The 144179-nt window shown below is 46.2% G+C and overlaps 1 protein-coding gene across 2 annotated transcripts; it reads left to right on the forward strand.

The window, feature by feature from the left end:
* Window positions 1–10203: 10203 nt before the first annotated feature.
* Window positions 10204–116969, forward strand: TET3 (tet methylcytosine dioxygenase 3; the record flags this gene model as incomplete). 2 transcript variants are annotated; one of them, XM_082852287.1, is made up of 12 exons in its annotated part: window positions 10204–10357; window positions 11176–11901; window positions 26231–26287; window positions 63728–65849; window positions 90810–90900; window positions 98154–98247; window positions 105546–105754; window positions 107133–107283; window positions 109874–109963; window positions 110478–110615; window positions 114199–114535; window positions 115165–116969. In XM_082852287.1, 11 exons carry the CDS (start codon window positions 11599–11601, stop codon window positions 116967–116969), a joined length of 5397 nt encoding a protein of 1798 aa, XP_082708413.1. The 2 variants fall into 2 exon arrangements, with proteins under 2 accessions (XP_082708413.1, XP_082708414.1); XM_082852288.1 differs by lacking the exons at window positions 10204–10357; window positions 11176–11901 and adding an exon at window positions 25894–25917.
* Between the last annotated feature and the right edge of the window lie 27210 nt (window positions 116970–144179).

Here is a 144179-nt window from a genome sequence, read left to right on the forward strand (position 1 = left end):
CGTGGGGCTTGAAATCAGGTCCTGCAGTTCCTCCACTGCCAGACCACAATGGCCTAGACTCCCGGGGAAACTTGTGATGGCTCGTGCAGACACATCCCAGCCTAGCTGCACATTAGACCCCCACCCAAGAGTGCCTAGATATTGCCAAGGGCATAATGCCCTGGCCCCTGCTCAGCACGAATCTCCGAGGGTGGGGCCCAGGCAATGGCTTCTTTAAGTTCTTTAGGGTGGCTCCAGCGTGCAAAGTCAAAACCATTCTGTTAATCATTATTACTTGCTTCCTGCTCTCTCGAGGACCTGCTTTAAGGCATAAATGTTCCACTTGCCTGTTTTCAAAAATAATTTTCTATTTCTCAATTCTAAGAATTATATCCATTTATTGTAGAAATTTTAGAAGAAAGGTATAAAGAACAAAAATCATCCACAGACCCATTATTAGTATTTTTATGTATTCCCTTCCAATCTTTGTGCATATTGACTTACAAATTCTTGATAATACAATATATACTGATTATTTTCTTTTGAATTCATATGGTAAATATTTTCCAATATTACCAAATATTTTCCAAAAGCACTATTTTAAGAACAGAAACTTTTTTTTTTTTTTTTTTTTTTTGCGGTACGCGGGCCTCTCACTGTTGCGGCCTCTCCCCTTGCAGAGCACAGGCTCCGGACGCGCAGGCTCAGCGGCCATGGCTCACGGGCCCAGCCGCTCCGCGGCATGCGGGATCCTCCCAGACCAGAGCACGAACCCGTGTCCCCTGCATCGGCAGGCGGACTCCCAACCACTGCGCCACCAGGGAAGCCCTCAAAAGCACTATTTTAATATTAAGACATAAAAGATTTTTAAAGATATGGTTCACAACATTAATAGTGATTAACACTGGACTGCAGATTCTTTTCAGATTTTTCTTTTTGCTCATTTGTGTACTCATTTTTTTATAATTAACTTGTGTTTGTTTACTTTTTAAATTAATGAAATTATTATAATGGCTGCATCATGTTCTGCTGTGCTTACATCTTATGAATTAATCATTCTTTAATGTTGGACATTTAGGTTGTTTCTAATTTTGTTGTTATAAATAAGCCTTCCATGAAGACCCTTGTACCTTGATTTTTGTGCACCGCTCTCCTAGAAGTGAGATTATTGAGAGGGTATAAACATTTTGAAGGTATTGACAAGCATGTGAAATTGCTTGCCAAAAGGGTATGTGAGTTTATGGTCTCATCAGTGGCATATCTTGGCAAATAAAACCGTTAATAGTATTTGCAAAACTGAGTACATTTGATCTTTGAACAACACGGGGGTTAGGGCACTGACACTCTGGGAAGTCCAAAATCCCCGTATAATGTAGTCAGCCCTTTGTAGCCTTGGTTGCTCTGTATCCCTAGTTCTGCATCCTCAGATTCGACCAACTGCAGGTGGTGTAATACTGTAGTATTTACTATTGAAAAAAATCCAGGTTCAGTGGACCCACGCAGGTCAGACCTGTATTATTCAAGAGTCAACTGTATTTTCATTTTGTGATCTGTCAGCTTGCTATGATTATGAATGAGGTTGGACTTTTTATATCTTTTTTGGTCATTTGTATTTGTGAGTGTTCACATTCTTTGCCTTTCTGTCCCCTTGTGGGTGACTTTTTTCTTACATAACACTTTTCCTTTTCATTTGTTTTGTAAATATTTTCCCTGAATTTATAATTTAAGTTGGGTTGTTGACATGCAGAAGGATTTAGTGATTTTATGCTTAGAACTACTTTTCGATTGCTTGATTAGGTAAATAGTTACCATTTTTCTTCTACAGGTCTCAATGAATAAATGCCTGCTTAAGTAAGAAAACTTTTTCTGGTTAAGTAGGATTTCAATGGTCTGAACTAAGAAACAGTCCATCTCCTATAGGAACCAGACTTGGAATTATCAAAACTACGATAATTTTATTGTATACATTACTCGAACTACCCCACTCGATACATGTAAAAAAACATGTTGGTAGTTCCCACCTTTGTAGGGAAAAACGTTTAAAAAGCAAACTAGATGACATAGTCTCTCACAAAAGACTGCCCACCCTCAAACTAACAAAAGCACATTTCCAGTCTGTATTCAAAAGCAGGGTGGGTCTTAGGATGGTACTACTGGGCCTCAGGTAGAAACTTCCTCTCAGGTCAACCCCTGCACCCACTCCGCCCACCGCCCTGGCCCCATGCCTTGGGTACCAACTCTAATCCTGAGTAGGTTTGCTCTGGCATGTAATATATGGGACATATGGACACTAAAATATTATTTGTTGTTTCTCTGACGTTTGAATTTAACTGGATGCTCTGTATTTTTATTTGCTAAATCTGGCAACCTTAATCCTGAGGTTTTCTTTCAGTGTTGATGTTGGAGCCCACGTCCCAGGAGTGCCCACAGACAACAGTAGATAGACCTGGCACCTCTGGCATACCACATGAAGGAATTTACCTGCCTTCCTCCAAAGAGGGCTCTCGCAACCAAGAGGCCCCAGAGATATTTTCCAAAAAACCCTACTCACTGACTTTTCTACAGAGATCAGCATGTGCTTGTAAACCTGAGCTCTTCTCCAGGTCTCTCAGCGTGTCTGTGTGTGTGGGGATGCTTCTAGACTTCCTGTACTTCAGTGTTCTTCTTCCTTCTTTTTCCAGCAGCTGTGAGGCTCCTCTTGGGCCTGTGGACCTGGGCAGGCCCTGTCGAGTGCTCACCACTGCTTCACTCAGGTGCCCTTAGCCCACACACATCCCTGTTTTTTGTTTTGTTTTGTTTTTTTATAAATTTATTTATTTATTTTTGGCTGCGTTGGGTCTTCGTTGCTGTGCGCGGGCTTTCTCTAGTTGCGGCGAGCGGGGGCTACTCTTCATTGCGGTGCGTGGGTTTCTCATTTCAGTGGCTTCTTTTGTTGCAGAGCATGGGCTCTAGGCGCGTGGGCTTCAGTAGCTGTGGTTCACAGGCCCTAGAGCGCAGGCTCAGTAGTTGTGGCACACAGGATTAGGTGCTCCGCGGCATGTGGGATCTTCCTGGACCAGGGCTCGAACCTGTGTCCCCTGCATTGGCAGGCGGATTCTTAACCACTGTGCCACCAGGGAAATCCCTATATCCCTGTTTGAAGGGCCAATCTTTTTGTTCACTGTGGCCTCTTTCTGCCTGAACACCCATTTTCTGTCTTACAGGCTTTTGATTCACTATAAATAATTAGATTGTTTCCCGAAGGCTCAATGTTCAAATTCAAGTTTTACTGTGGTTTGAGATGGCTGAATATCAGGTGGATGTGGGTAATGGCCTAGTCATGCCACCATTAGGACCATCCTAGAAATTGGCGAGTAGACTGAGACATAACCTGATAATCCCCTCCCTTGTTTAGCAGATAAATAGTACAATGTTGGGAACACAGAATACCTCTCCAGGAACGAGGCTAGAGCGACCTTGAATGACTGGATCCATTAGTGCAGGTATTTCCAAGAACCTCTCTCCCAGGTCCATGGGGGGCACCGGTGTCCTTTTTATCTCTAGCCTTCTTATCCCTAGCCCCTGTAGACTTCTAAAGCAGAGCTTCTCAATCTTTAGGGCACCTATGTATCACAATGGCTGAGTGGGAAGAAAGGGGTCTCTGGTAGGGGTTCTGAAGATTTGTCCCCCTGCACTGCACTGTTCCTGCAAATGGGACTTGACGCTCACCCATAAAAGGATATAGGGAAGGGGAGCCTCAAGGATGATAGGGGTTGATATCAAGTTCAGGTCTCAGGTGGGACAGGTAGGCCCCTGCTCAGCAGGAGATGGGATGGAAACAACATACGGAAATAGGTTATTGAGACAAACTGGTTGAAGTTGAACCAATCTTTTAGGGAGGCTCAGCTCTTTCCATGAAGGCTTTGCACTCCTCTAACTGGATTCTCAGGATTTGTAGTTCAGGAATTTCACAATTTTTATTTTCACGTATTTTCTGTGGCTTCCTCCCCCTAACTCCCCACTTTTTTTCTTTTCTTTTTTTTTTTTTAAAGTTCCTTTTAAAAATGATGACCTCGTTTGAGGATTTGATGTTGAAATTTAACCAAGAGGTAGATCTAGGATCTGAGTGCAGCCACTTTCCCCTCCTGAACCCCAGGCCCTTCTATGCGCTACTTCCTGGGTCTCTCTGTGGGCCGGTCCCACAGGTGCCTCAAATGGAACATGTCCTTGCTGACCTCGTTTAGCAAACTGCTCCTCCTCTAGGCCCCTTGGTGCTACCATCCACCCTGCTGCTCTTCCAGAAATCTCCTCCCCACCCCTCATCCAGTCAGCCCCTTCCTGTTATTTGATTCCCTAAATCTCTCCAATACGTACTTTTCTTTATCCCCACCACCACTGCCCTAAAGGAGGCCATCATTTTTTTCCCACCTGTGTTCCTGCAACAGCCTTCCAACTGGTTTCTCTGCCTCTGTTCCAAGACCCCAGACTGAAGCTGGCACTGGACAAGATATGGTCCCCATCCACTACACAGTGGATGGGACAGACTGACTCATTCTTATGATATGATTGGTGGGCCCAGTCTCGAGAGATCATCAAAGGCTTCCCAGGGTGTCACTTGGGTTTAGCCAGGAAGGATGAGTGGGAGTGAATGGCAAGAAGGCAGGAAATGCTTCTGCCACAGCTATGCTGTTTTAGTAGTTTCTTTACTAGGCAGGCCCCTAGTGACATATATACCGAGTCCCTTCCTTTTCTGGATTCTTTTTTAGTTTACACATTAATTTCTACTGAGTTTGCTCCACTGTCACTCTCCTCTCCCACCATGCTTCCCACAACTCAGGTTTCTTTCTACTAATCTAAATCTCTGAACATGCATAGTGGGAGGAATGACACCCATTAGAGTGGAAATCTCAAATATATGTCCCCAGGAGGGAGAAATGCTCTTGAAATGGGCAGAATTGATTGCATTAACACATGCCTCAAATACACACACACACACATCCACCGCACACATATGCACACACACTATTCCCTGTGTATTAATTATTAGTGCTGTTAACCAAATATTTTTGCTTCTCCTTCCAGGCACATGGGAGCATTGCACCTATGGCATCCCCCTGCTCCCTTATGACTTGCTCTGGCCAATGAAGTCAGAACAAAAGTGATGTGTGTTACTTCCAGGTAAATGCTTTAAGAGTTAGTGCTCTATTGGCCCCACCCTCATTTCCTGCCTTCAGGGTTGAGGAGGCAACATGTCTAGTTGCAGCAGCCTGAGTCCTTAAGTGGCTATGGAAAACAGAGCTCCTGTTGGTCCCCAGTAGACATATTTCATGATGGAGAAATAAAGTTTTGTCAAACCACTGAGACCTGGGGATTGCTTCTTACTCTAGCACAACTTAACTGATCCTGACTGATACACCCAGTCAAATCAAGGTTTGGGGGGCACCAAGGCCTTTATTTCTGTTGGGTATTCAGGATCTTGAGTCTCCGAGTCAATCAAAGCTCCCATCCTCCTGCCCGGCCCCCTTAGGTTGGAAGATTTCCAGGTTATTCAATCTCTTTCCCATTATGAAGGGGACACTTGCATGCTCCTTGTAAGTTATGTACCTATTTTATTGAACCTAAATTCAAACTGAAGTCACAGAAATAGCTATAAAACATGAAAGCATTTGCTGAGTTATCCAAAAGCATAATCTAGATACCCTACACGTGTTGCACTAACCAGGGCATGTCCAAAAGCAATGCACTAACGAATCTCCCTTTAACCAAAAGCAAAATGCCAGTTTCTTCCCCCAGAACAGCCCTGGCACTGGTAGGCTAATTTCAGAGGTCCTGGATTGAAGGCCTGATTCTGACACTTAGTAGTGAATGACGTTGGAAAAATTACCCCTCTGAGTCCCAGTTCCCTTATCTGTAAAACGGTTATAATAACAATAATAATTATGTCATAGAAAGAAAAGGAAAGTAACATTTGCACATTTGGTGTACAAGCCACTCAGCAGACAGAACTGGAAAGGGTGTGGAAGTGCTTTGCAAAGGGAAAGCTCTATGCAGATGTAAGGTGATAATATTTTTAACCAACACATGACCAAAGAAGAACACAACAAAAATCAAATGAACGTCCCAATGCCTTCAGTCTTTAACACGAAGCTCAAGTGTGGACATTGGAATATATTTACGTTTCTGCAAAAGGTCCCGTAATACAAAGCTCATTCTTCAAATAGGACAAATTGCTTATTAGCTAAAGGGAAGGAGTGAAGCCAAGTGCCTCAGAGGAGGTCAGTCACGTTCAATCATTTGCAGGTTGGGCAAACACCCAGCAGTGGCGGCTCCACGCAGTGGCTTCCTGAAGAACCACACGCGCGCACATCCAATTACACTTCTTGTGTCCTTTGCCCAGTGTGGAATTAACTTCAGTTCATCAATGTAAGCCCTACTTATTCCCCAGCCCCACCTCCGTCCCCATCCAGCGAAACGCCTCCTGCCAATTCTGTAGCGCCTGCAGTCCCTCGGGCTCTTCCTTCTCGAGACGGGATTTCCCTTTCTAGTCCCTGAGGCAGCAGCGCAGCCAGGTCCTAACCTCACCGGAGCAACTGCCTAAAAGGCTCTGCCCTCGGCCACTGGGGGTGGGGCCCGCCAAGCCGATTTATAAAAGGAGCCTCCCGGGGTCTGCCTCCTCTAAGCGCCTCCGGCGTGATCTTGGCCGGCGCCTAGGTGCTGAACTTGCTTCTCGCCCGCTTCTCAAACTTTAGGGTGCAACGCCTGAAGGGCTTGTTAAAACAGAACGCTGGGCCCCACCCCCAGAGTTTCTGCTTGAGTAGGTTTAGGGTGGGGTCCGAGAGCTTGCATTTCTAACAAGTTCCCCAGGTGTTGGTGACGCTGCGGACCTGGGACCACACTTAGTGAACCACTCACTGCCTCTGGTTTCAGGCTGCTTTCAGATAGAGAGGCTCGCTCGCCACCTCCACGCCGGTCCCAGCTGTTCTCCTGCCCTGAGCGCTCGTCCAGTAGGGATAACCCGGCGGCACAGGAGGCTGCAGACCTAGGAAGGCAGGGCCTGAGGAGTTTGGAGTGCATTTTGAGGGCCCCTGAAGGGTTCGTGCAGGTAGGAAAGCAAGCAGGAATAAACCTTGGAAGCCTGTGGGTGCTTGGCGTTACTGGGATATTTCATTTATCAGGCTCTACTGACCTCGTGTCTGCATTGAACACGTATTGATTGGGTGCTTAGCTTTAGAGTTACAAAGGTGCAAAGACAGGGTCCCAGCCCTCCAAGGGCTCATAGTAACTGGGAGGGAAATGTGCAAATGATTACGATACTGATAAGATTTTCCTAGGGAGGCAGCGTCAAACTTCTGGGGAGGGAGAGTGTGTGGGACTCTGGAATCTGTCTGAAGAGCTGGAAGAGGTTTCATGGCATTTAAGCCGAGACCTGCAGGATGAATGGGAACTTGGCGGGTAGAAGGAGTAACTGGGAAGGGGTTGAAGTGGGAAGGGGTTTCCTTGGGTAGAAGGAATGAATGACAAGACTGCTGAAATACAAGGCTCCAGAGGGAGACTGACAGCACATCTCAGACCTGGGACTGGTTTTCCCTCCTACCTCTCTGGCCGCTCCTCCTGTCTCCTTTGCTGGCCCCTTGTCAGCTGCTGTTCCTCATGAGCTGGTGTTCGCCAGGGCTCTGGCCTGGCTGCCTTTTCTTCTCACTCTCCATGTCCACTCCTAGTGAGGTCCTCCACACCTGAGGCCTCACGAGCTGCTCCCTGTTGGGGCCCACAGCCCCAGCCTCACCTCCTCAGCTCCACACTCAGCTCCACACAGATGTCCCCAGGCATCTTTCCTCCTGTACTCTGCCTTGGTGAATGGCACCAGCATCCATCTTGTTACCTAAGCCAGAGGATTTAGTAAAATGACCCTTTCATAGATAGCTGGTGAAGAGTAAACTGGCACAGCAAATTGCTGGTGCCATTCACCAAGAGAGAAAACAGGAGGAAAGATGCCGGGCTCAAATTCTGAGTCTACAGTTCACTAGCTGAGTAACCTTGGGCAAATTACTTAATCTATTTCCTTATCTGTAAAGTGGGTTTAAAGATAGTATGTACCTCACAGGGTTTTTATGTGGATTAAACAATAATTGTTACTTACTAAGCACTATGTTAAGTACTTTACTTGGATTCCTTTGGAGATGATGAGTACCTTGTCCAAGGTCACTCTGCTACCAAGTGGCAGAGCCAGGCCTGGAACCCACAGTTCCCTGACTCCTAAGCCACCCTCTTCATTGTCACACTATCTGGAGATTGTCTATCAAATAGGGAAATACTTGCAATATAATGTTAAGTAAAAAGTGGACAGCAAGCTGCATAACCAGTGTGAGTACAGCCATGTTATTATTTTAAAAAAGGAAATAATCTACAATAGAAAAGGCTAAAAGGAAATATAGCAAAAGGTTAAATGTTGTATTGGGGTTATTTTTGTCTTCTAATTTTCTATTGCCTGTTTTCTTTAATATACATAATTTTTGCTAAAAATAAAATACTTAAAACGTTAAACATTCATTACATAAAAAACAAAGTCCACAAACTGTTCTCATGTTTGACTGAAAATTGCACTCTATTGGTACCTCTTCTCAGTTCTAGTCTTACTTCCCTGAACAGAAATTCTTTCCTACTCTCAAAGGCCAGAGTAGGAAGTAGGTATTGCAGCCATGTTCACCGCCCTCCCACAGCTGACAACCTGGCCACTGGAGCAGGCTGTCAAAATCAGGCCTGTGGGGAGGGAAGTTCCAGACGGAACCCGGGCTTCTCCTACTGCCTAGGGCTTTCTGGACAGCGCTACTTGAGATCAATTACTTTTTCTTCTTCTTTTAAATAACCGGCCGAATGCTCTTTTTCCAGTTTTGGCTGAGTTGTTAGCTTCATCCCGGTGGCGACGCCTGCCAGATACCTGGTTCCTTGAACACCGCCCAAACTGGTCAGGCCAGTCCGCCCGTGGTTGTTTCTGCCAGGACTTGCCCGTGTTTGGGTGTGTGTGGGGTGTGTGTGTGTGTGTGTTAGAGACCCACCCTTCTCCCCAGCAACCCAGGTAGGTGGAAGGAAGCTTCGGGGACCAGCCTGGCAGTCAGGCCCGATGGGTGGAGCTGAATTAATCTAACCTGGAATTTCAACTTGGCCTGAACAACAGGTGAGGGGAAAAAAAGCAGCAGAGAGAACCGGCAGTTTGGCAACTGGAAAATATTCTTACGCCTTGCCCCTTGGCTGGAAAATAGCCCGGGGTGACTTTTCAAAGTGTCTGCGCTGGGTTATAGGGCTCGGTTGCGCCACGGCCCCCTCGGTGGCTGTCCGAGCCCCTCCTGAACGCTGTCCTCCTCGGTTACCCTCCGCGACGCGCCCGTTTCCCCTCCTCTGGGAGGCAGGGCGGGGGTATCGGATTAGTCTTTGTTTTCGAAGCGAAAGAGCCGAGAGCGGCGCGGGGGAGGCTCGCGATGGTAGGGGCCCGGGGTCCGCCTGGGTAGGGCGCTCGGTCGTCACCCCCGCGAGGGTGCCTCCCGGCTGGCCCTCGGCCTCTTCTCGCGGGTATCCCCTCCTAGCCGGCCAGGCTGACTCGGTACGCAAACGCGCGATGTACCCCATTGTCCTGCCTCGGAATGAGCGAGCGAGCGGCTGCCAGGAGAGGGGGGTCAGTCGGGCCCGGAGCTCAGGACTCCCGGGGGCGCCGGGGCCGTCCCAGGCCGCTCGGCCCGCAGGGAGTGGCAGGAAGTGGGGACACCGAGGCCAGCTCCGCCGAGGGCCTAGACTGGGAGGTCCGCGTGCCCCACCCCGCGCCGCCCGCCGCGCCCGCCCGGGCTGCAGAAGCGCCGGAGGGCGGTGGCGGCCAACCGGAGGAGGGCGGCCGGGTCCCGGGAGGACCGACCGCTGGGGAGGGGAAGTACTGCAGGTGCAAAGGCGCGGCGTCCGGGCCGGGCCCTGCCCCCACCCGCTCGAGGACTGCCCGCGCCGTCCCCTCCCCCTCCGCGGAACTCCCCCCTCGCGTAGCCCCGAGCCCGGCGGAGAGGGCGGCGGCGGGGCCGGCGGGGCTCGGCGGGGCTCGGCGGGGCCGCACGTGCGCGCCCTCCCGGGCGGGGGAGTCCCCGGGCGAGCACGTGCCGCGGCGCGCGGGGGGCGGGGAGTCCCGCGGACGCCTTCATTGCTGCTGCTGCTGCTGCCGCCGCGGCCGCCGCTGCCTCTTCCTTCCTCCTGCGCCGTCCCCTCCTCGGCCCGGGCGGGGGGCTCCGTGCGCCGAGCTCGGCCGGGCCAGGCGCTCCAGGAGGCGGGCGCCCCAGGCGGCGGCGGCGGCCGCGACGGTGGTGGCGGCGGCGCGGGCCGGGAAACTTTGCCCCTTTGTGCGCTCCGCCCCGGAGGCGGCGGGCAGGTCGGTGCAGTCGGTGCCTTTCCGGCTCCGGGGTGGGGGAGGGGAGGCGTGGGGGGGGGGCCCGGCCCGCGGGGGAGGGGACGGCCCGGGGGCCGGCTGGGGGGCCGCTACTTTGTTGCGGGAGACTAGGCGGGGGTGCTGTGGATCACAGTGTAGCGGAGCCGGGCGGGGGCGGCGGGGCGGGGCGGGGGCTGCGGAGCCGCCGGAGCCGAGCGGCCGAGGCCCCAGAACAAAGGAGCCCGAGAGGCTGCGCGCGCGCGCCGGGCCTGAGCCGGAGCGCGCCGCCCTCCTAGCGCCCCCTCGTCGGAGCGGGCCGCCCTCACGGGTCCGGCCGTCGGGCGGGGAGCGCGGCTGGGCGGCCGGCGCGGGCTACCCCGGGCGCGCCCCTCTCCAGGCCGCTTCCGTGCAGGGGGCGCCCGGGCAGCCCCGCCGAGTGAAGCTCTCTGCAAACTTTATTTTGAAAGCTGTGCTCCCTTGGGGAGAGCCTAGCGACCTCCAGTGAGGGGTGTGTGGGAATTTTGGCAAAACTCTCCCAAGCCCATGGGGGTGGGGCGGAGGACAACTTTCTTAGAAATCTCACCTTGACCACCCCATTAAATTCGCCGTCCAGGTTTCTTTACCACCTCGTCAGGCCCTAGGCCTTCTCCCTCAGGGAGTGGGTGCTAGTGTGCCCTGCCAGAGGTTCTGGGCAGAACTTCATGAGAGCAAGCCCATTCTCTTCCCCCATCTTCCCTTTTCCCAGAAGCAGGAAGAGGTAACATGTGAAAGTTGTCCCCGAACCCCGAGTGATGCGCTTCCCCTTTCTGTCTCTTTTGCAGGCAGCGCTGCCTTCTCCATCATCCTGACCCGGGAGAAGAAATACAGGAGGAGAAGCTCCTCACCCTGCCCTGCCCCCATCACACACCTACTGGCACACCTCATGCCTGGGTCCAGAGTGGGTGAGGGTGAAGAACCCACCCATCCAAGATGATCCCGTCTCTGGGGACTGCCGCTGGTGTCCTCCCCCAGATCCCGGGCCCCATCAGGTGGGAGAGTGGCCCCCAACTGAGTCCTATCAGACTGCTGCAGAGGAGGTGAAGAGGGGTTGAGAAGAGGCACCCATCCCGGAGCCTGGAGCTACTTGCCTTCACCCTGTAGATTTTGACTGCTTTAGGAGAGAAGGACCTGTTGGTGGCCTTTGGAGGCAGGAAGCTGGACTGTGGCTCTGTCCCAGCACCTATGCCCCCACCTCTGGCAGCGTCATGAGTCAGTTTCAGGTGCCCCTGGCAGTCCAGCCAGACCTGCCAGGCCTTTATGACTTCCCTCAGGGCCAGGTGATGGTAGGGGGCTTCCAGGGGCCTGGGCTCCCAATGGCTGGGAGTGAACCGCAACTCCGAGGGAGTGGAGATGGGCGGAAGAAAAGGAAACGGTGTGGTACTTGCGAGCCCTGCCGGCGGCTAGAAAACTGTGGGGCTTGCACCAGCTGTACCAACCGCCGCACACATCAGATCTGCAAACTGCGCAAGTGTGAGGTGCTGAAGAAAAAAGTGGGGCTTCTCAAGGAGGTAAGATGGATCTTGCGTGGCTTCCCTGACCCTTCCTTGAGGGTGCTGTGTTCACAGGGGTCTTGCTAAAGCCAGTTAAGCCCGTTCTCCCGCTTTGATCCTCCTGGTCCAGCTTTGAGTGGGGCCATAAATAGGAGTGTTGCTGTCTTTGGAAGCTGCTTTAGGCTCCTTTGCCGGGCCGACAGTTGATGGGAGAGGAACCGGGTTGTAGAGGGCTCTGAGCTAGCAGTCTCATCTCTGATGTTTGCATTTGATGCAGGACAATGATATCCAGCTTTATCTCTAGAAGTTTCTTGTCCTGCTTGAAGCCTCAGATGTGTTTCAAGGTCACACCAATGCTTGGGTGATGTGGGGAGTGATGGTGTCAGGTAAGGGTTGGAGGCTGATGGGTTTGGAAATGAAAATTTGGAGTGACACGGTGTTTTTTATGCTTCCCTGATGGAGTGGGATGTTTCTTTCCCTAAATCTTTTTGGGTACCATCATTTTTGGGATGATACCTAAAAGTGTTTGGGAACTTAATGAGAAACCCATGATTTGGGTTCCCCTACTAAACAGTACTTCTTGAGGTCAAGGACCATTTATCTCTGTGTTCTCAGGGCCTGGCTCAGTTCCTTGGTGTGTAGTAAGCACTCAGATACTAATTGAATGAATGAATGATTGTTTTTGAGACACTGTCAACCCCAGGAAGGAGTACTTCCTTAATTATGAGCAGGGAAGCAGAGAGAGGGAAGGAGTTGGAATGAGAGCAGAGGAGGAAGTGGAGAGGCAGTGACCCTGCACTGGCCATCTTTCCTTTCCATTATGGTGGTGGGCTGCCAGCATGAGGTTGGTAGCAGCTGTAACAGCGGAGAGTTGGCAGAGGTAGGGACGAGTGAAGTTGAGCAGCTTGGGAGGAGCAGTGTAGCGGCCGAGGTTGCTCCAGGCAGCGGAACTGGCGCTGGACAGAGACGGAGGCCTGCACAGTCTGTGGGACTCCCCCGCTCTGCCACTGATTTGTCCGAGGGCTCGGACAACTCAGGTCCCCTCTCTGGGTCTGTCTTCTGCCTGGGGAGATGCAGGGGTTGTGCTTGATGGCCTTTGAAGCCCTCTCTAGCTGGGCTGGAAACCGCTGTACTTCTGAGAGCCGGCGTACCTGTGGCTTCCATGGGCTGGCGGCTTGCACTCGGGATTTCCCTGACTGCTGAGTTCAGAGCTGTGCCGCCAGCTTGGTGGGGCTGTGGTCCCGTGGCTGGGAAGAAAGATCCAAGTGTTTTGGTCAGGAAAGTGGGTGTTGCTGGGATGTTTCTGCCCCTTCTCACCTTGTCTCGCCCACTCCCTGTGGAAGCTGCATATCACGGTCCAGGGACGGCGGACTGATGCTGTATTTCCCCGGTCTCAGGTTAAAGCAGACATCTGGATCACATCTGCAGCTCCCCAGCCCAGCCTGGGAGACCGTGTCCAGCTCCTTTATGTTGCTGGTGTTTGGGGGAGTTGGCATCCTGCTGGCCCAGTGCTCTGTGAGTCATTTCTGAAAGGGGGGTGGGATCAGGGGTAGGCTTCACTCCTGGGCATGAGATCTCGTGTTTTGGTATAAGTAGGACCTGCCTCGGCTACCTTGTGAAGCTTGATTCCTTTGCTTGCTTCCTGGTAGGGTTTACCTCCTTCTCTTCCACCTTTCTCTCACTCCGTTCCTCTCAAACCCTGGGGGATGAAGCAGGCTCAGCTTTCTGGGCTGGAACACGTGGCTCTTGTGAACTGTGTTTAAGCTTTTCTTTCGGCAAAAATGAGGCATACCTGAGTGAAAGGGGCTGGGAGTGAAGCCAGGGGCCTGTCATCCTTGCGTGTAAGCTGCTGGCCTGGGCTTCCGGTGGTCGTGGTTAAGAGACCGGGGATCTGGCTTGGCTCAGGCTTAGAGACAGCCCGGCGGAGAGATGTCTGCATCCCTGTGGACCTTGCCGTGGCCGGCTGCCCCTCTAGGCCCCCAGGGTCAGGAAAATGTGGCTGGTGTCCTGTGATCCCCCCTGGACAGAGGGTCCACGTGCTGATCTGTGCACCTGTGCTGTCCCATGACAGAGTTCTCCCAGTTTCTGGAGAAACAATGGAAAGGGGACAATGGAGTGAGCTTTGTCTTAAAGTTAACTTTCTTTAACTTAAAGAGCAGTACTTTGTTTTAAGGATAGATACTTTCTATTTCTTGATGTTTAAAAGTGTGTTTTTTTTTAATGAAATGGAGGTGTTGATAAAAATTAGATCTATTTTTTTTAAAGTCTTTACTTGGCAAAATACAAAATGGTAACTAGTGTCTGTCTCCACAATTTTTTTAAATTGGTCCTTGAAGGCTGAAACTGTGGGAACCACTGTCCAGGCTACACAGCATTTGACGAATGTATCTCTGGCAGAGTTGACAGGCCCGAGAGGCTGTGCCTGAGTGAGGGAGCCCAGGGAACCAGCCCAGCGTTTACAGCCCCCAGGGGACTGCTGAGACCTTCACTAGGTCTGAGCAGCCATGTAGCAGAGGGGACCTGTCCCAGGATTTGGGAGGTCAGCAAAGGAGGAGACCCGTAGAACTTTATTGTTTTTCAAGCTGTACATGCTGTTTATTATTTTACTTTTTTAAATTTTATTTATTTTTTTATACAGCAGGTTCTTATTAGTTATCCATTTTATACATGTTAGTGTATACATGTCAATCCCAATCTCCCAATTCATCCCCCCACCACCACCCACCCCCGTCCCAGCCACTTTCCCTCCTTGGTGTCCATGTGTCCGTACGTTTGTTCTCTACATCTGTGAGATCCATAGAACTTTAGAACTTGGCCCCTGCTCTTCAGGTGGGACAAGACACAGCATCCCAGGAGCCTCTTGGGAATCAGACCCTCTCTTTGCACCTGTGCTTCTCAGCGTCTCCTCTTCTGGGCACCTTTCTTTACTTCCATCCTGTCTCTACGTCCTCCAGCTTCCTTTGGGGCTTCTTCTGAGCTATCTGCTGACAGCTGCTTTGTGTCATCCTGTGAGGGGGGAACATTACCTTGACTATCTTGTCTTCCTTCCCTGCTCCTCAATTTTTTACCCAGTGCGGGTAGGTGGTGCAGCAGAGCCCATCTACTCAGAAAAGTTCAGCATTTTAGTAGTAGAGGCAGCTCCCAGGGCTGGTCCTGTCCACCACAGATGTAGGTGACTACTTACTTCTCTGGGCCCTAAAGAGAGGTAACACACCTGAAGGTGTTCATTCCTGTAACTGAGGTCTTCCTTCCTAGTTCCAGGGAGGATTGAGATCCTAGGCTGATGTCGGAGGCTATTTGACTTCCACATTCTTTTTACCTGAGTGGTGGCTTGTAGCACAGTGAAGACGGCTGATTAGAAAAGTAGGATTTGGTGAGTGTGAAGATACAGAACCCAAAGTAAGGGCTGTGCCGCTGACTCTCTTGAGCATTGGTTTTTTCATATGTCAGATGGGATAACCCTTCTTTGTGAGGATTAATTGAGATAAAATATGCAGAACGTCTAGCACATGGTAGGTAATCAGTGCACGGTGACAACACATTCCTAGAACATCTAGAAAAGAATTAATCTTTATGCATAAAAATTGTGTCTGTTAGTCTCTGAGCTTTAATTGTTTATTAAATGTTTGTTTCAAGACATCCCTGCTTGCTCATAGAACTGTGGGGCCAGGCAAAGGGAGGGAGACATTTGCCGGCCTCTTTGCCGGGGGAGGAGGCTGGACACCCAGGAGCAAGGAGCCGCTGTGGCCCAGGGCCTGACTGAAAAGTTGCTCATGGTGAGGGACGTAAATGTCTGATAAAAAGGGTAGGAGAAAACCCCTTTGTGAGAAAAACTTCCCTAGAAGTATGTATACATAAGGCTGGAAGCATGACCGAGAATGGGTGAGAAATGAAGGGAAATAGAAATATATATGGTGTGTCTAGCCCTCAGCCAGTTGAATTTAGTGGCTGAAACAAAGCTCTATGCCAGTTTTGAGACAGGATACCTTGGAATCGGGGATCTCTCAACAATATCAGAACCTGACCACTTCTTGCCTCACCTGCTAGTAGCTCTGGCTTCCTGAAGATGGAGGCTATGAGGAGGGATGCTGTCAGGCGGCACCAGTTCCCACCAGCAAAGGAAGAATTGATTGGTAAAGTAGAAGTGATGAGACTCTTTAGAGAAAGGGACCCCATCTCAGCATTTCTGAATCCAGTGAGAAGCTTGGGCAAGGAGAGGTGTTTACCATAGACTTTAGAAAATTGTTTTTCGGTTGTAAACAGTTTTAACCCCATGGCTACAGACTCTAAAAGGGAAGTTAGCTGGAGGGGTAAGATTGCTTTTGAAAAAGGAAATGCTGACTTAACTGTCCTAAATGGTGCCCTAAGGAGGAAGGTGGTGGGACTGGGGAAGATCTGAACCGTCCATGTGGCTGCTTGGGCTGCTGTCTATGAGTGCAGATAGTAAAAGACCGTGCTTTTTACATGGAAAGGGGTGCGCTTCAAGTGTAGTCTGACGCTTTAAGAGGGACATAAGAGAGTCCAGTGGCCAGAATGTGCTGAGGTGGTGGAAAATGCTCAAGACAATAAAAGGCTTTTATATATTCCCAGCAAGAGCATAGAAGGAAGAGACAGTCTTACAGCTTTGGAGCAGAACTAGTGACAGAGAGAGAGAAGCCACTAGATCCCTGTCATGCCAGGGAGTATAAACTGGGGAGAGACCACAGCATGTGTGGTTAGGAAAGGAGAGCCAGCTACCCTACCTGAATCTGAGTCATTCACTCCCTACTGCACACCTTCAGATATACTCATGGAATGATATCGTTATGGAATTCTGATGGTTGGAAGAGGGCCAAAAGACCCGAGACAGGCAGAAAGTTCCATTCTTCAAAGAGATTTTGGAAATTGTAAACCAATGTCAGTTTTTGACAGTTCTAGAGCAGATTTTTTAAAAGGTGGTTCGTGAGATTTAGAAAGACAGTGGTGAGCTTTGAGGGTCCCTGTGGTTCTTTACAAAGAAACTCAGTCAAACCAATGGGCCTGGATTTCTGCAGATAAATGTTATTTCCTGCCAGCTTCGTGGACAGATCAGAGGACCAGTTTTTATTTAAAGTCATCCTGAAGAGGGCACAGGTATAACTGCCTTGTTCAAACTTTTAATCAACCAGTGTGGATCAGGGATTCCATGTTGGGATCGCCTGGATCCCACCCCCAGGGATTCTAGTTTGATTGGTCTTGGGTGGATCTCTACTGGGCTGGGGCTCCCCAGGTGTATCTAATGTGTAGTTACAGTGGAACTCCTCTGACACAGGTGAGAGCTGAATGATGGGCACCCACCTGGACTCTTTACTGCAAATTGCTCACCTGAGTCTTAGGGCACCCTAATGGTTTACAGCCATACTTCCTCCTTGCTAATCAGTGGCCCAGCAGCATCGCATCATCTGGGAGGTTGTTAGAAATGCAGAATCTCAGGCTTTACATCAGAATGACTGAATGAGAATCTGCACTTTAACCACATTCCCAGGTGATTTGTATGTCCATGAGAGTTTGCGGAGCTGGTCTATGGCATTTCTGTGAGTGGAGAAGGGGACAGAAGTAAGTCTTGATGAACAGAGGTAAAGAACTCCAATTGCAGGGACTTCCCTGGTGGTCCAGTGGTTAAGACTTAGCCTTCCGGTGCAGGGGGTGTGGGTTCGATCCCTGGTCGGGGAGCTAAGATCCCACATGCCTCGTGACCAAAAAAATCAAAACATAAAACAGAAGCAATATTGTAACAAATTCAATAAAGACTTTAAAAATGGTCCATATCAAAAAAATCTTTAAAGAAAAAAGACGTAATGGGAATAAAAATTTGATATATTACACTTAAAAAAAAAGAACTCCAGTTGTCAACAAGGGTAAGGAGGGTGATCCAACCCATTTACCCTGTATGCCAGGGAGACAAGAACATCTTGAGATTTACTTCATGTTTATTCTTGTTTTTCTGGAGTCCATTTCTTTCTAGTCTAGTGAGTTATCAATAAAATAAGCCCTTTAAGAACTTGTGTGTGTGTTCTGAGAACAGTTGGGAAAGGGTTCTCAGAAGACGTCTGCTGCTCAGCAGTCTGACTTGGAACATGGGAGCCCCACGAGAGAGTATTAGCTGGTGGTAGTTGTGAACAGGAGGAGCACACCCATAGAACCCGGGGTCTCATGGAAGGGTCTGGAGGCTTAGGAGCTGAAGGGATGTGTGCCCCCTCTTCCTAAGATGTAGGTAGGAGCAGGTGTGATCAGTGGGTAGGTGGGTGGTGGCAGCGGTAGTAGTGGTGATGCAGATATTTAAGTTGAATGATAGAACAAGGGGTTAAGAAGATTGGGGGCAGTCTGGAACAATGGGCTTCAGCCAAACTCAATGGAATTTAATCAGGGTAAATCCAAAGCTCTGCACTTGTTTTTAAACAAAGAAAGAAATAGCAGGTAGGAATAGCTGAAACTCTGAAAGGTGTGTTGACAGCCTGTCTCTAGGAGCTCTGTCAGAGTAGTCACATGCAGGACAACTGAAGAAGATGAGTTGTTCAGCTTGGACATGAGTGGAGGAATGCAGGCGAAGACGAGTCCTGTGTGGAAGAGGGAGTCAGTTCCTTTGTGTAGGGGAATGTGTGGAACTTTTATTCGAGGGTAGAAGTTAGCAGGTAGACTGAATCCATGTTTGTTTGTTTGTTTGTTTAACATCTTTATTGGAGTATAATTGCTTTACAATGGTGTGTTAGCTTCTGCTGTACAACAAAGTGAATCAGCTATATGTATACATATATCCCCATATCCCCTCCCTCTTGCATCTCCCTTCCACCCTCCCTATCCCATCCCTCTAGGTCATCAGAAAGCACTGAGCTGATCTCCCTGAATCCATGTTTGAAAACAAGAATTTTCTAACATTTATAGCTGTTCCAAGACTGAAGAACCAGCCCTGTGCCTGCGTGGGTCTGCGTAGAGGCTGGATGTTCTGGCTGGGATGTTACAAGGACGTCCTCTGTCAGGCGGGGTCTTCCACATGTGGTTGTCTCTTGCTCAAACTGTGTAAAGTATAGCATATTCCTTAGACAACTACATTGCAGAAGAAACATCGCTCTTAGGCCATAACGTTTTTGGTCAATTTCTAGACCTGATTGATCTCAGACCTGGGTTGGAATATGGTCTGTAAACTCTCTGAAAATTTCAGCCAAGTGTGTGAATGTGCAGGGGTATATTTTCTCAGGGGAGAGGGGCTGTGGTTTTCAGCAAATTCTCAAGAGTATTCATGACCTCCCAAATTTAAGAAGCATGCTCTACCTGAGCTGTCCAATATGATAGCCATTAGCCATGTGTGGCTACAAAAATTAAAATTAATGAAAATTAAATTCAGAAACTCAGGCACACTAGCTGCCTTTCAAGTGGTTTGTGTGTTCGATTTTTTATCAATATGAGTAGTTCTACTGGACATGGAGTTTCCCTGCGTGGTCTCTGAACCCTCACTGAAGACTGTTTCTGGGTTGGGGACATAGCTGTCCCAGTTGGTTATTCCTGGAAGGATATTCTGGGATAGGGTTCCTGTTCCCACCCCAAGGTAAGTGGTGAGGGGTATGGAGGGGGCAATGCTTTCCTGGGTTCTAAACAACCCACGGCAAAGCTTATTGCATTTTTTTTTTTTTTTTTAACTGAGCATGCTCTCTTTATTTATTGCTTCCCTTGAAGGCATAGGCCATGTTTTAATTATCTGCTGTGGGGAAAAACAATAGGAATGCGGTGTGGCTCTCCATCTGAAGGTGCTCTCTGAAGCTGCCTGGGGGAAAGTGGCTTCTCCCACCCTCACTCGTACCCAGCAGCCCCGGTGAACCTTGCCTGAGGGCTCTTACTCGGGCACATGCCCCACCCCAAGTCAGCAGTCACCTCTCTGCCTTGGGCCTCTCATCCTGGAGAAGGGGGTGTGGTGGCTGGGTGAGTTGAAAGACCACATCAGGGGTCTCGGGAGTTGTCACTGATTCCTCCTCCCCTTCCCATCACTTCTTTATCGTTCCCTTGTGGACTGAGGGCAGGATGCTCAGGAAGAGAGAAGGTGTTGGAGAGGAATACGACCCCTTTATCTACCTTGAGCCCTGCTGCACTTTGGCTGGGAGAGTCCTTTAGGGTTGCTTTGGGCCTCTGCCTGAGTGTGTCTGTGCAGGGCCCAGGCTGCTGGCACACCTGGAGTGGACACAACCCTCTGTGGCCTTGTCTCCTGTCATTTGCTTAAGAAATCTGATAACCTAAGTTTTTATTAGTCACTGAGGGAGGGAAAAAAAAAAGCCGGCGCCCAGTGTGGGGTAACTGGCCAGCCTTCCGGTGACCACGGGGGGTTGCTTGCTTGCTTCAGGTCGCACAAGCTCTGTTCCTGCGCTGCTGGCTCTGACCTGTACATGTTCTAACTCCCTTGTGCGCTGTCTCCCCACACCCAGCCAGGGAATTCGTGGACAGAATAATGCACCTCCCACTACTAGTAGAGCAGCAACTCTAGATGCTCCAAATGGAAAGGGAGTTGCATTAGGTAGAGTCATTTGGGAGCGTTTGCCAGAATGCACGTGTCCCATAGTCCCCCACCCCACTTAATTACTGCCAGAGGAAGCCTCAGGAAGGGGTGTGGAGATGCTGGGTCAAAAACAAGTAGCAAGGTACCGGACCATAGAGTCTGTTCCCTTCTGAGCCTTTCTTGTGGGAAGGACACTGGGTGGCTCTCTCTGGTCTCATTTTCTTCTGTCTTTTTCTTGATTTCTCTGCCCTTTAAGAGTAAGCTCTGGGTACCCCAGTTCCCTGGTTGATGCTGGGAATGATCCTGGAGCCCCAGAAGAGAGAGGGAATGGCATCCTCTCACCATGAGCCTGGGTCCTGTCTGGATGGTTGACGCTGCAGGATGCGGTGGGGGTGTTGGGAGCCAGTGAGAGGAGAAGAGCTGGTGCTAGGAGGATACGGAGGAGAGGCACCTTCCTGGAATGCTTCCTCAGTCCCAGGACCTCCAGTGTCCCCTGTGCCGGGGGAGGGCAGCTTCTCTCTCTGGCGTCGCTTAAGTTTCCAGAGACAGGACGTCATCTGCTTTGACTGGTAAACCTGCAAGTTGCCTTCCCAGCCTCCTTCAGCACATCTCGCCTGGGACTGGCTGTGTGCAAGGCGCTGCGCTGAGCCTGAGCCCTCGGTAAAGGGGAAGCAGCATTTACTCTGTCCTTAATGAGCTCACAGTCTGGGGAGGGAGGCAAGCGTGGCAACAAACTATTAGTCTGGTAGGGCTACAAGGGAGGGATGCCTTGAGGGCAGAGACCAGCCTTAGTCACTGTTAGGTGAAGAGAGACCATCGTGGAAGGGAAGGGACCTGTTTTGAGAGTTTCAGCGTAGGGATATGTGAAAGATGAGGGGGGGGTACTTCTAGGAGGAGGGAGGCATCTCCCCTGAAACTGAGCTGTGCAGAGATGCTACTCGAATGCTCACGGCTGGTGGCAGTGGTGTGGAAGGACGCGGACAGACCACAGGGCACCAGCTGAGGGTGTTCATGGGTCCTCAAGGTGGAAGGTAAGATGCTTTGTGTTAATTATTCTTGGTAGTCTTCCCCTGGGGCTGCCCCCAGGTTTCTAAACCACTCAGTATTCCTGTCTCAGCTTCTCAATGAAGGTTCTGTGTTATTTGCTTGGATCCTGGAACATTTGGTGGTCCAAGGCTATTGAATTTGGGGTGGGGAGACCGTGATGAGGTTCATAGAATATAAGACCTTCTTACAAGCATTTAGGATGGCTTGTGGGGTGTGGGCAGAGCCACAGCTGCTGCTTGTCAGCCTGGGGGGGTCTGGGTGTATTCTGTTTGTTGGTATGGAAATATGCAGGTGGAGTTGCTGGCTGGCTCTGCTTTCCCTCTGACATCACTGGGTGCCTCAGTTCAGTCTGGTTCTATTGCATCTCCAAGGAGGAGCACCTTTTCTTCCTTTGCTGCTGTTCTTTCACCTCCTTGTCTTTCTCCTCCCCGAGATTGCCGTTGATACAGACTTCCGCTGCCAAAGCTAATTGTGAGGCCTGATCTGTGAATGAAGGCAAAGGCAGTTCCCATGACAACTGCAAAGAGTTTGAAATATAGGGGATGATGTGTGTGTGATGGGCTGCAATTACTTGGGTGGAAATTGATGTGTGGACACCGGTGACTTCAAACATAGGTTCTGAAGGTGGAGAGGATGTTGGGTTTCTTTGGCAGATCCTTTGTGTGATGGAGAGGGAAGGGAAGGTCACAGATTTCCCCCACAGTCGATTCCAAGTGCCTTCAGTGTGTGGAATGCTGGGAAAACAAAACAAAACAAAACAAAACAAAAAAAACCCCGGGGCTTTGAAGAGGCACGACTCTAGCCATTCTGGTTGGAGAGGCAGGACACACAGAGACAGATAGCAGTACCAAGTGTCAAATGAGAAACATTGGAAGTGCTGTCAGCTGGCAGAGGTCTAGGGTAACCTGAGAAGGCTTCCTGGAGGAAGTGGGGCTTGAACTGAGCTTTGAAGTAAAGCCCTGTGGGGAGTGACCTCCTTTAGGACACAGGCATGGCAAGAGAGGAGAAGTTGTCATCTACCCCTTGCCAACTCTAGAAAAGGTAGGTTGATAAGAAAATCATAGAGCTACACAGAGCAGCACCAGCTGTATTGCTACGAGTGGCGGGGGGGGTGGGGAGGCGAGAGCCCTGCTCAGTCTCCCAATTTTTCAATCTGTAGAATTGGCATTAATAATTCCTGTCTCATTGGTTTGTTTTGAGGGTTAAATAAGATACAGTACATCATGGTCCAGTTATGGGGCTTGGCGTGGCGTTGCTGCTTGGTTGATCCTCCTATAAACCCCCCCAAATCTGTCTCTGGATGCATCCCCATTTCCTAGTCTTTATATATCTGTGTAGGTTCTGGCCTGTAGGTAACTATGTTTCTGAGGTTCTCTGTGTTGGGGTATTTTGTGGGTTCTGAGAGGGAGTTAATCCATTCACCTCTCCCTAGTGGGGAGGGCTGTGGCCCCATTCCTCCTGCTGGGAGTGCAGTGGTGTCTAGGGGTCATGATGGAAGGTGGGGAGGGACCTCCAGCTCCTATGCAGAGGGGTCCCAGGCACCTCTGGGTTGGTCACTGTGAAGCCCCAAGTGTAGAAAGAGGGGCAGATAGGGGAGGGGGTCAGGTGTGAGGTGTGGAGAATGTCCCCGCTGGAGGCAGAGTGGCCCCAGCATGCGCCTCTGTGTCTCCTTGGAGCTGTAGCGTTCCAGGTGCTTCAGAAAAGGGCAGGAGGCCAGGGTGGGATAGAGATGGTTGCAGGTGCCCTGCCTTGGGGACCACGGGCTCTGCTAGGGTGTCTGCAGTCTGCGGGGGGTGAGGCGGGACCTGTGGTTCAAGCAGAGAGTCAGGGTGGCTCTTGCAGCCTTGTGAGGAAGACGTGTGCTGGCTGAACAAGGCTCGGCCTCGGCTATAGTTCAGATGGCAGGTCGTGCCCTCCCAGGAGAGCAAGTATTCCTCTGATCCCTGGGGACCTCAGAGAACAGGTCGACCAGGAGAGTGTCCTCTATGTCTCAGTGCCCAACCCCCTGCCTCTCCACCCTCCTTGTGTAGAAACTCAGCTCAGCACATTCCAGCTCTGTGCAGAGCCTAGTGAGTAGGGAAGACGGGGCCCCTGCCCACGTGGGGAAGACGGCCATGTAAATAAATAACTGCACTTGGTAGTGACGGCTCTAGAGGAGGCCCCAGGAGGAGTGGGTGAAGCTCCTGAGGGCTAGATGAGCTGGGAAGGTAGCAGTGGCAGGTGACATTTGGATTAAGCCTTGTACCATATTAGCTTGCCAGGTGGGGGAGAGGGAAGGGAACCTAGGCAAGGAGCAGCATCGCCAAGTCTCTGAGGCATGAAAATATTACTGTTCTTAGACCCATAGCTTAAAGGGAAGTGGTCTGGTTCAAGAGACCCTATCCCTCTTTAAGTTTCCCTGAGGTTGGCTGGGAGAGAGGGCTTAAAGAACTGGAATGAGAAACACCTGGGTTGGAATTCTAGCTCACCACTCACCAGCTGTGTGTTGATGGGCAAGTAACAACATCTCTAAGCCCATTTTCCCATAAGGTTGTGTGTGGACAAGTCAAATGAGATGCTCCCACAGCATGGTTGGCACAGGGCCTGGTACCTAGCAGGGGCTTGATAAACTGTGGCAGCCACAGCAGCAACGGTATTGATTGTTACTGTCCAAGCAGTGTTAGTTGCTCTTATCCAGCAGCAGACTGTATGAGGGTGGGTGGGGCAGGGGTTTTGGGGACTAGGATAAAGGAGGGACTTCACTTGGCCTGGCCGAGGTAAGAGCCAAGGGGTGCAGAAGCCCATGGCTCAGGACAGTGCTCCTTGCCCTGCCTTGTCACCTGCCTTCCTCCCTGCCCTGGGGAGGAGCCCAGTAGGGCTGCTCTTTGCCCCCAGAGGTGAGGCAGGTGTGGGTCCTGGTGCCTTCTGGAGTCTCCTCACCAGAGCCCAGCTTTGCTGTCTCTCATGAGGCAGCTCGTCCCATTCTGAGTACCTCCTTGGAGCTTCAGGGAGGGGGCAGTAATTGGGCAGGTGTGGTGGAGTTGGTAGCAGAGCACATCACTGAAATGAGCTCTCCCACATCCTAACTAGTCCTACAAGTCACATCTGTGAGTTGAAAAGTAGCACACAATGAACTCTTTCAGAAATTGAGTGGTAGCTAGCAGCACCTGCAGTGTGGCAGGCACTGTGTTGCATTTTTTCACAGAATCCTCACACCTTTGTATGAGGTAGCTGCTTCTGTAAAATAGAACTGCAAAGTAGGCTAAGGGAGGTAAGGTACCACCACCAAGGTCCTGCAGCTAGATAGTGGAGCCAGGAAACTGAACCAGATACATGAGTACCAGAGACCATATAAGGGTCCCCCTCCTAGAAGACAGAAGCTCTGGGGTGTTCAGCTACAGGGAGGGGATGGGGTGAAGCAGGATGTCTCCTGGGTTGCCTAGGAACTGCAGGGCTTTCCTCTCCCCATTCTGTTCTTTCTCCTTCAGTCTCCTGGGTGCTGCAGGCTTCAGAGGCTCAGAGTCTGGGCTGCCTCCCCTCCTCAGCCTTTCCAGGGGATGGGAAGCCCTGAAGTCTGGAGGCGCCTCCTCCTGTGGCCTTTCTAAAAGAGGAGGAAACATTGAGGGTGGTGGTGGTGGTGAGGCTGTCTGGAGGGGGTGGCCTATGTTCAGGCACTAGGGATGAGTATTCCTAGGGTGAGGTGGTGTTCGTGTGCAAGGGAGGGCAAGTCTGACTTGGTGAGGCTTTGAGCCACAGGCAATGTTGGCTTCAAGAGGAAATCTGCTGGAGGGAGGGAGGAGTAGGACTGCATAATGGTTGAGAGTCTGGTCTGTAGAGCCGGATAGACCTGCCTTGGAGTCCCAGTGCTGCCGTTTTCTAGCTGTGTCACCTTGGGTAAGTTACTTCACTTGTCTTGCCTTGTTTCCTCATCTGCAAAATGGGGTAAAGGTTCATACTGCCAAGGCTTTATTTTTTTCTTCTAAGATTGCAGGGGCTATTGCTTTTATAGCGCCTAGCACTGTCCTAGCTGCTGCTAGGATGAGGCAGTTTGCTGGTGTCCTAGGGCTAGAGAGTGGCCTGAGGGGGAAGCCTGCCAGCATCTGCTCGACCCCGACGCAGTCTGCCTTTGACCCTGTAGATGCAGAGGATGCCTCTGGGTATTACCTTCTGGTCCCCGACTCGGGAGTTGTTGAGGGTGTCCCGGGATTCCCCGCCTGTCGGGGAGCGGCGGCGGGCCTGGGCCACAGCCAGCTAGGCTCCGGCACCCTTGGCTGTGCCCCCGCCTCCCGGCTGGGCAGGTCCAACCCCCGGCGGCCCTGCCCCCGCTCGGCCGGCGGCGGGGATTGGCTGGCGAGCGCGCCGCCCCCTGCACACCAGCCTCGCCGGCGGCGGGGAGGGGAGCCAAGCCGGCAGCTGGCCGCCGCCGCCTCTGCAGTGCCTCCCTCCGTGCGCTCCGGCGGGGATAATGGGAGGCCCGCCGGCCGATGCACCAGAGGAGGCCGGCCGAGGTAGAGCGGGCAGGGCGGGGAGGGACGAGGCTAGACCGGACGCAGGAGGAGGGGCAGAGCCCTCCTGGATCTTGGGAGGGTGGAAAAAGGAGAAATGAAAACAAAAACACTCTGGAAGGCGAATGAGCCCTTCCACCGCGCGTCTGGGTGGCAGCTGGAGGCAGGAAGATGGTCCCTGCTATCCTTTCTTTCCGAGGCCCCGTGCCTCCCCTTCTCCCCCTTTGCCTGCAGCGGTGCTGGGGGTGCAGCAGAAGGACTTTGCTGCTTTCCTGGTGTCAGCCTGGCTCATCAGTCTCTCCGGCTTCTTTTGCAGGTGGAAATAAAGGCTGGTGAAGGAGCCGGGCCGTGGGGGCAAGGGGCTGCTGTCAAGGTACCTTGTGTGTGTGTGTGTGTGTGTGTGTGTGTGTGTGTGTGTGTGTGTGTGTGGTAGAGGTGAAGTGTTTGATGGGATTGGATAAAAATAAAGGGTCTCCTCTGGTGATCCCTTAATCTCCCACTGTGTGTGTAGCAGCAGCTGAGGGGGAGGGGCGGCGGGGGTGTGGGCGGCCAATGAATTCTCAGGCCTGTGTGGGTTTTGTTTGGATTCTTTTTGCTTTCTCAGCTGGATGGTTTGGGTGCAGTTGGGATTGGGTTTGTTGAACTGGTTTTTTTTTTTTTTTTTTTTTTTTAAGACATGCAACCCACTCCCATCCTTGCCTCTGGAAATCTCTCGAGAATGTCCCTGCCACTGTTGGTTTGCATCCAATCTGCAGAAATCCCGGGGCGGGGGGGGGGGGGGGGGGGGGGGGAGAGGTTAAGGGGGAGGGGGAATTGTGCTCCTGAGTCTGAAGCTGATAGGGTGTCATTAGTCATGCTGCTGTCACCATGGAGATGGCTGGAGGAGAGGAGGTGGTGGGGGTGAGGATATTTTGGGTAGGGTGGGGGCTGATGCAACATCATGACTGGGAATCCTGCAGGCGGTCGACTGCTGTTACTCTGTGCAGCTTGGTGTCTGGGGGACTGGAAGGGAATGTTACCAGGTGCGTGGGAAGTGGAGAAGGGGGCACTGAGCTTCTCCGTGTGGTTGTCTCGGGGCCAGGGCTGGGGTATTTGGGGCAGGGCAGAGTCTGTGGAATATAAGCCATTACGAGGAAACACAGATGTTCCTCCCTGGTTGGCAAGGACCAGGATCAGTAGGTTTCCTTGGGCTTTGCCCTGTTTTCAGGGCTGGGGATCCGCCGTGAGTTTGGGATTACTCAGCAGTATCCTCTGCTGGCCCAGGGTGGAGAAAACAGAGCAAGAGGCAGCTCAGTGTGGCTGCCTCTCAAGTCAAGAGAAGAGAGGCTGGGGAAGGAGTGTAGGGACAGGTAGGCAAGGCAGGACTGGATGGGACTTCTAGGAGGAGGGAGCCCATTCCTGCCCCTGCCTCAGCTCTGTCTTCTCCTTCAGCCCCTGGAGACTGTGAGGAGCTGGGGGAATCTGGTTGCTTGGGTAGCAGGTGGGTGAGCTGCTCATGTCCCCAGATGCTCTGAGATTTTTCTCCCTGGAAATCCTCCTCTGGCTTCCTGGGAAAACTGCAGGAAGCTCCCTGGAGGCGCTGGCAGTACCACCCTCACTGCCTGGGTGGGGACGCTGTCAGGGAGGGGCTCTGCCTTCCCAGAGGGGATGGGGGCTACTGGGTGCGGCTGCGGGGTGGATCAGGAGCTGGGGTGGTTCCCTGGCTTCCTCCCAAAGGAACTTACATCAAGGAAGTACTTGGGGGAGGGCAAGAAATTTGCTTCTGGGAGAAGGAGAAGGGCCAGGTGGCATTGGCTCTCCTGGGGAGCTGGGCAAGCCTTGATGAGGATGCTAGTAGTGGGTGACCACCTGGGACAAGACCGTGGTAGGCCCCTGAGGCAAGCAGAGGTGGTTGATACTGGCGATGCTGTGCATGGGGAGGAGAGAGCTGTGAGCTCACTCCACACCCCTTCTCCGGTGAAACCCCCAGGTGTCACCTCCACTTCCGCCTCTGGCCGCCCACTGCTGTAATCACCTGTGTGCTGTTGAGGGCTGTGGACACGGAGATCATGGAGTACACCTGTTCTGCCCCCCACCCTGGGGAAAGCAGGACAAGGGGATGAGGACAGGTAGGCTCAGGGAAGGGGCAGCTCCCTCCCTCCTCTGTGTCTTTGGCCTTGTCAGCCAGAGCTTCTCTCTCTGCTGGGAGGAAGGACTGCTGGCAGGTTTGTTTACTCCGGAAAGCACCCCCTCCTGCCTAATGATGGCTTCTCTTCAGGTCTTTCCAAGTGTGTTCTCCTTTCCTCCCTGCCTGCATTCTGCTGTCCCTGCCGTCCTGATGGAAGCTCCCAGCTTAATACCACCACCCTTAGTGTTGTGGGCATGGAGCAGGGCTGCCTGGAAAAACAGAGGACGCCCTTCAAACATGTCTTCCTCCTTCCCCCTTCTCAGAGTGGGGCCTGAGCTGGTGGCGTTTTTATTATTTATTTATTTTATAAAATGTATTTATTTTGGCTGCGTCAGGTCTTAGTTGTGGCACGCGGGATCTTCATTGTGGCACGTGGGATCTTTCGTTGCAGTGCGCGGGCTCTCTAGTTGTGACGCGTAGGCCCTAGAGCTCACGGGCCCTAGAGCGCGGGCTTAGTTGCCCCGCAGCATGTGGGATCACAGTTCCTGCGTCCCCTGCATTGGAAGGTGGATTGCTAACCACTGGACCACCAGGGAAGTCCCGGGCAGCGTTTTTAAAGCTCTGAGGTGTTTGTGCTCGTTTTCATCGTTGTCTGTTGGAAAAGCCTAGCCTCCTCTTGGTCCAGGTTGCCACTGCCAGCAAGCACTTGGATCTGAGCCCCTGTTCCTGGTGCCACCTTCCCCCCAGATAGTTTTCTTAGGTGGCCAGTTGAGTGTGGTGTCCCACATACTCTGGTGGAGCAGTTTTGCTAGATCCTCTTCTGTCAGGAGGTGGTGGTGTAGGACGATGTGTGTGGCGTGTGAGCTCATTCAGATCAGGCAAAGACTCTGGGACACAGGACAAAGGGGTCTCCCAGTCTGTGTTCCCACAGGATGGGCACAGGATGGGTAAGCCCCCTGGGTGAAGGGTATCCAGCAACCAACGGGAATGTGCTCATCTACTGTGTGCTGAGTCCTGCCAGGGTTTCAAGAATATTCATGATGTAGGGTGTGCGTCATGCCTGTCACAGGCATAGAGTTGAGCTTGATGAACGCACGTGGTCATTTACTGTCTAGCGTGTTACATGTCTACTCACGATACCCCGAGGAACATGCCATAGCATACGCTGTTGCCACTGCCTCCCTCTTCGCAGCCTGGTCAGGAGTGAGTGCCCAGTGCCGAGAGCACCAGGCTGCCCTGCTCTCGGGCTCCCACACTGCTCCCATACTCTGCCCCATGGGAACCCTCCACTGGCTGAGGATGTGTGGAAACTGTTTTGGAACTGTGCCCGGGATCTCTGCCTTCTGTCTCTCCTTTGGGCCACTGCTCCTTTTGTCAAGGATCTGTGATCCTCAACTTGCCACACACCGTGGGTCACTCCTACTAGTTCTTTCTCGCCTGCTCTTCCCACTCTCCAGCCCTCTGTGTGGGTCCAGCAGGAAGTCTTTTCTCTCTGAGGTATGTTTACAAGCAGTAGTGAACTTGGGGAGATATGGAAGCAGGTGAGCATATCAGACGATGGTAGGAAAGGAACCAACCAAGAGGATTTCAGAGTTGAGTTTGAGAATGGAAAGAGAGGGCTTCACCATGCACAATAAGTGGTAGAGTTAGAGTCCCAGAGCTCAGCTCCACCTCCTTGGTGACCCCAGCCATTTTTTAATGTTGTGGGAGAGCGGGAAGACTTTGTAGTACAGGTAGGTGAGTGAGCCGAAGGGAGAGCCTTCCTGCCCACCACGGTGCAGGCCCTGGAGCTACCTGCAGGGGTCACTGTGATGGCTCCTTAGCCCCCTTGCTGGGCTGGCTGAGGAGGGACCTAGGTGCTGGGCTCCCTCCAGCTGTAGATGGACATTTCTGCTAGAAACCATCATTGTGGTCTTGCCAAGTCCCCTCCCATGCCCCCGAGGCTGTAGCAGATAGTTTGGCTGGCTGGGGATGGGGGCAGGGAGTATTGGGAGGCCTTGGTTTGGCTCAGCTTTTGGGTATCTTGTCTTTCCCACCCTGACCTCCTGGGCTTTTGGCCTCATTTTCTCTCCTACTCTGGCATCTGGCAGTCAGCTGAGGACTCCCCCTCGTTACCAGCCTGTCTGGAGCTTCTGAGGAGGAGATAGCTTCCTTATGGATTAGTTTAGGAAGCCTTTGGGCAAATAGAGATGGGGTGGCTGAGACAGTTAAAATCCACACACGCTATCCAGAACTGTGATCCTCTTCCCATTCACTTTATCTCCCTTTCTTCCTCCCTTTGTCTTTCTGCATTTACTGAGTGTTTACCACGTTCCAGGTATAGTACTAGGTCCTGAAAAATAAGAGAAATCATTATGATTTGATGTTCACAATATCACTAGAAGTAAGAGACATCGACCAAGTTGCCTAAAACTGTAACACTGAGCGCGAAAACCATCACTGGCAGGTGTTGTCGTTGTTGTTTTTAAATACAGTAAATGCTTTTGATCTTTGTGCTGTGGTTGTGAACTGGCACGGGGCAGACCAAGCCTCTCACCCCCAGCCAGCCCTGCTCTTTACATCTGCTTTCATCGTCGACTTAGTGGACCTCCTAGGACTTTGAAGGAAGCATCAACATGCCAACCGTATGTTCAGTAAGTTAGTGTTTCCAGGATCTGGCGAGTACAGATTAGCGTAGTGGGGGTCAGAAATGGACCTGCTGAGACGATAGCTTAACTTTGTTTTGTTTTAATTTTTAAATTTTATTTTAATTTTTTTGGCTGCACTGGATCTTCGTGGCTCCGCGCGGGCTTTCTCTAGTTGAGGCGAGCGGGGGCTACTCTTGGTCGCGGTGCGTGGGCTTCTCATTGTGGGGGCTTCTCTTTGTTGCGGAGCACAGGCTCTAGGCGCGCGGGCTTCAGTAGTTGTGGCTCGTGGGCTCCAGAGCGCAGGCTCAGTGGTTGTGGCGCACGGGCTTAGTTGCTCCGCGGCATGTGGGATCCTCCAGGACCAGGGATCGAACCCGTGTCCCCTGCATTGGCAGGCGGATTCTTAACCACTGCGCCACCAGGGAAGTCCTGATAGCTTAATTTTGAAAGGAAGGTGTTGGCTTTAGATGTGTTGGGTTTGAGATTCAGGAAAAGCTGGAAGAAAATACTGTACCTGGGCAGTTTACCTTGAACCTGAAATTGTCTTCTACTCATTTGAAGTGTGTGGGTCCTGGAGCCCTTACTGCTTTAAGGAGCGCCCATGAGGCCACTGGCTGGGAAGAGGAGGATGAGAAGTGCAGTTGTCCAGTTTCTTTTCCTGTCTAATCCCAACTCTCCTACTCTTGGGTTCTTTCATTAGCCATGCGGCAGTCCCTGGACTTTAGTCTCCTCTGTAAAATGAAGGGGTTGCCTCCAGAGTTAGTTTTTCTCAAACTAAAAGGGGGGAAGGACCTTTTTCCTAATTCCCAAAATATTGCAGACCAAAACAGGTCCTACTTTGTACAACTAGTTGGCAGCTCTAGCCACGTGTGGCTCCCCTCAGGAGTTCAGCACCATCTAGACCAATCTGTTAGCCATTGGATGAGATGGTCCAGCGAATGTATACTTGGACGGAGCAGCAGGTTCAACTTGCAGTGCTGGTTTCTAAAGGCTTATTCTTGGTTCCTGTGTTTATGTTGTGGTGAACTGGTGATAAACAGTTTATGGGCCATTCCCTGAACAGCATTACTTTAGAACTTTGCTTCTGGGAGAGCAGAGGGTCTCTGTTTTGACCCCTGTCTTCCGTAGTCTCAATCTTGGGGACAGAGCCACCACTTGGAAGAGTAGAGATCTTGCTGCCCCCGAATTCTCTTGGAATACCTCAAAAGATTTTACTTGCATCTCAGCCTCTGTAGATACGGATGCCTCCTGTCTGTCCTTTTATATCTGCAAGTCTCAGGTTCTCATGGTGGATCGTCAGAACCTGTGGGGCAGGACTGTGTGTGTGTGTGTGTGTGTGTGTGTGTGTGTGTGTATGTGTATGTGTTTGTGTGCTGCATGACTTAGAGGAAGAGAACAGTTAAGACAGAGGCCAGGCCCCTGTAGTTGCCAGAGTGAACTTGGGCCCTGCCAGACACTAAAGTTCCAGTGCCTTGGGCAGGGTACCTTGACTCCTGAGCTTTCTCCATTTGGTGGCTTGAACAAGTTCAGGCTGTGTGAAGAGGGTGCTGCCTGACTGTACCAGGCTGTGCTGGAGCCAGAGCCAGGAGACCGTGCCTTCCCAGTTGGGATCATTGTTGCCCTGTACCAGAACTCTAGTGGGGGAATACAGAAATGGATTTCCAGTGGAGTGCTAGAGGCTGTGCTCAAGAGATGCCTACCCTGTTTTCCCTGGCACTGCAGATTCCTTTCTCTTCTCCACCTGTGCTCTCCATCCTAACATGCTCTTCTCACAGCCTCAGCCCATCCCCATTCTCCCCCCTCGTGCTTTGAGCTCAGCCCTAAGTAGACTGAGCAGAGAGAGGGCCTCCAAGAGCACTGCTTTGCAGGGCATGGGCAAAGGACTCCTTGTGTCAGAGTTATCTAGGAGCTTGTAAAAACGCTGCAGGGCTGCCAGGCCGAGAGAGCCATCTGTTGGGGTCACTCCTGTGGGTTCCAGTCACATAACTAGGTAGAATGGATGCAGGATGACTGGGTGTGGGAGCCCCAGAGGTGAGTGTTGGAACCTCTCAGCAGGTGGGTTGCGTGGCATCCCCTTTTCACTGCCCCTACCGCTTGTCCCTGAGTCAGGTCCTACCTGATGATTGAGCTATACACTGACCTCTGCCCTGTGGCCCTTTTTTCCACTGTTACTTCTCCTCGGTTCCTGTTTTCCAGCTGTGGGTTCCCAGTGGTGTCATTTGGACCCTGGGTAGTAGTTAGGGCTTAGTTCTGGGGTTGTGTGGTTGGAGTGGTATATGCCTTGGGGCTGTATTGACAAGTGATCTGGAGCAGTCTGAACACCCAGCTGGGAGCCAGAGCCCAGGGTTCGGTGTCCAGCCCCTGGGAAGCCCTTCCCCCTTACTTTCCAGAGGCTGCCTCCTCCATGTGGGGGTCTCTGCTGAGGTCTGGGGAAGCGGCATGTGGAGGGAGACCTGGGCGGGTGGCAGGGCGCTTCAGCCCTAAATACTTGCTCCCCTCCACAGCCTCCACCAGGATGCGCAGGGGCCACGCTTCAGCTTGCCTCCAGAGTTGCCAGCGGCCGGGCCCTCTGGTTCAACTAGTTTACTGCATATTAGAATCGTCTGTGGAGCTTTTGAAAAAGAAAATATCAATGTCTAGGCCTCAGACCCAGAGAATCTGATGTAACTGGTCTGGGGTGGAGCCCAGGCCCCAGCATTTTTCACAGCTCCCTAGGTGACTTAAATGTGCACTCAGGGTTGAGAGCCACTGCCCTCATTCGTTTTGGCTTTCCCTGTGTCTCCTATATCCCTGGCTTGCCCTGGAATTTTTTTTCTCATCTATTGATAATTATAGTGAAAATCTTTCCAGATGCTGTATTTATTAAGACAATGAGACATGTCAGGCAAAATACTGGATTGAGTGTTCTGATCCATAAGTTCATATTAAAACCAGAATTTAAGAGGGAAATTCTGTAGCTGATGACAGAAACTCAGTGTTCTCCTCTCAGCTTTTAATTTTAAAAAACTTTTATTGAAGGATAGCATCCACACCATAAAAGCACATACGGTGTACAGCTTGGTGAGTTTTCACAAAGTAAGTACACCTGTGTAACCAGCACCTGGATCAAGAAATGAGTACCCTCACCCCATTGCCATTGTTCAGAATTTCTGAGGCATTTGGGCAAAGTAGGTGAAGCTATGCTTAGTATAGCAGTGTTTGCTTGCTTTGGGCCTGGAGGACTTCAGCTGGTCCTCTCTCAGGAACACCTTTACATGCCTGTGTGGGTGTTCCTGAAACTGAGTGGATTTCGAGGTGATAGGGCGCAAGGCGGCAGAGGAGTCCTGCAAGCCCCTCCCTGGTGTTACCCTCTATTCTGTCTACCCTTTACTTCCTTTTCCACCTTGGCCTTTAGGCTTGCCAGTCCTCAATCTTGGCTAAATCCAAAAGTCTGTAACATCTTTTGGCTTTTTAATCTCTTTTTTGATTGTAGAGATACTACATGTTCCTTGGAAAAATTAGAAAATAGAAATAAATAGAAGGGAAGAAATTTGTCCATAACTCACAACCTGTTTAACCATTTTTAACTGGAATATCCCTCTGCACTCGATTCTATGCACACTGGATGCTTGTTCCGTGTTCTTTATAAAATTGGAGTCATGCTGCATTATAGCCCACTTTTCCCTACATAATAACTCACTGCAGTGCTATCTGTTGAGCACTTACCATGTGTGTGTCTCATGGGGCAAAGTTTTCATAGTTCTCTCTCTCATAGTTCTCATGACAGCTCCAAGTCAGATGGTGGTAGCCCCACCTTTCAGATAAGAAAACTGAGATTCAGGACAGTAGTATGACCAAGGGCCCATGTTTCATAAGGGGGTGGAGCTGGAATCGAGGCCAGGGATGTCTTTTTAACATGGTTTGAAGATAAAAGATATTTCTCCTTCACCTACTGATAAGGTGAACTGTGTTAATACAACTCTTAATACTGAACTATCTTTGCATTCCTGGAATATACCATGGTTGGTAATGGGGAATTTTTTTTTTTTTTTTTTTGCGGTACAAGGGCCTCTCACTGTTGTGGCCTCTCCCGTTGCGGAGCACAGGCTCCGGACGCGCAGGCTCAGTGGCCATGGCTCACGGGCCCAGCTGCTCCGCGGCATGTGGGATCTTCCCGGACCGGGGCACGAACCCGTGTCCCCTGCATCGGCAGGCGGACTCTCAACCACTGTGCCACCAGGGAAGCCCGGTAATGGGGAATTTTTTTAAACATGCTGTTTTGATTTGATTTATTAATGTGGGAGTTTAACATCTATATTTGTGAGTGAGATTGATCTATAACTTTCATTTTGTGTTTTTATTGTCAGATGTTGGTATTAGAGTAATGGTAACTCCATATAATGCGTTGTGAAACTTTTATTCTTTCTTTATGCTCTGGAACAGTTTAAATAGTCATTTTTTTTTTTTTTTTTTTTTTTTTTTTTGCGGTATGTGGGCCTCTCACTGTTGTGGCCTCTCCCGTTGCGGAGCACAGGCTCTGGACGCACAGGCTCAGCAGCCATGGCCCACAGGCCCAGCCGCTCTGCGGCACGTGGGATCTTCCCGGACCGGGACACGAACCCGCGTCCCCTGCATCGGCAGGCGGACTCTCAACCACTGCGCCACCAGGGAAGCCCCTTAAATAGTCATTTTATTCCTTAAGGATTTGGGAAAAAAAAAAATCTGCTGGTGAAACTGTCTGAGCCTGGTACCTTTTTTGATGGATGGGTCTTTGCAGCTTTCAGATGTTTTTCCCCCTGTGGCTGTTGGTACAAAACACTTACTTTGCCTTTTCCATGAGATCTGTTTTCAGATTTATTATTGATAGCATAATGCATATATGGTTATTGGTTTTCAGTTTCCTCAGTATCTGATTTTTTCACTTTCTTAATTTCTAATGTTGTATATTAATTTTGTCTCTTTTCCTTCCTTAGCTTTGCCAGTTTTATGTGATATAAAAGCAGATTTGTCAGTTGTGCTTTCTGTTTTCTAAAGCATTAATTTCTGCTTTCATCTTTATTAATTGTCTTTTTCTTAGGTTTATTTGGTGCGTACTTTTTCTTTCTTTAAAATATTTATTTATTTATTTATTTGGTTGCACTGGGTCTTAGTTGCGGCTCACCAGCTCCTTAGTTGCGGCATTTGGGCTCCTTAGTTCCCCGACAAGGGATCAAACCCAGGCCCCCTGCATTGGGAGCAGAGAGTCTTATCCACTGTGCCACCAGGGAAGTCCCCAGTATGTGCTTTTTCTAGATTCTCAGTTGGATCCTCAGGACACTCTATTTTTTCTATCTTTGTCTGCTTTTTTCTTCTTTAATCACAAACACATTTAAAAATATGACTTTTTCTCTAAGTTATACTGTGGCCTCCTTCTCCAGGTTTTGATATTTTATGTCTGTTGGAGTTCTTGGGGAGATGCCGATGGCTTACCCAACCTGAAAATACCATGTCCTGATGTAGCCTGACTCCCTTCCTCCTAACACAGGCCTAGTAGAGAATCCCTGTATGTGGAAAAATGTCAAGGCCAGACAATGCAGTGCCTGCTTACTTTTGGGGGCTTTGTCTCCAAACCCCTAGGAAGGGACCTAGTAATAGCTTACCAGCTTAGCAGACGGGACCTGTGGAAAACTTTTTTTTTAAACCCAACAAGCAAAATCAATTTGAATTACTAGGACCAGAGCATATCCTAAGCCCAAATTGAAGTTTTAGTAGTATTTAGAAAAGCCTCACACATTAGCACCGGAGAAAATGAAGCTAGAAGCTAAGGATAGAGAGAAAGAAACATTTGACCTAGAGCTCATGGCCCAGCTGAGCTGGCCTAGGCTGCAGGTTCAAGTCTTGCTCCCTGTTCTTTCGTGCACCTCTAGAAGCTATGGCCCAGTTGGTGTCCTTGAGGCTGTGAATAATGTCCTAAGATGGAGAGGACAGTAGAAGACAAGTGAGGGATCCATAGTGCTAGAAGAAACAGGGTGGGCATCGATCTCCTCCTGTGCTCCGCTGAAAATCCGTTTCTGTGTTCCCTCCTAGAACTCGGAGTGCTGGCAACAATGGTTCCAATTAGGAAGGCAGAGTCTCCCCTCTCTGGGTGCAGCAGGGCCTGGTGTGGTATGGGGAGGCCTCTGTAGCCAGCCTGAACTTGTTCAAGCCAGCAGAGAAGGACTTGGCCCAGGGGTCACACTAAGGGAAGACAGTGCAGCACCTTGCTGGGTAGAGTTTCTCACCCTTTATCTTGACTCCCTAGAGGACACTAAAGGCCAGGGGGAGGGTATGGGCAGGGGACAGAGAAGGGATGAACTTCGAGTTCAACCTAGAGACCGATGACAAAATTATTTTTATTCTTTCGCTTTCTATGTTTCTCCAAAGTGGAAAAGAAATTTTGGGACTTTAAATAAAAGTAGTACAAGCCCATTTAAAGAAATAAAATAATATCAGAGTATGTAAACTGAAAACTGAAAATCCGTTTATCTTCTCCATCCCAGTATAATCTCTATTAACAATCCAAAATGAGTACATGACCCCAAAATGAGCACATGAACGTAATGCCTTTCCTGCAGTAATGTGTTCATACCATACCTTTTTTGGGGTAATCTTTTTTTTTTTTTTAAATACAGTATGTTTTATTTGTTTTTAAAATGTTTATTGGAGGATAGTTGATTTAAAATGTTAGTTTCTGCTGTACAGCAAAGTGAATCAGTTATACATATCGGGCAATCTTTTATTTGCTCATAATATGTTGAGGCTATCTTTCAGTGTTGGTACACTTATCTTAGCCTTCTAAATGGCTGTGGAGTCTTTCATTTTATGGGTTAATTGTAATTGTTTCCTTATTGATGGACACTTATAGTTACAATTTCTTGCAATTATAAATGATGCAGTAGTTTACATATTTGTACATATATTTGGGGGTTCTTTGTTCAGGTGTTTGTATAGGGCAAAATCATATGAATGGAGTTTTAATTGACACCACCAAATTACCCTCCAAAAGGTAATTTGATAATATCTATCAAATTTGCTCTCCTACTAACACTGAATGAGGAATTACCAGTTTTTAATTTTTGCCAATTTGGTAGGTGAAAAAAGATATATCATATTAGTGTATTTAATTAGTGAACTTGAGAATGTTTTATGTATTTATTTATTTTGGCTGCACTGTGCGGCTTGCGGGATCTTAGTTCCCTGACCAGGGATTGAACCCAGGCCACCACAGTGAAAGTGCTGAGTCTTAACCACTGGACCACCAGGGAATTCCTGAGAGTGTTTTAAATGTTAACCATTTTGCACTTATTCTGTGTATTACCTGTTATGTCCATTACCTACTTTAAATTAGATTGTCTTTTTATTGATCCATTAAAGTTCTTAATATATTATCAGCATTAACCTCTATTATATTTTGAAAAAAAAATTTGGCTTCTCATTTGTCTTTCACTGTGTCTGTCAAATGGAATTTGATTTTTGTACAATTGGAATTCATCAGTATTTTGACATCCAAGTTTTTACTTTTTTTTAGAAGAGAACCATGCAACTCTTTGTTTTTTAAGTTAATTAATTAATTTTTGTCTGCGGTGGGTCTTCATTGCTGTCCGTGGGCTTTTTCTAGTTGCTGGCGAGCGGGGGCTACTCTTCGTTGTGGTGTGCGGGCTTCTCATTGCGGTGGCTTCTCTTGTTGTGGAGCACGGGCTTTAGGCGAGCAGGCTTAAGTAGTTGTGGTGCATGGGCTCAGCAGTTGTGGCGCACGGGCTCTAGAGCGCAGGCTCAGTAGCTGTGGTGCACAGGCTTAGTTCCTCCGAGGCATGTGGGATCTTCCTGGACCAGGGATGGAACCCGTGTCCCTGCATTGGCAGGTGGATTCTTAACCACTGCGCCACCAGGGAAGTCCCAAGTTTTTACTTTATAGTATAGTCTTATTTTACATATTTAGATCTCTTTAAGCTGAGATTTATTTTTGTATATGGAATAAGATAAGGATTGATTTTTCCCAAATAGAAAGACTGTTATCTCCAGTCTGTTTATTAAATATTTATAGTTTCCCAAATGGTTTATAATTCTACCTTAAGCATTTTATAAATACCCATATATTCATGAGCAAATGTTTTAGGGCCTCTCTTCAGTTCCATTGAATTATTTGTCTGATTCTGTGTCAGTATTTCATTGTTTTAATTACTGCAATTTTTATGTAACAATTTGGTTTAAACAAAAACAAACTCATTTTTTTCCACAACATTTCTTTGGCTTTTCTTTTGCCAAATGATTTCCTTTTCCAAATATGCTTACAAACAATTTGTCAAGTTCTGTGAAAAATGTTGGGATTTTTCAATTGGGATTACATGGAATTTATAGATTACTTGGGGGAGAATGGACAGCTTTATAATGAGTCTTCCTATCCAGGGAATAGGAAGTGTATCTGTTTATTCTAGTCTTTTTGTGTGCATCAAAGTTTTTTAAAGTTTTCTTCATATGGTCTTATACATTTCTCATTAAGCTTATTCCTTGGATACTGTAGATTCTGTTGTTGTTTTTGCCTTTATACTTTCTAGCCGGCTCTTGCAGGTATATTAGAAATGCTCTGGTTTTTGTCGGCTCCTCTGTGATGGCCAAGCAGCCCCTTGTTCCCTCACTCCCTGTATGCACTGTCTGTACCAATGCAGTGATACTTTAGTGCCTGGTATGAATTCCTCGTGGTGAGGTGCTCATCTTGCTCAATTTCGTTCCCTAGTACCTGGCACAAAGCCTGGCATGCAGTAAATCCTTTTAATAAATGCTGTGGAATCAAATTGATGACAGAGACAATGAGCTTCACCTCCTCAAAGTGTGACAACCTAGGCCAACGTGAGGAGCAGAATCTAAAGCAGCCCTGGCAGCCAAGCCTGGGAGCTGTGAGGCGGGTAACAGAGACGGGGCACCTGCCCTGTCCCCACAGTAAAAAGAAGGTCCTGGGCTATTTTCCCACAGGCCGATATCAGGGAGGAGCCCTCTGAACCCATACCTCATAATTACCCTGGGGCTGATGCCCACTGGTCATTAACCCTCATTAGCACTAAGTAATAGGGAGAGCTGCCCTCGTGGTTTCCAGATACCTGAGGACGGCATAAAACAAACTTATCTGCAACTGCTCTTTGGGGATGAGGATTCATCAAGGCTGGAAGCAGAGCTTGTAAGACCACTGGTGAAATTGGCTCCGCGTCTGTGTGGCTGGTCTCCTTTCTCAAATGTAGTGTCTTCTCTCTACTGTTCTCTTCCAGAGTCTATGACCGCCCCCCGCCCCCCCCCCCAGCCCCCCGGCCAGGATTTCTAGGTGAAGTTTATTCCTGTCAATGTGCTAATCCTTCTCATTGTGTTTTCATTTTAAGTTTTTACTTGTAACTGGGGAATGGAAGGCACATTTTCTTGGTGGAACTGTCCAGTGCAAGCCACTCTGCCTTGCTGCCCTGCCGGTCTTACCATAACCACAGGTCCCTGATTGCTGCTGCCTAGGAAGGCTGGACCCACCAGGACCCATGAATGAGGGACTCCTCATCCCTGGGGCATGGGGTCTACAGACCTGGAGACACGAGAATCCCCGCTACCGTTAAGCAGAGGTTGGGATTTCTGCCTCTTGGCCTGTGTGAAAAGAAGGTGGGGCCAAGCCACAGGAGAGCCTTCCCGGCACCACCCTCTAACCTGTGCCTTGCACCAAGTAGAAAATAAACTCCAAGCAGCCAGCAAAAAAAAAAAAAAAAAAAAGGTGTGGGGGAGGGAACCAGCTTGGCTCGTGCATGTGAAAGAAATAGCAATTACAGGTGGGCTGTGAGCCACTTCCCAACCCTTGTGCATCTGGTTCAGTGTGTCACCGCGTTGCGTTTTACTGCAGCAGTGAATGGTTCTCATTTAGCCTGTGGTCTGTGCTCGCCCTTTCCTTCAATGCTCAGGGCGGCAGAGGAGAGATAGAAATTCTTTCTCTGGCTCTTCTGCTAGTTCATTTAAACTCCTGGAAACGGTGGAACCCAGGGTACCCCCATGAGGCCAAGGAGGAGGCGGGAGCACTGCTCTGGGCCCCTGCCCCATCCGAGTCTTACTCCTTCTTCCAGTGCCCAGCTGGGGTGGAGGAGGTCGCCATGGGCCCTGCTGGGGCCATGACGAGTCCTCCAGCTCCTTGTGGCAGCCCCAGCTGCATCTCTGCCAGCTCTGGAGGAGCTGCCTTCTCAGGGTGCTGAGCAGAAACTCTTGACAGATGGGCCTCCGTGAACCCATGGAGTTGGTCCAAGTGCTTCTCCCAGAGCAGAGTGCATTCTGGCAGTTACGCTGCAACGTGGGGCTGCTCAGGGCTTTGGCTCACCTGTTGGAGAAAGCCTTTTCCTAGGCCCGACCCATACCTGCTTGTCGCCCTCTTCCAGGAGTAGGGGCACTGACCCCTGACAGGTGGAGCCTGCGTGTGCACATGGTGGGTGGAAAGAGACTGATGTTCCCTGCCAACCAGGAAGACACTCAGTTCACCCAGTTTCTGAACTAACTGGGACTTCCTGCTTTTCTGCACTCACCCTCACTCCCATAGGGTTATTGGAGGGGGATTCTCAAAGGGTAGTTTGAGGACCACTGTGTCTGAATCCCCTCCATAGACACACAGGGTTGCTATCTGGGGGTGGGACCTGGGAATCTGCATCTGCGGCCAGCTTCCTACAGGTAATTCCTCTGTCCACAGGAGTTTGAAAACCTGCCAGTCTATGGAGTAATGTAAAAGGGGCTCTGTTTATTTGGGGCTCCCAGTGCTTGATGAGGACAGAAAAGACATGCCTTTAAGTGCTCTGATGGTTTGTGGAAAGGCATTATGCAAACACTTGTGAAAAACCAAGAGACACTAAGTGTAAAAGCTATTAAATTTCAGATAATATCAAACTCTAGGAAATTGTTAACTTTTTTGTTGTTTATTACGAAGAATGCAAGTTCATTGTAGAAAAATCAGGAAGTTCAGGTATGCAAATAGAGAAAATAAAACATCTGTGATTTTACCACTCAGAACTCCTGTTAATATTTTTATAGCTTTTAAAATTTTATAATCTTTTTATAGCAGTCATATTTTTTAAAATTTAAAAGTCTTTATTGATTTTTACCCCCGATTATAAAAATAATGCATGTTTATTATAAGCTATTTTTTAAAATAAATTTATTTATTTTTGGCTGCGTTGGGTCTTTGTTGCTGCACACGGGCTTTCTCTAGTTGCGTCGAGCGGGGGCTACTCTTCGTTGCAGTGCGTGGGCTTCTCATTGCGGTGGCTTCTCTTGTTGCAGAGCAGGGGCTCTAGGCGCGCAGGCTTCAGTAGTTGTGGCATGTGGGCTCAGTAGTTGTGGCTCATGGGCTCTAGAGTGCAGGCTCAGTAGTTGTGGCGCACGGGCTTAGTTGCTCCTCGGCATGTGGTATCTTCCTGGACCAGAGGTCAAACTCGGGTCCCCTGCCTTGGCAGGCAGATTCTTAACCACTGCACCACCAGGGAAGCCCTAAGCTATTTTTAATTGGTATAAAAATTGGTGTAAAATGTTTTGATTTGCAAAATTTTTATTGCTATATTTAGTTGTGATCTGCACTTCTTTGTGAATATATTGTTTTGCTTTGCCTGTTTTTCTTTTGTGTGATTTTTCTTATGAATTCATAAGAGAGCTTTATATTTGTGTTAGTGGTATTAATGCTTTGTTGTACCTTGGCAAATATTACAAATGTCTGTTACTTTTTTTGTGTGTGTGTGTGTTACTTTTTTAATGTTTTTGTTTTACTTTGCCAAACTTTTTTTTTTTACATGTTTGTATGATTAAATCTAGTTCTAGTAGTTTATCAGTTTTTTTGGTTTTTGGTTTTTCCAAGAAGAACAATCACTGCTTTTGCATATTTTAAAAAGAATTGGACAAGGTCAGACAGATATAGGCCTGACCTATGCGTCTCACATTTTAATGTTCATCCAAATCACCTGGAAATTTCTGTACAATACATTTTCTAATTCAGCAGGTCTGGAGTGGGGCCTGAGATTCTGCATTTCTAACAAGCTCTCTAGTGATGTTACTGCTGATGTTCATTGAACCACACTTTATTATTTATTTATTTGGCCCTGCTGCGAGGTTTGCAGGATCTTAGTTCCCCGACCAGGGACTGAACCCAGGCCTCGGCAGTGAAAGCGCAGAGTCCTAACCACTGGACCGCCAGGGAATTCCCTGGACCACACTTTAAGTAGTAAGGGCCAGAAGTTTCCAAACCTGGCTGATCACAGAGGTTCTTAAGGAGCATTTTAAAACACTGAGTTTTCTGGGCCTTCTCCTGGAGATGTCAGGCTGTGGCCACATCTGGCTGGGTGATTGAGAGACAGTGCCTTGACCCTTCTGAGCCCTTGGAGTTCTTGTCTATAAAACAGAGAGATAGCGCTTACCTCACAGGGATGTGGGATAATTAAAGAACAAGAAAGATCAAAGAAGGAGGAGATATGGGGTATATGTATATGTATAGCTGATTCACTTTGTTATAAAGCAGAAACTAACACACCATTGTAAAGCAATTATACTCCAATAAAGATGTTAAAAAAAGAAAAAAGAATAAGAAAGATCAGCATTTTTTATGAGCTAGAAAAATAATGTAATAAACAAGTACCGGGCCTGGTGCCTTTTTTCGAGGGTAGCTCTCTGACAGATTTCTACTTGTTTCCTGATTAATATTTTTAATATTCCCACCCCTTTCCTAGAAAATCATTCTTTCATCCATGTTTTCAAACTTTTTAGTAAAGTACTTCATGTCTTAATCACTGATGATGGTTATATTCTTTTTACATTTCTAATGTAAATTATTATGTTTTCTTTTAAAAATCATCAACAGAAGTTTGCTTATTTTATTGGCCTTTTGGTGAACCATCTATTAGAGTCATTTATAAATACCACTATATTTTGTTTTCTAATCAGCTGTTTCTGTCTTTACTGATTTCTCTTTCCTGCCTTTATTTAGTTCTTATTTTCTAGCTTCTTGGATTGAAACCTCTGTTTACCTTCTTACTTAACAAAAGTATTATAGAAGCATGAATTTTTCTCTGTTAATAGCTGATGTTTTCATTGGTATTAATTAAGCTTCAAATCTGTAATTGTGACCTTTTTCCCACAGAAACAACTCTATTTTTATATTCATATCAGATTATATATTAATGATGTTTAAAGTACATACTTACCATAACAAGTACAACTAGCATAAACAGATTGGAAATAAATGTAACTGTGATTTTGATTTTTTTTTTCCTCTTGACCCTAGAGTTATTTAGGAGACTTAAGATTTCCAGATGCTGTGTTCTTTTTGGTCAGAGAGGGCCAAAGGCCGCCCTCCCAGGGCTGTACTGCTTGTCAGCTCAGGCTGTGATTCTGTGCTCCACATGAGCCTGTGTGTTCTGTTGGAGCTTGTGTGTGTTGCTAAAGCTTCAGGTTAGCCCTCTGGGGTGTGCTCTGTACATGTAGGGGGAAGGGGTCTAGGTGGGGAGTGGAATAGCCCACATCCTGAGGCTCTCCAATTCTCCCGACAGCCAGCCTGACACTGCCCAGGTGTCCTATTTCTTACTTGCCTTCTGCTCTGCAGTTCTCATCCAGTGCCTGGGGTAGCGTGTGGGGCTCACTGTCCTTCAGCGGTGGGGAGAACTTGGGGTCTGGTGGCGGGGCAGGACTTGATCAGAGACCTGAGTTCTAGAGCCTTCCTCCTGCTGCCGAGGAGCTGTGCTCACCCTGTTTACTCTTCCTCGTCTGTAAGATGCGGATAATGTTACCTTTTCACAGAAACTGGAAGAGTCTTAGAGATCATCTAGTAACATAACTCTTCTAAAAAATATTTTGGGGCTTCCCTGGTGGCGCAGTGGTTAAGAATCCGCCTGCCAATGCAAGGGACATGGGCTTGAGCCCTGGTCCAGGAAGATCCCACATGCCCCGGAGCAACTAAGCCTGTGTGCCACAACTACTGAGCCCACGTGCCACAACTGATGAAGCCCGTGCACCTAGAGCCCGTGCTCCACAACAAGAGAAGCCGCCACAATGAGAAACCCGCGCACCGCAACAAAGAGTAACCCTCTCTCACCGCAACTAGAGAAAGCCCGCACTCAGCAGTGAAGACCCAATGCAGCCAAAAATAAGTTTAAAAAAAAAATTCGATTTTGGCACAATTTCAGAGTTTTAGAAAAGTTGCAAGAATAGTACAAAGAATTCTCTTCACTCAGATTCCCAAATGTTAACATTTTGCTACATTTGCCGTATTCTTTTCTCTTTCTCTATAATTTTTATTTGAACCATTTGAAAGTAAGTAGCAAATGCGACACGCTTTACTTCTAAATACCTGAGTGTGGAATTTCTAAAATCACATAAATAACCAAAGTGCAATGATCAAAATCAGGAAATTAACATAGATGCAACACCAATGTAGACTTAATCTTGTGAACACTAATAACACTAATCTGCAGACCTTATTCAAATTTTGCCAGTTGTCACTACCTCTTTTGTAGGGGGAAACACCCCAGATCACACATATTCATTGGTCAGGTTTTTTTAGTCTCCTTTTGTCTGTAGCAGAATCTCAGTTTTCCCTGACTTTTTTTTTTTTTTTTTTAAAGCAAGTGGCCCAGATAGATAAAATGACTTGTCCAGGACTCACTGTCAGGCAGTCTTAGAAGAGCTGGGGCTAGGAATCTGGTCTCTCTGCTCAAGTGCTCCTGGTCACATGCCCCTCCAGCTCAGGTGATCACTTAACTCCTAGGACTTTCTCATTTGCCAGCTCCCCAGGCAGAGAGGTGGCACGGGGCCCAGTTCTCCAGGGAACTGCCTTCTGCACTTCCCTTTGCCCCTCTATCTGCAATGCCAGACCACAGCGCCCCTCTCCACCCCTTCCCCAGCTGGTTTGGTGTTGGCCAGGGATCATGGCCAGAGGTGGTGAGAGAGAGGGACTTTAAAACTGGTCCAGCCAGCATTACCTCAGGACAAGTTGCTTCACCTCCTATGCGTCAGTTTTCTCTTGTGTAAAATAAGGGGTTATGAGGATGAAAAATGTAAAGCTCTTAGAACATGCTTGGAAAGTAGAAAGTGTTATATATACGTTAGCATTTGTCCAGCCTCTGAGTCAAGTAGAAAAAAATCCCCAAATATCTAAATAATTCACACTAAAATGCTCTGATAACTGAAGCCAAATAAAAATATGCTTCTCATTTTCTACAAACAGAAAAACTGGTGCAGCCACTGCCACTGCCACTCCCTTTTGCGAAAAGGGCTGAAGAGCAAGGATCTCCCTGCCTTGGGTGGGGCATGGCTGCTTTCTGAGGAGTGACACCTGGGCTGGAGGTGTGGGATTAACCCCTTTGGCAATTTTTGGGTTAGTGGCCAGACAGCCAAAAGTGGGAGCCTTGGATATGTCCCACGGCTTGGCCAGAGCTAGCAGGTCACCAGGCCCCAGGTCCTTCTGTGGAGGTTCTGGAGTGGTCATTTGCATCACAAGGGGGACATGGAACAGATAGTTATCTTGCTGTGGCAGCACCCTCTTGTATTGTGGGTATTAAAAACATGATTCATTTTTTTCAACAAAACTTAGCTTTTGGGCTTCCTGGTGGCGCAGTGGTTGAGAGTCCGCCTGCCAATGCAGGGGACATGGGTTCGTGCCCCAGTCCGGGAAGATCCCACATGCCGCGGAGCGGCTGGGCCCGTGAGCCATGGCCGCTGAGCCTGCGCGTCCGGAGCCTGTGCTCTGCAACGGGAGAGGCCACAACAGTGAGAGGCCCGCATACCGCAAAAACAAACAAACAAAAACAACTAAAAACCTTAGCTTTTTAAGGGCATACTAATTGCTTAATACATATTCTTTATCTTATTTGTTATTTTACTGAATCTCTTGCAAACTTCTCCCCCGCCCTTTTTTAGAATAATAAGGACCTTTTGAACCATCCTACATTTCTTGTCTGACTCATCTGTGACTCTGTTCAGCTGCTCAGCAGGTTTTATGTCAATGGTTCTTGGTTTGGGGGACCTTGGCATATGCATTTTCAGAGCTCATCTCTTTCTTCCTCAACCCAGAGCTCATGGCCACACCAGCTTGATTGCCATTCCTCTCAGAAGTTATAACCCTGCTGTCCTAAGGGGTCTTTCCCTTCAAAACTTGGCAGTGGAGTGGGAGGTGGTCTCCCCATCTTGACTACCACTATTTTCCCTGAGATAAGGCCTCTTGTTTTCACTTTCATTTGTAACCCAATGAGGAAATAAGAGGAGTGATAAACACTTATGTGAGGGAGTTACTAAGAAGAGTTTTTTTACGATATTCCTGTCATTCCTCCATCCTTTTCCCTCCACCTTTGGGGTGGGCTCACCAGCTCAGCTCTCCCCTCCTGGAGCAAGTATTCATTTTCTGCTTTTGTCTTGAAGCTTCTTACAGAGATAGAAATGAAGGTTTTCTCTAAAGGTTTTTTTTTAAATTTCAGTTTTATTGAGATTTAATTCACATAACATACAATTTCTCCATTTAAAGTGTACAATTCAGTGGTTTTAGTATATTCACAGAGTTGGTCAACTGTCAGCACTACCTATTTAAGAACATTTCTGTCATCCCCAAAAGAAACTTTACCCACTAGCATTCACGCCCTTTTTGTTTCCCCCAATCCCCTCAGTCTTAGGCGACCACTAATGTTTTTGTCTCTATGAATTTGACTAATTTGGACATTGTTGTTGTTTTTTTAAATTTTGGCTATGCTGGGTCTTCGTTGCAGTGTGCAGGCTCTTCATTGAGGGCTACTCTCTAGTTGTGGCATGCAGGCTTCTCCAGTTGTGGCGCACAGGCTCTAGAGCACGTGGGCTCAGCAGTTGTGGTGTGCAGGCTTCTTTCTAGTTGTGGCACACGGGTTTAGTTGCCCCGTGGCATGTGCAATCTTAGTTCCCCGACCAGGGATTGAACCTGTGTCCCCTGCATTGGAAGGCGGATTATTAACCACTGGACCACCAGGGAAGTCCCTAGACATTTCATGTAAGTGGAATCATATAACGTGGCCTTTTGTGTCTGGCTTCTTTCCTTTAACATAATGTTTTCAGGGTTCATCCATGTTGTAGCATGTATCAGTACTTCATTCCATTTCATCGCTGCATAATATTCCTCCCCAAAGGCAGACTAGAGATACCTTCTAAGTTGTCACCCAAATGAGATGAAACCCTTGTGCTAATGTGAGTGAAATCCTACCGTTCTTATCAAGGTTGTTACATATACAGCCTCTGGGGCTGTTAGAATCCATCCATTTAGCGGACCAGAGCCCTGACTTAGTGCCCAGTATTCCATCCCTGTCCTCAGAGGAATCACAGGCCCAAATAGAGGTGGGAGAAGGAGGAAAGAAACTACTCTGACAGTTAGTATGTGTCATGGGAATGTAGCAAAATGTGAGAGAACTAGATATTCAACATCAGGGGCTGTACATGTGCTATATATGTGCCAGGGAAAGCAGTAAGATTATTAGAAATGAAATTCTTGAAGAAGAGTTAACGCTATGGGAAAATACTTATGATACAGTAGGGAAGAAGTTATCATTTTAAAAAACCCAGATATACTCAGTGACCCCAACTTTGTGTACATTGCATAGGAGAAAAAAGGTGCCAGATGTAAACTATGGTCATCTCTGGGAAGTGGGAGTTTCTTGTTTTGTTTTGAATTTCTTGTTTTTACTTCTTCATTTTTTAAAAAAAATTAATTTACTTATTTATTTTTGGCTGCGTTGGGTCTTCGTTGCTGTGCGCGGGCTTTCTCTAGTTGTGGTGAGTGGGGGCTACTCTTCATTGTGCTGTGCAGGCTTCTCATTGTGGTGGCTTCTCGTTGCGGAGCATGGGCTCTAGGCGTGCGGGCTTCAGCAGTTGTGGCACACGGGCCCCGTAGTTGTGGCTTGCGGGCTCAGTAGTTGTGGCTCACGGGCTCTAGAGCACAGGCTCAATAGTTGTGGTGCATGGGCTTAGTTGCTCCACAGCATGTGGGATATTCCCGGACCAGGGATCGAACCCGTGTCCCCTGCATTGGCAGGCGGATTCTTAACCACTGCGCCACCCTGGAGGTCCCTACCTCTTCATTTTTCACTTTGCAATGACAGAAGTTTCTTTTCTTCCATCTCTCTCAGTATCTTCTACAACTGTTCTTTACTGTCCTTGTCGTTCTATTATGATCTTTCTGTATTCTCTTGGGTCATCTACCAGGGTTTTCCCTGGCTCTATAATGAGTTTTAGTATGCCTTTGATATTCTATCAGTAATTACACCAAGGGCAGCTTCACTTAGAGATAAACTTACAGTTAATATCAGTTTTCATTGCTTTCATCACATACTCAAAGTCACAGAGTACGTGACAGATTTATACTGCTACACACATTTTAGAGATAGTGGTACGTGTTCTGCCCTGAAGGAACTTACCTTTGAATGGAACCCAAGACAAATCCAAACATCTAAAAAGTCTGTCCATGAGGCAGGGACTGCTCAGTCACTGCTGTATCCGCAGTGCCTAAAACTGACACTCAGATAGTAAGTGCTCAGTACATATTTGTTGGAGGGATAAATAAATGAATGCATAATTTTATATATTCATATATGAAATGTATGACTGTTAAAATGTGCTGATAGCATCTGCAGGTGAAATTTCATAATTCTTCGGGGCTACTATAGCTATTTTCACTTTAAAAACCCTGCTTTCCCTCTTTTATCATTTGCATGCATGGTTTTACATAGTCCATACAGTATGGTGTTTACTTGCCACTTCACCCAATATTTTCCCTGGTGTTCATAATTTTTGGGTTTTCATGGGTGTATGATATTCCACTGAGTTGTATCATAATTTACTAAACTGTTCCCCTCATCCTGAGTTTTCAGTTTTCACTAAAGTGTAGAAAATATTTTTTGAAGTGCAAATTTATAAACTTAAGTTCCCAGGAGCAGCACTATGAGATGCAAAGGTCTTTATTGCCCTTGATACATTTATCTGTCTATTTATTTGCTTATGTACTCGTTTATTTCTGTCGTATCAAAAGAGAAGATTGAAGTAGTGAATTAGTGGGCACCCTGGCCTGGGAGTTGGGGGATGTGGGCTCAAGGTTTAGTGGATTGAATCTGATTCTGAGGGTGATGTGCTGGGGCAAAAGCAGAGGTGGGTTGGCCAGTCAAGGAGCCTCCTACGATTGATTGTCCCTGTGAGAGATAAGTAAGGAGAGAACTGAAAGAAGGCAGATCTGCAGTACTGTCCAGAGGAGCAGTTGACAGGACTAGGGTCTGCTTGCATAGGGAAACAAAGAGGAGGACTTCAAAGGTGACCGAAGGTTTGAGCCAGGATACTCAAGAGAATGACTCTTTACATGAGTTTTAAGAAAGGAAAGTCCAGAGGAAGAGTTGCTGGAAAAGGGGAACAGGTGCTGGATTAGGTTTTAAGTGTGTTGGACTTAAGTTGCACCCAAGTGGAAACATGTGCTGCTTGGAGAGCAGGGCAGGAGCTTGCGGAACAGTCCAGGAGAAAGGAAGCTTTTGGGTTATTGGTGCAGGCTGAGCAGTGGAACCTTGGGTGTAGGTGAGGTTTCCAGGAGGGCTGAGGGTGAGTGCGGAAGGGTGGAGAGCAGCTCTGTGGAGGGGACAAAGGAGGACCAGGATCCAGCAGCGTCACAAAAACCTAGGGAAGGAGGTGTGGGGGTGGGTGGGAGAATGGGGGTCTGCCACAGAGACGGAGGGGGATTCCTACCGACTTCCTCATCACCCCTGACCTCAGGAAGGAGAAAATGGACGAGGAAAGGCTGAGGTTCCTGTTTCCCTTTTTTCCCAACATTGAAGACAGGACTTTCAGATGAACATGTACAAGAACCCAGGTTACTGGCATCTTTCAGTTATCTGGGCTAACAGACCTGCAGTGACTGCAGATAACAAGACTTTACACTGAGATGTATTGTGTGATTTTTTTCCAGGGGTTTAGGATAAATAGAACTTGTTTGCACTCCCCAATTTCCTGCCTTCTGGCTTCCCTAAATGTCAGCTTCCCCCTTTTTCCATTTCCTAGCCCACTATGTGAAGACTGTCTTACGACTGGCCTCCACCAGCCTCCTCTGTCAAAAGTTACTTTTCCTACAGATTTTTGGGTGTTGGCTTAAAGATTCATTTCTTTGAATGAGAAAAACTTAAGTCCTCTCGAGTCTTTGAGAAAGGAATGGATGAGGGCAAACTCACTCAACAGGGGTTCAAGTAGGAGGCTGAAATCCATAGTTATTGAGACTCTCCTGCAAATGTGGGAACTCATTCTCTGAAAGACTAGAACCCTGGTAGCTAGGAGGCCATGGGCATCCACTGTAGGCCCCATGTTAGATTTAGCCTTTGCCACTCACCCATTTCCAGCCTTTGGAGTAAGTTAGTTAACCTCTCCATGCCTCAGTTGCTCATCCACTAAAATGGGGGTTGGGTTGTTGGAAGACTTGAAAAGGTTCTGTTTAAACATGAAAGTGCTTTCTTAATGCAGAGGACAGTACCCAGCACTCAGAACTGTTAGCTGTGCTCTCATCATCGTCCTCTAGCGCTGGTCCTTTTGACACACCGGAACTGCCCGTAGGTTTTATGGGGTTTGGGGCACCTTTAGGGAGAGTGCATGGAGCTATTAGTCAAGGATTGGCTCTCTGTCAGTGGACTGTGCTGTTGGCAAAGTTTCTCACTTCCTTAGCTTTTCAGACTTTGGGGGTAGGAGGTGGGTGGTAAGAACTGAGTACGAGCAGCTGGGTGGGTGGAGCCGGGGGCTTGCGCGGCCGGGGTGGGGACTGATGGGGGCTTTTCTGGCTGTGGGACACGCGCTGCGTGGCTTGGGCGATGGTCTCGGTGGCTGTGGCGCTGTGTGTGGGGGGTGTGTGCAGGGTGTGTGTATGTGTGTGTGTGTGCGCGCGCTGGGGAAGACGGGCTGTCTCGCTGTCTGGCTGAAGGGCCGCCTCTGCATCCTGACCTGGTTCTCTGGTTCTCGTGCGCTGGCGGCCTCCGAGGCAGCTGCCGCACCTTTCGCCAGGCCTCAGATGTGGTCGGCTCCATTTCCTCCCGCTGGCCTCGTGCTGGGCTGCTGCTTGAGGCAGGGGCTTCCGTCTGGAGAGCCGGCTGGGCTCGGCTTCACCCCGCCCCCGCCGGGGTCGCTGTGGGGAGGAGCAAGCTGCTTGGGGGGCGAGGGGTTGCTGCAGGGGTCGGCCTGGTAGGGCTGTGCTGGGCACAGTGACTTACAGAGGACTTCTCATGGGTGGGGTATCTCAGGCTTGGCACCCCGCCTCAGCCAGACCCAGTCTCCCTCCCAGAGGGCTGCTCAGCGCGGGCGCTCGATCTCTCTCTCTCTCTCTCTCTCTCTCTCTCTCTCTCTCTCTCTCTCTCTCTCTCTCTCTCTCTCTCTCGCTCTCTCGCTCTCTCGCTCTCTCTCTCTCTCTCTCTCTCTCTCGCTCGCTCTCGCTCTCTCGCTCGCTCTCGCTCTCTCGCTCTCTCGCTCTCTCGCTCTCTTTCTCGCTCTCTCTCTCGCGCTCGCTCTCTCTCTCTCTCTCTCTCTCTCTCTCTCTCTCTCTCTCTCTCTCTCTCGCAACAGAAATAGCAAGAAGAAAATGCACCCACGAATTCCTCTCCGTGAGGCTCCAGTTTTTCTTCAGAGGCCCGTATAGTTTGTGCAGGGTTTTCAGGTGTGTTGTAGGTACTCTATTCTTAAGCTTTCCCCCCTAAATAAAAATGTAATACCTACAATAAATTCTGGAGACTGTGAACACGAGAATATACCCATTCTCTGCTACCCAGAGATGAGCACTGTTAACATTTCTGCATAATTCCTCCTGTTGTTTTGTTTGTGTGCACAAACATGCATTGTTAACAGAATTGGATTCTTAAATTGGGCAATAATTCAAATCCTGTTTTTTTCCACTTCAAGTAGTGTAAACACTTCCCCTGTCATAAAAACCCTCAGAAAGCATCTATTTATGAGTGTAAGTACATTCTTGAGTTTCTTTTTTTATTGAAGACATTTCCCTGTGTTTTCATTCTTTATCATTTTAAGTAGTCATATATCTACTGATGGAATATTATAATTTTTCTTATGTATTATTTGAAACATATACTTGACGTAGTGTTTCATATATGTTAAACATACTGCAATATAAAGCATAATAATAAACACATGTAAACTCCCTACCTGCATTAACAGCTAGGATGTTGCTAACATCACTGAAACTCCCTGGATGTTTCCCCAACCCTGTCCCCCTTCTTCACCTCCAGAGGCAACCACTACCTTGACTTTTGTGTTTATCATTCCCTTCCTTTTTAAAAAAGTTTTAATTACATGTGTTTGTATTCTTACACAATACTTTTATATATGCTTTTTTTTTGAGCTTTTTAGAATTGGTCAACTATATACAGTCTTTTGAGGCTTGCTTTTTTTTTTTACTCAGTGTAGTTTCTGAGATTCATTCATGTTCCTATGGTTCATTCATTTGCACTGCTGTATAATATTCCATTGTCCATTCTGTGGTTGGTAAGCACTTAGAATATTTCCACAATTTGGTTTTTATGAGTAATGCTGCTATGAACATTTGTGTACACATTTCCTGATGCACATATGCAGCGTGTCTCTAGGACTAGAATCATAGGGTATGTGCATGTTTACCATTAAAAGATAGCACCACAGACCTTTCCAAAATGGTTGTTTTGCCCTCTGCCAGTGGTTCATAAGAAAAAGTTCCTGCTAAATCCCACTAGCACTTGGTATCAAACTAAAATACCCTTTCTTGGTGCTTGTACCTGTAAGTGTTCTTCATATGTTAATTTGTTTAATCCTCATGACCATCTGTGAAGTTAGATACTGTTATTAATCCTCGATTTACAGATGAGGAAACAGAGGCATAGAGAGGTCAACTTTTAACCCCAGATATACAGATTAAAAAATGAAGAACAGAGAGGTTAATTAACTTGTTCAAGGTCACACAGCTAGTAAGTGGTGGCGGCAAGATTTCCACTAAACATACTTGCTCTTAAATTCTCTGTAATGGATATAAAATGGACTCTCACAGCTGTCTTATTTTATGTTTCTGTTTACTAATGAAGTTGAGTATTTTTTTACTTATGTTTATTCCGCATTCTCTTTTCATGAAAAGAAACATTTTAAAACCATTCACCTATTGTTGGGGCACTTAGGTTATTTGTAATTCTTTACCATGAATGCTTCGGGGAGAATCCTTGGCACATATAATTTTAATATTTCTTCTGTTGTCTTATTTATTTTGTTTGCGTTTCCGTAAGTGAGATTGAGAGCGGTTAAAAATGTCTGCTCTTTTGGATTGCTATCTGATACTGTGTCCTCATCTGTGGAGGTGAGCCTCTGCCTTCTGGGAGTTTATGAGACCGGAGAAGGTTAATGAGTGTACCGTGATTAGCATGATACTCGGCCTATCATAAGAATACTGCATCATAGTTACGTAGAGACTTTTCCGAGTCGCTTCTCTTCTTTTCCTTTCTTCCCCGAAACCACATTAATTACTCTTAGATCGGGGGCATGAACAGTCACAGTCCTGTGCTTCCGCCAGATACGATGACCTCAGGGAATTAGGCCTTGCTTCAGCTTCTTCATGAGCATCACCCCAACCATTGAGCTTTGCTGTATCTGTTCATTCTGTAGTAGGAAAAAAGTTAGATTTTAAAATATGTTATTGGTATGTACGTAGTAACCACATGAAACATTACCTCCTGCCACTCACACAAGGACACCCACTGCTACACATGACAGTCTCTAGAAGTTAGGTATAACTTTCTGAGATTTGCCGTCTACAGAGAGAGCTCAGATGTGGAGAGTGTAGACAAGGGACTGGGTTAGCCAACGTGTGTACTCACACACACACACATACAGTCACACACACTCTCTCTCTCACATTCACTCCTGCAAAAACAAGCAGATGTGTGCATCCTTTGAAAGGGTTCCCCTAAAAAGGTCTCTTTCCCTACTTAATAGATTTGTATCATCAATAAATCCCAGGAGGGGAGAATTCTCTGAAGAGATGAATAATTGATCAACTCTAGACAGAAAATGCCATAAATACAACCCCTGTGCTACTGGGGGGCGGAGTGGGGCCATCCATTTAGGGGAGGGAAGGAAGGAATTGGTTTTATGCGGAGGTGGCTGCTGAACTCTAGGGCTGGGGAAAAGGATGGAGCTGGAAAGCAGCCGTTGAACAGCTGCTGGAGGAGCAGAGGAGCTGAGGTGGTGGTGCGGGCAGCTGGGAAAGTGCGGGGTTGGGATTTGCTGGCCAGCCGGCTGGGGAGCAGCCACTCTTATCCTGGAGTCCCATGAGAATTCATTCTTGGAGATGCCTCTGTAGAGGATGTGCCGCAGATTGGCCCTGCCTCCTGGCCACTGGCCTTTGTGGAGCCTGCCTGCAGGCTTATTCATCCTGGCTAAAAACACCTTCTTGGACATGTTTCTTCCAACACGGTGTATAACTGCTGAACAGCAGGACAGACCCTGGGACTCTGCCTCTTCTAATATCCCCTTTCCCAGAGGCCCTAAGAAGGATGGTGAATGAGGACTTTGATCTCTCACAGTAGTAGCCTTTATCTTCCGGCCTTCCTTCCATTTCCCTTTCATAGAGGATTGCTGATCTGGTTTCATGTGTTGGCATTCTGAGAGTCAGGAAAGACTCGGAAAACCTGGTGTTAGTTCCACGCCTCTCATTGTGTTGTGGATAAAATGAGGTGTTTGGGGGTGGAGTTCCACACTTCTTCAGCCTTGCCTGACATCCAGGGGGCTCTGGAGCCCCTGGGGTGGGGAGGCAGGCTGTTGCTGTTGTTGGGTACCTGCAGATTGTCTGAGGGACCAGCTGTGGGGATGGGGAGCTTAGAAAGGAGCAGCCTGTAGAGGAGGAGGGATGTGGGACCTTGGGAGTCCTGACCAAGCAGGGTACAGGGACGAATTCCAGAAGGGTTCCTGGGCCCCTGGAGGAAGACCTGGAGTCTTCTGCAGGTGGCGATGCTGTACATACATGCCAACCCTTCATGAAGTAGGTGAGGGGTTAGGTCTCTTGGCGGTAGAAGGGCATCTACTCTGCCTGTCTTCCAGTGACAAACCCCTGCTGCCCACCGCTTGGTGAGGGGAGCATACCCCCAACCTGTCCACACCAAGCCTGGGATGGGCTGGAGCTTTCCTAGTGAAAGCAGAGAAGAGACCTGGTAAGACTGAGTGTGCGGGTCCCAGTGAGGGCAGGGTGGGGTTCTGTGCCTGGAAGGGGGCTCTGAGAAGGGGCGGCACCGACACCTTTGGTGGGCCTCTCTGTGGAGGCAGATGGGGGTGCAGGTCGTTCAAGATCAGTTGCTGATGGCATTGGCAGCTTTGCAGACCTCTACGTGTGTGCACCGTGACAGGCGCCTTAGAGAGGAGGACTGCAAACTCTGCCCAGAGCTTCAGCTGGCAGCCTCTCACAGTCCAGGGGTGAAGAGGCTTGTACCAGTAGGTCCCCAGAGGAAGAAGCAGCAGACCATTTTGAGCACATACTGAGCACTCTGTCAGATTCTGAAGATGTGATGGAAGCCTTGTCCCTTAGGAGTTTTTATAGTGTAACTGGTCATCCTCTCTTAGAAAAGTTTCCCCAGCAGAAGGTGGCTGTATGTGGTGACCGTGTAGGATCTGGTTCAGACCTGTGGTGAGCAGGACTGGTCCAGGAGGACTTTATCAGGAGGCGGTTATTTTGTTCCTTGTCTCACCCCCTACATCTAATCATTTGCTTCCATAATCACACTTCATTCCCATCTCTCTGATGTTGTTTTAGTTCAGGCCCTTATTATCACTGATCTGGACAGTGGCATTAGTCTCCTAACTGGTCTTCACGCCACCAGCCTTGAAGTCTGCAGTCAGTGCTCTGTGAAGTCATTTGAGCGCCCCTCCTGAAACGTAAATTTGCTCCTGTGTGTTCATGCTCTGAGCCACACATCTGCCCTCCCCATGCTTCACGCTCAGGATGTGCCCAGCAGCTCACCCTTCCCCCGGCCTACCTGGCCTTCTCATGATTCTGTGCCTTTGCCTATGTGAGTCCCTCCATCTAGAATTCCTCCTCCTTCCCCTCCTCCAAAATACCTACCCATCTTCCAAGGCTCGTCCTGAAGGTTTCTTCAAGGTGAAACCTTTCTTGACAGACACGTCCACCTTCCCAGAGAGAAGCGGCCCCTGTGCCCCAGGCCCTGGGTAGACTGCTCTCATGGTGCCAGTATGCTCCAGGGCATTTGTTTGTTTATGGGTCTGTCTCTTGCCTTTTGCTTTATAAACTTCTTGATGCTCCTGAAATACACAGTCTGGTCTGTTGTAGGGTAAGAAACCACCACAAAATTTAGTGGCATGAAACAGCTATCATTTTATTATGTTCATTGAGTCTTTGGCCCTGGAAGTCAGGAAGGAAATAGTGTGGGTAGCTGGTGTCAGCTCCTTGATGTGTAGGGCCTCAGCTGGGAAGTCTCAAAAGCTAGAGGTAACTGGACAGCTGGGCTGGAATCCTTGCAGAGCTCCTTCACTCGTGTGGCAGGTTGATGCCCACTGTTACCTGGCACCTCAGCTGAAAAGGTCCACGGACACCTTCACGTGGCCTTTCCACATGGCCTGTGTTTCCTCACAGTGTGGTAGCTGGGCACCAAGAGTGGGTGTCCCCAAGAATCAGGCAGAAGCTGTATTATCTTTTATGATCTAGCTTTGAAAATCATGACAATGGCACTTTGACCATTGTGACGAGCTCACCCTGATTTAAAGGGAGGGAACGTAGACCCCACCTCTCCATGGGAGAAGTGCATGTGGGTGGAGGGGTTGTGGTGTCCATCTTTGGAAAGTAAACTCTGCCACACCTGCCAAGTAGTGGGGGCGTGCAGAGGGCACTCTTATTAAATTCTGAAGGCTGAGCAAGGGTGGCGTATGAGGAAGTGTTGTGAAGTTGGTGCTGGGAGTCTCGAGGGAGGGATGTGATCCACAGGCAGATCGTAGGGTGGAGAAAAGACTGTGGGGGGCTGGGGAGCTCCTGTCAAGTTGGACAATTAAAAAGTGTGTACGCACACCAAGGTCCCAATTAGGAGGGCAGGAAGGGAAAGGGAGGAGATAGAACAGAGAGGCACTCACGTTTAGAATTGTTTGGACCTGGTGACTGGTCACATTAGAAGGACGTGGAGGATGTTGGGGTTGGGGACACTCGTGGGAATAGGAGTCGGGGATGGAGCTGTTGGAGGTGGGATGGGGAGTTTGGTCTGTTTTATCCAGGCTGCTCTCAGTGGGCCTGTAGCGTATTCCAGGGGCTAGAGGCAGCTGGAGACCAAACTTCAAGGAGCACCCTCAGAGCGGTGCTTGCTGCAGCCCAGAGGGGAGTGAGAAGTAAGGGATATAAAGTGTGGAGGGCTTTAGGGTTGGGGCATGTCTAGCTGGGACTTTGCAAGCACCTAGACTAGCCTCCATCCTCCGCCAGCATCGTCCTGCGCCTTGCCAGTAATCATCAAATAACTGCTCGGTTTCCTTTTCAATACCCCCTGCTTGGTAGGGGGACAGGATTTCAGTGTATTTTTTAGTATCTCTCAGTATTAAAACTTTTCCTAAATTGAGCCTAAGTCTTCTCTTCTTCCACTTCTTGGGGCCACCTGAAACAAGTTTAATTTTTTCCCCAAATGATAGGCCCTCAGATGTTTAAAGGTCTTCTTGAGTTTTGTCTTCTTCAGAACCAAAAGGGACCTGTTCCTCTTATGGTTTTGAACTGTCCTGCTTCCTTTTTCGCCAGAGGGAAGCCTGTGTTCAGGTAGGGACTGGCCAGGCAGAGCAGGGCTGTTGCTGCCTGTGCTGCCTGTCCTGTTCCGGTCAGTTCCTATCTGTGTGTGTCCAACTGCAAATGGGTTGGGACCTGTTAGTAGACTGTGAAATCAACTTAAATTGTTGCAACCTGCAAGAAAGAGGGAGGGAGGGGTTTGTGTATCTAGTAAGGGGAAATACTATTTTACAAACTTGTCATATATATAAGGATATAATGGATCACAGTGTAAAATGTATTTCTTACTGTGGTTTGTAGTAAAAAAAGTTTGAAGAAACCTTGAGTAATAAGACCTTTTGAAGCTGTCAGATCACATCATATTGCGTATACCATCAATAAGTCGTTTTTTTTTTTTTTAAATTTCTGGCTGTGTTGGGTCTTTGTTGCTACACGTGGGCTTTTTCTAGTTGCGGTGAGCAGGGGCTACTCTTTGTTGCTGCGCGCAGACTTCTCATTGTGGTGGCTTCTCGTTGCGGAGCACGGGCTCTAGGCACGCAGGCTTCAGTAGCTGTGGCACGCGGACTCCAGAGCACAGGCTCAGCAGTTGTGGTGCACGGGGCTTAGTTGCTCCGCGGCATGTGGGATCTTCCCGGACCAGGGCTCGAACCCGTGTCCCCTGCCTTGGCAGGCAGATTCTTAACCACCGTGCCACCAGGGAAGTCCCCCATCAGCAAGTCTTTTATCCCTCCTGATTTCTAAGACATTTTCATGTGCACTGCTGCCATTGTTATGTGCTTCTTCCATCTTTAATTTGCACAGATGTGGCTTAGGACCCTATTTACCTGTTAGATCTTTTTCTCTCCTGCCTCTTGACCTTTTGGCACCTGGTCCTTTCACTTAACGTAGTTTTATCCCTCCTGTTTTCAACATCTCTCTATTTAATAAGTGTGCCTTCACTATCATTATCAATAAATCTGTTGAACAGGACAGTTCCGAGGACAGAGCCCTGTGGCAGGCCACTACAGACCCCCCCCACCCCCCGCCCCGCAGTCGATACACCACTCTTACTCTGAGTGGGGCATGGCCATTCAGCCATTGGTGAGCCAGCCCATTCAGCCTGTCATTTTCCATAGCTGTCCCTCAAAGGGGTCACAGCCAGCCTTGTGGAACTTCAGTGTCTGCAACCTGATTCGCAAACCCAGGGCCTTGGCAAGGAATACAAATGAATGAAGTGATAATTAATTCAGGCAATTAATAAATAATCCCTGACTCCTGGCCTGGGTTTCAAGAAGGCAGTGCAAATGATGTGGCGGGGGGTGAGCTGGAGCAGTAGTCAGTGCTCAGTTGTAGACGAGGTTGCCGGGCAGGAGTGTGGACCTTCAAGAAAATCTGGGTTTCATGTGAAATTTGATTTTTTTTTTTAACATTGGCAAAACAAACATAAAAGCCAAACAAAACAGATTTGTTTTGTGGCAGATTTGACCTGCAGCCCTTGAGTTTGTGACATCCTTACCTCCTGGTCCCGTGACCACACAACACAAAGCACTAAGATTAGTTGTGTGTTGATGGGTTGATGGCCTTCATTGAACCTGACTCCTTGAGGTCCCTTTGGTTACCCACTCAGGGCTCTCACACGGACTGAACTCACCCAGTGTTCCCAAAGTTGGGGGTGATACTTGCTCTTTTCTCACCTGTTGTTGGCACCTTCTCCTGACGGCAAGTTTCTTCCAGGATCACTGGCAGGTGTGAGGAATGTGTCAGTGGGATCCCTTGGCTGGGAAAACTGGAATTTAGAGTTTCTTAAAGTCTCCCACCCAGCTTGGTTTCACTTTCCTCTTATCTGTATCTACTCTTCCTTTTCTTTTCTCTTTGGTCTGAAGAGCATTTTCCTTCCCAGGGGATTCACAGGCACAAGAGCGGGCCTAGCCCTTCCTTGTTCTTCTTACTCACACACCAAAAATAACTTTTAAAAATCCTTTTAGGGCTTCCCTGGTGGTGCAGTGGTTGAGAGTCCGCCTGCCGATGCAGGGGACACGGGTTCGTGCCCCGGTCCGGGAAGATCCCACGTGCCGCGGAGCGGCTGGGCCCGTGAGCCATGGCCGCTGAGCCTGCGCGTCCAGAGCCTGTGCTCCGTAACGGGAGAGGCCGCAACAGTGAGAGGCCCGCGTACCGCAGGAAAAAAAAAAAATCCTTTTAGTTGTCTTGACCATTTGGGGAAGCCTCAGCTCATGCAGCATTAGCCTTCCTGACACTGTTTTTGTAAATCCATGCTACTCTCTCATGTTTCTTCTTGTTTATGCCTGCTTCTTCTGTCTTTTATACATAAACATGTAAACATGTAAAATTTGATCACTTCAGATTTTGTAGCCTTTGCAGCCACGTTAGTTTAGGTTTCAAAGAAGGAAGGAAGGGAGAACTGGGTGATCAGCCACATTCCTGGAGGAAAGGTATTTGTTCCTAGTTTGTAGTTCTGAAAGATAGTAGTCTTCCACCAGCGTCAGGGAGAGGCTGGCGTATTCCATGGCCTGTGGGGCAGACGGACGGTGGACTGGGCGGGAGGCACAGAAGTCATTACGATTGGGCTCTTGTGCTGAAGGAACTACCATCTGGTGGGGGGAGGCAGCTGCTTGGCAGGTGATAAGTGCTAATAGAGGCACGTTTAAGGTGCTGTGGGAGCCTAGGGGAAGGAGCATCGGTCAATCTGCGAACCAGGTCAGAGAGGAGGTGACATTGAGCTGATGCTTGAGGGGATAAGCCAAAGAGACCTCACAGAAGCTGGGAAGGGCATTCCAGGCAATGAGAACTGCGTGTGCAAAGCTCAGAAAAGCATGTTGGAAAAGCATGAGGGTCCTTAGTGGCCAGAATTGCAGTGATGAGAATGAGATGGAAACCACAGGCTGGGGCCTCTGCTCATCTCCCAGAGGCCTGTCCCAAATCCCAGCTCCCCGCTACCGCTTTGGAGCCCATGATGGCCACGTTTGACAATCTGGGGACTAGTATCATTTAACCATCTGTTTAATATACTGTATGTTCTACCTGAGGGACTAATTTCTTTTTTACAGGTCTTTTTAAAAAATTTATTTGTTTTGTTTATTTATTTTTGGCTGCATTGGGTCTTTGTTGCTGCACGCGGGCTTTCTCTAGTTGTGGCCAGCGGGGGCTACTCTTAGTTGCGGTGCACGGGCTTCTCATCGCAGTGGCTTCTCTTGTTGCGGAGCATGGGCTCTAGGTGCGCGGGCTTCAGTAGTTGTGGCTCACAGGCTCTAGAGCGCAGGCTCAGTAGTTGTGGCGCAGGGCTTAGTTGCTCCGCTGCATGTGGGATCTTTCCGGACCAGGGATCGAACCCACGTCTGCTGCATTGGCAGGCGTATTCTTAACCACTGCGCCACCAGGGAAGTCCCCTAATTTCTCTTTTAACTTTTTATTTTGATAGAATTTAAAAACTTATAGAAAAGGTTAAAGAAGAGTACCTGGGACTCCTGTATACCCAAAATTGTTTACATTTTGCCGTATTTGCTTTATCATTTTCTCTATGTGAATATATTTTTTATATATGCATATACTTTTTTCCTGAGCCATTTGAGATTAAGTTGGAGATACCCTTTATCCTTAAATGCTTCAGTGTATGTGTTCTAAGGACAAGGACATTCTTTTACATAACCATAGTATAGTCATCCATGTCCAGAACACAGAGATTGATGTGATATGATCTTATCCACATCCATATTCAAATTTCATCAGTTGTCCCAATGATGTACTTTATAGCTATTTCCCCCCACTCCAAGATCTAACCCATGAGCATGCATTTTGCTGTCTCTTTAGTCTCGTGTCAGCTGGGAGAGATGTTTGTTTTTCTTGTCTTTGAAATTTTTGGAGAGAACAATCCAGGTGTTTTCTAGCATACCCTTTAGTTTCAGTTTATCTGACGTTTCCTATGATTAGATTTAAGGTTATATGTTCTGGCTGCACGTCTGTGTGAGTGATGTTATATTCCCCTTCTCAATGTTATCATATCAAGAGACACATGATGTTGGTTTTTTCCCAATATTGGTGATGATGATAACTTTGATCATTTGGTAAAGGTGGTGTCAGCCAGATTTACTTCTCCACTATAAAGTTGCTGTTGTATTTAAGTTATTTTTGAAGAGATGTCTTTCGTGTTGTTTTTTTGGGTTTTTTTTTGCGGTACGCGGGCCTCTCACTGTTGTGGCCTCTCCCGTTGCGAAGCACAGGCTCCAGATGCGCAGGCCCAGCGGCCATGGCTCACGGGCCCAGCCGCTCTGCGGCATGTGGGATCTTCCCGGACCAGGGCATGAACCCGTGTCCCCTGCATCAGCAGGCGGACTCTCAACCACTGCACCACCAGGGAAGCCCTGAAGAGATGTTTTGAGGCCATGTATATATCCTGTGCTTCATCAAGCTTTCACCTGCTATTCGTAGCATCCATGATGAGTTTCTAAATCCTTCTATGTCCTTCTGTATTTTTCATTGGCATTCTGCTGTAAGGAAGGTCTTTCCTTTCCGGTGGGATGAATTCTTGCAAACTCAGATCTGCCTCGTATTACCTTTTAACTTGCTGGACTGGACTCTGGGCCCACTTCCTCTTGTGCTCTCCCCCTTCAGTGTGCTTTGGGTGGACATTAGATGAATAATGGTGGTTCCTGGGAAGCTTGGCTCTTCTTCCAAGCAGCACCTCACTTGTCATTGGCGTGACTGGCTTGGCGTGGGGCTAAACACACACTGTATTGGATGATCAGAGTTTCCTCAGGCCTAGGGCTAGGTGGGAATGTTGTCTTGTCAGCTCTCTGAGCTTAAGCGAGGACAGTAATGGGCAGAGAAAAGAACTGTGGGTTCCTTCCCCTGAGAAGCCATGACTGATTCCTTGTCCAGGCTGAATTCGTTAGTCCAAGCTGCTCCTTCCCTGCCCGTTCACACACAGCCTTCGCACTTCTGGTGCATTGTTACACGGATGCTTAGTTAGCTTTCTTTTCCTCCTGACAAAAAACAAAGGTTCTGGTGTCACTTTGGTCATTGTGAGTTAAAGCCCTCTTTGTGTGTCCTCAACAAATGCCTGGTTTCAGGGGAGTTTCATCGGTGTGGCTCAAAAAGGGTCTGAGCAACATTCAGAATTCTGCGTTAGGAGCTCTTAAAGACCTGCTCTCTGTTTCTGCAGTGCAGCCAGCTGAGCCATGAGGTGCGAGAAGATGAGCTGAGGTTCAAGCTCTATCAGAGACAGGGAGGGTTTGCAAGGAAAGCAGGGTTAGTTGTGCCTCTGAGTGGTGTGGTGCAGGACAGTGCTTTTCAAATACTGTGGCTCATCTTTTCCCCTTTTGTTCCTCCTCCTCTCTCTTTCTTCAGACAGGCTCAGAGCTCAGCCCAGTTGATGGACCTGTTCCAGGTCAGATGGACTCAGGGCCAGTGTACGATGGGGACTCACGGCAGCTAAGCGCCTCAGGGGCGCCAGTCAATGGTGCTAGAGAACCTGCTGGACCCAGTTTGCTGGGCACTGGGGGTCCTTGGCGAGCAGAGCAGAAGCCCGACTGGGACGTGACCCCAGGACCAGCTCATACTGCTCGCCTGGAAGATGCCCACGATCTGGTGGCCTTTTCGGCTGTGGCCGAAGCTGTGTCCTCTTATGGAGCCCTTAGCACCCGGCTCTATGAAACCTTCAACCGTGAGATGAGTCGCGAAGCTGGGAACAACAGCAGGGGACCCCGGTCAGGGCCCGAGAGCTGCTCTGCTGGCAGCGAAGACCTTGACACGCTGCAGACGGCCCTGGCCCTCGCTCGGCATGGCATGAAACCACCCAACTGCAACTGCGATGGCCCAGAATGCCCTGACTACCTCGAGTGGCTGGAGGGGAAGATCAAGTCTGTGGTTGTGGAGGGAGGGGAGGAACGGCCCAGGCTCCCAGGGACTCTGCCTTCTGGTGAGGCTGGTCTTCTGGTGCCAATCACCAGGCCACTCCTCAGCTCTGAGGTCCCTCATATACCTCCTCCTCCGGAGGGCCTGCCCCTGTCCCAGAGTGCCCTGAGTATCGCCAAGGAAAAAAACATCAGCCTGCAGACCGCCATTGCCATTGAGGCCCTCACACAACTCTCCTCTGCCCTCCCCCAACCTTCTCATGCCACCTCCCAGGCTTCTTGCCCCCTTCCTGAGGCCTTGTCCCCTCCTGCCCCTTTCAGATCTCCCCAGTCCTACCTCCGGGCTCCGTCATGGCCTGTGGTCCCTCCTGAAGAGCACCCATCCTTTGCTCCTGATAGCCCTGCCTTCCCTACAGCAACTCCTAGAACAGAGTTTCCTGAAGCCTGGGGCACTGACACCCCACCAGCAACTCCCCGGAGCTCTTGGCCCATGCCCCGCCCAAGCCCTGATCCCATGGCTGAACTGGAGCAGTTGTTGGGCAGCGCCAGTGATTACATCCAGTCAGTATTCAAGCGGCCCGAGGCCCTGCCCAGCAAGCCCAAGGTCAAGGTCGAGGTACCCTCTTCCTCCCCATCCCCCATTCTCCAAAGGGAGGCCCCCACACCGTCCTCAGAGCCCGATTCCCACCAGAAGGCCCAGACGGCCCTGCAGCAGCACCTCCACCATAAGCGCAGTCTCTTCCTGGAACAGGCCCACGATGCCTCCCTCCCCCCTCCCTCGGAGCCTCCTCCCGGCTGGTGGGCACCACCCAGCTCACCTGCCTCACAGCCATCCGACAGACCACCCAAGGAGAAGAAAAGGAAGCCCCTGGCACCAGCTGGAGGTCTCGTGGGAACAGACAAAGCTGGCCCTGGGATCAAGCCCAGTGTCCGGAAGTCCATTCACATCAAGAAGTCCAGGCCACGGGAAGCACAGCCCCTCTTCCCACCTCTGCGGCAAATCATCCTGGAAGGGCTGAGGTCCCCAGCCTCTGAGGACGTGCAGGCACATCCACCTGCCCCCGTTCCTGCCTCACAGGGCTCTGCTGTCCCCCTGCCCCCAGAACCTTCTCTTGCGCTATTTGCACCTAGTCCCTCCGGGGACAGCCTGCTGGCCCCTACTCAGGAAATGAGGTCTCCCAGCCCCATGGCAACCCTGCAGCCAGGCTCCGCTGGCCCTCTTCCCCCTGCCGATGACAAGCTGGAAGAGCTCATCCGGCAGTTTGAGGCTGAATTTGGGGATAACTTTGGGCTTCCTGGCCCCCAGTCTGTGCCCATTCAGGACCCCGAGAACCAGCCAACCTGTCTCCCAGCCCCCGAGAGCCCTTTTGCTACCCGCTCTCCCAAGCAAATCAAGATCGAATCTTCAGGGGCTGTGACTGTGCTCTCAACCACCTGCTTCCATTCAGAGGAGGGAGGCCAGGAGGCCACACCCACCAAGGCCGAGAACCCACTCACACCCACCCTCAGTGGCTTCCTGGAGTCACCTCTTAAGTACCTGGACACACCCACCAAGAGTCTGCTGGACACACCTGCCAAGAGAGCCCAGGCCGAGTTCCCCACCTGTGATTGCGTAGGTAAGTCCTCCTGGGTGTCAGGGAAGGGCAAGGGGATGTGACCTGGCAGGCTTGGATTTCTAGGCACTGTTTTTTATCTGGAAAATATTCACTGTGGGCCAGACACCGCACCGGGGCCTATGGGCACAGAATTGAGCTCCAGGCTAGTGGAGAAGACATTGAAGGAAACTGATGGTGATGCCGTGTGGTGTATTGTGTGTCGGTGGAGGTGCTTTGTCGTACAGATTGAGGTGAAGGCATCGTGGAAGCCTTCCCGTGGGAGGTGGTGCTTGTGCTGAGGCCGGTGGGGCTGTCGGGTAGAAAGAAGACATACTGAGAAGAGGGAATAGCTTGGGCAACGGCTCGGTGGCTGTGACAGGGTCGTGCTAATTTAGAGGGCTTATGCTCTGGGGGAGCGAAAGGGGAGGAGTCTGTGTGGAGATGAGCAAAAGGTGGCTAGAGCGGCAGGCAGGGGCCAGATCTTGCGGGGCCCAGCGAGCCACAGTCGGGAGTTTGACTTGATCTCTGGTAATACATCGTGGGCTCCTGAGGGTTTTAAAGCAAGTGATGACCAGTCATCACCTTGTGCTTCTGAAAGACTATTCCGGCTTGTGGTGGGGAGGAAAGGTTGGCGGGGGAGCCTGTAAGAAAGGTATTGTTGTGAGCCAGGCAAGAAATAACAAGGGCCTGTACTGAAAGAGTAGGTGGGCAGAGGCTGCAGAGTGAGTGGCCTTTGAGGAGGGGGGCTATGGGGATGCAGACCGCTCAGGTCTCCGCCTTGGTGGTGGGGGGCACTGAGAACACGCGTGTGGAGAAGTGGCGAGTTCTGTTCGGACCGACTGAGTTTGAAGGGGCTGAGAGATTGGAGGTTGGGCTCTGAGTTAACGGGTTTGGATGTAGTTAGCATTCAGGTGATGGTTGAAGCCATGGTGTGGGTAAGAGCACTGAGGAATTGGGTCTGTTTCTGAGCCTTGTCTTCTGGAATAGAAGTAGGGCCCCGGGCCTCTGAGGACTGTTCCTGGGGATGTCAGCTCTCTCCAGGGAGGTTGTGGATGCCTCAGGAAACTCCAGGTCCACTCTAAGCTGTGGTCCTCTGCTACTTACCAAGCATTCCATAAAAGATGTGTGTGTTGCAGATGTTGGCAAAACACACGATGCTGATGCTGAGCATGTTGAATTCTTGTGATTTTATGACACACAAATAGGTCTTATGAAAAGCCTGTCTTCTCTGCTTGTTTAAATACACTAATATCCGGTCAATTGTGTGATTTGTTGGGATGTTGTACCCCAGTCAGTAAGGAGAAGCTGGGCTGTCCTGTCCGCTCCAGCTACCCCAGAATCCTGGGGTATAAGACAGTGGGGCCAGTGACAAAGAATCACTTGGGGAACAAGGAAAAGTTGGCCCCAGTGCTTCTCTCTGGGGGGAACAGATGTGCAGCATCCTGCCAAAGGCTCACAGACGTGCTCTGAGATTGTGGTTTCCACCGAGGGCTGACCCTCTTCGTTACCGGGTTTAATAATGATGTGACTTTGAATGCCCCTAATTTCCCACCATTTGGGAGAGACTTGTTCTGATCATAGGAATTGGGGCCCCACTTTCTCTCTTTGTGTTTTTATGTGTCTGGCCTATCTTCCTGTGTTTAGGGCCTCATTTGCTCTTTCTCCCCCTCCGGGGTAGGAAATATTCTTTTATAGGGCTGAGGACATAGTTGATGCATAATAAATATTTTAATTGTGGAATTCAATTATATAGATATTATGTTTGGTCAAGCTAGTTTTTTATTTAATTTGAATTTTAATCCCATCACTTCCTCATGCCTAAAATGAAAGTGCTAATAGTACCCTTTCACCAGGGTTCATCTGAGGATTAAATTAGTTAATATGTATAAAGCCCTTAGGACTGTGACTGGCATGTAGGAAGAACTGTAAGAGTGCTTAGCTGTTACCAAGCCTATCAAGTGCAAAAAAGCAAGAGAAAGGTGTAAAAACATATGTATTATGAAGGGAGAAAAGTGTTGGCTGTTACTTTATTCATCAGTCATTTATTGTTTACCTAGCCCAGTCCTAGTGACCAATAAGATAAAAATTAAGAGAAACGGTTCATCTTTGAAGGACTTTGTGGTTTGCTTGAAGAGACAACACAAACAATGAAATATCCAGTCGCCCAATCAGCGGGTATCTGCCAGGTGTCTGTGCTGTCATACGGAAGTGGTTGAACTGTCAGAGTGCTCTGAAATACCAGGCTTGGCTGTCATCATGGAGGGTAATGCTTTACTTAGGAAACTATTCAGAGCTGGGTTTTGAAAACTGTAATGAACACAGATGGGGAGAGGTGAGTAGGTAGCCACTCCAGACTGAGGAATTTATGAGCACCGTCTAGGAGCAGACCTGAGCAAGCTCGCATGAGGTAAGGCCACTAGCACACAGTGGACCCAGACCCTCAGTGTTCTCCTGAATTCCTTAGGCCAGAGGAGCCCCCTAGCAGAGGGGACAAGTCTCAGCTAGTGAGCAGAAAGCACAGGCAGTAGACTGTCAGCATCAGAGAAACCCAGTGTGGCCATGCTGGCAACCTGTTGCCTTGGCAGGCAGGTGGATGGCGGGAACAGTGGGCAAGAGGTAAGGTGAGCCACCACCACCAATCATCTGTTGCTCCCATTTGTATTTTATTTATATGTAATACAGATAAAATATTTGTATGCTATCTAATGTAAACAAAGAATTAGAAGCAAACCCCCCTTGTGTTGTTAAATGTTAAATTATGGGAAAACACTGAAGTGAAAACAGCAGACACAAAGAGTAGTTAAATGATCAGCTCACCTAGGTTAAAAAAAATAGAGAAAAGACTAGAAGGAAATATACCACCAGTGGTTGTATCACTGTTCAGACTGTGGGTGACTTTTCCCTCATTACGTTTTCTGAATTTTCTCTAATGACATATGTATTTTATAATCAAGAAATATTTTTGAAAGTACCTCCTCCTAGAAGTAGCACAGAAGAGTGAAGAGTGATAATCTTGTGGCAGACCACTTAGGAAGCTACTGAGAATAGCAATAACCACCACAACAATAGTAATAGAATATGAAACACTTGCCCTATTCCAGGCACTGTACCAAGTGCTTTGTAGTCACTACCTCATTTAATCCTCTGTAACATCTATATGAGGCGGGTACTGTCAGTAGTTCCATTTGAGTGATGAAGAAAGCAAAATTAGATTCAGTGATTTACCCAAGTCATAGAGCTAGCGGATGGTAGAAGTGAGATTTGAACCTAGGCAGCTGGACCACCATGTCATACTGTGATTAAAGTTGTTTAGCTGAGAAATGAGTCCTTCTAAAACAGTGGTATTAGGCATGAAGAGGGCCAAAGAAGAAAGCATTCACTTGCAAACAGTTTCTGGAGGTGTTGAGGTTGTGTTAGGGAAAGCCTCCACGTCTGGACAGGTGCTTTCTTCAACTGGTTTGATGAACTTGTCTTTGCGAACTCAGGCTCGGGCGGGACAAGGGTTAGGAACGAAGCTTGTTCACTCTGGGATTAATGTTAGCTAGGAACCATCTCATATTCCAGAAACTCAGCCCCTCAACAGTGGTAGATAGAAAGGTGCAGATTGTAGGTCACTATAATGAAGAATTTTCCGTAGAAGCGACAGTGAAATTTGGAGATGCCATTAAGCGCTCATAACAGGCAATTTAAGTATGGAAACAACTTTATAAAAACATGGAAAGGTCTTATAGCAAAAGAAACCTAATATTCAAGCTCCATGGTGATTTTTGGCAAATAAGCAATTTTGGCCAATGTGGGCATCACCAGGTAACCAAAAACTGCCAAACACCAAGAGCATTGTCTTACACTTGTATGAAGATTACAGGTGTTCTGAAGGTATGGATGGGATCCATATCTACTTGTTCTCTGAATCTTGAAATACTAGAATTAAAGGTACCCCTTGAGGCTTCAAAGAAATAAATTTAAAAGACATGAAAGGAAATGCTGTACTCCAAAAGGTAGTATGATAGGTACAGGCTTGAGAAAACAGCACAAGTTGAAGTTCTGCATTGAATTATTGGGAGAAGAGAGTATTGGCGCATTCCTAATATGTAGGGGCACACATTGGAGATTCCCCTAACCACCACTTAGCCTTCCTGTAACACTTCTGTCAGAGGCAGGATGATGAACTGCAATGTCTGTTGGCTACGCCCTTTATGTACTTTATCTATTCTCAGAAATGGGGACATTCACAGGGAGAGCCAGCTTAGGACAGGGAATGAGTCCAGATGATGTTTTAGTGGGAAGAGCATCCTTTGAGATCATCTGCTCATCATTTTATAGATAAGGAAACAGGTCTGTGTTAACTTTCAAGTCTTGTCCTGATGTCTCTGAGGAGCAGTCCACAGGTAGCTGGAGACATTTAACCATAGCAAAAGCAATAAACTGAGACATAGATCTTAGAGGTTGTTTTCATAGGAATGCTGTATTTTTATCCAGTTGCTCATCCTGCCCTAAAGAAGTAGCCAAAGGTGAATACAAGAAAAACATCTCCTTTGCCTGCCTGAAGCATGGTAAAAGTTTGGGTGAGGGAGGGATGTTGCCCAGCAGACGTGGCTGATAGCAGCACCCACTGGGTGACTTCAGTATGAGCCACAGTTCTGAACAGGGGGACACAGAGACTGACCTCTGTTTACAGTAAAGTCTGTTTCCTGTAGTTTTTATGAGAATGTATTTTCCTCCTTTGTATGCAGTTTGAGATGAATAGGAACTTCGTGTCTTTAAAATATTGTTTTGGCAATAGAGTATTTGTATACCAGTATAAAGTGGGGAATAAGACTCTGGGTAGGAGGGTATCAGAAAGAACTTCCTGGATGAAGCGATATCTTATGTGAGTTTTAAAGGATAAGCAGAAGTTTAATAGATTAATAGGGAGAAAGTAGAGTGTTCTAGGCAAAGGGACATGAAGATTATAGAGATGAAAAATACACGAAAAACCACATGAAGACGTGTAGGCGAGAAAACATGGAGAAATACAAGTAGTTCTGGTATGACTGGTGTGTTAGATGAAAGATTGGGAGTGGCTGGAGAGGAGAGTTTCAGGGCATGAGAGGATGATACCAAAGGCAGAGAGTTTGCAAGCACAGGCAAGAAATTATGTGTGCCTGAAGTAAGAATGACATTGAGTAGGAGGAAGGAGAGGAGGAGTGGATAAAAGAAAGAATGAGAGAAAGAACTAACTGGTTCAGTGACCTGTTGAATGGAGGAGTAAAGGAGAAGCAGTCACAGATGACTCCTGAGGTTCCAGGTTGGATGACTGGGTAGATGGTGGCGCCATTCACCAAGATTTGAAATACTGGCGGGGAAGCAGGTTTGGGTGTATGACTTTGACATGTCTGGGGGACCAGCAGGTGTGCATCCAGTTGGATCTGCAAATCGGAGGTTCTTCAGCAAACTGATGGTAGTTGAAGTCTCAGTTATAGACAGTTCACCAGGCTGACTATGTAGATCAAGAATGGAGGATACTGGGACTTCCCTGGTGGCGCAGTGGATGGTACTCCAATGCAAGGGGCCCAGGTTCAATCCCTGGTCAGGGAACTAGATCCCACACCCATGCTGCAACTAGGAGTTCGCATGCCGCAACTAAGGAGCCTGCCTGCAGCAACTAAGACCCGGTGCAACCAAATAAATAAATATTAAAAAAAAAAAAAAGAATGGAGGATACTGTCTTTTAGGGTAGAGAATCTCAAACAGGAGGCCATGAGGGAAGTATGGAAGAGATGTGGGAATAAACTGAGGAGAGGATAGGTTAGAACAAAGAGATAGTTTGGGAGAGCCAACAACATCACTACTGAAGAAGGGTCAATATTTAAGGTCTCATGTGATTTGTTATTATATGCATACTAGTCTTTTCAGTTAAATCCCAGGTTCCTTAAGAACAGGGACTCAGTGTTGTATTTCTAAAACATCTAAACTGGTGCCGATCATATGGTGGTGCTCTACATATTTTTTGGTCAACTGGTCAGCCTTATTCTACCTCCATATTAAATTCTACAAAGACGTCAGATAGGTTTGGGCATGATCTCCTTACCTTTAATCTTTGTCATCAGTGAGTGTGCCCATTGTTTTTTTTTTATTATTTTAATTAACTTATTTATTTATTTATTTTTGGCTGCGTTGGGACTTCGTTGCTGCTTGCGGGCTTTCTCTAGTTGCGGCGAGTGGGGGCCACTCTTCATTGCGGTGGGCAGGCTTCTCATTGTGGTGGTTTCTCTTGTTGCAGAGCACAGGCTCTAGGCATGCGGGCTTCAGTAATTGTGCGTGGGCTCAGTAGTTGTGGTGCGCGGGCTCAGTACTTGTGGCTCACGGGCTCTAGAGCACAGGCTCAGTAGTTGTGGCGCACGGGCTTAGGTGCTCAGCGGCATGTGGGATCTTCCTGGACCAGGGCTCGAACCTGTGTCCCCTGCATTGGCAGGCGGATTCTTCACCACTGTGCCACCAGGGAAGCCCGAGTGTGCCCATTGTTATGAAAGTCTTTCTGCTACCAGCAGACCCAGCATGCTGCCCATGAACTCACAGGCAGATGACCTGAGATTTTAGTTTTAAAAAAGTTCACCTGGCACACCTGATCCAGGGTGGGGCCCAACCATCTGCCTGCCCACGGTGTGGATTTGTGATTGCCAGGAGGCAAAGTTCTAGCAGTCAGTTATTGACTTTCATGCAAGTGGAATTAGTTATATAAACTTAAGGTGTTTGGCTTTACGTCCACTAAAATTACATCAGGAAACTGGAGCATTATATAGGAAAAAGAAGATGGGTACAGTAAAACCTTTGTGTGATTTTGACACCTATGCATTAACTGTACACCAGTTATCAACCGTCTCTTTTTATCAATGTCATAAAGAAAAGAAATGCCTCAGCCTATACCTATACCTGGCTGTGAGGTTCCCCACTGGGAAAGTGTGGGTGCCCTAGTCTCTGTGTAGAGAGGTGGTAGAGAAGGTGGAAGGTTCATTTAGAAATTAAGGACCCCTCTTTCTGCTAGGTAGTAATGAGTAGTTTCTTGTGTTTAATATCTCTTGCTGATAGCACAAAGGATACATTTCATTCTCTCCCCAGCCTAGTGCAAAAGTGGAACAGATCATATTTTTCTATTTTGAGTATAAAATTAAGTGCACAGGGAAAAAAAAAGCACCTAGAGCCACATAACCAGCATTTCCTCAAAAATTGGATCTTGTTCTCCTGAGCTCTACCCCAGAGCTTTCTACTATGTATTTTAGGAAAAAAACGTCACTTCCCTCACTGCTCAAAGAGAGACGTAAAAGAGATTTTACTTTAGGAAGAGTTAAGCCATTTCCTTGCCCTGTCACTTAACCTCTATGGAAAAGGAAGAAATAGTACACTGGGGACTAAAAGGAAAAATGATGACTTAACAGTAAGATAGCAAAATACTCCTTTTCTGAAACCTGGTGAAAGGGACCAAGACAAACAAAAATGTAAGAGGAAATTTCATCAACTGAAATTTGAAAATGGCCCCAATCTTAAACTATGAATTCCAAGTGCTGTCTGCCAACTAAAGATGAATTTGAATTGAAAACAGTGATGACATGAGGTATATACAACTCCCAGGGTTAGGAAAAACAACAGTGGAGGCTCAAAAGGACTCCCCAACTTGGAGAGGTGGGCTGGAGACCACACATCTAGCAAGCATGCACTTTGGAAAGTCTCCTTTTCCTGCTCTTCTCCAGTTTCTGATGGGGTTAAGGTCTGGGGTGAGGATGGTTGGCTGGAGAATATGAGAAGCCATCTTAGGAGCCAGCTTTGCAGCCAAGGGCCAACAGCACCAAACAAAGGCCATTGTGTAGAGGAAAATATTTGCTGAACCACCAAACAAAAATTCTGCAAACCATGGGGCTTTATTTCAACTTGATGTCTTGTCAGAGTGACCAGCCCACTCCCGTATGAGGAAATAAACCAAAATCTTAGCATCAGGACAGAGCACAGCCCAAGCCTCCACACACGAACGTACATACACATTGAGAGGCATTGGCTCCAAGAAACAGAGGGCATGTAGAGATGACATTTCCCAGCTGCAGCTGTCCACAGCCAGCCCCAGATCCTCATAGGCCACTGAACTTTTGAACTAATAATTGAAACCTCCACAACATCTAATTCTCTAAGCTTAATTTCTAAGGGAAGAATTTGAGTAGTATCCAGGTAAATACAGAAGAATAGGGAGATTCTACGCATTCTGCTTTTGGGCAAATGAGTCTAGACCCGTGGCTTTCAACTGAGTGCTCTTTTACCCCTCTGCACCCCAGGAGACATTTGGCAATGTCTGAGGACATTTTTGGTTATCACACCAGTGTGGTTCTACTGGCATCTAGTGGACAGAGGCCAGGGATGCTGTTAAACATTCTACAATGCACAGGACGCCCCCCCCCCCCGGGCCCTCCCCCACACCACCCCAATAAAGAATTATCTAGTCCAAAGTGTCAATAGTGCCAAGGGGGAGAAAGCCGGGAGCTAAACTCCATTGAAAGACCAATTAACAAGCAAACAAACAAAAAATTCAACGTGCAACCCATTCAGATTCTGTGGGGAAAAGTAGAGGGATTAAATAGAATATTCAAGTGAAGACTTACATTAGGAAATACAAGAAGAGTTTGAACAACTAATTTATACCTTCAAGAAAGTTGACTAAAATGTTCATTGTGAAACCAGAAATGAAAGATGAGGTCCTAGATTAAAGTGACAAAGAAGTCACAAGAGGTATGGATTAAACTGCAGAAATGTGCCACTTCACAAAGCACTTACAGTGCACTAGAAGCTGCAAAAAGCAGAATCAGAGTTACAGAAAAAGCCAACGAGTGAGGAAGAAGGACAGGATTGAAAGACTGCTCCAAAGTAGAAGAAGAAAATAGAAATGAACATAATCAGAGTGGAGATAAGGGATACAGAAGAGAGGCAGGAGGGATCCTCCACAGATTCATTCTGTCGGGAATATTGGGAACATTTGCTGGTGTTTCCAGCAAAGATCATGAAACAAATTGAACACAGGCAAGAGTCAAAGATAAAATAGAAAATGTTTTTTAAATGAAAGAAAATGAATAAAAATTGACAAATAATCTGGATGAACTTCAAGATGAATTCCAAGGATGAAGAATTCCCTACAAATAAATTAACCAAAAATTAAGTTGCTCATACATACATGGATTTTTAAATTTTTTTTTTATTTTTATTTTTTTTTTTACCATTTAAGATATACTTTTCAAAAACATTCTCTTAGGGACTTCCCTCATGGTCCAGTGGGTAAGACTCCGAGCTCCCACTGCAGGGGCCTGGGTTCAATCCCTGGTTGGGAAGCTGGATCCCGCATGCATGCCGCAACAAAGATCCCACATGCTGCTGCAGCTAAGACCTGGCGCAGCCTAAATAAATAAATAAATTTAAAAAAACATTTTTAATGTTTAATTTTTTAAAAGCATTCTCTTAATTGAAACACATATTGGAAGGTATATAAATTGTAAGCATACCTCGGAGATATTGTGGGTTTGGTTCCAGACCACTGCAATAAAGTGAGTATCACATTAAAGCGAGTCCCATGGAATTTTTGGTTTCCCAGTGCTTGTAAAAGTTATGTTTGCACTATACTGTAGTCTGTTAGGGGTATAATAGCACTATATCTTAAAAAAAAAAAAAGTACCTTAATTTAAATACTTTATTGCTAAAAAATGCTAACTATCATCTGAGACTTCAGCGAGTTGTAGTTTTTTTTGCAATAGTAACATCAAAGATCGCAGAGTACCATAACAAATACAATAATAATGAAAAAGTTTGAAATATTGTGAGAATTACCAAAACGTGACACAGGGACACGAAGAGAAGCAAATGCTATTGGAAAAATTGCACTGATAGACTTGCTTATCGCAGGTTTGTCAGAAACCTTCAGTTTGTAAAAAACATAGTATCTGCAAAACACAATAAAATGACGTATGCCTGTACAGTTTTACAAAAAGCATGTACTTGTGTAACCACATCTAGATCAAGAAACAGAACTTTACCATCACATCAGAAACCTCCATATGCCCCCACCCAGTCACTTACACCTGACTCCCTACAGCCAAGTATGGCCTGCAGACCAAGTCTGGTTAACATCTGTGAGCTAAAAACAAGTTTGTTAGGTTTTTAAATTGTTTTTAAAAATCAAAAGAAGAATAGTATTTCATGACTCATGAAAATTATATGATGTTCAGATTTCAATGTCGAAGTTTCAGTGAAACACAATCACCCTCATTTGTTTACGTACTGTCTGTGGCTGCTTTTGCTCTACATTAGCAAAGAGGAACAGTTGCCACAGACACTGCATTCCCTGCAAAGCCTTAAACGTTTGTCATCTGGCCCTTAACATAAAAAGTCTACTGACTCCTGTCCTAAGGTAAGTACTATTCTAATTTCTAACCACGTTGATCAGTTTGGGCTGTTCTTGAACTTCACATGTATGTATTTTATATTCTGGCTTCTTTTGTTCAGTGTTGTATTTGTGAGGTTCATCTGTGTTGTGTAGCAATATTTGTAGTTCATGCATTCTCATTGCTATATAGTATTCTATTTCATAATATGAATATACCACCATTTATCCATTAGATTGTTGATGGTCTTTTGGATCGTTTCCAATTTGGGGTTATTATGAAGCATGCTGCTATAAGACGTTCTTATATACATCCCTTGGCACATGTATGTACACACTTATATACTTCTATTGGGTGTATACCTAGGACTGAAATTGTATGTGTTCAGCTTTTAGTAGGTACTGCCCGTTTTCCAAAGTGGTTGTAGCCGTTTAAACTCCCACCAGCAGTACTCCACATCTAAACCAGCAAATGGTATCAAAAGACTTTCTGCCATTGTGGTAGGTATATCATCACACCTCATTGTGGCTTTAATTTACCTTTCCCTGATCACTAATATATGTCCTCTTTGGTAGAGTTCAAGCCATTTTCCCATTTCTCTGTTGTGTTTCTGTCTTTTTCTTATTGATCAGTAATGTGAGTTCTTTGTTGGATATATGAATTGCAGTTCTCGGGATAGTGAGATAAAATGTTTGGCTTAAGAATTCTATGCCCAATAAAGTTGCCATTCATGTGTAAAGACCTCATAAAAACATTTCCAAATATATTAGAACTTAAATTTTCTGGAGGTGAATCAAATAAGTAACAGATCGGGGAAGCTGTACTGTGAAGGGGCTGGCAGTGAACGCTAAATGTATTATTTTTCTGAAACAAAAGGTAATGTATTTATTTATACTAGAACTTTGTTTTATATTAAATATCTCTTTTATAATGGGGGGGTGAAATATGTTCACAAGGATACCAACAAAAAGCAGGAGGTAAAGTGAGGGAAAAGGTGTGAGAAATTGTATAAGGGTGCTGACTTCTTTCTTTCCCACAGACAGAAGGTAATCACCAAAAACTACATTATATTCTAGTTCCAGTGTGACACCCTACAGTCAATCCATTACTTTGACTTTTCTCCAGACAGTAGAAACTAGAAAAGAGCCCAGAAGCTCTGGCATATTCCTGTGTTCTATTTTCCATATAGGCTGTAGTATTCTAGCACCTGTAAAGAGATTTCAGACCACTACTTCCAACACCCATATTCTTACGTTCTCTCTCCCTACCCAAACCTTGGTCTCTTTCCCTCCCCCACTTCACATACATCCTTCTATAATCCTCTCTGTCTTATGGTTCAAAACAGTGCATATTTGGAGCAAGTAATTTTTAATCATTTCGTTGAAAAGGATGAAAACATTTAAGCATGGATAGGTTGAGGACTGTGCTAGGTACCTTACATATCATCTAATCCTCAACAAATCTAAAATATAGAAACATTACTTTCACTGCTCTAAAGCTCATAAGGGCTGTGTAACTTGGTCACAATCATACAATTTGTTTGGCAGAGCCTAGACAGCAGCTACATACTGAGTTCATATTATACACCAAATACTGCACTTGGCCCTTTGTGTATTTTACACAAGAAGGTGTGAGGATTAGAGAGGCTGGGAAGATAACTCATCACAGTTGCCCAGGTATCTGTAAAATCTGTGTTCATTCTGCTGTGACATGGTAACAATAAAAATGTGATACATGGTAACAATAAAAATGTGATATTTTTGTTGTATGAAAGGTGCTCTGGGAGTCCAGAGGGAAAAGGAGAAGTCCAGTGGGGTTTCACAGAAAAGGTGGCATTTAAACTAGGCCTTATGACATGAGTTTTTCCAAAGAAGGAAAGAAATGAAAGCACTGTGGTCAATGAGAAAACGTGTTTCAAGACACAGGAGTATTGCATGGCTGTGTAAAAGAAGCTGTGGTAGCTGTCGCAGGATGCAAGGCTGGGCAGTGTGCAGAGATGGCTCCTCGGGGGCCTTGTGGACTGTGTTCTGGAATTTGGGTTCTGTCTTCTGTCTAGCATGGAGTCATCAGTGGGAACTGGTCTGATCAGATTTCTGTTTTGGAAGTATAACTGGTGGTATTAGGTAGGATGACCTCAGAGGGCTGAGACCAGTTAGGAGACCATGACAATAATACAAGGGGGGATGAAGAGTCTCCATGAGCAGAAACCATAAGTGATAGACAACTTGCATCAGTTCATCTACTGGGATGCACATACCATTGCCAACCTTTTGTTTGCTTGTTTTAAACTAGGAATACAGCTGAACTCATTTTCACAACATGAGTCTTACTCTTACCCTTATTCTTAGTGTGGGTAATGACATATACACCTTTAGGCTTGCATATGTGTGTGTATATACTAATGTATATGTGATTGTGTGTGTATACTAACTATAGCATATTACACATGCTATACTGAAATTTGCTTGTTTCCTCACTTAAAATATCTCGGAGGTTATTTTTTGGTCAGTATATCTGAAGCTGCCTAACTCCTTTTGATAGCTGCTTAGTATTCCATTATATGGTTGTGCTATAATGTATTTATAATACACAATGTATTATGGACATTTAAGTTTCTGATATTTTGCCATTAAAAATGATGCAGTGAGGGACTTCCCTGGTGGCGCAGTGGTTAAGAATCCGCCTGCCAATGCAGGGGACACGGGTTTGAGCCCTGGTCCAGGAAGATCCCACGTGCCGAGGAGCAACTAAGCCCGCGAGCCACAGCTACTGAGCCCGCGTGCCACAACTACTGAAGCCCGCGCGCCTAGTGCCCGTGCTCCGCAACAAAGAGAAGCCACCACAATGAGAAGCCTGCGCACCGTAACAAAGAGTAGCCCCCGCTCGACGCAACTAGAGAAAGCCCGTGCACTGCAATGAAGACCCAACACAGCCAAAACTAAATAAATAAATTTATTTTAAAAAAGATGCAGTGAGTATTCTTGTATATACAATATCACTTAGTACATATGCAAGTATATCCAAATTCCTAAAAATAAATTCTTAGAAGAATTTGACATTCTTTGAAATTACTGAGTCAAACAGATTGGGCATTTGTAATTTTAGTATATTGCTAAATTACTTTCCATACTGCCTGTTTTCCTGTACCCTCACCAACAGGAGGAGTTATCAGACTTTGATGGTGACTCATCTGAAGGGTAAAACTGGTACTTTATTGTACCTTTACATATGTTTGACCCATTTTCATTCCCTTTCAAAGAACCAGTTTTATCTTTTTTTCATTTATCTCTTGTATTATTGACCTTATTTAGCTGTAGGAGTTCTTGATCTGTTAAAGAAAGCAGTGTTTGTCTGGTGTGAGTTCCAGATATTTCTCCCCAGTATTTGTCTTTTGGCTTGACTTTTGGTAGTTATTACTATAAATTTTTCTCTAGTTATATTTATCAGAGTTTCTGGTGTGTGTGTGTTGGCTTCAGAATTTCATGTTATACTTAGAGAAGACCTTCCCACTTCTTTGATTATTTTTAAAAACTCATCCATTGTTTTTCTTCTAGAACTTGTATAGTTTAATTTTTTGTATTTAAATCTTTCAACCACTTGGAATGTATTTTGGGGTAAGTTATTAAGTGTGGAGCAAAATTTTTTCCTCAGTTGTTCCAACACCATGCATTGAAAAATTAATCTTTCCCCATTGACTGGAAATGCTATAAGGTATCTTCTTATATATGGGTCTTATCTACCCAACTAGACCATACACTTTTTAAAGCCCCAATTAGTTTTGTCCTTCTCGCTTTCCCCATAAAACTGAGGATGATGTTCTGCATAGAACAGGTATGACATTAATTTTTTACCTTTTAAAAATTGTGAACTCCGTATATAGGCAAGCACACAAAGCATTCATGTACAGTTTAATGAAAATTTATAAAATGAACACCTGTGTAACCATCACCTAAATCAAAAAGTAGGCCCTTTCCAGTTCCCCAGAAGTCCCCTGTATACCTTTCCCAATCACATTCCTCTCCTGTCCCCCAGAGGCGACCACTCTCTTGACTTGTGACAATGATTTCCTTGTATTTCTTTAAGATTGAGCTGTATGAAATTGCCATTTCTGTAGGCAAAAAATCATTTTTTTATATTTTATATTTCAATTTAATAATTTTACCACCTATGTATGGATCTCTAAACAGTATAGTTTGGTTGAACCTGGTTTTGAATATCATTTAGATATAATCTTACTGTATTCTGTGCTGTGCTTCTTTCACTAACTATGGTGGTATGGTATTCAACCATTTTGTTGCAGTTTGTCAATTCTCATTGCTGGATATATGCCATTATATGATTCTACTGTGTTTTATTTATCCATTCCACTGTTGCTGGATTATGGGTTGTTTCCCATTTTGACTACTGCAAATATGTTGCTGTGAAAATCCTTGTACATTTTTTGATGCATGTGGCCAAGATTTCCTCTAGGACAGGATCAGCAAATTAGGGTCCCCTGCATAGTTTCTTGTTTTTGCTTGTTCGTTTTATTAACTTTTTACTATGAAATAATTTTACATTTATAGAGGATTTGCAGAGTTGGCACAGAGAGTCCCTGTATGCCCTTTATCCAGCATCCCATAATATAAACATCTTACATATTTATGGTGCATTTAAAACAGACGTTAATGTTGGCACAATACTATTAACTATAGACTTTGGATTTCGTCAGTTTTTCCACTAAAGTCCTTTTTCTGTTATAGGACCCATTGCAGGATAACACATCGCGTTTAGTTGTATGTCTCCCTAGACATGAAACAAATTTACGCACTGTAGTACAGTATTTGTGTAAAGTTCTTTTTGTTTGTAGCCTTATAGTATCCAGTCAATGTAGTATTTTCCAGAGTTACTATTACATCGTCTTTTGAGTCTCATTTCTTTCACTTAGAAAAACTCATTTAAAAATCATCCATGTTGTTGTGTGAGTCAGTAGTTTCTTTTAATTGTGGAGAACTTCACATAACATAAAATTTATTTATTTTTAACATCTTTATTGGAGTATAATTGCTTTACAATATTGTCTTAGTTTCTGCTCTGTAACAAAGTGAATCAGCTATATGTATACATATATCCCCATATCCCCTCCCTCTTGCGTCTCCCTCCCACCCTCCCTATTCCTCCCCTCTAGGTGGTCACAAAGCACCGAACTGATCTCCCTCTGCCATGCGGCTGCTTCCCACTAGCTATCTATTTTACATTTGGTAGTGTATATATGTCCATGCCACTCTCTCACTTTGTCCCAGCTTACCCTTCCCCCTCCCCGTGTCCTCAAGTCCATTCTCTACATCTGCGTCTTTATTCCTGTCCTGCCCCTAGGTTCATCAGAACGATTTTTTTCTTAGATTCCATATATATGTGTTAGCATACGGTATTTGTTTTTCTCATTCTGACTTACTTCACTCTGTATGACAGACTCTAGGTCCATCTACCTCACTACAAATAACTCAATTTTGTTTCTTTTTATGGCTGAGTAATATTCCATTGTATATATGTGCCACATCTTCTTTATCCATTCATCTGTGGATGGACACTTAAGTTGCTTCCATGTCCTGGCTATTGTAAATAGTGCTGCAGTCAAAATTGTGTTACATGACTCGTTTTGAATTATGGTTTTCTCCGGGTATGTTCCCAGTAGTGGGATTGCTGGGTCATATGGTAGTTCTATTTGTGGTTTCTTTAAGGAACCTCCATACTGTTCTCCATAGTGGCTGTATCAATTTACATTCCCACCAACAGTGCAAGAGGGTTCCCTTTTCTCCACACCCTCTCCAGCAATTATTTTTTGTAGATTTTTTGATGATGGCCATTCTGACTGGTGTGAGGTGATACCTCATGGTGGTTTGTGTGTTTGTTTTTATAAATGTATTTATTTATTTTTGGCTGCATTGGGTCTTCGTTGCTGCGTACAGGCTTTCTCTAGTTGCATTGAGTGGGGGCTACTCGTTGTGGCGCACAGGCTTCTCATTGCGGTGGCTTCTCTTGTTGTGGAGCACAGGCTCTAGTTGTGCGGGCTTCAGTAGTTGCGGTGCATGGGCTCAGTAGTTGTGACTTGCGGGCTCTAGGGCACACGGCTTCAGTAGTTGCGGCACATGGGCATAGCCTCTCCACGACATGGGAGATCTTCCCGGACCAGGGTTTGAACCCACGTCCCCTGCACTGGCAGGTGGATTCTTAACCACTGTGCCACCAGTGAAGTCAGGCCCCTCATTGTGGTTTTGATTTGCATTTCTCTAGTGATTAGTGATATTAAGCATCCTTTCATGTGTTTGTTGGCAATCTGTATATCTTCTTTGGAGAAATGTCTATTTAGGTCTTCTGACCAGTTTTGGATTGAATTGTTTGTTTTTTCGATATTGAGCTGCATGAGCTGCTTGTATATTTTGGAGATTAATCCTTTGTCAGTCACTTCGTTTGCAAATATTTTCTCCCATTCTGAGGGTTGTCTTTTTGTCTTATTTATGGTTTCCTTTGCTGTGCAAAAGCTTTTAAGTTTCATTAGGTCCCATTTGTTTGTTTTTATTTCCATTTCTCTAGGAGGTGGATCAAAAGGGACCTAGCTATGATTTATGTCAAGGAGTGTCCTGCCTATGTTTTCCTCTAAGAGTTTGATAGTGTCCGACCTTATATTTAGGTCTTTAATCCATTTTGAGTTTATTTTTGTGTATGGTGTTAGGGAGTGTTCTAATTTCATTCTTTTACATGTAGCTGTCCAGTTTTCCCAGCACCACTTATTGAAGACACTGTCTTTTCTCCATTGTATATTCTTGCCTCCGTTATCAAAGATAAGGTGACCATATGTATGTGGGTTTATGTCTGGGCTTTCTATCCTGTTCCCTTGATCTATATTTCTGTTTTTGTGCCAGTACCACACTCTCTTGATTACTGTAGCTTTGTAGTATAGTCTGAAGTCTGGGAGTCTGATTCCCCCAGCTGTGTTTTTCTTTCTCAAGATTGCTTTGCTATTCAGGGTCTTTTGTGTTTCCATACAAATTGTGAAACTTTTTCTTCTCGTTCTGTGAAAAATGCCATTGGTAGTTTGGTAGGGATTGCATTGAACCTATAGATTGCTTTGTGTAGTATAGTCATTTTCACAATGTTGATTCTTCCAATCCAAGAACATGGTATATCTCTCCATCTGTTTGTTTCATCTTTAATTTCTTTCATCAGTGTCTTATAGTTGTCTGTATACAGGTCTTTTGTCTCCTTAGGTAGGTTTATTCCTAGGTATTTTATTCTTTTTGTTACAGTGGTAAATGGGAATGTTTTCTTAATTTCTCTTTCAGATTTTTCATCATTAGTGTATAGGAATGCCAGAGATTTCTGTGCATTAATTTTCTATCCTGCTACTTTACCAAATTCATTGATTAGCTCTAGTAGTTTTCTGGTAGCATCTTTAGGATTCTCTATGTACAGTGTCATGTCATCTGCAAACAGTGACAGCTTTACTTCTTTTCCGATTTGGATTCCTTTTATTTCTTTTTCTTCTCTGATTGCTGTGGCTAAAACTTCCAAAACTATGTTGAATAATAGTGGTGAGAGTGGACAACCTTGTCTTGTTCCTGATCTTAGAGGAAATGGTTTCAGTTTTTCACTTTTGAGAATGATGTTGGCTGTGGGTTTGTCATATATGGCCTTTATTATGTTGAGGTAAGTTCCCTCCATGCCTACTTTCTGCAGGGTTTATATCATAAATCAGTGTTGAACTTTGTCGAAAGCTTTCTCTGCATCTATTAAGATGATCATATGGTTTTTATCCTTCAGTTTGTTAATATGGTGTATCACATTCATTTGTGTATATTGAAGAATCCTTGCATTCCTGGGGTAAACTCCACTTCATCATGGTGTATGATATTTTTAATGTGCTCTTGGATTCTGTTTGCTATAATCTGTTGAGGATTTTTTCATCTTACGTTCATCAGTGATACTGGCCTCTAGTTTTCTTTCTTTGTGACATCTTTGTCTGGTTTTGGTTATCAGGGTGATGGTGGCCTCATAGAATGAGTTTGGGAGTGTTCCTCTGCTATGTTTTGGAAGAGTTTGAGAAAGATAGGTGTTAGCTCTTCTCTAAATGTTTGATAGAATTCACCTGTGAAGCCATCTGGTCCTGGGCTTTTGCTTTTTGGCAGATTTTTAATCACAGTCTCAATTTCAGTGCTTGTGATTGGTCTGTTTATATTTTCTATTTCTTCCTGGTTCAGTCTCGGAAGGTTGTTCTTTTCTAAGAATTTGTGCATTTCATCCAGGTTGTCCATTTTATTGGCATATATAGTTGCTTGTAATAATCGCTCATGATCCTTTGTATTTCTGTAGTGTTAGTTGTTACTTCTCCTTTTTGCTTTCTAATTCTTTTTTTTTTTTGCTGTACGCGGGCCTCTCACTGTTGTGGCCTCTCCTGCTGCGGAGCACAGGCTCCGGACACGCAGCCTCAGCGACCATGGCTCACGGGCCCAGCCGCTCCGTGGCATGTGGGATTTTCCTGGACCGGGGCACAAACCTGTGTCCCCTGCATCGGCAGACAGACTCTCAACCACTGTGCCACCACGGAAGCCCCTCTAATTCTATTGATTTGAGTCTTCTCCCATTTTTTCTTGATGAGTCTGGCTAATGGTTTATCAATTTTATCTTCTCCAAGAACCAGCTTTTAGTTTTACTGATCTTTGCTATTGTTTCCTTCATTTCTTTTTCATTTATTTTTGATCTGATCTTTATGATTTCTTTCCTTCTGCTAACTTTGGGGTATTTTTGTTCTTCTTTCTCTGATTGCTTTAGGGGTAAGGTTAGATTGTTTATTTGAGATTTTTCTTGTTTCTTGAGATATGATTGTATTGCTGTAAAGTTCCTCTTAGAACTGCTTTTGCTGCATCCTATACGTTTTGGGTCATTGTGTTTTGTGCTTTTTTTTTTTTATCACCTTTATTGGAGTATAATTGCTTTACAGTGGTGTGTTAGTTTCTGCCCTATAACAAAGTGAATCAACTATACATATACATATACCCCCATATCTCCTCCCTCTACGTCTCCCTCCCACCCTCCCTATCCCTCCCCTCTAGGTGGTCACAAAGCACCGAGCTGATCTCCCTGTGCTATGCAGCTGCTTCCCACTAGCTAGCTATTTTACATTTGGTAGTGTATATATGTTCATGCCATTCTCTCACTTCGTCCCAGCTTACCCTTCCCCCTCCCTGTGTCCTCAAGTCCATTCTCTAGTAGGTCTGCATCTTTATTCCTGTCCTGCCCCTGGGTTCTTCAGAACCTTTTTTTTTTTAGATTCCATATATATGTGTTAGCATATGGTACTTGTTTTTCTCTTTCTGAGTCGTCGTGTTTTTATTATCATTTTTTTTAGGTATTTTTTGATTTCCTCTTTGATTTCTTCAGTGATCTCTTGGTTATTTAGTAATGTATTGTTTAGCCTCCATGTGTTTTTATTTTTTACAGTTTTTTCCTGTAATTGATATCTAGTGTCATAGTGTTGTGATCGGAAAAGATACTTGATACAATTTCAATTTTCTTAAATTTACTGAGGCTTGATTGTGACGCAAGATATGATCTATCCTGGCAAATGTTCCATGAGCACTTGAGAAGAAAGTGTATTCTGTTGTTTTTGGATGGAATGTCCTATAAATATCAGATAAATCCATCTCGTCTAATGTGTCATTTAAAGCTTGTGTTTCCTTATTCATTTTCATTTTGGATGATCTGTCTTTTGGTGAAAGTGGGGTGTTAAAGTCCCATACTATTATTGTGTTACTGTCGATTTCCCCTTTTATGTCTGTTAGCATTTGCCTTATGTATTGAGGTGCTCCTATGCTGGGTGCATAAATACTTAAAATTGTTATATCTTCTTCTTGGATTGGTCCCTTGATCATTATGTAGTGTCCTTCTTTGTCTCTTGTGATAATCTTTATTTTAAAGTCTATTTTGTCTGATATAAGAATTGCTGCTCCAACTTTCTTTTGTTTTTCATTTGCATGGAGTATCTTTTTCCATCCCCTCACTTTCAGTCTGTATGTGTCCCTAGGTCTGACGTGGGTTTCTTGTAGACAGCATATATATGGGTCTTGTTTTTGTATCCATTCAGCCAGTTTGTGTCTTTTGTTGGAGCATTTAATCCATTTACATTTAAGGTAATTATTGATATATATGTTCCTATTACCATTTTCTTAATTGGTTTGGTTTGTTTTTGTAGGTCTTTTCCTTCTCTTGTGTTTCCTGCCTAGAGAAGTTCCTTTAACATTTGTTGTAAAGCTGGTTTGGTGGTGCTGAATTCTCTTAACTTTTGCTTGTCTGTAAGGGTTTTAATTTCTCTGTCAAATCTGAATGAGATCCTTACTGGCTAGAGTAATCTTGGTTGTAGGTTTTTCCCTTTCATCACTTTAAATATGTCCTGCCACTCCCTTCTGGCTTGCAGAGTTTCTGCTGAAAGATCAGCTGTTAACCTTATGGGGATTCCTTTGTATGTTATTTGTTGCTTTTAATATTTTTGCTGGTTTTAATATTTTTCTTTGTATTTAATTTTTGTTAAATTAAATAACTTTGTTTTTAGTTTTTGATTAATATGTGTCTTGGCATGTTTCTCCTTGGATTTATCCCATATGGGACTCTCTGTGCTTCTTGGACTTGATTGACTATTTCCTTTCCCCTATTAGGGAAGTTTTCAACTATAATCTCTTCAAATATTTTCTCAGTCCCTTTCTTTTTCTCTTCTTCTTCTGGGACCCCTGTAATTCAAATGTTGGTACATTTAATGTCCCAGAGGTCTCAGAGACGGTCCTCAATTCTTTTTTCTTTATTCTGCTCTGTGGTAGTTATTTCCACTGTTTTATCTTCCAGGTCACTTACCTGTTTTTCTGCCTCAGTTATTCTGCTATTGATGCCTTCTGGAGAATTTTAAATTGCATTTATTGTGTTGGTCATCATTGTTTGTTTGCTTTTTAGTTCTCCTAGGTCCTTGTTAAACGTTTCTTGTATTTTCTCCATTCTATTTCCAAGATTTTTGATCATCTTTACTATCATTACTCTGAATTCTTTTTCAGGTAGACTGCCTATTTCCTCTTCATTTGTTTGGTCTGGTGGGTTTTTACCTTGCTCCTTGATCTGCATATTTCTCTGTCTTCTCATTTTTTTAAACTTACTGTGTTTGGGGTCTCCTTTTCGCAGGCTGCAAGTTTGTAGTTCCCGTTGTTTTTGGTGTCTGCCCCCTGTGAGTGAGGTTTGGTCAGTGGCTTGTGTAGGCTTCCTGGTAGTGGGGACTGGTGCCTGTGTTCTGGTGGGTAGTGGGGACTGGTGCCTGTGTTCTGGTAGGCTTCCTGATGAAGGGGACTGGTGCCTGTGTTCTGGTGGGTGGGGCTGGATCTTGTCTTTCTGGTGGGCAGGGCTGTGTCCGGTGGTGCATTTTGGGGTGTCTGTGACCCTAGTATGATTTTAGGCAGCCTCTCTGCTAATGGGTGGGGTTGTGTTCCTCTCTTGCTAGTTGTTTGGTATGGGGCGTCCAGCACTGGAGCTTGCTGGCCGTTGGGTGGAGCTGGGTCTTAGTGTTGAGCTGGAGATCTCTGTGAGAGCTCTCACCAATTGATATTACATGGGGCCGGGAGGTCTCTGGTGGTCCAATGTCCTGGACTTAGCTCTCCCACCTCGGTGGCTCAGGCTTGGCACCCGGCTGGAGCACCAAGACCCTGTCAGCCACACGGCTCAGAAGAAAAGGAAGAAGAAAAAAGGAAGAAAAAAAATAAATTAATACAATAATAAAATGAAAAAATAATTAATAAAAATAAAAGAAGAGAGCAACCAAACTAATAAATCCACCAATGATAACAAGCACTAAAAACTAAAATAAATATAAAAATCAGAAACAGGGCTTCCCTGGTGGTGCAGTGGTTAAGAGTCCGCCCGCCGATGCAGGGGACAAGGGTTCGTGCCCCGGTCCGGGAAGATCCCACATGCCATGGAGCGGCTGGGCCCGTGAGCCATGGCCGCTGAGCCTGCGCACCCGGAGCCTGTGCTCCGCAACGGGAGAGGCCACAACAGTGAGAGGCCCGTGCACCGCAAAAAAAAAAAAAAAAAAAAATCAGAAACAAATCAGTTGCAAACAGCAATCCCCAAGTCTACTGTTGCTCCCAAAGTCCGCTCCCTCGATTTTGGGAACATTCGTTGTCTAGTCAGGTATTCCACAGAGGCATGGTTCATCAAGTTGATTGTGGGGATTTAATATGCTGCTCCTTGGGCTGCATAGAGAGATTTCCCTTTCTCTTCTTTGTTCACACAGCTGCTGGGGTTCAGCTTTGGTTTTGGCCCACCTCTCTGTGTAGGTCACCCTCAGGCATCTGTTCCCGGCCAGACAGGAGGGGGTTAAAGTAGCAGCTGATTAGGGCACTCTTGTTCACTCAGGTCGGGGGGGGGGAGGGAGGGGTACAGTAGTCATAACTGGAATGCAGGGTGAGCCTCCAGCGGCAGAGACCGGCGTGACATTGCAACAGCCTGAGGTGCGCCGTCTGTTCTCCCAGGGAAGTTGTCCCTGTATCTCGGGACCCTGGCAGTGGCGGGCTGCACAGGCTCCTGGGGGTGTGTGGATAGTGACCTGTGCTCGCACACGGGATTCTTGGTGGCTGCAACAGCAGCCTTAGTGTTTCATGCCTGTCTGTGGGGTCTGAGCTGATAGCCGCGGCTCATGCCCGTCTCTGGAGCTTGCTTAGGCGGTGCTCTGCCTTTCTGTGGGCACACTGGGGAGGAATGCTCTCTCCTCGTGCACGCTGAAAGGATGGTCTCTTGCCTCTTCAGCAGGTCCAGACTTTTTCCCGAACTCCCTCCCGGCTAGCTGTGGCGCACTAGCCCCCTTCAGGCTGTGTTCACGCAGCCAACCCAACCAAGTCCTCTCCCTGGGGTCTGACCTCCGAAGCCCCGAGCTTCAGCTCCCAGCCCCCGCCCGCCCCTGCGGGTGAGCAGACAAGCCTCTCAGGCTGGTGAGTGCTGGTCGGCACCGATCCTCTGTGCGGGAATCTCTCCGCTTTGCCCTCCGCACCCCGGTGACTGCGCTTTCCTCCGTGGCTCCAAAGCTTCCCTCCGCCTACCCCCGTCTCCTCCAGTGAAGGGGCTTCCTAGTGTGTGGAAACTTTTCCTCCTTCCCAGCTCCCTCCCAGAGGTGCACGTTCTTTTGTCCCTATTCTTTTGTCTTCGTTTTTTCTTTTTCCTTTTGCCCTACCCAGGTATGTGGGGAGTTTCCTGCCTTTTGGGGGGTCTGAGGTCTTCTGCCAGCGTTCAGTAGGTGTTCTGTAGGAGTTGTTCCACGTGCAGATGTATTTCTGATGTATTTGTTGGGAGGAAAGTGATCTCCATGTCTTACTCATCTGCCATCTTGAAGGTCCCCCCCCCAAATTAATCATTTTAAAGTGTACAATTCACTGACATTTAGTACATTCACAATATTGTGAAATAATCACCTCTATCTAGTTCCAAAACACTTTCATCATTCTAAAATAAAATCCTATACCCATTAAGTAGTAACTCTCCATTCCTCCCTCCTCCCAGCCTCTGGCAACCATCATTCTGCTTTCTGCTTCTATGGCTTTACCTATCCTGGATTATTTCATATGAATGGAATCACGCGATATATGTGATATTTTGTGTCTGACTTTTTCACTTATTGTAATGTTTTTGAAGGTTCGCCCACATTGTAGCATGTATCAGTACTTATTCCTTTCTCTTTTTTGAATTGTGGTAAAACATACATAATATAAAATTTGCCATTTTAACCATTATTTAGTGTATAGTTTAGTGGCATTAATTACATTCACAATATTGTGCAACCATCACCACTATTTCTAAAACTGTTTCAACACTAAACAGAAACTCTACCTATTAAGTAATAAGTCCCCATTCCCCCCTCCTCCCAGCGGTTGGTAACCTCTAATCTAATTTTTACCTCTATGAATTTACCTATTCTAGATATATCCTGTAAGTGGAATCATACAATATTTGTCCTCTTGTGTCTGGCTTATTTCACTTAGCCTAACATTTTCCAGGTTCATCCGTGTTATAGCACGTATCAGAATAAATCCTTCTTATGGTCGAATAATATGCTGCTGTATGGATATACCACATTTTGTTCATCTGTTGATGGACACTTGTGTTGTTTTCACCTTTTGGCTCTTGTAATAATGCTGCAATGAACACTGCATACAGGTGTTGTTTGAGTCCTTGTTTTCAGCTGGTTTGGGTCTGTATCCAGGAGTGGAGTGGTTTGCTGACCTCTGGTCTAGATTATGTATAATGATAAACTAAATTCCAGAGTGGTTAAGCCTCAGTCTTGATAATGCATAGTTTTATCAGATTTCTAAATTTTTGCCAATTTGGTCTGTGTGTAATGGTGTTTCATTGTGATTTTAATTTGTATTTCCTGATTTCTAATGGGGGTGAACATACTTCCACATGTGTATAAGCCATTGAATTTCCTGTTTTGTACTATGCCATTAATTTTCCTATTGATGGTTTGCCTTCCTAAATTAATATTAATGAATTGATGTCTCCAAATAATGTTTACTTTGTATTTCTGCAGAACAAATAGTGGAGAAAGATGAAGGTCCGTATTACACTCATCTGGGATCTGGCCCCACGGTAGCCTCCATCCGGGAACTCATGGAGGAGCGGTGAGTGATGCACAGATGTCCAAGGAGAAGTGGGCAAGTTGTTAACAGAATATGGCTTTTAAGCACCTCTCGTTTTCATTGCCTTATACTAGACAGCCTACAGAAAGGAATCCCTGATACACAGACTGAAAAGTTGAATGTGGGATTTTCACCCCCAGGGCCCAGGGTTTCTTTTTTCTATAGGTCTGCCCTTTACAGATCCCCATAACCCCCTTTTATCTCACTCTTTCTTGAAACAGTTTTTATTAAAGAAATGGGGTTAAATGGTTGTATGTCCTGTAGAGTTTCTCATGGTCTGAAGTTTGCTGCTACCTTCCCTGTGGTATTGTTTAACAGGTTCTTCTGCCCTGTGTCGTGTAAATTGGTTAGATCTAAAGGCTTGATCAGAATCAGATTGTTTCTTTCTTTCAAAATTACTTCCTAGGTGGTGTTTTGTACCACCAAGAGGAGAAATGTATGCCTCGTCTTTGGCCAGTGGGCACCTATTCACATTGTCTCCTGAGTCCTTTCGACATGATCCTAGTTCTTGATTTCTCGTATTTTTATTGGGGGAAGAAATATTTAGAAAACAGACTCTGGGTGCTGGGGGTGCTCATTTTTCTAGGCCATTTCAGTAGAAAGAGCCAAGAGGTATGTGTAGGTTTTTTAGTTTTGCTACTGTTTAGTGATTAAATACATACACTGAGTTTATATACACTTCCAATTCGAACTCAAGACTATAGGGCTTTTACTTGACAGCTCTGTTTTGCTTTTTTAAGCAGTTTTGTACCGATAGAAACTTTAAAATCTATGTACGTGTCCACAGTAGCTATTAAATACTGTGAGTTCCAGTGTGTAGAGAGGTAAAAATAGCTTGGTGATTGAGAGCACATGGACACTGGAGCTAGACTAAGGTCCAGTCCTGGCCCTTCCACTTACTGATGAGTTCTTTGGTAAGTTGCTTTTCTTCTCTGTGACTCGGTTTTCTTATCTGCAAAATGGAGAAAATAAAAGTACATACACTGGAGGAGAGTTATGAGGATAAACTGAATTGATGTCTGGAAAGCACGTAGTGCTTACTAGTAAATATTACATACAGGGTGTCTACATCATATCTGCATTTACTGACTGCATTTTTATAACAAACATTAGTATTTTAATAGCAAAGGCATGAATTATGTAAGACATAAACATGTTTGCTCATACATATACGTAGACATACAGATGTGTGGAAGGCTGGGGGCTGAGAATTATAGCTTAGAATTTCTACAAATTTGGGGACCAGATTTTGTCTGACCAGGGTAACTAATACTGTCATTAATATAGCAGGGAACATGATTTTGAACTAAATAACTGTAGTGATATCCCTGAATGAATAAAAGGTAAGATGGATGGAGCACAGTGATCTGCTGTAAACACTTATCGTGTACCATCTGGAAACATTTATGTTCATAGAAGCCCATCAGAAAAGCATTTGATCCAGGACCCAATCTGTAAATTCAAGACTGATTGAAAGAGCACCTCTGAGTCCATAAGAATCATCAAAAAGTCTACAAATAACAAATGTTGGCAAGGATGTAGAGAAAAGGGAACCCTAGTACATTGTTGGTGAGAATGAAACATTTACAACAGTGTGTGGGTTATTCACGCACGCCTGCATGTGCCCACATGTGTATGTGTTACAGCTTCGAGGTTGGAGCGGGCATTATTTTGGCCAGCGAGTTTTTTTTTTTTTTAACATCTTTATTGGAGTATAATTGCTTTACAGTGGTGTGTTACTTTCTGCTTTATAACAAAGTGAATCAGCTATACATATACATATATCCCCATGTCTCTTCCCTCTTGCGTCTCCCTCCCTCTCCCTCTCCCTCTCCCACCCCTCTAGGTGGTCACAAAGCACCGAGCTGATCTCCCTGTGCTATGCGGCTACTTCCCACTAGCTATCTATTTTACGTTTGGTAGTGTATATATGTCCATGCCACTCTCTCACTTTGTCACAGCTTACCCTTCCCCCTCCCTGTGTCCTCAAGTCCATTCTCTAGTAGGTCTGTGTCTTTATTCCCGTCTTGCCCCTAGGTTCTTCATTACCTTTTTTTTTTTTTTTTTTTTTAGATTCCATATATGTGTTAGCATACGGTATTTGTTTTTCTCTTTCTGACTTACTTCACTCTGTATGACAGACTCTAGGTCCATCCACATCACTACAAGTGACTCAATTTTGTTTCTTTTTATGGCTGAGTAATATTCCATTGTATATATGTACCACATCTTCTCTATCCATTCATCTGTGGATGGACACTTAGGTTGCTTCCATGTCCTGGCTATTGTAAATAGAGCTGCAGTGAACATTGTGGTACATGACTCTTTGAATTATGGGTTTCTCAGGGTGTATGCCCAGTAGTGGGATTGCTGGGTCGTATGGTCATTCTATTTGTAGTTTTTTAAGGAACCTCCGTACTGTTCTCCATAGTGGCTGTATCAATTTACGTTCCCACCAGCAGTGCAAGAGGGTTCCCTTTTCTCCACAGCCTCTCCAGCATTTATTGTTTGTAGATTTTTTGATGATGGCCATTCTGACTAGTGTGAGATGATACCTCATTGTAGTTTTGGTTTGCACTTCTCTAATGATTAATGATGTTGAGCATTCTTTTTGGCCAGCGATTTTTGTGAGGAATCTTGACACTATTGTTTACAGGTTGAGGGCTGCAGGGGAGTCAAATGTACAGGTTTGATCTGGGATAGTTTTTATGTGTGTTTGTTTTTTGGTAGCAATTTTGCAAGATTTCTAGACAGCTCTCTCAATAACTTTTAGTTATAGAAGAGTATGTTTTGAAATAAGGATTAAGAGATAATGATAAAGTTGAGATTTGTCCTTTTTTTTTTTTTTTTGTCATTGCTTTAAAAATAACAGCCAAGTGTAGATTCTCCAGAAACTGATCCAAGGGAGGAATTCCTCTCAAGACCAGGAATACTTGTGTTTTTCCTCAGCAACTGGTTTATTTTTATCTTAAGGGCCTTGTAAATCATGGAACAGATTGTGTTTCCATCTTTATGTTGGCTGCTTGTAAGCTTAGAGCCAGATTTGTGTATCCTCATTAGGAGGAACGTAATTTCTCATCTTTGGCCCGTGGGAGCCTATTCAGGTTCACTCCTGAGTCCTTTTGACATGACCCTAAGGAGTCTTCATTAGCTTCCTTGATTTCTCATGTGATGAAATGTTCTAGGCTCATCTCTTAAAAATATGCACAAGATCCCACCATCTGCATTTTGCATAACAACATCATGTCTATCTGTTTCCCCCTTTACTCTGATTTCATCACCTGTTATTTTTATCACATAGACATCTTTTTAAGCTCCTTCTGGAACAGGAGGGGAATGAATGATTGCTGAAAATCACCTGGAGGGGGGTCTAGTTTGTGAATGATCCAGGCTGTCTCTTTCTCTAGACTTCCCGCCCAACCCTTACTCTGCAGGACCACTCCACTGCCAGGAGTTGGCCAAGGCAAAGAGGGAAGAAAACTGAAATCCAGGGGATGTTGGTGCTTTTAGTTTATCTGGGAAAGACTGTGAAAGGAGGAGGTTGAAAGCAAGTCCTAAAATATTATCAGATTTGTTAATGGGTTCCATACCTCCTGGGTACCCAGGTCCTTGTTGTCATAGATAATTGGAGTCAGGTGTTCAAACCCATATCTGAGAATGGCCTGCTGCACAGGGCCACGTGTCCTCTAACTGGAAAGGGGATTCTCTGCAGCCTAGGAGTTCATTAAATGTTCATGCTAGGAATGAAAGCACCAACACCGTACCAGCAAATCCTCTGAGTGTGGGGGGAACTGGTCTTATTAATGTGTGATAAAGGTAACCCTGAAGAATCACAACTTTAGATCAGCGGTTATCAAGCTTGAGCATGCTTCAGGTCTCTGGAGGACTTGTGAAAGCGCAGATCGCTGGGCCCCACCCCAGGGCTTCTGACCCAGCAGGTCTGGGATGGGACCCGAGAGTCTGCATTCCTCCCAAGTTCCCAGGGGATGCTGGTCCCAGCACCACCTTTGAGAATCACTGGCTAAGATGATGAAGTTACCCTTTAGAATAAGGTTTCAGCCTACCCTTCCAGACTTAGTGTAGGGTCTAGGAGTTCACCTGTATCCTAGCCTCTTAATGATAGGCCGGAAAGTAAGACATTTAAGAAAAAAGAACTAAATCCAGAGTTGGTTGGTTGTCTTTAAACACAGAGATGGTTCTGGTTAAAAAAAAAAAAAAAATTCTAACTGATCAGACAGTGCTTGGCCCTTTTATTTGCTCTCAAATATGAAGTTCACTACAGGAAGCATTTCTCACAAGGATGAGACGGTGGGAAAGGTCTTGGTCAGAAAGCCCTGGTCTGTGTCCTCAGCTCACCCTCCTGTGGGGAACACGATATCCTGTCCGTTCCAGTGCGAACAGTATGGTCACCTCAGGTTGTTCTTCCCACAGCGACCCCAGGACACACTGAGTGTCCAGGCTCTGCGCTCCTGATAGATGCTTGTGGAGCTGAAAGTTTTCCAGGAACCAAACAAAAGCAGCACTATCTGGTCTTTTCCTCTTGAGCCAGACCACGCTATATAAACTCCCCAGAGTCCTGTCTCCAAACACATTCTATAAGGGACTAACGTAGCCTTAGAATTTTAATGTGGCAGTTATCAGCTTTTCACCTCATTCCTGAGGTCTTGAGTGAAATAGAGAACATTGAACTCAGAGAAACCTTAGATCAGCACTTTTTTTTTTTTTTTTTTTTTTTGCGGTACAAGGGCCTCTCACTGTTGTGGCCTCTCCCGTTGCGGAGCACAGGCTCCGGACGCGCGGGCTCAGCGGCCATGGCTCACGGGCCCAGCCACTCCGCAGCATGTGGGATCCTCCCGGACCGGGGCACGAACCCGTGTCCCCTGCATCGGCAGGCGGACTCTCAACCACTGTGCCACCAGGGAAGCCCAGAAGCATTTTTTTAAATATTTGTTTTCTTTTCCAATTACAAAAATAAAACATGTCTATAAAAGTCTGTTTTTTAAAAGTCTAGAGTGAATAAAGCTCTCTAATAATTATCCTTCTTAGAAGAAAAAAAATTTTTTTTAAGTTTGACGCATACGTTACTATTTTTTCTAAGCATTTGTGAAGAGACACATATGTATATAGAGAAATTTTGAACAAAATGGGGTCAAGCATACTATCCCCATGTTTGTAGCTATTACCCCCCACCCCACTTAATTTCTTTCGTGTCAGTACATACAGTTCTGTAGAATCCTTTTTGACAACTACATGGTTTTCCATTGCATGGACATTTGTTTTATTATGTTTTATTTAGCCAGTCCTATACTGGATATTTAAGTTCTTTCTAAATTTTCTCTTGTAGATGCAACAATGAATATCTTGTTCCTAAATCTTGGTGTATTTGTACAGTTATGTCTGAGGTAGAGATTCCTAGAAGTAGAGTGGATGAGATAAAGAATTATGTGTAACTATATATGTATTTATATAAAGAATATGTAAAACAGAATATGTAGTAGCTATGATAACATTATCCTCTATTAAATAGTATATTAAAATATGCTGTGACCAAATTGGGTTTATTACAGAAATATAAGGATTGTTTGCTTTAGACAGTCTGTTAAAATAGCATACCTTGTTAATTGACCAAAGGAGAAAAACCATTCAATCATGTGTGTCCTTAGTTGCTAAAAATGTATTTGATAAAATTGATCGATTCTTGATTAAAAATCCTTAGAACAAGGACTTCCCTGGTGGTGCAGTGGTTAAGAATCCGCCTGCCATTGCAGGGGACATGGGTTCTAGCCCTGGTCCGGGAAGATCCCACATGCCGCGGAGTAACTAAGCCCGTGCACAACTACTGAGCCACGTGCCACAACTACTGAAGCCCGCGTGCCTAGAGCCCGTGCTCTGCAAGAAGAGAAGCCACCGCAACGAGAAGCCGGCACACCGCAACAAAGAGTAGCCCCCGCTCACCGCAACTAGACAAAGCCCGCGCGCAGCAACGAAGACCCAATGCAGCAAAAAAAACGAAAAGAAAAGAAAAAAATCCTTAGAACAGGAAACCCTTAGTAGAGCCCTTCAAAGTAAGGGAGTCTCTATCTCTGTCCCAAAGTCAGCGAGCTTCATGCCCAGGGATGAGTAGTTAGAAACATTTCCAGTAAAGTCAAGAAATAAGCAAAGATGCCTGCTAGTGCTTTGGAAGGGGCTGGCCAGTACAGACACAAAAGAGATGGAAATAGAGGCATGGAAAGTGGAAAGGAGGAGGTGGCAAATAACCAGTACTTGTAGACGATAATATTATTGTACTTGAAACTAAAAAGCTATTAAAAATAAGACAATTCAGCAAGATGGATGTTTACAGTATTAAGAATAATTAATATTTACTGGGCTCTTCCCTCATGCCAGGAACTTCAAAGTACTTTAAGGCACTCCCTGTGGATTATCTCTTTTGATCTTTTCCCAAGCCTAGGAGACAGGAACCATTTTTATATCCATTTTACAGATGAGGAAACTGAGGCTTAGAGAAGTTCAGTCATTTGGCCATGGTCCTGTAACAAGGAAGTGCTGCGCTGGCACTCAAGCCCCAGCTCTCTGACCTCCAAGGCTGCACTTTAACCACCACTGCCCCCAGGTAGCTGTGTGGTCTTGGGCAGGTCAGTTCAGCTCTGGGGGCCACAGTTTCATCACCTCTGAATGTGGTGAATCCCTGAGTGTGTGCACACATGTATGGGCCAGGGCAGGGGTGTATGCAGGAACCAGACGTGTTTACTGTCCAAGGGAATCTCAGAGCCAGTTTGTACTGGGTAGGGTCACTTCCCCCTGGCCTCAGCTATCTTGTCCTCATCTGTTCAAATGTCAGTTGGGGATTGTTGAAAGAGAATAATAAGGGTTTCCCCATTTGTTTTGTCTGTTGCATTTTACTGAATTTATAAATAACTAACTCTGCTAACAGGGCTGGATACAAATGCCTGTGTTGAGCCTTGGGTTTGAGGGCTCAGAGGTAATAATCAGAGACCTTCTGCCCTGGGACAGAGCGGAGCCGGGTGGACCAGAGGCCCTGGGAGTCTGTAAGTGGAGCTGTGTCCGCAGAGGCTTTCACACGGAATAAACATTTAAATCTTTCTCTTCCTTCTCTATTGCCCCACAGTAACTAGAAACCCTAGCTGAAACACACTGAGGCTTGCCTTCTTACCAAGACTTGCTCTCCTTTGGGCTTCAGCTGTGCTAATGGTGCCTTCTGTCTCCCTCTCCAGGTACGGAGAGAAGGGGAAAGCCATCCGTATCGAGAAGGTCATCTACACGGGGAAGGAAGGGAAGAGCTCACGTGGCTGTCCCATCGCAAAGTGGGTACGTGTCAAAGCTCCACAGCCCAAGCTGGGCCGGGGAGTGGAGGGCAGGCGTGTGCACTGTCCAGGGAGCTGTGAGCCAGCATCTGGTGCTGGTTAGGGTCATCTTCCCCCAGCCTCAGCTGTTAGTCCTCACTTTGTTTAAATGCCAGCCTCTGATGTCCAAGGCTGGCCTTGGAACTGCTCTGGTCATTACGCTCAGCTCGTACTGCCCCTGTGGTTCAGGGCTGCAGAGGGAGGGAGGAGAAGCGGAAGCTGGAGATGTCATCTTGCTCAAGCCTGAGCCCCACCACGGTCCCTGTGACTCCTCTGCCCGCTTTGTGTGCCCTGGAGCTGCAGGTGTTCCTATCTCCTGTCCACAAGAACTAAGCCTCTGGGCAGGGGCAGGGACAGCATTGCTTCTGTTTTACTTCTGAGCCACTGTTTGCTATAAGGCAGCCTGTGTGTCTTGGCAGAGGGGAGGTCAATGACTCAGACCCCAGTTTCACCCAAAGTTTTCTGACCTTGCCCTTCCAGTCCTCATAGAGCCCTGTGGAACCAGTGCCCAGAGCAGCAGCAAGGTTATCAGGTAGCTGTTTGCTCAGTGCTTGGTAGGGAGAATACGCATGGAACATAGAAGGCTCCATCCCTGTGTTCAAGCTGCTTATGATGTAGAGACACAGGAAGTAAGATCATGGAGACTTGAATAATCGAGCTTTAACACTGAGAGGCAGACTTGGTGCTGTAGAGTTCAGGGGCAAAAGGGACATGACTGGCAGGAGGAGTGTTCAGGCAGTTTCCCAGAGAAGGTGGATATGCGTGGGGCCATATTAAATGGGCCAGGAGAAGGTAGCAGCATTCCTGGTGAGGAGAATCATGTTGACAAAGGCAAAAAGGCTGGGTGAACATACACACGGCTCACTTTGGGTGAGGGATGGTGGTAAGATGACCTTTGTCATCCTCTGTCCGTCTGCACACATGCCTGTTTTTATCTGGTCTGTACCACATGCCTTTGCACCTTTATGTTTAACGAAAATAAAAGGTGTCTGAACCTGAACTACCACATATCCGTTTGTAGCCATTTTCAGACAGTGAAGAATTATCTGGAAAAATTTGGAATACTTAAGAGTATTCACAGGTATGTAGAAGCATGTTGTCCCCACCCTTGTGAAAGACGGTCATTACAGTGGGAGGTTGACTATGTCTGCAGCTGAGCAGGGTGGGGTGTTACCCCCCAGAGAACCTGTCAGAGAAACGGCATTGTCCCTCTCTCCTGCTAATTCAGGCAGTTGTTGAGGAATTCCAAAGTCTTGGGCAAGAAACTGAAGATCCTTGGGGCGCAGGTAGAGAGAGGGACTTCTCGGCTTCAGAAACAGCATCTTAAAGAAAGAAAACACCTGGCTATGTGGATGGTGTTGAGGATGAGAACATGCATTTCCAGTCCCCGGACACCCATGGTCAAGCTTTAGCTCTTGACCAGCACTTGTATGTCTCTGCTGAGGGCTGAGGAGGAAGTTGCCCAGGTAAAGCGTGAGATCAGTTTCTGGGACTGTGAGAGGAAAGCAGAATGATGGGGGAGGAACTTGGTCCTCAGAACTTTGGTCCTCCAGAGTCTGTGGACAAACGCCCAGAGCGGGACACATGTAGCACAGTGCTTTGTCCAAAGGTTGGAATAACTTGTGGGTATCACCAAGTCTGGTGGGGGATGCCAGCTTTGAAAGAAAAGCTTAGATAGAAGGGAATACATAGTGACAGAGAGGTGAGGAAATTCTGTATCTGATGAGTGAAGATAAAAGGAGAGAGGAAAGAAAATTTTTTTATGAGAAGAGTGGTAGATCATAGAACTGTTACAGTGGCAAGAAAAAGGCCGTGCTGAGTTGTGGGGTTTTTTTTTTTTTTCCTCTTTTATAACCATCTCTCATAGTGTGGTGGACTTCTCTTATTTTTTGCCTACACAGCCACCAAATACCCTATGTATTTTGGTTGTAGAGCTCATCTAGAGTTCCACCTCCTTGGAAGTTAGAGAAGAGGCAGGTGTTCCCTTTCCCTCCCCCCCCACCCCTGGGGAAGTGACCCACAAATGCTAAGAAGGACAGATTATCCTTGGTGGCGGCATGGCATCAAGAGCGCAGGAAGCGGTCCCTGGCCACGGGGGACTGGCAGCATCCCGCTGCCTGTGGTGAACAGTGCCTTCTGTGGCTCTCCCCACTTCCCCTGTCCCATGTCTGGAGCCTGGGTTTTCTTTCCAACTGGGGTTCATGTCTGTGTTTGCAGCCTGAACCCCCAACCAATACCTTCATTACAAGCAGTGTACCTGACAAGCTCTAGACTTAACCGGCTAGGATCTTGGGGGACAAAGCTGAGGTGCATCATGGATGTCCAGCAAATGTGTGTTGAGAGAATGATCTAAGAAGGCAATGGGGACTACCCAGAGAGCCTGCTGGTAGTCTCTGATTTTACGGTGGCCTGTACAAAGTATGGAAGTCACCAAGCATGGGAGTAAGGGAGTGACCCACGGAGCATTCCAAAGGCTCAGAATAATCAGAGGCATGCCAGAAGCAAACACTGCAGATGGGAAAAATGGGCTTTTGGTAGAAGAATCATAGGCATACTGCTTCGCCAGCCTGTAAAGGTAACAGGTCAGAAGGCAGATATTTGAAGACCCTTCAGGGGCATGGTAGAATAGACTTGCTGGGGAACCCCGGTAGTTGGAACTAAGTACCGAGGGTGAGAGTTATGGGGGAATAGACTTGAGTTTCTGCCTGGGGCTGTTCTAGGTTCAGCGCTCAGGGAATCCCTGCCCAGAATCTAGGTGATCTGTTTACGGTCCCGTGATGGCGTGTGAACAGTCTGCGTTGCCGCGCTCGAGTGTTGGTTTGTTCACACCTTACGTTGGCCTTTGACTTTCGCACTTTGTGTATTTCACCCTGCTGGGTGCCTTCCTAGAGTGTGGATAGGGAGCTCGCTTTGTTATAGCTTTTTTGAGTGTACCCAGAGGCCTGTGAGGGTGCCACAGGGCTGCTCATGCCTAGGCACCTTTATGTGTTTGTCACTTGGGAAACCCAAAGGGCGTGACCTCAATCTCAACTTTGACAGGTCGGGTGTCTCTGTGTGCTCTGAACGTGTGTTGCACATGAGTGCAATTAGTCGATGCACTGCCCAGGCCATGAGCAGAGGTGGACAATAGTGTCTCAGAAACCCTAGTACCTACAATGTGTACAGATGCCCATGAAATGCCCGGCTCAGTCTGCAGTAGGCCAATCACACAGGGATATGATTAATGGCAGGTTCATATATTTACTGAGCCACAAAAACAATTTTATAGATAATGATGTAATCGATGCTTCCACAAAGGGTGAGGGTGGTGGACACCATTATTGCTGTGGCTCAAAACAGGAACTCTTGGCCCAGTTATATGTTTTGTGTAGCATACAAGGTGTCCTTTAAATTTTTGAAGCAAATTCTGATACGTGCTGCATCATGGATGAAACTTAAGGACATTATGCTAAGTGAAATAAAGCCAGTTATTAAAGGACAAATGCTGTATGATTCCACTTCTGTGAGGTACCCAGAGTAGTCAGGTTAATAGAGTCAGAAAGCAGGATGGTTGTTACCATGGGCTGTGGGCAGGGGAGAATGGAGAGTTAGGGTTAAATGGGTGTAGAGTTTCTGTTTGGGAAAATAAAAAGTTCTGGAGATGGAAAAAGTTCTGGTGATACTTTGCACAACAGCGTGAATATACTTAATGCTACTGAGCTGTACACTTAAAATGCTAAATTCTAAGTTACATATATTTTACTACAATTTTAAAAATTGAATTTGGTGTTCCTGTGTTTAAAAGGAGAGATTTCATGTGAAAATCTGGATTTCTGTTTTCTTCTTGCAAAACTGGAAGAGGTAGGTACACTCGGCTGGAGTTCCCACCAGGCAATGGTTGATGGAGAGAGGTCTGGCTTCCCACCCCCACCCCCACCCCCAACTCTTTAGTTGTACATCTGGCCTGCTTTCCTTATTGGTATTTCCTGCCCGGTGGCTCTCTCAGCATCTCCCTGCAGTGACGTACTCATGACCAAGTCTGTCTCCAGCCCAGACATCTCCTGAGCTCCACACCCATTCTGTTGGGGCTGCTTAGAATAGCCACCCCAGTGTTCCAGAGTGCCTCTGGCCTCAGCATGCTCCCTGCTAACCTGCCAGGAAACACGGCCCACACTCACCCACTTTTCTGCGCCACGAAACGTGGAAGTGATTTAAGACTTTTCCCTGTCCCTCAGCTCCTATAGTCAGGTGGTCCCAAAGTTCCCTTTCTTCTAAAGGTCTCTAGAATCCATTCCTTTTCCTGTTTCATTCCCCCCATTGTTCTAGTTCCGACTTCATCTGTTTTGCTTGTGTTACGTCAGTGGTCTCCCCATTTCACCCCTCTCCCGACTATCTGCGCCCCTTGCTAAAGCATGTAGTTATGTATATAAGTGAGCCCCCTGCTTATAGTCCTTTGTAGAAGCCCCGCCTCGAGTCCTTGTCCCTCCTCCTGCCACTCAGAGCCCTTCCCAGTCTCCCCTCTTCACAGGTCCCCACATCTTATCGAGTCACAGAATTCCCTGGGATTTTGGGGGGAGATTCAGCCACCTCATCCCCCACTCCTGGACCCTTTGCCTTGACACATCTTTGTGTGAGCCAGGACGGTGTTTAGGGAATGAGTGAAGAGGAGAGCAATGCCCAAGGCCTGTGCTTTTTTGTTTTGTTTTGTTTTTATTTTAATTTTTTTTTGCGGTACGCGGGCCTCTCACTGTTGTGGCCTCTCCCGTTGCGGAGCACAGGCTCCGGACGCACAGGCTTAGTGGCCATGGCTCACGGGCCCAGCCGCTCTGCAGCATGTGTGATCCTCCCAGACCGGGGCATGAACCCATGTCCCCTGCCTCGGCAGGCGGACTCCCAACCACTGCGCCACCAGGGAAGCCCGCTTTTTTGTTTTTAAACAGCCTTATTGAGATATAATTCACACACCATACAATTCACTCATTTAAAGTATATAGTTCAATAGGTTTTGGTATTATTAATTTTTTTAAATTGTGTTAAAATATACATAACATAAAATTTGGCATTTTAACCATTTTTAAGTGTACAATTCAGTGGCATCAATTACATTCACATTGTTATGCAACCATCACCACAGTCTATTTCCAAAACTTTTTCATCATCCCATACTGAAACTCTATACCCATTAAACAATAACTCCCCAAACCCTCTCTCTCCGCCATCCCAGCCCCTGGTAACCACCATTCTACTTTCTGTCTCTATGAATTTAACACGTACAGGTACCTCACGTAAGTGGAATCATACAGTATTTGTCCTTTTGTGTCTGGCTTGCTTCACTTAGCATAGTGTTCTCAGGGTTCACTCATGTTGTAGCATGAGTCAGACCTTCGTTCCTGTTTAAGGTTGAGTAATATTCCATTGAATGGACGTGCCACATTTTGTTCATCCATTCGTCAGTTGACGGACATTTGGGCTGTTTCTGCCTTTTGGCTATTGCTAGGTAATGCTGCTCTGGCCATGGGGGTACAAGTACCTGTCCAAATCCCTACTCTCAATTCCCTTGGGTGTATTCTTAGTTGTGCCTGGTTATATTTGTTTAAATTTTTGAGGAACTACCAAAAACTGGTTTCCACAGCATCAAGACCCTTGCTTTTTAACTAAAAACATACAGATATGCACCGTTTTCTCTGCAGATGTTTTAGGACAACATAAAAAAATCTCTGAATATGTTTTGGCTTATAATTTTATCTATGTTTTGGGTTGGCCAAAAGGTTCGTTCGGCTTTTTCCGTCAGTTGGCTCTAGTAGCGTTTAGTTGTCTTTAACTTCATTCGAAACAATTGGATTGGATTGTGACAGCTGTCATATCAGAGTGCATTAAAAAAAAAACATCAAAATTGGTGAATTTTTGTGTAGACATTTTAATATTGAAGATGGAAGGAAAAACGACATTTTTGGCATATTATGATTTATTATTTCAAGAAAGGTAAAAACGCAAAAAATGATTTGTGTGGTGTATGGAGAAGGTGGTGTGACTGATCACATGTGTCAAAAGTGGCTTGTGAAGTTCCGTGCAGATTTCTTGCTGGACAGTGCTCCACAGTCGGGTGGACCTGTGGAAGTTGATAGCGAATCAAATCGAGATATTAATTGAGAACAATCAACGTTATACCACGCGGGAGATAGCCGACATACTCAGAATGTCCAAATCAAGCGCTGAAAATCATCTGCACCAGCTTGGTTACGTGAATCGCTTTGATGTTTGGATCCCACGTAAGTTAAGCGAAAAAAACCTTCCTGACCGTATTTCCACGTGCGATTCTCTACTCAAACTTAATGAAAACATTCTGTTTTCAAAACAAATTGTGACGGGCGATGAAAAGTGGATACTGTACAATAATGTGGAATGGAAGAGATCATGGGGCAAGCGAAGTGAATCACCACCAACCACACCAAAGGCCAGTCTTCATCCAAGGAAGGTGATGTTGTGTATGTGGTGGGATTGGAAGGGAGTCCTCTCTTATGAGCTCCTTCTTGAAAACCAAACGATTAATTCCAAGTACTGCTCCCAATTAGACCGACTGAAAGCAGCGCTTGATGAAAAGCGACCAGAATTAGTTAACAGAAAATGCATAATCTTCCATCCGGGTAATGAAAGACCGCGTGTTTCTTTGATGACCAGGCAAAACCTGTTACAGCTTGGCTGTGAAGTTCTGGTTCATCTGCCATATTCACCAGACATGGCACCTTCGGATTTCCATTTATTTAGGTCTTTACAAAATTCTCTTAATGGAAACAATTTCAGTTCCCTGGAAGACTGTAAAAGGCACCTGGAACAGTTCTTTGCTCAAAAAGAAAAGTTTCAGGAAGATGGAATTATGAAGTTGCCTGAAAAATGGCAGAAGGTAGTGGAACAAAAGGGTGAATATATGGTTCAATAAAGTTCTTGGTGAAAATAAAAAATGTCTTTTATTTTTACTTAAAACCCGAAGGAACTTTTTGGCCAACTCGATATTCTTATCCCTAAGTCTATATACATCACCAATGACTCAGGTTTTGTAGTAATTGTTTTTTTATTTTGCTATTTAATGTTTTTCTTTCCCTAATTATAATGGTCCTTTAGCCTGTGTGGTTGCTGTCGCCGAGGCGTGACGCCCCTGGTACACTGCCCTAAAGATCTGCGCCCGCAGGTCTGTTGGGCAGAGGTGAGGGGGTGTGGCATCCATGCAGAGGATCATGGGTGCCCGGCTCCTGTGATTCACAGCACCCCCGCCCCACCTCCCTGCAGGTGATCCGCAGGCACACGCTGGAAGAGAAGCTGCTCTGCCTGGTGCGGCACCGGGCAGGCCACCACTGCCAGAATGCCGTGATCGTCATCCTCATCCTGGCCTGGGAGGGCATCCCCCGAAGCCTCGGAGACACCCTCTACCAGGAGCTCACCGATACCCTCCGGAAGTACGGGAACCCCACCAGCCGGAGATGTGGCCTCAACGATGAGTATGTGGACGGTCCCAGTGGGCAGGGGTGGGGCAGTGGGGTCAGGGCCTTGTGTGTCCTGCCAAGTTAGGACTGTGGTGGAAAGAATGCTTACCTACGGATCTGGCCTGGGGTCTGGCCCTGGCTGGGGAGGCTCTCTTGACTCAGCTTAGCTTTGCTTTCCGCCCCAGGTTGACTCTGAGGCTCTAATAGTGGTAACAAGTGTGGAAAAGTGTGAGCGCCCCGCTAATATAAGGCATCAGTGGTACTCACAAGACCTACCCTTATAGGGTCCCCTCCCCCATTTTTTAAATTAAGATATTTTTACTTACAGTAAAATTCATCCTTTGAGGTGTACAGTTTGAAGAATTTGACAGATGTTTACGGTCATGTAGCCACTGCCACAATGAAGATATAGAAGAGTTGCATCACCCCCCAGACTCCACCGTGCCCTTTTATAGCCAGGCGCTTCTCCCCACCACCTGGGGCTTCCCTGGTGGTGCAGTGGTTGGGAGTCCGCCTGCCGATGCAGGGGACACGGGTTCGTGCCCCGGTCCGGGAGGATCCCGGAGATCCGATCCAGCGGAGCAGCTGGGCCCATGAGCCATGGCCCCTGGGCCTGTGCGTCCGGACCCTGTGCTCCACAACGGGAGAGGCCACAACAGTGAGAGGCCCGCGTACCGAAGGGAAAAAAAAAAATCTTATTTCCTGTCCCTGTAGGGTTGCCTTTACGAGAATGTCATATGAATGGAACCATACATCATGTAGCCTCCTGAGTCTTGCTTCTTGCCCTGAGCACAGTGTTCTGAGTTTCATCTATGGATGTGTGTATCAGTAGCTCGTTCCTTTTCACCACTGAGCAGTATTCCACTGTGTGGGTGTGTCACGATTTGTTTATTCATTCCCAGTTGGAGGGCATTTGGGTTGTTTCTGGATTTTATTAAGTGTTGGATGGTAAAGTCAGTGTTCATTGGTTTAAAGGCCTGTCAGCACCTGGGCCTGCAAGAAGCAGGCATGTTCAAACTCTGTGGTTCACATTCTTCCCGTTTGTGTGGTCTGTGTTGGAGCTGGTCAGGATATTAAAGTTAAGGCAAAGTGTAAACGTTATTGGGTTTTTGATTAGATCCTCCCCAGCCATCTCAAACAGCCCGTGTGCTTCTCCCCGCAGCACACTCTCAGACTTCAGGCTCGGGTGGGAGCCAAACAGGCTGCTCGGAGCTGATTCCCTGCCCACAAGGGTAGAGATTTGGGAAAGGAGCTGAGGTCAGGGAAGGATGTCATGGCCGTCACTGGGAGGCCAGTGGATGCCAGGCCTCAACAGGGCCTCCCCCCGAGGAAGGGGGAAAATTCCAGAACTAAAAATGTGCCTCGTATGCCTAACATGTGATATATGTTGCAGCCGTACCTGCGCTTGCCAAGGCAAAGACCCAAATACCTGTGGTGCCTCGTTCTCCTTCGGTTGTTCCTGGAGCATGTACTTCAATGGCTGCAAATATGCTCGGAGCAAGACTCCTCGCAAGTTCCGCCTCGCGGGGGACAACCCCAAAGAGGTGAGCACAGCCCCACAGGGAGCATGAGACCCTCCCACTCACCCTGTTCCACCTACTGCCTTTAATAGTCCCGGTGGGATGTAGGATTAGCACACTGTGACTCAGATGTGTAGAAAATGGAACTTCCTTTCTTTTTTTTGAACTGACCTTGTCTTGCAGTGAAATAAGGTATGTGGGGTGTAGTGTGGAGGAATACGATGAGTGAAAAATTAGACTTACCAATTACAGGTACCTCAGACTCTTGCAGTTTAGAAAAGTCTCTTTAAGGTAAATGTTCAGATTCCTCATTAGAACTTGACCCGCTTAAAGGGTTATTTCTCCCCTCCATTCTTCTCAAGACATCTTTCTGGGTGTGACGTGTGGCACAAAGAGGGGCCACTGGCCCTCAGGCCACCTTCTGGCCGATGCTGGATGTCCCGAGGTGTCCCTCATCCTGCCTGGCTGCTGGGCCCACATCTCTGTGCACTTGTCCAGTTGTCTAGGTCCTTGGTGTCTCCTTGCTGGGGGCCTGGCACGGTCCCCGGGCACTGGTCTGGCATCCACATGGTATGGCCACTAGGCCTGAGGCCTCCTCCCGCCCACCAGAGCTCCTCCCCAACCCAGTGACAGCAGCACAAGGGGCCTCAGGGTCTCCTCTGCAGGCCGAGCTTAGGCTGGGAACCAGAAGCGTCAGGTCAGGTCACCTCCCACTCTGCCACTTCTCTGTTGCCCTGGTTATGAGGGCCATCCCAAGGGGGTCTCCACTTGGAGTCCAGATGCAAAGCAGGCATAGGCCTGAGTGGTCTCTCTGTCATGTCTCCTCCAGCCTCCCTGCCTTCTGCCTCTGCTACTGTGAGAGGGGTACTGGATCCAGGCAATACCTTGATCCCAGCCTCTACCTTCCAAACCTCTCCAAGCTCCTTTTACCAAAAGGGCTTCCCCATTTTCCAGGAGACAGGGACTCTCCTGGGGCACATTTTTTTTACACCACATGTAAATTTCTATGCTCAGACTTCCAAGCTTTGCTTTTCAGAAATAAAAGGAAGCACGTCCAAATTTAGAACCCCTTTTTTCCCCTCAAAGCCCAGCTTTCTGACTATTACACGACCTAGTCTAAGAGTCTGATTTGACACTAGACTTTTACTTATGGCAGTGCCTGGCCTCCCCCAGAAGCAGCAAATGCAGTTGCTTCAATGAATGGAGGAGTCCCAGTGCCACCAGGAACTAGGAATTACCATGAATGAAAATAATGGCTTTAATTTCTCACAAATACTTTCCCTGTTCCATCAGCTACCATTTCCTGTGCACTAAGTGCTGGGTACTCCGCCCAGCACCTCACAGGTGTCTCAGTTAATCTCATGACAGCCTGAGGATCTAGGCCCTGTTACTGCTCCCTTTACACGTGAGGCAAATGGTTTGCCCAGGGCCATGTGACAGTGATGATGAAGTCAGCATTTAAACCCTGGCCTGTGTTTCCCCAGAGCTCACAAGCCTCACCCCCGTGTTGTGCTGGCTTCCGGCCCACTATGCTGGTGGCAGCGTCTGGAAGGCAGCCAGGGAGGTGCAGTGAGGCTGGCTGGCAACTCTGGCCGCCCTGCTGGACAGACAGCTGAGCCATTGGTCTCACCCTTCCATTTCTAATTCTGTGAGTTTGGTACCTTTTTTCTTCCCTCTTCCTCTTCTTTCTTCTCCGTAAACTCTCCATGCCTGTGCTCAAGGCTGGCTAGGAGCCCCCATAGCCCAACTTGTTACCCTCAGAGAGCCAGAGAGAGGCTGCAGATACCTTAAACTCTCTGCCAGTCTGAGGGCTGCTGCTCTGTCGAGGGCAGCGCTATCCAGTGGAACGTTCTGTGATGATGGAAATGTTCTCTGTAGAAAACACAGCCACAGAAGCCACATGTAGCCACTGAGCATTTGAAACGTGGCCAGTGCAGTGGAGGGGCTGAATTTTTTTAAATTTTTAAATTTAAAAAAATTAATTGAAACTTCTTAATTTTAAAAAAAATTTTATTTAATTTTAATTAAAATGAATTTATATTTCAATAGCCACACATGGCTTGTGGCTAAACACACGAGGTGGTGCGGGTCTAAAGGACAGAACATTGTGGTCTGGCCGTGTACCTGGCTGGTGATGGGCGCTGGGCCTAGCTGGCTGTGGGATTTCTAGCACGGGCCTCACCCACCTCTCCCTGCCTTTATTTACCTGTCTGGACCACTGCAAGAAGGACCCACGCCTGCCGCTCGTGCTTGTACATGCCTGCCATCCCGCACCTCTGACCTAGGGTGTTGAGCAAGTGCTTAGCAAGAGCAGGAACCTGTTCTAGGTGTTCTGAGCAGCACTGGGCTGGAGCCTGGCAGAACAGGTGCTTAGTAGTCAGGGTGACCAGACCCTCAGGCAGTGTCTTTCCTGGTGAGCTTCAGCGTCTCCAGCATTAAAACAGACCTGGCACCCCTCCCAGAGGGAACACCATAAAGATACCTGATAGCACCTTACTTCCTGCCTTCCCAGTGGCACCCCGGCAGTGGTTCTAGAATGGAGGTCAATTTCCCATGTGCAGAGTTTGCCAGGCAGGGCTGCCCTGGAGTTGTGTGACTGTTCTTCTGTCCACAGGAAGAAGTGCTCCGGAAGAGTTTCCAGGACCTGGCCACCGAAGTTGCTCCCCTGTATAAGCGGCTGGCCCCCCAGGCCTATCAGAACCAGGTACTGAGTCTTGGGCTGTTCTGTGCCCACATGTCACCCACATCTCTGCCCAGGCTCCCTGAAGTGGGGGAACAGCGGAGTGGGTTCCTTACGGGAAAAGCCCAGCCAGAGCTAGAGCAGTGATCTTTGTTAAGGTCTTTGTTAAGATCCCTTGTTTACACCAAGCTGACCACATCCCAGGCTGTCTCTCCTGTATCCTTGGTCTTTGTCTCTCTCCCCTTAATAATCCTCCACCTCCTCTGCTCTGGTTTCTACTGGGGAGGCTTGAGTTTCTCTCACCTGTCACTGCTGCACCCCATAGACGAGGTGAGAGGGACTTGAGATAACCCAGAAGGAAGTAACCCCTTATAGGGACTTCAGCCAGAAAACCTCCCTCCTACAGCCCAAGTATAAAATGGCTGTGGTCCTTAACCTCCTTCCTCCCTCCTTCCCTCTAAGACCTGGCCTCCCCCATGCCGAATCAGGGCCACTCACCTCAGGTCACTCGAGCAGCTGTCCTTGGCCATCCACACAGGTGACCAATGAGGAAATAGCGATTGACTGCCGCCTGGGGCTGAAGGAAGGGCGGCCCTTCTCAGGGGTCACGGCCTGCATGGACTTCTGTGCCCACGCCCACAAGGACCAGCATAACCTCTACAACGGGTGCACGGTGGTAAGGAAGCCTGTGACCTGTCACAGCCCCACCTGAGAGACGATCCTGGGAGGGCGCACACCTGTTCTCTGCAGATAGGTGGGCTCAAGGCAGGGAGGGTCCCTGCCAGACTACCTGCTCCTGCCCACTTCTCTGGGAAATGCAGGGGCAAGGCTGGCTTGGGTGCTGCAGAATGCAGCCTCTTGGGCACCCAGTGTCTCCCAGTTCTCTAAAGTGTGCTCCAGGTCTCTCTGAGCACTAGGATTTAAGTCCAAACAACCTTTTGATTCATGCATTGAGCAAATGTTTATTGTGCCTCAGGTACTGCTCTAGATGCCGGGGAATAAACCGGACAGAGTGCTGCCTAAAAATGTGATATAATGTCCAGTAGCAAGGAAGGCTGTGAGGAGAAGATGAAGTAGGGTAAGGGATGAAATGACAGCACATGCTATTTTAGATGACATGGAGAGAGGCCTGTATGAGGAGGGGCACCTGAGCAGAGATGCGGAAGTAAGGGACTGAATGCGTGAGGGTGGGGTGCTCCAGGCAGAAGGACCAGCGCAGGCAAAGGCTCGGAGGAGTGAGATTAGAGGGGCAGGCAGGGGTGAGGTCGCAGGGAGCATGGGAGGCTGGGAGGGCTGTGGGTTGTGCTCTAAGTGTGATGGGAAGCCCTGAGATCTCATTTATAAAGTCAGAAGCACTCTCTTGCTCCTGCAGATGGAGAATAAAATATGTTGGGGTAGGGGTGGGTGGGGGAGAATCAGAGCAAGCAGGCCAGGTAGGAGGCTGGGACACTTGTCCAGGCCAGAGGTGACAGGGCTTGGGCAGGAGTGAGGGTGGGGTGTGGGGAGTACTTGTACAGGTTGTGGGTTGATTTTGAAGGCGTAGCTGAGAGTAATTGCTGTTGGGGTGGACCTAGGATGTGTGAGTTGCTTGAGCAACTAGGCAAGTGTTGGTGTTTACTGAGATGTAGAATACCAGGAGAGACCAGTTTTGGGGTGAAAAACAATAATTCTATTTTGAGATGCCTGCTAGATGTCCAGGTAGAGATGTAGAGTAGGCAGGGGAGAGGGAGGGTCTGGAGAAATGAATTTGAGACTGGGGAGCACTAAGTTCATAGCCAGTGGAGAGCACTGAGTTTATAGTTAGGGCCATGAGCCTGGATGCTGGCCCCAGAAGAGTGAGTGCAGATGGAAAAGAGAGGAGGTTTGGGCTTGGGTGGGGGCACCCTGGAAGGGGTAATGTCGCTGTCTTCTCTGCTTTTTAACTAGGTCCTAGGAGACAGGGCTCCCAGGGGGGCTGTGGAAGAGGCAAGGGCACGGGCATATTCAACTGAAAGGGGGCTCCCAGAGTCGGTATAGCTTGTGTCCCCAAGGGGATGAATGGCCCAACCCTAGGATTTCATTTCTCCACCTTGTCCTCCTTTTCCATGTCCAAGACTGAGAAGCAAGATGGGGCAGGCTTCTGTCTACACTGTATTGTGAGGGTTTCTAGCTAAAATACAGAGAAAGAAGGAGGGGCCCTCCAGGATTAGGAGAGGGGGCAGGGAAGGAGGGTGGGGCACCAAGAGGTAGGAGCACAGTGAGGTTATTTGGATCCCAGAGCTTCCGGAGTTTGGAATGAAAAATAAGTTTTTTCCAAAAATGAATAATATTTTTTGTTCTAATTAAACAATTATTTATTGTAAAAAATAATTTTAATACTACGAGCAAGTATAAAGCAAAAACGCCTGTTATCTCATAGGTAACCTGTGTTAGCATCGTGATGGCCGTCCATTCAGACACCTGAATGTGTGTGTGTGCACAGTTGTATACATCTTACACACTATGTGTATGTGCTGTTCCATGATCTTGCTTTTCTGAACCCAAGAATATGTGGTGGACAGCTTGCTGGTCAGTGGATATAGGCAGCACGTTCTAAGGCTGTGTGTGTGGCTGTGCCGCCACTTATCGACCAGTCTCCTGTGGATGGCAGTCAGTGCTTTTGGACTCCTCTAGAGACCACAGGGAGGGCGTCCTCAGCACAGCTTTGTGCAGTGGCCCCAGGATGAGGACACTTACAGCCCTGGAGTCCTCATTTGGCAGCTCACTGGGCAGCAGCAGCGTTTGTCAGGAGGCAGAGAGGGGAGAGAATAGCCCAGAGCTTTCCTGGGGATTTCGTGGAAAGGAATGGGCAAGGTAGGATAAGTAAGCTGAATAAGTTGAGGGTGGAGAGTTTGAATAATTTCTGCGGGCTCCGGGCTATAGAGGTGGTCCCTAGTTGTCAATACCTAGCCCTGGGGTGATTTAAGGCAGAGAGAATATTTGCCTGGTGCGTGAGAGTTTTATAAAGGAGATGGTTGGGGGTGGGAACTCTGGGTTGGTTGGTTTGTGTATCAGAGTTGCACTGGCAGGGGATCATTTGCTATCTATAGGAATTAGCTAGTCTTAGGGGAGGGACGGTCCCTCCAGGATCAAGGCCCCAAATGCCAGAACATCAGGAATACAGAAAATAAAATATAGTCAATATAAGAGTAAAACGTAAATGAGAAAAACAATCAATCAAACCTTATTAATAATCAGAGAAACACATACCAACGACGAGGTACATTTTGATAACAGGCGAAAGTTTTAAAGAAATTAATAGCAAAAGTATCAGCAAAAGTATAGGAAAATTGAAACTCATTCTGCCAGGGTAAGTGAAACACTGACGATCATCATTTTGGAGCGCAGTTTGGCAATATGTGGCAGTTCTCCCTTACGGCTTTTATTCTAAGGAATTAAGTATCTTAGAAAATCCAGTGAAAAGGATAAAAGTATTATTTATGATAGGGAAACAGGTTTAAGTGGTCATGAGGGATTAGTTAAATTAACACATTGATACAGTGGAATAATATTGTGTGGCTCTTAAATCATATTGGGGAAGCATACTTAACATGTAAGAAAATATACTGTGTTAAGAAAAAAAAGTTATTCTAAAACTGTATGCATAATATAAATGATCCTATTTAATTATTAAAAAGTGAGTGTGTTCTTAATAACATTAAATAAATAACATTAAAGTCTAAAAAAAAAAAAGTGAGTGTGTATATGACCAAGTATATGCAAGGGTTATTTCTAGTTGGTGGGATTATGGAGATAATTTTTATGTCCTTTGTGCTGGCCTAAATTTTCTACAACCAGCGTATATAATTTTCAATTTTAAGGGCAAAAGGAGGCTGAGTGTTGAAGGCAAGGAGGGTAATGGTGGAAGGTCCGAGACCTGTGTGCTGACATGTAATGGCAATGATGGCAGTGGAGGGCAGAGCACATCTCCCAGTCGTGACCTGGCCCCTTTCTGGCCTTGTGACCCTGAGCCGGTCATCTTATCCCCCCAGAGCCTTGTTAGACAGAGTGAACGGATGTGCTTTGAAAACTGTCGAGCAGACTCTAAACGCTGGTGATACCGTTACTCTGTAAAGCTAGACAAATGCGCTTTTTAGATGCTCCGGAAAGTAATAGTGGATAGCTGGGGCTGGGACAGCGTGGGGAAGGGGCGGCCTTGTGTGCGGGACGCTCAGCCCCTCCCGCGCAGTGTCTGGCTACCCCAAGCCCAAGCACCCTCCCCGTCTCTATGTTTGGGGCAGGTCTGCACCCTGACCAAGGAAGACAATCGCTGCGTGGGCAAGATTCCCGAGGATGAGCAGCTGCACGTACTCCCCTTGTACAAGATGGCCAACACGGATGAGTTTGGCAGTGAGGAGAACCAGAACGCCAAGGTGGGCAGCGGGGCCATCCAGGTGCTCACCGCCTTCCCCCGCGAGGTCCGGCGCCTGCCGGAGCCCGCCAAGTCCTGCCGCCAGCGGCAGCTGGAAGCCAGGAAGGCGGCAGCCGAGAAGAAGAAGGTTCAGAAGGAGAAGCTGAGCACTCCTGAGAAGATCAAGCAGGAGGCCCTGGAGCTGGCTGGCATCCCCACTGACCCAGGTGTGTGGGGAGAGGGTGCCCGGCGGGGGTGGCACGGGCACTGTTGGGTGGGGGGCCCTGGACGGCTCCCTTACCACCACTCTTCCTGCCTTAAGGTAGAATTCCATACAGAAAAGTACTGGGGTCTCTCAGCCACCTGGACCATCAATTGTCTTAATTTTGTCAGTCAGCGCCATAGCTGCAGCAGCCCCGGGAAACCAGGCCAGATGGGAGGCACCTGGGAGCCAAATGAAGGCGGTCTCCCTGTCTTCCCAGAGGGCAGCTGGGCGTCCCCCCCGGCTCACCGGCTCTCCTCGCTGCGGAAAGTACCGAGGCGGCAGGCGTGTGGTCTGCAGCAGGGTTTTCGGGTGTGGGGCGGCCCTCGTCCCTGCAGTGGCTGGCACGAGGGGGCTTCAGTGAGGCCGGGTTGAGTTCGCTAGAGTCGGGAAGAATGACAACACCGGAGCCCTGGGCGCTGCCGGCTGCTCTTCTGGGGCTTCCGTGGGGCCGGGCCACGCTGCGCTGCACTGGGAGCAAGTCCAGCCTCACTCGTCTCGCCCGCCCAGCAGAGGAAACCTCTTGGCAAGAGGGAGCGTCCGTCTCTGTGCTTCTCTGTGCTTCTTCTCTGTCTTGCCTCCTGTCTTCCTCAGGCCTGTCTCTGAAGGGTGGATTGTCCCGGCAAAGCCTGAAGCCCTCCCTCAAGGTGGAGCCACAGAACCACTTCAGCTCCTTCAAGTACAGCGGCAACGCGGTGGTGGAGAGCTACTCGGTGCTGGGCAGTTGCCGGCCCTCCGACCCGTACAGCGTGAACAGCGTGTACTCCTACCACTCCTACTATGCACAGCCCGGCCTGGCCTCCGTCAACGGCTTCCACTCCAAGTACGCGCTTCCATCATTTGGCTACTATGGCTTTCCATCCAGTAACCCCGTCTTCCCCTCTCAGTTCCTGGGTCCTAGCACCTGGGGGCACAGTGGCAGCAACAGCAGTTTTGAGAAGAAGCCAGACCTCCACGCTCTGCACAACAGCCTGAGCCCAGCCTACGGTGGTGCTGAGTTTGCCGAGCTGCCTGGCCAGGCTGTTCCCACAGACACCCACCACCCTGCTCCACACCACCAGCAGCCTGCTTACCCAGGCCCCAAGGAGTACCTGCTTCCAAAGGCCCCCCAGCTCCACCCAGTGTCCAGGGACCCCTCTCCCTTTGTACAGAGCTCCAGTTGCTACAACAGATCCATCAAGCAAGAGCCAGTAGATCCACTGGTCCACACCGAATCTGTACCCAGAGAGCCCGGCAAGATGGGCAAAATGCCTTTGCCCGAGGCGTCTCAGAATGGGGGACCCAATCACCTATGGGGACAGTACTCAGGAGGCCCGAGCGTGTCCCCCAAGAGGACTCACAGTGTGGGTGGCAGCTGGGGTGTGTTCCCTCCTGCAGAGAGCCCTGCTGTTGTCCCCGATAAGCTTGGTTCTTTGGGGGCTGGCTGCCTGGCCCCTTCCCACTTCCCAGATGGACAGCATCAGTGGGGGTTATTCCCTGGCGAGGGACAGCAGCCAGCCCCGCAGCCCGGAGGACGGCTGCGGGGCAAGCCGTGGAGCCACTGCAAGTTTGCGAACAGCGCCTCGGCCTTGGCTGGGCCCAGCCTAACTGAGAAGCCATGGGCGGTAGGAGCCGGGGATTTCAACTCTGCCCTGAAAGGTGGTCCCAGATTCCAAGACAAGCTGTGGAGCCCCCTGAAAGGGGAGGAGGGAAGGATTCCAACCCCGGGGGTGAGCCAGCTGGACAAAGCCTGGCAGTCCTTTGGCATGCCCCTGGGCCCCACTGAGAAGCTATTTGGGGCCCTGAAGACCGAGGAGAAGCTGTGGGATCCCTTCGGCCTGGAGGAGGGGACGGCGGAGGAGCCCCCCAGCAAGGGCACAGTCAAGGAGGAGAAGGGCGGCGGAGGCGGCGGCGCTGCTGGGGCAGAGGAGGCAGAGGAGGAGCTGTGGTCCGACAGTGAACACAACTTCCTGGACGAGAATATCGGCGGCGTGGCCGTGGCCCCCGCTCACGGCTCCATCCTCATCGAGTGTGCCCGGCGGGAGCTGCACGCCACCACACCCCTCAAGAAACCCAACCGCTGCCACCCCACCCGCATTTCGCTGGTCTTCTACCAGCACAAGAACCTCAACCAGCCCAATCACGGGCTGGCCCTCTGGGAGGCCAAGATGAAGCAGCTGGCCGAGAGGGCGCGGGCGAGACAGGAGGAGGCCGCCCGGCTGGGCCTGGGCCAGCAGGAGGCCAAGCTGTATGGGAAGAAGCGCAAGTGGGGGGGTGCCATGGTCCCCGAGCCCCAACATAAGGAAAAGAAGGGGCTTGTCCCCACCCGGCAGGCGCTGGCCGTGCCCACGGACTCAGCAGTCACCGTGTCCTCGTACGCCTACACGAAGGTCACGGGCCCCTACAGCCGCTGGATCTAGGCGCCAGGGTGCCAGGGAGCCAGCGTACCTCAGCGTCGGGCCAGGCCCGAGCTGCCTCTGTGGTGCTTTCGCCCTCACACCTGGGGGCGGGTTGGGGGTGCAGAAGTCTTTTTATCTATATATACATATATAGATACGCATATATATGTATTTATGGTCCAAACCTCAGAACTGACCCGCCCCTCCCTTCCCCCCAATTCCCCAGCACTTTGAAGAAGAAACTACGGCTGTCGGGTGATTTTTTCGTGATCTTAATATTTATATCTCCACGTTGGTTTTTTTCCTCCCTTGTTTGGGGGGACCTTTTATTTTCTCTTGTTTTTAAAACTCTATCCTTGTATATCACAATAATGGAAAGAAAGTTTATAGTGTCCTTTCACAAAGGAGTAGTTTTAAATTCCATTTAAAATGTGTATTTATTGGATTTTTTTAAAAGTGACAATTGTAATGGTAAAGGATCGGCAGGAAAGGCCAGAAGCACTCATTCCTGCCCAGTTGTGCTGGGCCTGGTGAGCCTGGCCCTCTTGGGAGCTGACAAGGTTCTCTCAGCCATCGGCCCCTCATGAGCCAAGTGCAGGTTGTAGCCACCCACTGCATCCCTCCTGACAGACATGCCTTCCCTTCAGGGGAGGGAGCCCTCAGGACAGCTTCTGTCCTCTCCGGTAGGATGGGAGAATCTGTAGGAAAACAGCTGGGGTCCCTTTTCCAGTCCCCGGCTTGGAGTCGGGGATGGGGGCAGGTGCACCCCAGGCCAGGCACCTGAGATGCTGGCATAGATTTTCCCAGAAACCAGGTTGGAAGTAGACAGCTTCAAGCTTGCTAGTCTCCACACTGAATCCTCTCTATCCCTTAGCTATCAAGTCACGTGATACCGTGGTCCCCTCGGCAGCACCTCGGGATGGCGCTGGAATCCAGAGGCTCTCAGGAGCCTCTTCCGCCGAGCTGACTAGCCAACGAATACTGGCCGAAGGAATTCGTCTTAGTGGCAGATTTTTGTTTTAAAAAATGCCCCAAAGTCTGTGCTGATACCGAAAAGGGCTACTGTATCTTTAAAAACAGGAAGTTGAACCCAAGCTGTGAAAAGCCAGCGGTGCTGTAGTGTTGTGCTGGGACTTCCTTGACTCGGGCAGGCTGTGTCTGCAGGAGCTCCGCACAGCAGTGTGACAGCAGTAACGCATCTCCTTATCCCTGGATTTCACATCGGACAATGGTGCATGCCTCATACCTGAGCCCACCCCCTCCATGCTATCATCTGGGGAGTGGGGCCTACACTTAATGATTTTAAAATGCAAGAGTCAAACGTTTTCAGCAGGTCGCTATGATTGTCCTCCCTAATTGGTGCCATTTCTCTATTTGGTCATTTTCTCCTTTCCTTCCTCCCCTCTCCACCCACTCGAACATGCCCGTTCTAAAATTCTGGTGCATTCATTAAGTTCTTTGAAATGAGAATGTGGTGCTTAATTTTTTCAACATCGTTGAGAGAGGTTGGGCCTGACCGGTGGAAGCAACATGCGTTGACAGCAAGTCAGACTTCTTGGAGTGTCTGTTTTTCCTGTGGTATTAGCAGAAATTATATCCAGCTACCCATGTGGATGTGTGTGGTGAGTGGGAGGCTTCGTAAGGACACAGAGGGGAATGTGGCCCCACAGTGAATGACAGCCAAGCCCTGAGATAAACATCAGATATTTATTGAGCAGTTTTATTCAGATGTGGGTCTTCATAAAATGAGTTTAACAATCAGATGATGATGCTAAAGGCAAGTTCCTGAGCTTCCAGGTGCCTTGTGTAAGAGCTGAGAATTGACCCGCTGGGTGTTTACTGTAACTGTTCCAGAAGCACTGGCGGAGAGTCGCTGTGAGATGTCCTGAGCATTTATGTGGTCTGGTTTTAACTGTAAATAGTGAAAAAAAAAATTTTTTTAAGCACTTTTGCCTAGATTTAAACAGCAACTTGAAAAAAAGTATGTTTTAACATGTAATTGTGGGAGAAATTGTAAATAGTAGCTGAATATTTAACGTGCTTTGTCTATCCTTCACTTTTACCATATTCTGTAAAGTTGCATTTATTTTACAGGACAAAAATGAAATATTATTGCTTTTGAAATAAATACCCAAGAGCTTATCAGGATTTCGAATTATTCAGAACTCAGATTTATAGGAAAACCTCTGACCTTCAGTTTGACAAGCTAAAGGAAGCAGAGTCTTTAATGAGCATGCTGATTTTCTAGTTTTGAGGAAAAGTTGGGTCCTTTAAATGCTATTTTGCTTATCGCATCAGTACTTTTATGCAGGTCTCATTTGACTCCGTGCTTAGGTAGATGCGGGGGTGCCTTGAAAACTTCATTTTAAATTATCTTAAGCAAGAAATACAATATTTTACAAAACATTTGGAGAATGTGACCGTCTGTATGACCCGGGAAAGCCCCAGGTTGGCTGTTGGTTTGGAAGGTCCTGAGTGTAACCCAGGTGATTCTGATGCTTGGCATGTATGAATCTCCTTGATGTGTGTTAAATAGACTCTTCCCCTCATCCCCCTTTGGTAGCAAAGCCATTAGATGAAAGAAGAAACCAATACAAGCTAAAAGCATGTGATGTCTGTCCCCCCAGCCCCAACAGCCTTCGGTTCATAAATTCTAGATCAGCAAATAGACTGCTGAGAAGCGAGTCAAGAGGCAGTCTCCATTGGACGTCCCCATGCCCTTCAGAACGGTGTTTCAGAAATTAGGTGGTGCTGTTGCCATGCTCAAGCCCATGCTGATTTTTACACACTACATGTATAACCTACCTCAAATCTCAGTCATTAAATTAGCATGCTTTAGACGTATGTTTAAAAAGTAACTATGCACAGCTCTTTATTGCCCCCCCTTGCTGCTGAAGGTTTCTTAAAGAGAAAAATCAAATTTTTATTTTTTACTGGCACTATCATTTTTTAAGTCCTAAAGATGATTAACAGACATTTTTATCATGAGAAGAAAAATAAAGCCATTGCAACTAAAGAACCTAACAACATGATCAAGTTTTAATAATAGTATAGCAGCGGAAATGATGGAGTCTTAAGAGTCATCCCCCAGTGTGCCCTGTCCACAGACGCCATCCACATGCAGTGCAGACATTTGGTTCTTCTTTTCTTTTGTTTTCCCTGCCTTTTGCTTGCAAGGAAAGTACTTGCAAAGTTTTGTGCTAAGAGGTTTTTAAAATAAAAATCGCTTTGCGGCAGGTTCTCGCAAAATAACTGGTGCTAGCTCAAGAAACCGTTATCTAACCATCAGAAATCTTGAGTAAGGTGTTTCATGGATTTTGAGGTTTCTTGTTTTTGTTGTTGTTTGGTGTGTTTTTTGGCAGGGCCTAGGTTTCCCACACTCTGGCTTCGTGGGTACTGCTTTGCTGTCTCACTGAGATGACAGGTATGCATGGAAAGAGATCATACCCACCCCTCTTGGTCCTTTCACCAGCCTCTTTTGGAAACAGTAGTTTGCAGAACAAGGGACTTTTAAAGTGCTAAAGTAAGGAGAGAAAGAGCAGATCTTAATTGCTTTGTACCAGACAGCAGTGGGTGTGCGAGGACGGGTGACAGTGAGTAAGTAGATGGTAACCTGATTCCACTGAGAGAACCCGGCCAGGCTTCATGAAGTTAACCACCGCCAGATCTCACACCAAGGCAGTGCTGTGGAAAATTAAAATGATAGCCCTGACGTGCCTCAACCAATCTCTCTTTCCTTTTGTTACTGAAGTGTGTTTTATGGACTAGGAAGCATTTTTATGAATTGAAATAGTATAAATAAAATGGTGCTATGGTGTTTTAATGTGACTGTCCCTGATCCTGTCCTGCTGAGGTGCTATCAAGGTTCTGAAACCACAACCAACCAAAAACAAGGTGGGCTCCAGTCTCTCTTGGCTTCTCCCCCCCTCCCCCCTTTTGGTGCTGTCTCCTTAGACCTCTGTTTACGTGCTAGAACCTGCTCTGAGCAGTTTTTCTGTTTTGTTTTACTCTTCCCTTGCTGGCCAAATAGAAAGGCAAGTCTCGAAGGCAGCCAGCCCCCTTACTACGACAGGGGAATGGGCCTTCCTGGCTTGGAGGTGGCGGGGTGCTCTCATTTCACATCTGTCCTCTTAGGCCTGATAAGAAAGGAGGTGTGAAGGGCTTTTCTTTTTTCTTTTTTTTTTTTGGAGGAAGGGGAGTTGGGTACTCCTGCCTCTTCTAACGTGGCAGGCATTCTCATAGCCAACACATGTTTTCCTCCTGCAGTCCAGGGTGCCAAGTAGATGTCTCTGAGGGTTCCAAAGGTGCTCTGCATACCAAGGTGGGCCAGATGGGCCTCCTTCCTCACCTAGCACTGGCCAGAACCATGGTGGGCGGGGGTCTCATTCCTTTGCTCCCCACAGCCTTTGCCCCAGCAATGCTTCTGCTTCTCATTGGGAACCCCTCATGTTCAAACTTAAAGGAAGGAGCTTTGCTCACTCAGTGCCACTGAGGCTCTTTTTAGTTGGTGCTATTCTAAATTTCTTCTTGGGTCCACAAAAGTTGATATTTTAAAAACTCAACAGGAAGCTCCATTTTGTGTCATCCACTGTCACAATAATTTTTTTAAATACCTCAAAAACGGGACATCGTGACAACTTTGGTAAAGTAGATTCCATGAGGGTCTGATACATACAGGTTGTCCATTTGGTGACATACCTGACCTTGAAGAATCTGGGGTCATTTTGTGTTTCATTCTTCAGTTAAAATGGCAGAATGCCTAAAGGAAGGACTGTGGTTGACTTTATTTCATTTCCTTTTTTTGCTTTTGAATAAAATGTGAATTTCCCATGCCCATCTCATTGAGCTTTTTCAGTCATCGTTGCTGTCATTTGAAATGACTCCCTCAAAACCTAGTTTTATTAGCCAGTTGCATCTGCTGTAGTACATGGCCAGCTTCAACATACCCTGGACCAAAATGAACATTTTTGGGGGTGCATACCCCCAACATAGGTTATACAGTCCCACACCCACATGTGCAAAGAGTTTTTCCATGTGTGAGGCCCCTGTCTTGGCACTCCCAGCCCTTCCTTCTGCAGAGCTGCCGACAAGAGCAAAGCAATAGGCTTCTTCGCTGAGCAGAGACTGCAGCACAGAAATGCAAAGTCTAAAGTTGCTTTTTGCCTAAGAATCAGTGAGAATTGGCCTACTTCCTTGTTTGCTTCTATTCTGATATCAGGGATGCTTTTTGTAGTGGTATTGTTTGCGCTCTTTTCTCATTTTGACTACCTGTCATTCAGGGATAACTCATCATTATTCACGTGAGGATTTAAAAAATACTATTTGGCTCATTTGAACATCCAAATTTTCTTGGTTCCAGTACTTTTTTTTCTTTTGAGGGGAAAAAGGAGGAGAAAAACAGGAGCGATGTAATTTCTTTTTCACGTATTCTAATTTAAAAAAAAAAAGAAACAAGGACAGGTCATATTGTGGCATATTAATGCATTAGACTTCATCTAGAACCCCTGTAGCTTTTTGGTGTGTTTTATTTCTTCTCTCTTTGAATTCCTGTTTGGTTACTTGGCTTCCAATGGAGGTGAACTTAACAACCATACTTGAATATTCCGTCTTGACTTTGTAACTGTGGCTACTTGAAATGAAGTTTATCTGGGGTTGATGGATGAATGGTAGATTTTTGCAATGTCTCAAGGCAATAGGATGTGTATTATTAAACTGTAGATATTCTTAGTACAGTAAATTTATGCTGATAATTTTATTTTGTATAATTTTTACTTTTTTGTTAATATTTTTTCCTCCCACTTTATTGGTTTGCCTCCTGAGCTACCCTCCTTGCCTTCCCTTCTCCCCCAGTGTTTCAGCAGATTTAATTTAGGGTGCCTAGAAATTGCAAGTATGTATCCTTTTTTGATTTGTATTTTATTATAATTTACACAAACAGCTGGGTTTGTGAACTGTATTACTCCTGGTATCTTTAAAATATTGTGGGTGTTTTAATAAATTTTATATTTATTTTTTGCACTCAAATTCTGTGTGGCTTCTTCCCCCACCCCACCCACCCCCTTGAATTGGGCCCAGATTGTGGTATTTAAGATTCCCTGTAATCCCACCCTCCCCCTGCAGGTTGTAGGTACACAAAGGAAGCCCTGACTAATAGCCTGTTCCCCTTCCACCTCCCGCATAAAGTGATGTTCAAAGACTGGAAGCTGTTAAAGCTGCTATAAAGGGGGAAAGTAGATGTGGCCTTTTACTCATCTGTTTCTCCTTTTGTTTGTTTTTCCCCTTTGATCTTTTTGTCCCATCTTTCCATTCAGTTTGGAGACTCCCACCCCCCGCCCCCATTAAGATTGTTCACTTCTGATGTACTGTTTGCTAAGGATTGTTGCATCCTGCTCCATTCTGATGGCCTCAGCAGCACATCCAGTAGGAAGGGCCTATCTTTGGAGAGATGAGCTTTCCCATAAGGTCCCGTGCCTGGGGCTACCTCTTTTCATTCAGATTGCCAATTCTGTTGATGGCTGAAAAGGGAACTATAAGTTGAAGAAAGGAAAAGACAGGAGGGCAAATGGGAGGAGGAGAAACCATCCCTTCTGCTTGAAGCATCGGACTAAAATGCATTCAGCATCTCTGAGGGACAACCAACCCCGCAGTCCAGCACTCTCTCCAGTTGATGCCAGTATCCCGTTAGGTCACTAGACAGGAAAGCTCCTCTCTGAGGACATTTGCGTGAAAACCCCATCATTGCAATAGGGGTGCCAGATGACAGCCTTGGGGGTTTTCTTCTCTGTTTCAGTTGCAAAGGAACCCTCTGGAAATGCCTGGGCACACCAGGGTCACCAGGGCTTCTCACAGATGTTCGTGTGTTTTATGAAAGTGGGGTCACACTGTGTTTGGTAACCTGCTTTCCACTTGACATCTTTGAGTTGAAAGAGACCTAGTGTCCCCTTTCCCAGCCCCTGTTGTGTTGGCCCCATTTCCAGACCCTGAGGTGAGGGGCTAGGAGATTACTGCTTCGGCAGGGACTGACTCACTACTGGGTAATATAAATACGCTTTCATCTCTTCTTATACAAATTCCGTATTAAATATAGAAAAATTAGAAGACAGGAGTTTTAAAAAGTTATTTGAAATCCCACTACAAGAGAACCACATATTATTGGTCACAAACATTTTCTGACTATTTAAATATAACCATATGTGTGTGTGTGTATATATATATATATATATATATATATATATATTTTAATGGAATAAAACAATAATACCATGTTGTGATCTTCTTTCACTTAACATATCTTCAAGTATCAGTAATACAGAACTAATACAGAACTATAGTTGACCCTTGAACAACGCGGTGTTTAGGCGCACCAACCCTCTGCACAAAGAGCCCCAGATTAATTACTAGTCCACCCTCTGTACCTGCAGCTCCTTGGTATCTGAGGTTCCACGTCTACCCACTCAACCAACTTGGATCCTGTAGGACTGTAGTATCTACTATTGAAAACAATCTGCGTTGGGACTTCCCTGATGGTGTAGTGGTTAAGAATCCACCTGCCAATGCAGGGGACATGCGTTCGATCCCTGGTCCGGGAGGATCCCACATACCACAGAGCAACTAAGCCTGGGTGCCACAACTACTGAGGCCACGTGCCGAGAGTCCATGCTCTGCAACAAGAGAAGCCACCGAAATGAGAAGCCGGAGCACTGCGATGAAGAGTAGCCCCCACTCACCCCAACTAGAGAAAGCCCACGTGCAGCAACGAAGACCCAGTGCAGCCAAAAATAAATTTTTAAAGATTAAAAAAAAAAAAATCGGTGTATAAGTGAACCTGTGCATCTCAAACCCGTGTTGTTCAAGGGTCAACTGTACATCTTTTTAGAGAGTTGCCTAGTATTTCATTGTGTGGATTTACTCATCCACACATTACTATTGAATGCTAAGATTCCAACTTGTTGCAGTTATAAACTGAACTAGTCTAAATCTGCCTCCATCATATTTCCACTAAATTTCTTTGTACTCCAAGAAGCATCTCAATTCATCCCTCTGAGCCACATGACTGCATCCTTAATTCCCTGAACCTTCTTGTGACCCTATACTACCCCCACCATATCCCTGTTCACACCTAGAGCACCCTTCATTATAGTGGGATCTCTAGAAATGACCAACGTCCCAGATGGGATCTGGCTGGCCTAAACCAAGCACACAGACACCACGGAGTCCCACAACCTGGACACGCCATTTTTATTAACACACACCAAAGTTTATTAGCTTTTTAAGCAGCTGAGTCACGCTGAGGGCTGTGTGGCTCAGTGGAAAGAACATGGCTCCCTCACTTCCCGGTTGTGTGACGTGAGATGAGCTGTTTCATCTCCCTGTGTCCTTTTCTTTGTCTGTAAAGCAGGCTAATAACACCATATAATATGGATATGAGGATCAAAAAGAAATACTAGGGCTTCCCTGGTGGCGCAGTGGTTGAGAGTCCGCCTGCCGATGCAGGGGACACGGGTTCGTGCCCCGGTCCGGGAGGATCCCACATGCCGCGGAGCGGCTGGGCCCGTGGGCCATGGCCGCTGAGCCTGCGCGTCCGGAGCCTGTGCTCCGCAACGGGAGAGGCCACAGCGGTGAGAGGCCTGCGTACCGCAAAAAAAAACAAAAAAAAAAAACAAAAAGAAATACTAGAGGAGTAAAAGTACCAGCCATCTGAGATGTGGCAGGTATAGAAGCTCTCGTTATCACTCTGGGCATATACAAAGCTTTAAGTCACTAAAGAGTCCAAGACTGAGTTATGGACCACAGAGTGACCCCTTATGTGAACTACTGCCAAGTCAGGCTCCCGAGCTCCAGCCTTTATGCAATTCATCTTGTGTTTTTACGTCTACACACGGCACTTGAACCTTAACCATCCTAAATGGGCTGTTTAACCCATCCTCCCCGCCAGTGTTGAATCTTAATTTTGTCCATATTATTTAACCCTACATAGCTAGCTATGCAAACTTGTTCGACAACCTTATCACAAGTTCTGCTGATGCTCTTGTAGGCTGCTTAACCTAGGAGAGCTGTTAGTCATTTTATGTCTCCCATTGTACTCTGAAAATAATAGGCACTCATTGTCCTGTAAGAAGAAATGAATTGATACCCTTAGGGAGTGGGGGATCAGCTGAAATACATTAAACACATGTAACAGCGCACGTTCCCGTCAGAGACCCAAGCACACCACAGAAGACGCAAGAGGACCACACATAGAAGACACCATAGAAGACATAATCAAAGCTTCATCAAAATCTAGATCCAGGGCTTCCCTGGTGGCGCAGTGGTTGGGAGTCTGCCTTCCAATGCGAGGGACACAGGTTTGAGCCCTGGTCTGGGAAGATCCCACATGCCACGGAGCAACTAGGCCCGTGAGCCACAACGACTGAGCCTGCGTGTCTGGAGCCTGTGCTCTGCGACAAGAGAGGCCGCGATAGTGAGAGGCCTGCGCGCCGCGATGAAGAGTGGCCCCCGCTTGCCGCAACTAGAGAAAGCCCTCGCACAGAAACGAAGACCCAACACAGCCAAAAATGAATGAATTAATAAACTCCTACCCACAACATCTTCTTAAAAAAAAAAAAAATCTAGATGCTTCCAATGCTACCCTGACTCCCACCTGCAGAAGCCTTGGCAGCTACCTGCTCTCTTCCTCTGCCAGCAAGCCCAAACCCAGGCCCAATAGCCCTTCCCTACCCTTCAAACATCTTCCCTATTTTGTCTCTTTTCTTCGCACACATTGACTCCTACTCCTTGGGACTACTCCCCTTCCCCCGGACGTTTTCTCTTGATTTGCACCCTTTGCTTCCCCTCTGACATGCCTCGTCAACTATCCTCTTTCTGCAGCTCCTCCCCTCACCATGTTCTCAGGACTGTCGGCCTGATCCTGCTCTGCCCTCAAGCTCACCGCCTTTCTCCCTGCTTCCTATCACCACCACGTTTCTGCAGGTGTAGACAACCTCCTGGCTTCAACATCCACACTACTCACTCACCGTGTCTTTGTTCCTCCAGAAAGAACTGTCTTCTAGGCAAATGATTCTGTCTTCACTGATCTCTCAAAACCCTCTACTCCTGGGATGTACCACCAGTGACGTCCCATTATCCCAGAACCCTAAAGCCCTCTGCTCTTCTCATGGCCCCTTTTTGCCCTCATGTCCATCAAACACATATGCCCCCCAGGAGAATAGGCTCAATTCTCACTACGACCTATAGGCTTTCCCTCAGAGGCCTTGCTCAGCCACCAGGCCTCAACCATGACCCTGATGCCAGTGATTTCCAAAGCTGTGTCAAGCCCTGAGACCCTCATGAGTTTGGGCTGCTGGATAGCTCTGGATGGCTGTTTGGCAGGGCCAAAGTCTTAACACACCTAAAATTGACCTCTCAAGTCTCTGCCATATTTTCCTCTGGCTGTTGATGGCCCCATCATTCTACTGGTCACATCCTGACACCGGCCAAGGCTGGATTTTACCCCTTTAGTGTCCTCAATCCTGCCTCCTCTTTTCACTATTATTAGCAGTCCACACTGGGCAGTTGCACAGGATGTGCACTGCACAAGTCTGGGGGGCACCATTCACATAGACTAACATGTGGGCCTTGATCATTGGCATAGATTCCCTGTGGGCAGCAGGGCCTTCTAAAGCCAGGGGCCCAGGGAAGAGGCCTCTCATACTTTGGTCTAAAAATGAGAACTTTCTGAAAGATTAAGTGACTTGCCCATGACCATCATCTAGGAAGTGGCAGAATCCGGACTCAAACCAGGTGTGTCTGACACCGAAGCCTGAGCCCTGTCCAAATATACCCCTGCTTCTTCTGCACCTTAAGAGCCATGCATCCAAGGGATACACATTGTTCTGACTGGCAGGAATCTACCCACAAGCTGAGCTTAAGGTATGGCTGGCAGCCTGCAGGTCTATGAGTACAAGAGGCATAGGACAAGGTGGCTCTGCAGGAAGACTTGTGCTTTTTAGAGCTTTTCAAAAGTAACAATATTGGAAAGTCTGCATTTTGGCCCCCATTTTATCTCTCTGCTCACCTCACCAAAGCTGATCTCCTTACCTAGATAATCTTCCTTAAACCAAAGAGGATGATACTATTTCCCTGTAATACTCCTCACTGCTCTCCATTTGGCACAGCTCTCAGGGTAAGGTGCAACACCCTAACTCCGTCCGAAGGCCCTGCAGCACATGGCCCCAGTTCACAGCCCATTCGGTGTCCTTGTCCAATGATCTCCTCAGTGCCTGCCCCCACCCCGGCCAGGTGGCTTCTCACATATGAAAGTGCTCTCAGGCTAATGGTAGTGCAAATAATACCCCCAAGAACTCACTCCTTTTAAAATCCATTAAAATATTTACATAAACTATAAAACTACTCCAAATAAATTATCAGTAAGAACAAAAAGATCAACAAGATTTTACTCAAAGAAGTATGAATAAACAGGAAGTCGAGTTTTCTGAAACCAAAGAAGAACTTTTACTGCACAAAGAACCTCAAACATTAATTCAGAGACTAGCAATGAATCCTTTGCAAGAAATACAGAAGGTTAGACAGTGATTGCAATCTATTCTCAAAAGAAAAAAGAAAAAAGCTACAAGTGTATATTGTACAACACAGGGAATATAGCCAATATTTTATAATAACTATAAATGGAGTATAACCTTTAAAAATTGTGAATCACTGTACTGTAACCTGTAACTTATATAATATTGTACATCAACTACACTTCAATAATAAATAAATAAATGAATAAATAAATAAAAAGAATATCTCACTCAACAAAAGCAAGATTCCTCGATAATAGACTAAATAGTATCGATGCTGAAAGCACGACTGATATGCTGAGAACAGAATAACTAAGGTATATCAGGAAACAGCTATTTAACACAAAAGATTACATAGGAAGATGCACAAGCCCATAAAAGACTATGAGAATAGAGCAATGAAATGCCTCTTGAAAATACAGAATTCCCAACATCATTAATCATTAGAGAAATGCAAATCAAAACTACATTCATCTCACACTAGTCAGAATGGCCATCATCAAAAAATCTAGAAACAATAAATGCTGGAGAGGGTGTAGAGAAAAGGGAACACTCTTGCACTACTGGTAGGAATGTGAATTGGTACAGCCACTATGGAGAACAGTATGGAGGTTCCTTAAAAAACTACAAATAGAACTACCATATGACCCCGCAATCCCACTACTGGGCATATACCCTGAGAAAACCATAATTCAAAAAGAGTTATGTACCAAAATGTTCATTGCAGCTCTATTTACAATAGCCAGGACATGGAAGCAACCTAAGTGTCCATCCACAGATGAATGGATAGAGAAGATGTGGCACATATATACAATGGAATATTACTCAACCATAAAAAGAAATGAAATTGAGCTATTTGTAATGAGGTGAGTAGACCTAGAGTTTGTCATACAGAGTGAAGTAAGTCAGAAAGAGAAAGACAAATACCGTATGCTAACACATATATATGGAATTTAAGAAAAAAAATGTCATGAAGAACCTAGGGATAAGACAGGAATAAAGACACAGTCCTACTAGAGAATGGACTTGAGGATATGGGGAGGGGGAAGGGTAAGCTGTGACAAAGCGAGAGAGAGGCATGGACATATATACACTACCAAACGTAAAACAGATAGCTAGTGGGAAGCAGCCGCATAGCACAGGGAGATCAGCTCGGTGCTTTGTGACCTCCTGGAGGGGTGGGATAGGGAGGGTGGGAGGGAGGGAGACGCAAGAGGGAAGAGATATGGGAACATATGTATATGCATAACTAATTCACTTTGTTATAAAGCAGAAACTAACACACCATTATAAAGCAATTATACCCCAATAAAGATGTAAAAAAAAAAATATGGAGTTCCCAATAAAGGACACAGAATAAATGGTTCTGAATCAGTAATCAAAGGTCTATGGGAAGGGCTTCCCTGGTGGCGCAGTGGTTGAGAGCCCGCCTGCCGATGCAGGGGACACGGGTTCGTGCCCCGGTCCGGGAAGATCCCACATGCCGTGGAGCGGCGGAGCCCGTGAGCCATGGCCGCTGAGCCTGCGCGTCCAGAGCCTGTGCTCCGCAACAGGAGAGGCCACAACAGTGAGAGGCCCTCGTACCGCAAAAAAAAAAAAAAAAAAAAAAAAAAAGGTCTATGGAAGAAAAATGTTCTGAATGAGGTCAGGTGGAATTGCTACCTTCAAGGCATTGCAGGCTCATTTGATCAAGAAGTCCAAGTCCTGGAGATTAACCTCCTCCTCATTGGCTGAGGAATCACTTCTGCAAAAACATTTCAACTCTTCAGCCATGTTTACATTCGGAACCCTGAGCAAAAGCTGTAGGCCCACAGCCCACAAGTCTCAGATCCACTCAGTCCATAGCCAGCACCGAACGCCTTGCTCTCAGAAGCTACTGTGCTGGGTTCTGGGCACACACCGCCAGGCCCAGACATCCAAGCAGTTCAGAGCAGAGGACCTCACTGGAGACTAAAATGTCCGGCTGGTTTTTACTGTCCCTGTGCACTGGCAATTCTAAACAATGTCATTGCTAGGGCAATAAATGAGGTAAATATTATGGTACAAAAAAGGAAAAGTGAAATAATGCTTTGTTTTAAATTAATAAACTTGATTTGTAGAGCAGTTTTAGGTTTATAGAAAAATTTATTAGTAAGTAGAGAGTTCCCCTATACCTACCCCATCCTCCCCAATTTCCCCTATTACTAACATCTTGCATTAGTGTGGTACATTTGTTATGATAGGTGAGTCAATATTGATACAAAATAATGAACCAAAGTCTATAGTTTACATTAGGGATCACTCTTTCTATTGTACACTCTACGGGTTTTAACAAACGTGTGATGACATGTATCCACCATTGCAGCATCCTACGGAATAGTTTCACTGCCTTAAAAATCCTCTGTGTGCCACCTTGTTCATCCCTTCCTCCCCTCCAACCCCTGCCAACACTGATCTTTTTTCACTGCCTCCATAGTTCTGCCTTTTCCAGAATGTCATATAGTTGGAATCCCACGGTGTGCAGCCTTTTCAGATTGGCTTCTTTCACTTACAATATTCATTTGAGTTTCCTCATGTGTTTTCGTGGCTTGATAGCTCGTTTCTTTTTATTGCTGGAATTGACACTTTAATTGCATTAACGTGTGTTCTGTCTGCTGGGTGAGCACTGAGAAGCGCGGTGGAGAAACTTCACGTCATAGGCGGCCTGGAGTCCCCAGGCTGGGTCTTTGCTTTCAGCGGGCGCTTGCAGATGGCCTCCCCAAGGAGCCCACGTTGTGGGTCTAACAGTTGTTGTGGTTCCTGTTTTAACAATAAAGAACCTTCAGATTAGCACTTTTTTTTTAATTATTTTTTTTTGATGTTAACATTTCATGGTTTTTTTTTTAACATCTTTATTGGAGTATAATTGCTTTACAATGGTGTGTCAGTTTCTGCTGTATAACAAAGTGAATCAGCTGTACATATACATATATCCCCATATCTCTTCCCTCTTGCATCTCCCTCCCAACCTCCCTATCCCACCCCTCTAGGTGGTCACAGAGCACCGAGCTGATCTCCCTGCAGATTAGCACATTTAAAAATTACTCTTTAATAAACATTACATTCTGCAGGCAAATTAGTACCAAGTCAGCCCCTGACACGCAGACTCAGCAGCATGCTTTTTTTATTTTAATTATTATTATTATTTGGGTTAAAGTGAGTTTTCCCCTTGGTTTCTGTTTACTTAGCAATTTTTCCAATTTATTTTTTATTGTAAAATGTACATCAAATAAAGTTTACTATTTTAACTATTTACACGTTTACAGTTCAGTGGCATTAATTACATTCACATTGTTGTGCAGTCTCCACCATCCATCCCCAGAACTTTTTCATCATCCCAAACAAAAACTCTCTGCCCACTAAGCAATAACTCCTCATCCTCCCCTCCCGGCCCCTGGCAACCATCTTTTTACTTTCCCTCTCTATGAATTTGACTACCTAGGTACCTCATAGAAGTGGAATCATACAATAGTTGTCCTTCTGCGTCTGGCTTAATTCACTTTGCATTAATGTCTTCAAGATCCATCCATGGAATAGAATGTGTCAAAATTTCACTCCTTTTTTTTTTTGCCGTACGCGGGCCTCTCACTGTTGTGGCCTCCCCCGTTGCGGAGCACAGGCTCCGGACGCGCAGGCTCAGCGGCCATGGCTCACGGGCCTAACTGCTCCGCGGCATGTGGGATCTTCCCGGACTGGGGCACGAACCCATGTCCCCTGCATCGGCAGGCGGACTCTCAACCACTGCGCCACCAGGGAAGCCCCTAGGCGCCATGTTTTAAGAGTGAATTTGTAAAGGTTCTGAATCTTTGGTTCTGGCTTTGAGCTCCTTAACGCCTCTAATTACCCTCTCCCGCCATACCCTGCTTTAAATTGTACATTTGAAATACAGTCCCCACAATAAAATGTAAGGATGAAGAAATAGACATATTATTTCAATTCCATCATTCTGTGTGGCCACTTTGAATTGTATGTTTAAAACTTTTAACTTGGAGACAAATCAAACCCACTAGAATCAGTCTTGAAAAAAAAGACAGACATAATTGCAATTTCTGGAATTCATTGTGAAAAGACACTTTTATGAATCTCTGCTGCACTTTGCCTTTTTTTTTTTTTTTTTTTTGGCTGCGTTGGGTCTTCATTGCTGCACGCAGGCTTTCTCTAGTTGTGATGAGCGGAGGCTACTGTTTGCTGCAGTGCGCGGGCTTCTCATTGGGGTGGCTTCTCTTGTTGTGGAGCACGGACTCTAGGCGCGCGGGCTTCAGTAGTTGTGGCACGCGGGCTCAGTAGTTGTGGCTTGCGGGCTCTAGAGCACAGGCTCAGTAGCTGGGGCACATGGGCTTTGTTGCTCTGCGGCATGTGAGATTTTCCCGGACCAGGGCTCGAACCTGTGTCCTCTGCATTGGCAGGCGGATTCTTAACCACTGTGCCACCAGGGAAGTCCTCCATTGATTCTTGTGCGAATCAACTATTAACCATGGTTGTTACAAAAATGGTAATTTTCCAATGTTATAATTCCTACATTTATTGGTTGGCATTCTTCTATTTTAAAAAAGCACTTTTCCTTCTCCCTCCTTTTGTATTATTAGTAGTAATATTAGTAGTACTATGAACTCGTAGATTCTTATTTATAATTGCATGTTTTTAAACTATTCATTTTTGATACACAAGTTGTCTCTACTTTAACCAGTGGCAGCCCCTCAAGCTCATGCCTGTGACCTTTGATATGTCCTCATCATTCAAGTGTTTTCTTGTTTTCTGTCACACAATATATTCCAGGCTTATCTCACACTTTCCCTGCCCCAGTCCTGGAATCAGCCATTTCTCCAAGAAGCCCTGGTTCTTTTAAAATGGAAAATATTTAGAAATCAAAATCTGGGAGATATTCATGTCCATTGCTACTTGGAGTATCACTTCCCAGTCCTTTCAGTTGACAGATTTAGGAGATACATGAACACATTTTTTTAGAAAATCATGAGCTCAAACAGATAACCCTAATTCCCCTCTAACACCACAGGGCTTTTCCTCTCCATTCTGTGTTCCACATCTGTATTGTAAATTTCCTTCATCAGCTAAAGGCCACCAGGAGCACACCTACAGTTAAACGAAGTTAGATTTATGACCTGTTGCAACAAGGGAAACTGCTCAACTTGAGGAGCCATGGGACGTCCCGGGGGAGGGTGTCAGAAAGGACTTAGCAGGATTTGGGCTTGTGTTGGGTGATTATGGAGGAAGGTTTGAGGGAGTGCACATTGCTCTGGATATGGCTGTAAGGAGGCAGGGCTAACTCTATGGGCAGGTATCTTAATTCTTTTCTAGAAAGAGAGAAGCATGGGAACAAGGCTACCAATCACAGGGTTTGGCCATTTTTGTGGTTTTAAACAATGTTCAAATTTTTGTCTGTGTTTGGACATGATTATGATGTGGCCCTCTTTTTATTTGGATCCATCACCATCACAGAGTGGCCTTCCCTGGCGTTGGTGTTCTGTGAAATTTTTACTTTTAATAAACACCACAGCCTACCTCCGGTGCCAGGTCAGCTCCCAGCTGTCAGGGGCTAATTCTCTCTCTCAATATCTCTTTTTCCACAGTGAAAACATTCACTCCCAACATTATTGATGTATTTAGTCATTTGCTCAATCCTACAATACACACAAAATAGTTTCAGAGTTGTTACACTTATACCACTACCAACAACAAAAATATCAAGTAAAAGTCAAGATTTCTTTCTGGATTTTTTTTTATTCTCAGAATATGTCCAATTAAAAGGACGGTGTTCAAAGTTACTTGAACTAATCATATTTTTTTCTTCTGTATAAATGAGTTTGTTATCAATTTGACTTTCAACTAGGTTCATTTTTAAATGTTAAGTATTTTCCCCATCCTCATCGATTTATTTTTTGAATATGTAAAATATTAACACAGTTAAAAAATCAACACTATATGAAAAAGATGTATTCAGAAAAGTCTCATTCTTTTCCCTCTTCCTCTCTCTCCATTCCCACCTAGCCCCTCTAGGTAAGCCAGTTTCATTAAATTTCTGGTTTATCTTTCCAATCTTTCCTTTTACAAAAATAAGCAGACACAATATAGACTTTTATTTCCCTTACTTACACAAAAGCCAGCATATGAAATATACTTTCAAACTTTTGTGTTTTTTTAAAAGGAAGGTTTACTGAAGTATGATATATTCACTCCTTTTAAGTGTACAGTTTGATTGATGCTGGCTATCAAACTAGGTAACCACCACCAAAATCAAGATACAGAACATGTCCAGCACCCCAATAAGTTCCCTGTCCCTTTGCAGTCAATCTTCTTCTTCCACTCCCAGCCTCTGGCAAACACAGATTTAATTCCTCTCTCTATTATTTTACCTTTTCTAGAATATCATAGAAATGGAATCAGACAGTATTTAGCCCTTTGTATCATCTGGCCTCTTTCACTTAGCATAATGAAAGTGAGATTCATAATTGTTGTTAAAAGTACTACTTGTTCTTTTCCTTATTATTGTTGTGTACTATTTTGTTGTGTGGCTAGAAAAATTTGTTTATCCCTCTACTGGTTCATGGACATTTGGGTTGCTTCCAGTTGATTGCACTTTTATTTCTTAACAACATAAACTGGAAATAATTCCTTATCAATTTATAGATTTCTTTCTTATTCCCTTACCTCCACTTTTATATGGGTTATAAATGTTAACAGCTTTACTGAGATATAACTCACAAAGAGTAAGGCTCACCCTTTTAAAGTATACAATTCAGTGGTTTTTAGTGTATTCATAAAGTGTGTGTGGATCAACAGTATATAATTCCAGAATATTTTCATCACCTCAGAAAGAAACTCCATACCCATTAGCAGTCACATCTTATCCCTAACCCTATCTACTCTCTTTTTCTAAGAATTTGTCTACTCAGGAATTTTCATGTAAATGGAATCATATAATCTGTGTGTCTGGCTTCTTTCACTTGATAGAATGATTTCAAGGTTCATTCACACTGTCACATGTATTAGTACTTCATTCCTTTTTATGGCTTAATAGTATTCCATTGTATAAATATACCACATTTTGTTTACCCGTTCATCAGTTGATGGACATTTGTATTGTTTCTACTTTTTAGCTATTATGAACAAAGCTATGAACATTCGTGTACAAGATTTTGTGTCCACATATGTTTTTACTTCTCTTGGGTAGATACCTAGGAGTGGAATTGCTGGGTCATATGGTAACTCTATGTTTAACTGTTTGAGAAACTGTCAGACAGTTTTCCAAAGCAGCTGCATCACCAGCATGTATAAGAGTTCCAATGTCTCCACATTCTCTCCAAACTTGTTATTGTTCATGTTTTTTATTCTAGCAATGCTAGTGGGTGTGAAGTGCAATTTCATGGTAGTTTTGATATTCATTTTCTTAATGGCTAATCCTGTTGAGAATCTTTTCATGTGCTTTTGGCAATTTGTATATCTTCTTTGGAGATATTCAAATCTTTTGCCTAGTTTTAAATTGGGTTATCTGTATTTATTGTTGGGTTGTATGAATTCTTTATATAAGCTTTCTTCTACTACTTGTGTGATTACATCTTTAACATTTAGACCTCTGATGGTTTGCATATTTTTCTTGTGTACGGTGTGAGACATAGGTCCAGGTCCTTTATTTACAACTTTTTTCTCCCACTTTTGAATTGTATTTTCACTTTCTTGATGGTGTCTTTGAAGCACAAAAGTTTTTCATTTTGATGGATTCCAATTTATTTTTCTTTTCTCACTTGCATTGAGTGTCATATATCAGAAGGCTTTGTCTAACCTAAGGTCACAGAAATTTACTTCCATGTTTTCTTCTAAGAGTTTTATAATTTTAGCTCTTACACTTAGGTCTATGATAGATTTTGAATTAATTTTTCTGTACAGGGTGAGGAAGGGGTCCAACTTTATTATTGTACATCTGGATATCCAGTTGTCCCAGCGATATCTGTTGAAAAGACTATTCTTTCCACCTTGAATTGTCTTGGCACCTTTGCTGAAAATCAAATGACCATAAATGTAAAGGTTTGTTTCTGAACTTTCAATTCTATTCCATTAATCTCTATTTCTATCCTTATACCAGTACCTCATTGTCTTGATTACTGTAGCCTTGTATTAAGTTTAGAAATTGGGAAGTACAAATTCTCCAACTTCATTCTTATTTTTCAATACTGTTTTGGCTAATCTAGGCCCCTTACATTTCCATATGAATTTTAGAATCAGCTCGTCAATTTCTGCAAAAAAAGGCAGCTGGAATTCTGATAGAGATTGTATTGCATCTATAGATCAATTTGGAGAGTATTGCCATCTTAACAATATTCTAATCCATGAACAGGTGGTGTCTTTCCATTTGTTTAGAACTTCTTCAGTTTCTTTCAATAATGTTTTGTGGTTTTCAGTGTACAAATCCTAAACTCATTTTGAGAAATTTATTCTTAAGTATTTTATTCTTTTTATGCTATTGTATGTGGAATTGTTCTAATTTTATTTTCAGATTATTCACTGTCAGTGTATAGAAGTACAATTGATTTTTGTATATTGATCTTGTATCCTGCAACCTTGCTGAACTCATTTACTAGTTCTAATAGTTCTTTGTGGATCCCTTAGGATTTTTAAAACAGGTTTAATTTTATTAATTAATTTATATTAATTGATATACTTGCTTTGCAAAAGGATTTGGCTATTTCCTTTCATCTTTTAGTTCCTGGAATAATTTGTGTAGTATTAGGCTTGTCTGGTGTTTAAGGATTTGATAGAATTCTCCTATATATGGTGTATTTATTTGATAAATTTCTCTATTATTTTATGGAGATTGGTCTGTTAATGTTTTCTCTCTCCATGAGGGTCAATTTTGGGAAACTGTATTCTCCTCTGAAATTATTGATTTCATCTGTAGTTTGAAATTTATTTGCATAAAGTTGTACAAAGTAGTCTCATATATTTTTTTAGTTTCCTCTGTTTCAATGGTTAATTCCCCTATGCCCCTTTAATTTTGTATTTTTGTGCTTTCTTCCCTTTTTTCTCAATTAGTTTAGCTACTGGTTCATTGATCTTGTTAATTTTTTCCAAAAGAACCAGCATTTTGATTTATTATTTTCACTATCTTTTGTTTCCTACCTCATTAATTTATGCTTTTATGGTTATCATTTCCTTCCGTGTTCTTTATTTGGTTAATTTTGTAGTTCTTTTTCTGGCTTTTTGAGGAAGCTAAAATTTTAAACAAACAAAAGATAGCTTATAGTCTGCCAACTAATTTTTAGCAAAAAACAAAGGGTTTTTTAAATGTCTATTCAAGCTATGAATCCTAGGAACAAACTTCCTTCTAGAAAATTTTACTGAAAAATCTCCTTCGTGAATTAAAGTTAATGATAATGATGCAATAGCATGACATGAACATAAACATTTTTTTCATTCCACAAATGTGTAATATAAGGACCACAGGAACGATCTAAGCCTGACACATCTGAGATGTTGTCTGTACAACCTAGTATATAATTTTAAGTTTTTTAGTTGAATTTTTAACCATAAAACATCAGATTACTGACGTTAATTATCTCTGAAGTTACTTCTCAGATGATGGCATTCCATTTTATGCTTGGCTTTGGCTTGACATTTATTTTGCCTGTATGGACTGAATGTGTCTGGTCCACCTCTACCAGAAGAGGGCGAGAAGGCTGGGCGGTACAGTCTGGTTTATGAGTGGTCGAGAGAGAATGGAATGAGGAGGCAGAGGTAAGTCTGGCTTGAGGTGCCAGCGGGAAGACCCAATAGTGTTCCAGGGGCACTGTTACCAGAAGCGCTCTGGGACCACCCACGGGCCAACTCCTTTCTTACATGAGAGGGCCTCTTGGACCTCTGGGCTCCTCCCAGGACGCTGCATCCCAGAGACCCGTCGGACCTCCCTCTGGAGCGCTCCATCCTGCTAGGTCCAGGGCCAGGGTAGCGTTGACAGGCGACGTCCGTACCTCTCGGTCTTTCCCTCCGGGCCTGTGCGCCATTCGCCTGGACAAAGCTTGAGCGCGCGCTTCCGGACTCGGGAGAACATCCGGGTCATTTACAAACTAAAGCACACAAGAGGCCACGGCGGGCGGTGGGTGGAGCGATCTTAGTGCGGATCTACCCGGAGCGGGGCGGGGGGGCCGTGGGGGAGACCCAGCAGGACGCGGGCGGCGCGCCCGCCGCGGGGAGCCTCTAACCGCCCCTGTGACCGGACTGCGGCACCGAGCTCGGGGATCCGTTCGACTTAGGAAAACACAAGCAGTGAGGAGTTGGTATTCTTGAGAAATACATCACATTTGTCAGGGAAACGACAGACTGAACTCAGCTTTACAAAGCAACTCAGGAATCTTTTGAAGAAATACCAACCTAAAAAGAACTGGAAGGAGGAAGAATACAAGTATATTCGTCATGTAAAGCGTTCCTTCCCACCCTGTGAGCGAAATGAGCGGTCACGCTGGGCAACCATGCATTTACCTTGGAGAACTTGACCTCACAGGTCACCGTGCAGTTAGCGGGCTGTGTTCAAGACCAGAGCAGGAGTGGATATCGCACTTTTCGTGATGCACAAAAGAGAGCCACCGATAGACACTTGCTGGAAGCAGCGTAAATCAAGTAAACGACGGTATGTGTGAGATTCCAAAAGACTGACAGAACACAGCAGTATTTTGGAGAAAAAAAAAATCACGCTGACATGAGTGTTTAAAAGGTAGGTGTTGAAAAGGCACACCAACAAACTCAAAAGTGTCACCAATAGCAGAGGACAGCAAAGAAGACTACTCACCAAGTCTTCAATAAACTGGACCAGGACCTGCATGAATATTACCATCCTCATATATCCAACATCCTTCAGAAAATACAAGAGATGGAAGAAAGAAGGACAGTGAGAATTGGAGGATCAATGAAGACATGCAGATGTTGATCAACAGGCAATAGTAATCAGTGGGAAATGCTTGGATACCATAGTTAAGTCAGCTGAATCAATGATCAGATAAATGTCATAGTTGGTAACAGAAACTTTCAAGTCAGAGTTTGAGCCTCCTGGAGACATCTGAGGAAGACACTCAGCCAATGAAGTGTACTGTGTCTGATCATCGTGTTTACAATTCCAGAGTAGACAAAACAGAGGTCAAATCTGATAGCAAATCCAAAGGGAAGTTATGGCTGTTCATAAAAATAAATGTTTCCCACACAGTAAAGGGTACTCATTGCTTCAATGAGTTCATGATCTTCAAACCCCAAATTCACTTTAAAAACCTAAAGCATGGTGGGGAGGGGGAGGGCAACACCAGAGGGTTTCATCAATCTTTCATCTCAACAAAGAAGGAAAAAGCTATATAAAGAAAGTCAATGAATTAAATAAAGAAATCCAGATGGAAATGGATCAGAGATGGTATAACAAAGATGAAGAGTGACTGTCTAATGAATCCTCAAATGGGAGATCCAGCCAGTTTGGGTCACAAATTAACTATATATATATATATATATATATATATATGTATATATATATATGGAGAGAGAGAGAGAGAGAGAGTTTCATATACATATATACATATACGTAGGAAAACTGTGACGAGAGGCCCAGAACCTTGAAGTCTGGCTAGCTGAGGTTGAAGGCAGGCTCTCAGCACCAAGTGAAGAGGCCTGACAACAGAGTGTAATGCATAAAAATCTCAGTCCCAAATAACTGTGCACAAGACTGGAAGAATACAGACACCAGTTACACAGAGGAGCAAAGTCAGGAGAGTGAGGTGCAGGTCTGGTCATGACTTTTAATAATAAATTCGATGACAAGGAACATATTCCCCCCCACAGGGACTTGTAAAATTCTCTACATATTTGAAGGTCAGAATGAAGGAATTCTTTCAGCAGTTGAAGCAGAAACATTGTATGTTATAGAGGAAAATGAAGGTGATTCTGCATTTGGAGAAATGAAGATGAAAAGGGTTATATTCATACTTTATTTGTCAAAGTCTATTTGGACAAAAATGCCAAAGGTGCTAAGATGTATACAGGCATACCTTGGAGACATTGCAAGTTTGGTTCCAGACCACTGCAATAAAGCGAATATGATAATAAAGTCACACGAATTTCTCTGTTTTCCCAGTGCATATAAAAGTTATGTTTACGGGGCTTTCCTGGTGGCGCAGTGGTTGAGAGTCCGCCTGCCGATGCAGGGGACACGGGTTCGTGCCCCGGTCCGAGAAGATCCCACATGCCGCAGAGCAGCTGGGCCCGTGAGCCATGGCCGCTGAGCCTGCGCGTCCGGAGCCTGTGCCCCGCAATGGGAGAGGCCACAACAGTGAGAGGCCCGCGTACCGCACAAATGAAAAAAAAAAAAAGTTATGTTTACGTTATACTATAGTAAGTGTGCAATAGCATTATGTCTGAAAGAACAACATATATAACTTAATTTTTTTTGGCTTCCCTGCATGGGATGTGGGATCTTAGTTCCCCAACCAGGGCTCGAACCCCCACCCCCTGCATTGGAAGCGCAGAGTCTTAACCACTGGACCGCCAGGGAAGTCCCACACCTTTTGTTTTTTGTTTCCTCCATGAAAGTCTTGAACCCCTCAAAGTCACCTGTGAGGGTTGGGATCAACTTCTTCCAAACTCCCGTTAATATTGATATTTTGACCTCTTCCCATGAATCATGAATGTTCTTAATGGCATCTAGAATGGTGAATGCTTTCCAATTCAGAGGGTTTTCAACTGACTTCGCCCAGATCCATCAGAGGAATCACTATCTATGGCAGCTATAGCCTTACAAAATGTAATCCTCTTTTTCTATCTGAATTTTAATTTTAATAGATATTACCAGGTTTCTCTTGTTTAGTTAAAATCAACTATGCCTAACAAAATCCAAAATGCATTTCTTAAGTACTAACACTTGAGAGTCAAAATTACCCCTTGATCCATGGACTGCAGAATGGATGTTGTGTTAGCAGGCATGAAAAAAGCATTAATCTCATTGTACATCTCCATCAGAGTTCTTGGGTGACCACGTGCATTGTCAATGAATAATAATATTTTGAAATGAATCTATTTTTTTTAATAGCAGTTGATTTCAACAGTGGGCCTAAAATATTCAGGAAACCATGTAGTAAGTAGCTGTGCTGTCATCCAGGCTTTATTGTTCCATTTGCAGAGCACAGGCAGAGTAGATCTAGCATAATTCTTAAGGACCCTAGGATTTTCAGAATGGTAAATGAACATTGGTTTCACCATAAAGCCACCAGATGCATTAGCCCCCAGCAAGAGAGCTCTGAAACTAGGCATTGATTTCTCCTCTCTAGCTATGGAGGTCCTAAATGGCATCTTCTTCCAATATAAGACTGTTTCATTTACATTGAAAATCTGTTGTTTGGTGTAGCCACCTTCATGAATTATCTTAGCTAGATCTGGATAACTTGCTGTAGCTTCTACATCAGCACTTGCTGCTTCCCCTGGCACTTTTATATTATGGAGATGATTTCTTTCCTTAAACCTCCTGAACCAACCTCTGCTAGCTTCAAACTTTTCTTCTGCAGCTTCCTCACTTCTCTCAGCTTTCATAGAATTGAAGACGGTTAGGGCCTTGCTCTGGATTAGGCTTTGGCTTAAGGGAATGTTGTGGCTGGTTTGATCTTCTATCCAGACCACTGAAAGTTTCTCCATATCAGAATAAGTATGTTTCACTTTCTTATCATTTGTGTGTTCACTGGAGTAGCACTTTCAATTTCCTTCAAGAACTTTGCCTTTGCATTCACAACTTGGCTAACTGGCACAAGAGGCCCAGCCTTCAGCCTGTCTTGGGTTTTGACATGTCTTCCTCACTAAACTTAATCATTTCTAGCTTTTGATTTAAAGTGAGAAATGTGTGACTCTGCCTTTCACTTGAACACTTAGAGGCCACCGGAGGGTTATTAACTGGTCTAATTTCAATATTGTTGTGTCTCGGAATAGGGAGGCCCAAGGAGAGGGAGAGAGACAGGGAACAGCTGGTAGGTGGAGCAGTCAGAAGATACACAACATTTAGTTTTTTTAGTTTGCTGTCTTAAATGGGTACAGTTTGTGGCTCCCCAAAGCAATTACAATAGTAACATCAACTCAGCCATAAAAAAGAATGAAATAATGTCATTTGCAGCAACATGGATGGATCTAGAGATTGTCATACTGAGTGAAGTAAGTCAGAAAACCAAATATCATATGATATCGCTTATATGTGGAATCTAAAAAAAAGTGTACAAATGAACTTATTTACAAAACAGAAGTAGAGTAACGGATGTAGAAAACAAACTTATGGTTACCAGGAGGGAAAGGGGGGAGGGATAAATTGGGAGATTGTGATTGAAATACACATACTACTATATAAAATAGATAACTAATAAGGACATACTGTACAGCACAGGGAACTCTTCTCAATACTCTGTAATGACCTATATTGGAAAAGAATTTTTAAAAGAGTGGATATATGTATATCTATAACTGATTCACTTTGCTGCACAGCAGAAGCTAACACAATATTTTAAATCAACTATAGTCCCAATAAAAATTTTTAAACAATAGTAACATCAAGGATCACAGTGATCACAGGTCAGCATAACAAATATAGTAATAATGAAAAAATTTGAAATATTGCAACAACTACTAAAATGTGACACAGAGACACAAAGTGAGCAAATGCTGTTAGGAAAATCGTGCCTATAGATTTTCTCAATGCAGGGTTGCCACAAACCTTCAATTTGCTAATAATGCAGTATCTGTGAAGCACAATGAAGTGAAGAGAGATAAAACAAGGTATGCCTGTATTTAATATTACTTTAAAAACTTAAAATAAAAACACTTCAACAACACTGGAGTTTGTTGAAACACAGTTGTTTCTACCCACAACTGTGACTATTACAGGAAGTTCTTCAAAATGCTGGATGGTTGGATAGCACCACAATACATATTTTTATACAGCCACATAGTGAGCTTTTAGGCATCATACCCCGAATTTTCCTTGACTTTCCTTTCCTTGAGTTTTGACTTAGTCAAGTTTCTCCTGCTAAGTTGAAGTTTTACATTCAAAGCTGCCAACTACCAATTTACAACTTACAATATTTGAAATCTGATAAACATTTCTTCCTTGGGCAACATCTATAAATAACAAAAAATTTGGACTCTACCTTCTAACCATTATTTCTGAATCAAAAAGCACAGCATCTTGGGGGTGCTTCTACTCTCTCCTGATCTCTTCTTTTAATTAATTAATTTATTTACTTATTTATTTTGGCTGTGTTGGGTCTTAGTTGCTGCGCGTGGGCTTTTCTCTAGTTGTGGTGAGCGGGGGCTACTTTTCATTGTGGTGCACGCGGGCTTCTCATTGCCGGGGTTTCTCTAGCTGTGGATCACGGGCTCTAGGCACGCGGGCTTCAGTAGTTGTGGCTCGCGGGCTCTAGAGTGCAGGCTCAGTAGTTGTGGCGCACCGGTTTAGTTGCTCCGCAGCATGTGGGATCTTCCGGGACCAGGGCTCGAACCCGTGTCCTCTGCATTGGCAGGCGGATTCTCAACCACTGTGCCACCAGGGAAGCCCTGATCTCTTCTTTATATACAGTGTCTGCCACAGATTGAAGCATATGCTAATGTTACATTTTGTAACTTAATAAATTGAACTATGCTA

This window comes from Leucopleurus acutus (genome assembly GCF_964270905.1).
Source record: "Leucopleurus acutus genome assembly, chromosome: 12".
Classification (NCBI taxonomy): Eukaryota; Metazoa; Chordata; class Mammalia; order Artiodactyla; family Delphinidae; genus Leucopleurus; species Leucopleurus acutus.